The 136,241-nt window shown below is 41.5% G+C and overlaps 7 protein-coding genes across 14 annotated transcripts in view; 4 read left to right on the top strand and 3 right to left on the bottom strand.

The window, feature by feature from the left end:
• vsig8b (V-set and immunoglobulin domain containing 8b) overlaps positions 1–4,181 on the top strand; it is a 5,533-nt gene extending 1,352 nt beyond the window's left edge. Inside the window, exons 3-8 of the mRNA XM_034091738.1 lie at positions 836–1,005; positions 1,192–1,393; positions 2,202–2,354; positions 2,450–2,572; positions 3,333–3,471; positions 3,573–4,181. Coding sequence (XP_033947629.1) covers positions 836–1,005; positions 1,192–1,393; positions 2,202–2,354; positions 2,450–2,572; positions 3,333–3,471; positions 3,573–3,825 — 1,040 coding nt within the window. The 3' untranslated portion in view covers positions 3,826–4,181. The remainder of the gene's footprint in view (positions 1–835; positions 1,006–1,191; positions 1,394–2,201; positions 2,355–2,449; positions 2,573–3,332; positions 3,472–3,572) is intronic.
• Positions 4,182–10,075: 5,894 nt separating this feature from the next.
• Positions 10,076–11,580, top strand: tas2r202 (taste receptor, type 2, member 202). The gene is made up of 2 exons (XM_034091317.1): positions 10,076–10,131; positions 10,536–11,580. Exons 1-2 carry the CDS (start codon positions 10,076–10,078, stop codon positions 11,578–11,580), a joined length of 1,101 nt encoding a protein of 366 aa, XP_033947208.1.
• A 3,810-nt stretch (positions 11,581–15,390) lies between these two features.
• Positions 15,391–49,634, bottom strand: dock5 (dedicator of cytokinesis 5). 3 transcript variants are annotated; one of them, XM_034090554.1, is made up of 51 exons: positions 49,473–49,634; positions 42,698–42,781; positions 42,426–42,466; positions 42,289–42,344; positions 41,919–42,015; positions 41,631–41,779; positions 41,359–41,494; positions 41,090–41,247; positions 39,093–39,174; positions 38,386–38,515; positions 37,151–37,223; positions 34,438–34,580; positions 34,147–34,272; positions 33,893–34,017; positions 33,108–33,206; positions 32,815–32,887; positions 32,601–32,704; positions 32,188–32,368; positions 31,829–31,926; positions 31,648–31,737; positions 31,028–31,128; positions 30,757–30,891; positions 30,543–30,654; positions 30,126–30,196; positions 29,808–29,914; positions 29,514–29,650; positions 27,963–28,058; positions 27,659–27,757; positions 26,584–26,754; positions 26,366–26,466; positions 26,223–26,281; positions 25,818–25,972; positions 25,613–25,698; positions 25,194–25,350; positions 25,021–25,061; positions 24,848–24,938; positions 24,623–24,742; positions 24,206–24,295; positions 23,649–23,753; positions 23,290–23,431; positions 22,374–22,455; positions 22,180–22,264; positions 21,926–22,012; positions 21,658–21,834; positions 19,867–19,950; positions 19,642–19,779; positions 19,238–19,410; positions 18,254–18,401; positions 17,872–18,031; positions 17,370–17,488; positions 15,391–17,242 (listed from the first exon to the last, which is right to left on the bottom strand). In XM_034090554.1, the coding sequence occupies exons 1-51, from the start codon at positions 49,513–49,515 to the stop codon at positions 17,141–17,143; spliced, it is 5,619 nt and encodes a 1,872-aa protein (XP_033946445.1). In that variant the 5' UTR covers positions 49,516–49,634; the 3' UTR covers positions 15,391–17,140. The 3 variants fall into 3 exon arrangements, with proteins under 3 accessions (XP_033946445.1, XP_033946446.1, XP_071060497.1); XM_034090555.1 differs by having other exon boundaries at positions 18,254–18,398; XM_071204396.1 differs by having other exon boundaries at positions 18,254–18,377.
• A 6,924-nt stretch (positions 49,635–56,558) lies between these two features.
• Positions 56,559–59,130, bottom strand: neflb (neurofilament light chain b). Its single transcript, XM_034091569.2, has 4 exons — positions 58,028–59,130; positions 57,719–57,843; positions 57,228–57,631; positions 56,559–57,144 (listed from the first exon to the last, which is right to left on the bottom strand). Exons 1-4 carry the CDS (start codon positions 59,096–59,098, stop codon positions 56,939–56,941), a joined length of 1,806 nt encoding a protein of 601 aa, XP_033947460.1. The 5' UTR covers positions 59,099–59,130; the 3' UTR covers positions 56,559–56,938.
• A 1,219-nt stretch (positions 59,131–60,349) lies between these two features.
• On the top strand, positions 60,350–114,671 carry cabin1 (calcineurin binding protein 1). 5 transcript variants are annotated; one of them, XM_034090826.2, is made up of 39 exons: positions 60,350–60,496; positions 61,124–61,182; positions 61,295–61,387; positions 61,506–61,619; positions 62,079–62,213; positions 62,330–62,510; positions 62,619–62,748; positions 62,855–63,004; positions 63,424–63,731; positions 63,822–64,002; positions 64,086–64,219; positions 64,302–64,519; positions 64,805–64,877; positions 65,072–65,259; positions 65,365–65,502; positions 65,836–66,024; positions 66,115–66,357; positions 66,459–66,612; positions 66,697–66,812; positions 67,026–67,187; positions 68,078–68,284; positions 68,453–68,598; positions 69,461–69,722; positions 70,158–70,328; positions 74,057–74,146; positions 74,278–74,438; positions 74,530–74,627; positions 77,056–77,121; positions 77,843–78,022; positions 78,756–79,150; positions 80,568–80,681; positions 90,167–90,330; positions 90,426–90,522; positions 90,633–91,316; positions 99,181–99,255; positions 107,765–108,017; positions 112,603–112,782; positions 112,870–113,066; positions 113,609–114,671. In XM_034090826.2, the coding sequence occupies exons 2-39, from the start codon at positions 61,180–61,182 to the stop codon at positions 113,750–113,752; spliced, it is 6,594 nt and encodes a 2,197-aa protein (XP_033946717.1). In that variant the 5' UTR covers positions 60,350–60,496; positions 61,124–61,179; the 3' UTR covers positions 113,753–114,671. The 5 variants fall into 5 exon arrangements, with proteins under 5 accessions (XP_033946717.1, XP_033946715.1, XP_033946714.1 ...); XM_034090824.2 differs by having other exon boundaries at positions 74,530–74,741; positions 112,603–112,761; XM_034090823.2 differs by having other exon boundaries at positions 74,530–74,741.
• An 8,542-nt stretch (positions 114,672–123,213) lies between these two features.
• On the top strand, positions 123,214–127,483 carry tbx16 (T-box transcription factor 16). Its single transcript, XM_034091763.2, has 9 exons — positions 123,214–123,550; positions 123,697–123,850; positions 123,960–124,062; positions 124,439–124,603; positions 125,257–125,403; positions 125,500–125,570; positions 125,711–125,799; positions 125,890–126,103; positions 126,785–127,483. Exons 1-9 carry the CDS (start codon positions 123,535–123,537, stop codon positions 127,224–127,226), a joined length of 1,401 nt encoding a protein of 466 aa, XP_033947654.1. The 5' UTR covers positions 123,214–123,534; the 3' UTR covers positions 127,227–127,483.
• Positions 127,484–132,074: 4,591 nt separating this feature from the next.
• klhl22 (kelch-like family member 22) overlaps positions 132,075–136,241 on the bottom strand; it is a 13,138-nt gene continuing 8,971 nt past the window's right edge. For both annotated transcript variants that reach the window (XM_034091283.1, XM_034091284.1), the window contains exons 5-7: positions 134,379–134,571; positions 133,982–134,215; positions 132,075–133,370 (exon numbers count right to left, since the gene is read on the bottom strand). In XM_034091283.1, the coding sequence (XP_033947174.1) occupies positions 133,029–133,370; positions 133,982–134,215; positions 134,379–134,571 (769 nt within the window). In that variant the 3' untranslated portion in view covers positions 132,075–133,028. The remainder of the gene's footprint in view (positions 133,371–133,981; positions 134,216–134,378; positions 134,572–136,241) is intronic.

The following is a 136,241-nucleotide window of genomic DNA, read 5'->3' as shown; positions in this document are numbered from 1 at the left end:
CTTTACACATGATAAACACATATAGATAACAGCAAAGGAACTTTTGTAGAGAATCCATTAACTGACCAATTTTTAGCATTTCTTTTAACAGATGCTTTTACAAATGTAGTTTGTTTTGTTCCAGTTGCATTGAAGTGCTTTCAGACAGTAAGCTGACTTTAATGGTGTCAATGAAGAGGCTGATTTGATTTATCGACGCAGTCTATTAAGACATTTAGTGAAGGTTGATTGCTAAGATGGGGAAATGGTGAAAGGAAGGTTTCTCAAAATGTATGGAGTGGAGTGACAACATTAAAGATGAATTGTATGGATCTGTTGAAACACGGCGACACATATTACAATTAACACTGGTTTATTTCTATAAACGTCAAGCTATCAACAACAAATAAAAGCCATGGCCATATACAATGAGTCAGCAGGGCGTGTGTCAACAGAAGTAGCTTTTAACCGCCACCTGTCAAGTACAATTTTCAAGTCCGCTCCTTCTCAGTTTTCATCATTGTTTATCCATATTTCTGACAACTAGTGCACATCAAGGGTCTAAAATTAATCCGTAACTCATTTTTATTTACAAACTAACAATTTGACTTCTAATCCAGCTCCGAATACTCAGCAGTTTGACTTAAAAGGCCAATTAGTCTCAGATCAGCTCCCACTCACAGCCTGTTTATGCGCTGAAACTGGGCAAATATTAATGCATTTGAGATAGAACTGGGTTTTGTTTGTCTTTTTTTGTGTTTTTCTTCAGCCTTGGTATAGTTTTTTGGGAAATTGGAGCAAGGAAAAAGCATATATTTAAGATTACGTACATCTGACTATTTTTCTGCCCCATTAGATGTGACTGAGGCGATGCAGGTGACGAGCTCGGGACCGCAAACCATCCAAAAGGCTTTGGGGGAGACGGTCACCCTGGGATGCACCTACACCCTCGGCCCCGAAGACACGGGAGAACTGGACATCGAGTGGTCCAATGTTAGCCCGGACATGACACAGAAAGACCAACTGGTATGTGTGAGTCAGACGACAGAGAGGTGTTGAAGAAAAACCTGTCTGAGAAGTTGTTTAAATTAAAGGAGCGTTCATTCGACATGCAAGAGTGTGGCTTATTATGGGTTTCTACCTTTGGGCTCTGTTGGTGGGAAAACCTGCTTTGAAGACGTGTCATCACTCAACCCAATCTTTGTATCTCAGCTTTTATCATATACAGGGGGTCTGACGATGCGCTACGGAGACCCCAGCGTGAACAAAAGGCTAAAGTTCATAGTGGACCCCAAGCAGGGCGACGCTTCCGTCTCTCTCTCTAATGTGGTTCTCAAAGACACAGCAACCTACCAGTGTAAAGTCAAGAAGGCACCGAGTGTTGACATGAGAAAAGTCACACTGAATGTGATGGGTGAGTAGAACTTCTTTCTTACCGGTTTTACCTGTTCATGTCCCAACCCTCTCTTTCTTATTTTAAATGTTACTCTCACACAAGGAATGTGGAAGGAAACAGTTTCTATTCCTGTCTGCAGTGATCACACCCTTCCTCTGTTGTTATCCTCCTTCACACCTTTACCCCTACCACAATACACTAAAGCCCATTTGTCAAACTCAAGGACCGGGGGCCAAATCAGACCCTTGGTGGATTTAATTTCGGCCCGCAGGATAATTTCTAATTACTATTCGATCTGGCACTCCGGTATTTGCACTCAATCCTGAGGATCTCCTCAGCTCAGAGCCTGAGCCCAAACATTGATGAACTTGCACCCAAGATGAGATGCCAAGTGTCTGGCTTAAACTAGCATCACAGAGCAGCAAACTGAGTTTCAATGGATGTTTCCTTCTGCACTTTTTTTCTTGCGACAACAGGGCATGTTTGTTTTTTTCTTTGAGGGAAATAGTTTTGTTGAAGCTGTTGTTGGCCTGTGGACAAATGTAATCATAAGAAATGACTCCGGAAAAGCTGCAGATAGAGCCATAAGAAATTAATGCAACTAATTATTTAATGTTGTTTTTATAGGCAATAATGTAAGCTTTGTTAGTTCCAGGTTTAATATGTGCAATACGTTCATTTCAATAAGTTTTGCAATACATATTGAACCAGTCCGGCCCTCGACTAGTACCGATTTTTTTATTTTGGCCCACTGTGTATTTAAGTTTAACACCCTAAACACAAAACCCTAACACACTAAAGCATGCTTTTTATGTTTATTCACTAGTTCCCCCAACATCCCCAAAGTGTTGGGTTGAAGGTCCGGAGGAGAAAGGTGGTCCCGTCTCCCTCCACTGCAAATCTCATCAGGGATCCATTCCTCTCTCTTACACGTGGAGGAGAGAGAGTGGAGGTGCGATTCCAGCCGACGCCATCCAAAGTGAGCTTGTCAGACAAAAATGCTTTTCTATTATACTTCCATGATGTTTATCTTATATAATATGTCTGTACTAAATGCTGTTGCCTGTCATTTAGACCTAGAGACTGGAGAGCTTTTGATAAAGAATCATACGGACAGCAACATTGGAAGTTACGCGTGTGAGGTGAAAAATGCCGTGGGCAAAGGACAGTGTAAATATGCACTGCATGCATACAACCGTAAGTCATCATCTAGTTTTACTCTCAAGTACTTGGCATTCTTCAATTCAAGATGTTATGTTTTACACATGCTTTAGAGTATTTGCTGCAGTCTTTTGGCAAGTCTCTTGAGGAATCACAAAAAGGAGAGCTGCACTTGTTTGCTCTTCTGCCCTCCGGTAGACCCTACAGGTCAATTCAATCAAGGACAAACCGACTGAAAAACAGTTTTTACCCCAGAGCCATACGAGAACTGAACACCGTCAAACGCTGAACTGAACAGTTACAACTTCCAACTGCACTACTTTTTAATAGTTGTATTAACTTATGAACTGATCGACATCAGAGATGCAAAATATCATCCCTGTGTTGTTTTTTTATATTGTAAACTGTATTTAAATAATGTGCGGGCATGTATGGATGTGTGAGCATGTTTAATGTGTATATGTTTATATAGATAATATATTTATTCGTTGTATGTGGAAATGCACTGCGAGGATTGCTTTTTTAAATTTCGTTGTACCTGGTGCGATGACAATAAAGGAATTCTATTCTAATTCTATTCTATCTTATAGGAAACATGTGTCTAGGTCTGCAAACATGTGATTCAATAAGCCATTCAGGTTTTGCAGTTTTTCTTGCAAGCTTATCCAAACAGACTGGGCTTTTGGGGAGGGGGCCTTAAAGAGACAGTTGTTTGCGTTGTGTTTCAGACTGAGGGTGTATACAGGTATATTCAGACTGACAGAGGAAAAATCTTACACCATTTCTTTTCTTCTAGCTACCAATAAGGTGGGTATCATAGTCGGGGCGGTGATAGGTGCCCTCCTGCTGCTGCTCCTCCTCCTGCTCCTCATCTGGCTCCTGGTCTGCTGCTGCAATAAGCGTCGCTATGAGAAAGAGGTTGAAAATGAAATAAGGTATTGCACCAGAGCCGGAAACAATTTCAAACATGCATGAAATAGTCTCTAAATGTTTTAAAACATCATCTCACGGAGACCTGTGTGACTTGCTTCCTCAGGGAGGACGCCCCGGCCCCAGAGAGCAGACCCACCAGCAGAAACTCCAGCAGACACTCCAGTTTACGCTCAGTGATGGCGTACCGCACCCACCCAGGGGTGCAGTACAGCGATGTGAGGAAACAGCTGCCCAGTGTTAGTGAATCGGCCCACGGTGGCGTCTACACAGGGGAGAGTAACGGCAGATCACAGCCAAATGCTGCAGGGGGGCAGACCTCCCTCAATTATGACAATCGATTCGGATACGCTGTGTAACTACCATCCACATGCATGATAGACTTTTTTATTTTAATATGAAACGACGCCTGCTGAAGCAAAGACTTTCTATTTTAAGTATAACAATGTTTGTAAAGAAGTCTATATATGACAAACTGTGCAATACATATTGAGAATAATGGGAGTATTGGTATACTGTATGACTACAGGGGACTTTCTTACCTCAGCACTCGGACAAATATAAATGTACAGCTTCATGATTCGCTGTAGCAAATCACTGCTACTGAATAGGTTCTCATTGTCACACAGCTTTTCTAAAACTGTATGTAAAATGTATATATCAAAATACTTGTATTTTTATGGGTGCCTTTTTCTATGATGCACATGTAACCCAATCAATTAATCACTTTTTTTGTATAAATGTGTACAATTAAACATTTTTTTAAACTAAGATGTCAATTAAGAGAGTACCATCTTATTCCCATTTACAGACATTTAAACATATCTCCCTTTCCCAGGATAAGGAATGTAACAATCTCTCTGAAAAACATCAAACTGAGTTTGAATTACAGTAGTCGTATCATATGCTTTCATAATTCAATAAAAACATTTAGTTTTGAACATGCAAATATATAAAAATATATAATCCAAAGGGTCAGTCGTGCAAATACAACTTCATAATAGGAGTTCATGTTGGGGAATGTGTTCAAATGAAGCTTAGCGCAAGTTCAATAAGGAAGACCTAACACGAGTCACTTACACGTCACTCGATGGCTCCCTTCCCCCCTCATTAAATATGAGGGCGTCACCCCTCAGCAGCCAATAGCTGCACATGCTAAATTTCTTAAATGCCTGCTCTTCCTCCCTGTCAGTTGTCATTTGCAGATGACCGCAACCCGCCTCCACCCCTCTCGCCTCCAGTCTCCTCCAGGACAAAGCTAAACCTTCCCTCTTCAGACCGGTCTCACCTACTCAGCACCACCACCAGTGTCTAGACCCCGGGGATTTCATCGGAGCGGTGATTTCCCTCCTAAATGATTATCCTGCAAACCGGGGCCTAATCGCCAAACACCAATACATTCTCCTGTTGTATTATCATGGCAATCATTTCATTCATATGACGTGTAAACAATAAATATGTAATATCTTACATCACGTCTCTCAGGTTTGAAATGAAGATGGCACAAGACTAGGTGTTATAATATTTGACCTTGGTGCATGAACATGGTCAGACAAACAATCAATGTCTGTCTGTCAACATCTGTTTTCGTTGTCAGCAGAGTCGAAGATTTTTTCAGGGCTCGGTTACTTCAGGGTTACCAAATCCGCTCGATTGTAAACCAGAAAATCCATCCAAACATTTTATTTTATTCAAGACGCTCGCTGTCGTAGATTAATAATGAAAGATGTTTGCTTTATTGGTCATTTTAGATATACATTTGTGGGTTACTGACCATGATCTGTAATCATTACAATCACATTTTCATCATGAAGACAAATTTAAATAATAAAATGAAAATAAGTTAAAGTTTGTGAAGAGAAAGACTCACACCAAATATAGTTTTTCAGACAAAAAGGATAAACTCAACTTAAAGATTTTAACTTAAAAAGCAAACGTATGAAACTGACTGGATCCGGGTTATTATTAAAAAATGTCTTTCTAGTATATGGGGAAAACCTCACCAAACATAGACCAACATCACTGTTTCATCATCATGGAGGAGTATAAATAATTTGAAGCACAATGAAGAACAAATTGAAGCCAGTAACAATGCAGGAGCACACATATTAAGAGATGATAAACATTATGCACCAATCTTGTATAATTGCATGATCAGCATTCAGCCAATGATATGAATATTGATCATGGTCTTAAGCCTCCTGTTGTCTTCGGGTCAAATCTGACCGATTTACTACTTTCATCAATCATAACTTTTTTGTTTTACATTTGATTGCATTAAGGCTTTACGATATCCTTCACAGTAGACATTTGAATATATCAAATTGCTGATCACCACTTTCATTTAATTTTGGATGATTTAGTCAACTTTGTAACACCCATGGTGTTCCCGGTCAAAAATGACCGCCATAAAGAAAAGGAATTAGTAACCATCCGGATCATATAAAATACAAATACCCACCCACCCACTACACACACACACACACACACACACACACACACACACACACACACACACACACACACACACACACACACACACACACACACACACACACACACACACACACACACACACACACACACACACACAAACACACACAAGATGTGTTCCCCCCCTTATGTACCCAATCCTCCCATGTCAATCACACCTGGCAGACACACACATAGAACAATTTGACACATTTCCCGCTCTTATGTGCCCATCCCCCCACATGGATCACACCTGGCACACACAATACATGTTCAGTGTCTATTCTTTGTATATTGACTACAGTTGTTCATGTATACCAGTAGTCTGATACAATATGTACACAGTTTTAAAGGGTGTTAAATGAAATTTGGTGATGATTAATGGTTTTTGTGTTAATGTAATAGCAGTTAAAACAGGACCGGTCAAATTTGACCCTGAACACCAAACTAAGGGGGGGGAAACGAAGACAATAGAAGGGTTAACTGTCTACTCATTTTGTTTTCATTTCAGAATAAGAGCCTATGTTACCCAGGAGAACTTCCTTTATTAATTTAATTAAATCCTCAAAACTGCTTTCAAATAAATAAATCGACTGGATAAAAATATACAAGTTTAGCCTGATGTCGGATTTTTAACTCAGAGTTAGTTAAGCAGCATCTAAAGAACAAGGTCCAGAGCTGATAAATAGAAATACAAGCTTTTAGCTGCACATGAAACAGACGGTGAAGTAAATCTTTCCCTCTGATCCTCTTATGGATATTTGCCTCCTGGATTTTCTTTCATTTGCAGAACAAAGTACTGCAAAATTGTCTCGTTTGAGTTGTGTGCTTCTCCCATTTTTGCTCAGTAGCCGGTAAACTAGTTATTAGTCGAGTATTTGAGGCAGTAACCTGCAGCTGCCACTCTAAGAATCCAGAGTCAGCAGCGTGCCTGCAGACCCAGCGCTCATCTTCACTGATGTACGTTTAATTAATAAGAGCTGCAAGAAGTGGTGAAGGTTGGTGAGCCCTTGGTAATAATTCTGCCAAGGGCTCCTAAGAAGTCCCATCCCCCTCTGCAGCAATCTGTAAAGACTGGTAATTTGTTGCGAAGAAATGAAAAAGCATCAAATTATACTTTTAGACACGCTTTCCTCTCTTTCAGATAAGCTTTTCTTCAAAAGTCAACCAGCAGCACACACAGCCCAAAAATAAACACACATAAACAAACACACTGACAAAACAGGTTTGCTATGTCTCTGCATTGTTTGACTATTTTTACTTCTCATAAAGACAAATTGCCAGCTGTCTACGTTTGTTTCTGTCCATGTCAGTGTATTTCTGTTTGATCAATTCAAAACAAAGTCAGAAAGTGCTTATCCAAAGGAAGGACCACTTCTCTGTGTACGCTTTTCTGTCTGCCGGTCCTTTGATCCGTGCATGAATCACAGAAATAAATACAATAATTAATTACAAATACTTGTCTGGCAACCCCCACTTAGAAACCACATTATCTTTTATTTTATTAATAAGTTTCTTAGAGGGCAGAACTTCTCACTGTGTGGGCATAATCATTATTTTCCTTTAAAGCAAAGCTCCCACTTTCTTTCACATCTAAACTCAAAGAGTTTCTGCATGAGATTGAGCTTTTTTATGCTATTGTGCATAAAGGCGGAATTTGTCCTTGAAATATATCTTTGTATTGTTTGGTATGAAATCAACTACTCATTATGAAACCAATTTTTCCAAGTTAAGGTGCTATTCATGAAGAAAGACACGGAGACCTTGGTAAGCCATGTAACAGTTCTTTACTAACATCCTTTTGTGCAATTTGGAGTCACATTTTCCAAAGATTAGCACGCCTGTCTGTTGTGGTCCATACCATTAACAATCACGTAAAATTCCTGTTTTGTTTTTTTAAAGGAATAATCAGTGAGTCAACATGTTCTTTACAAACCAGCTTACCCAGTACCAAAATGACGGATCTTAAGGTCTTATATAAATGCTTGCAAGCGGGTATGCTGGTAATAATACTTATGTGCAGAACCTTGCACAGTATAAAACCTCGTCGTCTTGAACATCGGCTCAACAGTCATACTGAAAAGCTGATAAGAATTGTTTGGCTGATTTTGATGAAACATAGACTGCCAGGGGTGGATATGGGATGGCAAGCGCTTCTATCCAATAAACACACCGAGAGGCAACATACAGTCAGATGTAAAGCACATGTACTCTTTCTAACCCTATGGATTAGAACAGCAATGTGCATTTTTTATAGTTTTTTTTTTTCCTTTGGCGCCCTATTTCTGTGTCTGTGTATTTGATTTGTCTGCATTTGGAGCCAAACCCTATGCATGTTGGATGTTTTGTTGCTCACTGCTGGGAATGTCATGTTGCTAATACAGCTTTGACTGCAGCATATCTGTTACTCTTATTTTTTATTTTTTTGTCAATTGTAAATAAGTAAAGTAAAGATGATTAAATCACATTATACTGTAGGCAGAAATTCATACATCAATTTCAGAAACAGATTTATTGCCAAGTAGGTTTACACACGAGGAATTTGGTGTGTATATATGAAGAGTGGAAAGCTGTGCAGATATTAAGAGGTAACCAAATGTTGCTTTTATATTGTTTGTTGCATCCATGCAGAATGAAATGTGAAAATAAGTTTTGTAACACCATCAACTGATAATTATTTGAAGGGGTTATACTATGGTTGATTAAATTATCCTTTTATTGAAAGACAAAATGTGCTTTTGTTTTAAAAGATGTGTATGATACTTGGTTTGGTATGTGTAGAGTTAGTGTAATGTATGTAGATACATTTATTTTGTACAATTTGAAATGAATGGTTGGTTATTTAATAATCAAATTATGGTTTTGAGCTAAACATAAACCACACGGCTAATTTTGTGGTGTATGTGCGTTGCTGTGTTTTGAAGGGGGGGAAAAAAGTAATTAGAATCCTGTTTGCTTTATTTAATAGGTATGCATGTAAAACAAGCAAACCAGAAACATCTGAAGGAAATCTAAACTAAAACATAATTGAAGTCACTTCTTAGTTGTTCTTGTTCAAGTTAGTGTCCTCCACGGCACGCACTCCAGTGATAAGGTGATGCATTAGCAAGGCTCCTGAAGGTGATTCAAAGGTGATTTGCTTTTCTTATCAGGTAAATAGGGGTGTGTGTGTGTGTGTGTGTGTGTGTGTGTGTGTGTGTGTGTGTGTGTGTGTGTGTGTGTGTGTGTGTGTGTGTGTGTGTGTGTGTGTGTGTGTTGTGTGTGTGTGTGTGTGTGTGTGTGTGTGTGTGTGTGTGTGTGTGTGTGTGTGTGTGTGTGTGTGTGTGTGTGTGTGTGTGTGTGTGTGTGTGTGTGTGTGTGTGTGTGTGTGTGTGTGTGTGTGTTTGTGTGTGGTTTTGTGTTTGTAAATATGTGGCCAAGCTGCACGAATATCCATTTGCATGCACCTGGTGGTCTGCGGATTGGCTCTCTCATGCTGCACTGATGGACATACAGTAAAGTCATGGGATAATAATAATGAGCGCGTCCCCTGCTGCCCCGTGTCAATGCAAATACACCGCCACCACTACCTGTGGTCATAACTGATGCAAATACCCAATGCCTATATATAAATCCCAGTCAAGGAACGCAAACAAATTCAAGGATTTCACCTTGCTTCCTGCAGTCATCTTCAGGCCAGGATTAATGCTTGGATTAACCGCACAAAGGATCCTTCTGCAATGAGGTAATGAGTCAACATATTGTGACAACTAGCAGGCACAGAGCGTGTAAGCAGAAACAAGAGCTACGGTCGAATATACTTTTTTCTTACTTATGAAGAGACAGAGTGAAATGACCCAAAAGTATTCAGTGGAAGTCATGACAAGAGGGGTAAGACTCTATAAATGCAGGGAAATGCTGCTTCAATGGTTCCTTTTTTTCCTTCCTATTTGGCAAAAGCTGGACCATTTTTGCCAAGTAGAGAGGAAATAATTTCAACCCACAGTTCCTTGGTGCTGCAATTTTTACAACAACATTAGGCAATTAATAACATATACATTTATATATAAATAAATGGCACATATCCATCTTTGTCCACCATCACGTAAGTGCAGTCATGTTCTTTTAGCACTGCGGTTATCTTTTCCTAAGTCCAAAATGGTTAGAAGAAGACATGGGACGTCTTCCATTGACGATCTGACGACAGCCCTAAAGTAGGATTCAGAGTGATGAAAAGCCTCAGTCTTCCCATGGAGGATTTGTTTTGAGTTAAAAATGTATGTTTCTTACCCTAATTGTTCTAACCTTCTCATCTCAGCTGCACTTGACGTTGTTTTTGCACATTTGATTCACATATATTCTTCACCATAGTAGAATATTTTTCGTAATTGAGTCTATTTGGATCGTCTTTCATAAGCTAAATATGTGAATCTTTTCCCTAGGCTGCACCGACAAACCGTGACTGATTCCCTTCTGTGAAAACAGAAACGAAGAAGCCTCTGGTTTAGAGTATCATTTTTTGCCTTTTTGACATCTCTTCGAACAAACCAAAAAGAAAAAAAAGACACTTGAGAAGCCTACACTGACTAGTGAGACCCTATTAAGATTTCCTGTGCAGATATATTTGGGGTAACATTGTCATTATGTATATGAATAAAGTCGCCATCTGGGTAATGACGGGTCTTTTGGCTACCACGACCGTCTTCTTTAATGTCTACATCTTCCTGATGAGTATATGGAACTACAGGCAGAAAAAGAAGTGGAGTCCCTCTGAAACCATCATCCTAGCTCTGTCCGTGGCTGACGTGGCCCACCAGCTGATCTGCTACTTCTGGATGACCATGGATGAGTTGGACAGTAAGTGCCTCATCGACCAGAAGCCTTACACCGTCATGCTGCTGTTGATCTACAGCCTCAAGTTCACCATCATGTGGGACACCAGCTTCCTCACTTTTTACTACAGCACCAAGCTGGTGAGCACGCCCAACCACTGCTACACACAGATCCAGGACGCCATCCTCAAACATGTGACCTTGGCTGTTTGTCTCATCCCTCTGTTAGGTCTGGGCACCTGCATGCCGATGCTCATGGTGTTTAAATCTGACAACATCACGGCTGCTAACAAAGACTGCGGGATTTTGACGCCCACCAACAACATTGGCCACGTCTACGAAGCCATGTATCTGATTCTCTCTGATGTGCTGCCCGGGGTGCTGATGGTGAAATGCTGCTTCTCCATCTCCTTCCACCTGGCCGTCCATCTCCGCAAGATGAAAGCCAGCTCCAACGGAGCCCACATGCCAAAGCTGGGCTCTCAGATGAGGGTGATCCAGATGGCTTTATCTCTAGTGGCTGTCTTCATCCTCTTCCTTGTCATCGACCTGTATGTTAACTACCAAATATCGGTGAACCACGAGAACATCATCGGGCTCACGTTCTGTTTCACGTCCATCTACACGACTGTCACTGCGATGGTGCTGATCTACGGGAAGAAGACTTTCTGGAAAGCTCTGATACATGAATTCAACGTGTGCCTGGATGAATATCCGTGCTTGTATTGTCTGAAGGTGCCTGAACAAAAAGCTAAACCCAGCACTCCTGAAAAAGTTCAAACCTGCTTCTCACAGGAAGTGTTTGTGCTGAATAAATGTGTCATTGTGTGAACTCATTAAAAACTAATTAAAAAGTCACTTATTTTATCCTTTGTGTGTCTAGCAGTTTCAGTAATGACGTGCCCTGCTTTAACAATATTAATTACATTTAAAGGTAACTGTGTTAAGTCAGGTATTTGCTCAAATGACACACAGATCACAGAGGCAAGGTTACCAGCTTTCAATCCAAATCACATCAGTCTGCACCTATGAATATTAATATTTCAGGAGAACAAATTATAGTCCGTAAAATAGATCCCCAAGGATGGATGCCTGGACTTGATGTAACTCAGTGCCCATCTAAAAATGCTAAAAAATACATGTGGCAGTGCTACAGAGTATATTAATAAAACAGGAAAGTAGGCACAGTCTGAATTCTCTATTCTTTTTTTCATCACAGACCTTTTTAAGAGTTTTCACCTCAGCGAGGTTGCAGGTAGTTCAGACAAAAGGAGCATTTATGTAGAAAAGTACTTATTATTGCCACCGTCTTTTGTGAATCTGTTCATTGGTCAGAAATGTTCAGGCGTGTGCTCGACAGCTCCCAGGTGTGATTGTGTGTAACTGTGTGTGTGAAGCAGGGCGGTCCTTAAAAGTGCAATCATGCCCAGCACATCTACCCTGGGTAAATATGGGTTTAAAAAAACATCAGCAGACCTCTTTGCATTGCTCCATTAGCTCACACCCCCTGGCATCCCCCAGTGAGGTTCAAAGCAGATATACAATAGTGCAGCTAATCCCACTCCGTGCGATGAGGATCAGGAACCCTCCCGCAGCTAAATGGACAAAGTAAGAAAGGGCATATCTTCCTTTGATGCGAAGAGAGTTAAGTTGTACTAAGGACTCGGCTTCCTTCCCATGTCTCCCTCTCTCTGTTGGAGGGAGTTGGGTTTGGCATGATCAGGGCAAACACCGCTCAATATGATACAATACTGGCCAATATGGATGCAATACTCCTGAATGTCATAGAATTTATTCTCTATCTTCTTTTATTTATTGGGAAGTAACAGTAATACAAGTCCCATATCAATATTGAAAATAATGTCTATTACAAATGAAAGCATTAAAAATGTATTTAAAATGTAAAAGTAAAGGAAATCATTTTGTAGATTTCCCCCCAAATTGCCAACATATAAACGCACAATATATGACATGATTATTAGATTGTTGCATTCGAGTAGAAACGTCATTACTGTTGTAGCGGAGGGCCAGGTCATCACGTTAACTTTACAGGTAGGAGGTTTACTGCAGTGGTTCCTAACTTAGGGGTTGGCCCCCTTTAAAGGGTCTCAAGATAAATCTCAATTTGACCTCTCAGGGGCTCAAACCTTCTTTTTGTGACCAACTGTTTATTGGTTCAGCCCTCCCTTTTACATTCTTTATGGATGAGACACATAGATGAAAAATCAGCCAGCTGAAATATTGTGGTCATACTGTATCACACAATATTTACACACCTACTGACCAAGGCAATTCACATATGCATTAACAATGTACAACAATGTATAGTCACAAAGCAACATGGAATACAATTTGCTACCATTGTTATGTCATACATGTGAGCCATTTAGAGCAGAAATATGTCTGCAACTGCATGCTGCTTCAACATGGCTTTATTATTGATGATCAATGGCTTGATACTTTTCTATATTTTGTGTATTATATTTTTTATTTGTTTGTTCATTGAGGTTCTGGCACCTTCCAGTTCTGAATATACAGAAACAAATGTTTTCATATACTGTTTTAACTACCTTTATAGACAGAAAAACAGCAGGAATAGCCACTTCACAAACATGATACCAAAAAGCTTTTGCAAAGGGAGTATTCTCAGTAACCATTCACCAAGTGCAGGGTTGTCTTTAGAAATACAGGATTTGAGAGGTCTTTCTTGTAATATATACAATAAGTGTTTCAACCAATGTTGCCTTGGTTGTTCCTTGCACTGCCCACTTTAGCTGCCAAAATACACAGAATACATGACAGCTCAAAATCATATCCAATCCACATTTCAAACCGGAGAGACGTGATGTAAGGAATACTATTGTTACACGTCATATGAATGAAATGATTGCCATGATAATACAAAAGGAGAATGGAATGGTGTTTGGCGATTAGGCCCCGGTTTGCAGGATAATCATTCAGGAGGGAAAGAACCGCTCCGATGAAATCCCTGGGGTCTAGACACTGGTGGTGGTGATGAGTAGGTGGGACCGGTCTGAAGAGGGAAGTTAAGCTTTGTCCTGGAGGAGACGGGAGGCGAGAGGGGTGGAGGCGGGTTGCTTGTGGTCACCTGAAATGACAACTGACAGGGAGGAAGAGCAGGTATTTAAGGAATTTAGTCTGTGCAGCAATTGGCTGCTGAGGGGCGACGCCCTCGTATTTAATGAGGGGGGAAGGAAGCAATAGAGTGACGTGTAAGTGACTCGTGTTAGGTCTTCCTTATTGAACTTGCGCTAAAGCTTTCATAACCACTTCATCCTTCACATGCTTTTTTTTTAGCACATTTCCAAAAACGAGCAAGTGTGGCTATTTATGACTTGCATTAAGAGCTCTTAGACAAAGACTTCTTCTCAAAAACGATGGACTATTGAATGTATAGATGTGTACATCATGTTTTTTAATGTAACATTTTAATCTGAAAAGTCACTATAGCTGTATGCTGATTATTATAGTTTTTTTTTTAAATATTGAAGTATAAAGTAGCATAAACTTAAAATGCTCTAGAAATCTCAAAATTGTAAATGTGCTAGTTTATGTTTGACAGCTGTTTATGATATTAAAAGGTTTGCAACCATCTGTGTGCTTAATATCTGATAAAGTCGTTAATTAGATATGAAGTACACATACAGCTGCTGTTTTATATTATGTATCTTTAAGATTAAAAGCTAATATTTTAGCACTTTCATCCTGAACATTTGGCCCACCCATTACTCATTTATTGTTTTAATCTCATGTTATTCTAACCCATGGCAGAGGAATATTTTAAGTTTGTCACTTAAATCTGTCTGTAAAAGACACATTTTCATATCTGGACAAAACATATATTGTTTCTGTCTTTTTCTATTCTGCAGGAAAACTTTCCAAAATCAGTTTTATTGTGAAGGTGATGGAAACTGTGTGACTTCAGACTAAAAAACAACTCAAAGTTAGACACAGATGCATCATTGGTGTATTGTCAGTTGAGGAAGCTGTAAAATGTCTGCAATGTACATGAAAGGATCGAGAGGATTTAGATGGATGTCCCCCGATTCTATACAGCATGAAGCTGTAAACATGTTTAAAGTATGCAGATTGTTTCCATGGAGATGTTCCTGTGCATCCAGCCAAACCTGGTACCTGCAACGCTGCTCTCCTTGCATGGGTGAACATCACTTCAAATGCTTATAGCTCCCGAGACTTACGGGAAGAGTGATATCCCGTACTTCATATCTGACAGGAAGGAACAGGCCATTAGCATTCAAGATTACCAAGACCAGCACCCATCACACAACTCCCATAAACATCTCATAAACTCCTCCCTGCAGGCAGCCTCCCCAGTCCCGAGATGAAGCCTTTTTAGTTAAAGAAGCCTTATTTTCCTACACTGACTCCAATTGTATTGGAAGTAGCATAACTCACCAGTTCCATGCCCGTTTGTTAGATGTTTTGAGCTTGAATGGGTCATTTTTCACGCTATCAGCAGCGCCCAAATGACTGTCTCTGTGGGCGCCGAGTTTCCAGGGAGGACACGGAGAGTAATCTGTATTCACTGTGTTGACAGGGGATGAAGAAGATATCTTTCTAAAACAATCAATGTCACAAAAAAAAAATTGGATTATGCTGGTCATTCAATAAATCTTTATTTATATAACAGCTTGTTCATAAAAAAAGATGATAATATATCTCTCGAGGCATTGTTTGTATAAAATCGTTGATGCTTGTTGAAATGAGTACCGTACGAAAAAAACAAATCCATTGTAAAACAATCTAAAATAAAAATAACTAATGTTTGATCATTCTTTCAAAACGGCTTAGCCTACATGCATAGATGTATCAGTCTGAAGGCACATCAATTGTATTGCTTCTTTTAAAAGTGTTAAACTGAAAACGGTATTTAGTGATAGCCTATGTTGAAATAAAACTAAATGTATGATGCAAGAACATCTACCATCTATGTACACACTGGATGTGAAAATACAAAATATCAGCATATTCAAATTCAATGAATAACTTAAATGTCAATAATAAATGTATTTAAAATATGAAATCTGCCAAGACCTGAAATAAAAAACTAAAGTGAACTTCAAAGGCATTTATGCGTGTACCGTACAGCGTTCAGGGTATTTTACCAGATTGAAACGTTTGTGAAGCACGCTCATTTACTTTATTGGCAACAGTCAATAAGATAGTCAATACCAGTCTCACATTTGTAGTGGGTATGGGTTGGGGTATGTAGTATGGGCAGCTCGTCTGTTAGCTTAGCATAAAGACTGGAAACAAGGTAGCTTGGCTCAGTGTGAAACTTCCTGTAACCCTAGGCTATCATTTGTACACTAAGGGTTTTGTAAGCATTAAACAAATAAGTAAGCATGCTAATTAGTGAGCTTCAGTGGTGGAAGGCAGCTTTTGTTACCTTTACACAGAGCCTGGAAAGCTGTATTTTCATTTCTCCAGTCTTTATGCTAATCTAAGCTAAGCTAATTGAAGGCAGGATCCAGCTACATTTATACCTTATGCCATGCAGACGTGAGAGTTGTATCAATGTTTTCATCGCAAAAAAAGCGCATTTCTCATGTCAAACTATGCCTTTAAGGCAAAACTCGCTTCCAAAATTAACATGACACAGTTGAAAGCATCATTACAATATTCAGTAGCCTACATGATAAACATCAAAACAAATTCATATTCTGCCTCACATTCATTAATGCCATCCAGTGTCTCTAAAACATTGTGGTTTGGGGAAATGCGTTTGATCATTAAAATATTACTGAACACCATCATCAGAAACAAAAATTACTACATTTCAAACTAACAATTACATTCTGTACATTATTAATCCCTGCTCTCATCTAATGCAGCTTTTCCTGCTCAGATATGGAATGCTGGTAAACATCTACTGTCGGGGAAAACAATTCATCCAGTGTCACTCCAGCAAATAAAGGCTAAATATTTCATTTCAGCATTGGTCATTCCTTTCCCTGAAGTCTCTACAACATACTGACTTTTCTTTAAAAAAAAAAAAGCATCTAATAACGGTTTCATTAAAGCACTGTCTGTAGTGACCATATGTACCCAAAATCATATATTCATTTATGCGCAGTAGTACCCTCTTATGACATAGAAATACATATATTCTTCTTTGCAGCTTAAAAACAAGACATGAGCTAAATCGTGAGATAAAAACTGCTTGGAATTATTAGTGACTTGCATCAGAAACATTTCTTTCTGCTAAAAATCTTGCATATACCACATGTAGATGGTCCTGCATCTGTAACCTACTGTGGCATTCCTCCTCCCACATGTGAAACTGCGCTTTCATCCTAGCCAAATCAGAGAATTAGTGAAACTTTAAAGGCGGTGTGTAGGTGTAGGCTTAGTGGGGGGTGTGCTCGTATGAGGGACACATGGACTTCCGCGTTTTCGGAGGCGGCGGAGGAGGCTTGCTCTCAATTTTCATTGGAAGCGGAGGAGTGAACTGTGGGGAAAGAGATAAGAGAGTTCATATTAGGGCTTCAAAAATAAAAAAAACTGAATATTTTAATGTTTATACTTCATTAAATATGCATTAGTAAGAGGTGCTTTTTTTTCTTCAACAGGCGCACCTCTGAAGGAAATCCAAAGTTGTCAATCTCATGCGGGTGTTTCTTCGGAGGCATGGGTGGGGGTGTCCCTGGGGTGTCAATATTATTGACATCATTGTCACTGAGAAGCGATGAATAACCTACCACAGGAAATAAAAGCATTTCAGACAGAATGCATCTGTGAATATGAATGTGTGTGTGTGTGTGTGTGTGTGTGTGTGTGTGTGTGTGTGTGTGTGTGTGTGTGTGTGTGTGTGTGTGTGTGTGTGTGTGTGTGTGTGTGTGTGTGTGTGTGTGTGTGTGTGTGTGTGTGTGTGTGTGTGTGTGTGTGTGTGTGTGTGTGTGTGTGTGTGTGTGTGTGTGTGTGTGTCCTGATTAGGGCTATAGATCAGAATGTGCTTACACAAAGTAAGCAGACATGGTATTCTTCCCTTTTCTATGTGCAAGGCATATTTCTAAGAGAAAAAGTAAATGATGACATGCAGTGCTGTTTTTGAGAGAGCAGTAGTTTGTGGCTACATACTGGAGCTTCGTGGTGTGTGAGGCGTGTTTGGAGAGGAAGGTAGCGGGCTGAGAGGGTTAGACAGGCTGAGCTGGGATGAAGCACCGTGGAACAGGGAGAGGGTAAGTCGCCGGTCTCCTAATTGTAAACTCTTGGGTCTCTGCTGCTTCTCTGGAGGAGTCTGGAAAACACCATAAAACCAAAGATATAGCCAATACAGTCAAGCATGATGATGCTACTCCCAATTCACAACTGAGAAACCTTAACTGATATGATTTGGTATACCAAACAGCAGTGGTAACTAAGTACATCTGAACCCTTTCTCCACCACCAAGTGGGAGTGTGTGGTCACCCAAAGGAACATTGGAGAACATATAAATAGCATCTGAACATAAGGCCTTACCTCATCTGCATCCGATTTCCTTTCCAGAAGGACCTGGGATTTGCTCACACTCCATTCCTTCCTGTTCTTTCGAGCAATCCGGTTGTCCTCCTCTGAGCGGGACAGAACCGAGGTCCTGCGGTCGCTGGGACGGGACAACAAGGAACTGCTGGTGAATAATCGGGGGCAGAGAAAGAGATGCACAAAGGTGTACAATTGTAAAGACAAACAGTGATTTGGTTTGAGCAAAGACAAATATCAGTGTTTAAAGAAAGCAGGGATGTCATCACAATAGGCCTAACGCAGAAACAGTTTCCACAATTTCTCTTATATTTTATGTTTGAAAAATCTAAATGCACCTAGTAATCTTATCCATCAAAACCCAGGTGTGCACAAAAACGAATCCCCTCGATCATAAAATATGATGACTGTTTATTTATAGCATAGGTAACATCCCTTATATATATATAATGTTGTGCTGTGTGGAAGTACTCTGGCACATGCCCAATGGGAGAGATGCCACAAGAGAAGAAGAACTGTAGCAGAAGTTAAATGTAATAAACTTACATAAAAAAGTTTAGTTTGTTTTTCAGAGCCTCAGTAAGCTATGCAATATCATCCAAAGGTTGTTATTGTATTAATTTAATTTCATTCACTTCATCCCTCAAATGTAATAATCAAATCATTATAATTACTCCGAAACATCAAAAAATCGACATGTTATTGCATCAAATATATCCATTTTGCTATGTTTCTTAAATGTCTCTGCATTGGACTGGGTATTTTTGTCTTATGTTTGTGCGAGTGCTCTGGACTACTCCTAACTAAGAGAAAATCAAAAATAAGAAAACATTTGAGAATCACGGGGTTTCAACAAAATAAGACCAATTAGTAGTTTCAAAGAAAATTAAAGGGGTAATTAGTTCACCTCCCTGCAATCGGCCCATAGTCAGACAACAGGGGACAGTTAGACAGAGGAAGCAGGGAGAGGATATGGGGACTGACTCTTGGGAGGAAATGCAGGAGGGTCCGTCTGAGGATGCGGAGCCGCTGGAGAGGCCGGAGGAGGCGTTGGAGAGGGTTGAGACAGTAGACATGCGGCGCAGGGTGGAGGACAGGATGTAGGGCATCACTACGGAGCCCACACGACTCTTCTTCCTCTCAGTGAGAGAGCAGGGCTGGGACACACAAATGGGATTAAGCATCATCGGGGGATCTTGGCAGGGGAGGAGCACAATGACAAGCAGAACTCAGGTCGCACAGGACTTGCTAAAGGAAGATTTATGGTCCTGCGCTAATATACCGTACACTCTGCTTTGAATGAGAAGCGTGTGATAGGAAGGCAAGAGGGCCAATAGCTTAAGTTGGCACCCTCTTACATGAAATTGAGTTTTCGGCTGGCAACGCACCAAGGTTATGACACCATAATGCTTCTCCACTTTCTCCCGAAGGTCTTGGAAGCAAGTAACCAGACGGTTGTGTAAGGGCTTCAGCGGCTCTGTTGTCTTCTCCCCGTGGATACGAATCCCATCTGCCAAGAGAGGGATCTAGAGGGGAAGACGGACACTTAAGTATTCTAAGACGTGTTCTGCTTTGAGCCCAGTGTCAACGACAACGACGGTGGAAGGATTTACCTGCAGGGCGATGAGCTGTTTAAGGACCTCAATGCACTCGTGGTCTTCTGGGTGCTCTTGGATGTAGGTGTCTGTGAAGAAGGCCTATAAAAGGATGAAACAGGATGAAAATTGGGCTGCTCTTTTATACAACATCGTAGAATATAACTGCAAGCAACCGTGAGCAGGTTTCCACAGCATGACAAAGAGGCCGCAGCAGTTCCCTCATGAATAAACCTTTGGAGCTCAGAACAGGCTTGAGGACAGCTGGAAAACATTTATTTTTATATAATATATAAAATATAATATAATTTAACACAAATAAGAAGGTACACATATTAGCCAAGCTAGTTGTCTGTTTGCATGTATTTAAGTAGTATATTAGCTCTTTATTACTCAGCATAAAACATGTATTCATCCGTCTGCCAGACCATAATCCAGATTTAGACTGTAAATGAAATGTAAATTCAAGAGTTGCCCCTAAATTACTTTCTTGTTACTGCTTCTCATATTAAGTTAGGAAATTGTTGTACAGTAAATATATTATGATCTTAATATGATTTCTGTAGAATGGGCTTTATAAGGTGGGAGGCTGTGGCGCAGTGGTTAGTGCGTTGGTGTTGGGATCAGGGGAGCACAGGTTCAAACCCCACTGCATGTCGTTGTGTCCCTGGGCAAGACACTTCACCTCAAATTGCTCCTGTGGGGATTGCCCACAGTACTGAGTATGTAAGTCGCTTTGGATAAAAGCCTCTAACAAGTAACATGTAATGTAATAAGGTGGTTGAACAGGAACAGCATTTTTATATTAATAAAACTAATTTGTATTAATAAAAAACAAGGATTATCCTCTTGTGTCAAAATAAAGTCAAGTATTTTCCCCTAAAAATATGTTATTTATTCTTTAGGCAAGGTCTTGCTCATAATTAAGTACTTTAATATTGATATGTCTAGGCTTTACCAGTGTGACATTATATTGTTGTAAGGTTGTTTATGCACTCCAATTATGTGAGCCTCTTTCCATTTGTATGGCAGGATTATATACACGATTTGTTTTATTTTGGGTTTTTTTCCGCCTTCATAAGTATAACTGAAGAAGGGAGAAAGAGAGAGAGAGAGAGAGAGAGAGAGTACACACGCAGCAGAGGGACGCAGGTTGGATTTTAACCTTTTTATTCTGGTCAGTAACTCTAACTGTTTACTCTCCCAGACCGAACACATCCTGAGTTAGTTGACTTGATTTAGAGTTATTTTCATACCATTAACATTTTATTTTTTGTTACAGCATACTTTACTTATTAAATGAAAATAACTACTCAACTTTTTTAGTGAGCTGAGTATATTAAAATCACAACTCATGTACAACAGCAGCCTTTCTCACTATCAATTAGCAATAAGAAGGAATATTGAGGGAACACTCTTGATTAATGGCCTTGTAGTTGAAGAATACAATCATGCAGAATAAGGCATCAATAAGGACTTTAAAAGAACCAATATGCTACTAATAAGCATGCTACAAAGCAACTAATTAATATGTTTTCCTTCATATAATGTGTTACAAAATGTATTTTAATGATTGTAGTTGTAGGACTTATGTGTTGCAATGTTTCATAGTAGTGTTTTCTCTAAATGTATTACTTTAGAGCAAACTGTGCTCTAAAACCTGAACTGATGCAACAAACAGCTTGACAGATTGTGTTGGGATTCTCTACTCTTACAAATTGTCTGTTTTAATTTTCTGTTGCATCTGTTGCATCTGTCTATCTATGCTCTCTGCTGGAAAATGTGTCTTGTTAAACTAGACAGTCGAACCTTCTCGTAGTTGGAGAAACCGCCCATGACCGCGGGGTCGACGATGCCGCTGAGCATCATGGAGAGCGGGTTGATGGACAGCGAGCGATCGCAGTCTTGCTGCTGCACAAGGTTACTCAGCTTCTCATTGGCCATCTCCATGGTCTCTACGGCATTCGCCAAAGGACTGATCTCCTCCTGCACACCGGGAGAATTACATGATGGGAATTTATATGTGAAATAAACTGTGAACAAAGTAGAAGGTTTGAGCGTCACGTTGGTCTCTTACCACTGTGGCAGATTTCACTTCAAACCATTTCAGAATCCCTGGGAAGCGATAGAGTGTAATGTACGTTGTCTTCTCGATCCACATGGTCTGAAAAGCAGAATAAATATACAATAACATTTTAAAGGGTGACATTTTAACATCTTTATTAATCTACAGAGTGAGATATGTGAAAAATGTTTTTTTGAATAAGTTTTATTATTTATGATTGTGATTAGACATATGGGCTTGGTAAAGTAAATTAAAAAAATGCTTACTGCAAATTCATTGTCTGGGTCCTTTTCACCTTTCCTGAAGGGCCTGGAATAGCTGAACTGGTCCACTTCATTGGTTCTGTAATAGCTGCAGAAGATCAAGGAAGTACAGCAGTGAGTTAGTCTTTGACCAGAGAACTATAAACTCCAAGGTGTTCACGAGAAGATAAATCAGCCTTTAAGTGTTCCCTCCTCACTTTAATATCTGCTCTGGAACCCCCTTGTCTTTAAACTGGCATGGCACGGTGAGAACAGGCTTGACAGTAAAGCACTGGATGTCTGTGGAGTTCAGCTAAGGATAAAACACGGAATAATGTTGTGAAGCAGTAAAAAGCTGAGCAGCATTGGATTAGATTACCTTTTAAAATCTGTAATTGTGAAATAAGTCTACAGACATAGCAGCTCTGTCATGTAGCGGTGCTTCGGGCTAAATCTTGATGTCAGCATGCTAATATGATGATATTTAGCAGGTATAATGTTTACCATTTTCACCATTTTAGTGTAGCCTATCCGCAATTAACACAGATTCAACTGAGGCTGACGGCAATGTCTATCATTTTGCCAGATGAAGTCATACAACTAATTATCAAACATATTTTAAATATTGACCTGAAATCAGAGTTAGTTGAAAAGTTCCAGTTTGGTCCATTTTGAACAATTCATACTAACGAGGACATGAACGTGTATACAACATTTGTTTTGGAAGAATTTAAAATAAAAGTCCAGATGTCAACCTCCTCGCCTTCCCTTGAGCTCTGCTGCGAACGTGGCAAATTCGTTTTTTAAATCTCATTGCATACGTGTGGTTTGTAGAACACACATCTGCTAATAGTTCACATCAACATATTCATTCAGTATTACAAAATACAGTATTTAGTTATACTGTACAGTATTTCACATTCTGTTTATTATATTGTATATTACATGTAAACAGTTTACTTATTCTTGGATTTTACTAGCACCATCATGTCACTTGCACTATTTGTTATTGAATTGATCCATTTATTTTTATGTATTAAGTAAAGTATGTGTAACATTGTTGGAGGAGCCTGGGACGTACGTTGACATTTCTGTGTATATAACAATAAAACCTTTGAATCTATATTAGGATACATTGTCCAGAGGAGTTGCAGATGTTGTCTCCAGGGGGCGCTGTGCTGGTCATGCGTGTTGCATTGGGGAACTGAGAGAGCAGCTTGACACTGAAGTCTTCCAGCCACTCGTACTCCTTCCCCCGGTAGATGAACATCTTGTTCTGTAGCAGAACAAATTCAATGAGCAACACAACAAAAAAACTCAATAAAAAGCTAGAATTACAATTGAGCTTATTTACATAATATATGAGATTGTATTCCTTCTAACCTTGGGCTATCAACAACTCAATAACCTTTATGAAGATTATTGCATCATTACATGGTGCATGGTGTTTTCTCCAAGTCTTTAGTTATTGAAGCAGGTAATCATTTCCTTACCCTGAGGAAGGAAGGGAGTCCAAGGCCATAATATCCAACAGCAAAGTACTCTGGTTGTGGCCGCATTGCATGCATTATACTTTCATAGAAGCCGGCCTGTTTTTTCTGTAACAGAGGATAAAGAAAATGATAAAGTGCAGTACATCCACAGCATTTCATTTAGTCTCTTAATAAAAAAAGGAATGTGGGTACTCTTGTGTGCTTTATTTAATTACGAGAATAGATTATGGGAGCACAATCATGGTGAACTACTAGCGCGGAGATAATTTATGAGTTCATGTTTCATAATAAATGCAAACTCCACAGCAACAGTTGGGTAAACAGGTTAACACACATTTATCTTCTCCATCTCCTCAAATAATTGCACTCAGACTTGTACTGAAACAACAATTCCTGTCCATTATATCTGATCAGACTTATTTTAATAACCTTAAAGAGGCATACACAACTAAATCATTTAAGCTGTTTTCTTATCAGAATTTAAAGCTGCCTTTTTCAGAAGGTTTTAAGGGAATTGTATTTGTACGGCTGAATAAAAATGGAATGCGTCCTCTCACCAGCAGCTGGCTCAGCTCCATGAAGTCAAACATGTGGCTCTCATGCATCTTGGCCAGCTGCTTGCCCAGCTCAATGGCCTTCTCCCACATCTGAGAAGACATGTGCATCACTCAGCGAAAAGGGAACACAAAATAAAAACAAAACAACACAAGGGCACGAGCCAGAGTCTGCCATCTGGTACCCACGGCTGCACTCGCGGCTCCGAGGGTAAACAGTTGATATGTGGCTGCCAGTGAGAGATTTAAATACTGTAATAACACAATAAAAAGCTTAAGTAACCTCCCCACCAGTTTCACAATGCTTGCTCAGACGGAACAATTCAGACTTTTCTTTGGCTAATGTATGCATCATGCAATAACAATAAGGACATTGGAACTTTTCACATCAGCTCACATGCATGAGCAGCAAACACACACCTTGCCCTTGTCCAAATAGCAAATGATCTCCTGGATGAGCCTCTCTTTCAGCTCCTGTTGGGTCCAAACATGCTTCCCGTCTCCAGGTATCAGGTGAGGTGCGCAGGGTTTGTCCGACCACTTCGCCAGTAAGATCATCAATTAAGAATATGGTTAAAGGCATGGGAATAGGGCTACACTTCTAAAATAAGTAGAGAAACAAGAGCTTTTTGTTGTGTCAGATACCTCCAGTAGTTCAGCATGTAGTAGGAGCGTGTAGGAGGCCTCTGTGTAGTTCTCACAGTCCAGGTGCAAGTCTCGCAGCTTGTATAAGTACCTAGTTACAAAGAACACATTAGTTAGACACATTGCGCCCTTTGGTCCAAGATCCAGATGCTGCGTGTCTCTTTCCGACTCACCGGATGTAGATGTCCTCCCTTTTTTTTTCTTTGTAGAAATTCTTTAAGAGAAAATAAATGTAATTGCACACACTGAAAAACACTTCCTTCTGAGCACTTTGCAGCACAGATAATTGCTTTATGAACATGCATGAGCGGTGTTAACCCTTTCTGCAAACAGGCACAGGGCGTACCAGCACGTTGACGGTGCAGCTCATGCGGTGCTCCGGACTCTCGTCATGTGTGATGGTGCGGTACGCCAGGAGGTTCTCCAGCAGGCTGCTGAGCAGCAGAGCCAGCTCCTCTCCGGACTGAGACAGGTATCTGTGGCGTCTGCAGTGCTCCAGCAATCTGCACATAAAAACAAACGACTAGTTCTAGGTTCGGAGAAAGCCAAAGCGCATTAAAATCTTTTTGGGCATTTCTCAGAGATTTTTCATATTCTGTCGCAGAGGGGTTTCTATCTATTGATTAAGATGATGCCTAGAATTCTATCACACTGTGCTGTCCAACTGGCCACTTGAGAGATGTCTCAAAAACACAATCAAAAATGCCTTTGTATTTTAACAATGTGAATTCTCTATCACAAAGAGTACTCTGCTCCCCGTCTTACGTTTTCTCCAGCAGGACTTTGTACTGCTCATCCCCTCGCCCTCCTTCCACTTCCTGATCCAATTTTGTAATCAGTTCATTCTCAAACTGCCAAGATAAAAAGGGAAATAAAAAGGCAACATCGTCATACACATCACAAATGTTGTACTTCAGTACATTTTAAACAAAGAACAACAAAGGTCTGAACTTGTTATGTAGCTTCTTACTGTTTCAAATGTGCGTCCGGGGCTGAAGTTGTGCTCACACTGCATCATATCGAAGAAGATGGGGATGGTGGCTTTCCTTATTTCGGGCTCAGGCACCAGCGTGACCTCCAGAATGGGCCCGACCATCGCTGGGATGAACTTCATTTTGTGGGGGCCTGAGGAACAATGAAGCTTTATCATGCAGAAATATCATAGTGTATAGAGAAGGCAATAAGCTGCATCTTCATATCTCAACAAACATAGGACAAATCCAATAATGTGGCAAAAAAAAAAAACACACTTTGAAACTGGACAATATAAAAATATTGTCTTGTTATTCCTCTTGCATTACCGGAAGGCACTGAATAAACACTGCCACAAACTCTGTGATAACAGCAGCGTTATCACAAAGTGCAAAATACTCACCCAGATTGTACCACATATCTCCGATCTTGAACCCAATAGTCTTCCTCATGTCTCCATATCTGCGGCAAATTTAAATTATGGGACTGTTAAATTAAGTTTCCGCCATTGAAATCACATTTGTATTGAAATGTAAATGACCTCACCTGTTCAGTATCTTATTTCGTTTCTCTTGAGAGAAGGACTCCAGCTGCAGTGTCTTGTGAGTGAGGAACGCCACGGTCAAATGAAAGTAGTTATTCCACAGCTGCGAGGGGAGCAGGGTTTTCAAATATTAATACCATAATTACCTTCCCATAACATCTGATTTTCTGTTAAATAAAAAATGTAACCTCTACCCAGGAGGGGGAAGACAAAGACACACCTGGAGTTCAAAATGTGCCTGATCCAGGAAGTACATGTTGAGGACGTCCGAGTACTGATTTATGGCCCTCAGGAAGACCTGCATCTGCACCAGGTTCATGATCATCCAGTCAGCGGGGAACACGTCTCCCATCAGGTCCTTAAACATGATGAATGTCTCCATGAGGAAGTCCTGAGGAAAGCACAGGAGTAAAATCTTTACGGCAAACGTATGCACACCATGTCTGCTCCATTATGGTAAAATCATAATCACAATTACGTTGAGAACGCAAGGATTACATTATAATTAACCTTGAAAGTAACATTGCAAATTAAACAAAACGTGTAGTAGTTTCAGTAGTTACAATTATTTTACTTTAAATATGATTTAACTTTAAAAAACGAAATAAAATAGAAAAAATAGAAATGAATATATAAAAGATAATAATATATATATATATATATATATAAAAAAACAAGATCAACTATCCATTAACGTTATTGCACTTCCACAAGCACCTGCACACAACCTGATAAATATAGTATATAATAATAAATTAGACCAAAAATAAATTAGATATAATATACTGCAGAAGTGCACCTACAAGAACTACTAGAAAGGTATTTACATGCTGCATATTGAACATTGAAACAGGCAAAAGTGCACTAATGTAAGGGAAAAGTGGGATGTGCTAGATTAGAAAAAGGAAAATAAAAAACTAGGGCATCTTTGTAAAACGACTAATAGTCGTTTTATCTCAATGATCTTGGTTTCAGAATCCTTTTTTCACACTAAAATGTTAATTTCTTTCCAAGCACCGATACACACAATTGCTTTGAAGAAATACAAAAAGTAAAGTCCAAACTAAGCAAGTCCATAGCAGCACTGCCACATGTCACGAACACATGATGCAGCCACAGCATAATGGAGAGCCACTACTGACATCCTCATCATGTCAGCCCAATCCATTGCATGAAATGTCTATAATCAATATTCCCTGGAGAAGCAGTAAGTGGCCTGGGTGGTTTAATGCCTGTTATTGATGAGATGTTTCAGGACGAGATGTAGCCAGCAGGGGTAGAACCAGGGCACTTACAACGATATCCTGTCTTGTCTTGAAGGTGCTGATGTAGTGGGCGTAATGCATGTCATCCATTTGCTTCAGGATGGCCGTCATGCAGGCGAGATATTGTCCCTGCAGCGGAGGAGTAAACTCTTAATCACTTGTATCACAGTGAATAATTGTCTTACCTGTGTGTTTTCTTATACCGCTTAAAAGATGAGTTTATTTCTGTATTAGGGTATTTTATGTGGATGTCAGTGTGCTTATTATTCAAATGCATGCTGAGGATGTATTTGTCAAGGGCATATTTCAGCTGTAACGCCGCAGTGTGTCTTACAATGAGAGGGGAGGATCTCTCCATGCTGATGACGGTGCGATTAACCCTGCGAAGAAGCCGCTCCATTATCAGCTGAACGTGCCCTCTGGTTGGACCCTGCACAGACAGAACAGCCTCAGGTACAATTACTCGCTGAAACACGGCCACACAGACACGCTGCAAATGGTTTTCAGGATCAAAGGGTCGGTTCCATCAAATTACAAAAAAAAGGGAAAAAATAACAGCCTATATTCACACTTTTTCCAGCTTGTGAAATACTTATTTTTTGGTGCTCAGTGTTGAAAAAATACATTTCTTTCAAGTTAATGTGGATAATTTATTCTTTCAAATGTTTTCTTGGAGACAAATATTTAGTAGAAGGATATAAACAAACATGAGATAAATTATTTTGCAACTTTTTTGATAACTGATAAAGTATTTTAGTGATATTGCAAGCAAATCATGCCACAGATGTTAATGATTACAGCCTCTGAATTGTAAGGACTTCAGTTCACTAAATACCATTGTGTTTTTGCCTGCTGGTCGATTAAAAGAAGAATCTGGAGATGTCGCCTCAGGCTTTCAGAGATTGTGGTTTGTCACTATTTCTGATGTTGTAAAGAAAAGCCTCGCAGTGAGTTATCCTTTGTGGAAAGTATGAGCATCACAAACTAAATTAAATTCCCCTCCATCCTTTTGGGGCAGGAGCATTAAATCTCAGAGACAAATTAGGGATGCGGAGATCCATTACTCTAAATGTGTATCAGTCGGATGTGGGTCTCAATCACTATATTTGGATTTCAGGGGTAATAAGGCATAATCCAATACTCTCTTTTCTCCCAAACTCTATCAACATCTCTCATTGAGGTATATGCTTCATTGAGTGTTTGAAAATGTTGCACAAAGTTGGATTTATAATTTAATTTGGAATGTTTGAAACACTGCTGAGCAAATAAAACAAGCTGCTTAAAGTTCTGCGTGGTAAGCATTGTTGCATTACTGAGTCATGCTGTGGAAAATGTATTTCTTCCTTGAGGGATGTAGAGTATTTTCTTTCACAGTTTGAGTGTGATGTTTTCAAGATAGCTGGGTTAAGAAAAATGCATCCATACAAATGCATTATTAACAGCTTGGTTGTTTAAGAACGGCAAAAAGACGGCATCGATCATTATCAGCCAACCAACAAGGTTGCTATCTCTATGGAGTTTATCAGGGTAGCCAGTACCTCTTCTCCTTAGATCAGTTGTCCACTAGGGGGACATCTAGGTGCTACCAGGCTATATGGGATATAGAATTCCTCCAGCATGCTCAAGGTCTGCCCCGAGGCATTTTTTCTATGTAGACGTGACCAGAAAACCTTTTTAAGAGGAGCCCAGATCACCTCAAGTGACTTATTTCCGGTCACACAGCAGCAGTTTTTCTCTGACGTGGCAATGGAGGTCAGAGTTTTATCCATATTTGTCATGGTGGGCTAATTTTGGCTGCTTTAACCCACCTTCTCACAGAGTAGCTGTCGTTTGTGTGTGCCAACCATTTAAACTCATGATCTCCGAGTGTCTAAATTGTCCTCACCACGTCCTTGCGGTCCAGGTTGTCCAACACTGTGCTGAGGAGTTGTGCGCAGGCCTCATGGTCCGGTTTACACGAGTGGTCGTCCAGCTGCCCACTCAGCTGGTCAGTAACAAGTGGCAGAAACACATCTCGACAATCTGTGAGCACAGAACAGACTCATTGTATCACACAGCCATTTCGTATTAATGGAGCTGACATGACAAACTTGTATGTAGGTGTGATGCAGAGCAGTTTTCTTCCCTTAATCTTGTGTGAAATGTCATTATGCGCTTTTCAAGCCTCGAGGACTCCTACCTGGCTGCCTGAAAAGGTCACTCTCCACCATTTTACACAAGCAGCCCAGCTTTTGACGCACAAGCTGAGAGTCAGGAATGCTCTCAATGAACTTCGCTAGGAGAACACTGAGAAGAGAATGAAAGAGAAGAAGTGCGTGACAATTTCTATGCTTTCCACATTTCTCATCCAGTAATTATTGCCACAGAGGACTAGCAGTCCACAGGAAAGGATGATTTTAGGACAGCAAAAATGGAGAATAATTCCTCTTTTTGTTCGGGATTAAATATGATCATTTGAGTAAGGCAATTATCCTGCTGTGCAAATCCTCTGAGTTACCTGAGTTCCACGGGATCAAACGCAGACTGGATGTCATTAATGATGCTGGGAAGGTATTTCAATATTGCTCCCTGAAAAAGCACAGAATCAGAATCATAAGGCTGCAGCACAGGGATGTTTTTTTTGTAGTTAAACAAGCTTTTTACCAGAGTTTTTCTTCACCTAATTGAGGCTGCCAACAGGGATGCCACAGTCATTTTAAAAGTTCATTTGTAAAAAAAAAAAATCAAACTTGTCCATAACACATCTTCACAGCTGGATTACTGAGACTGAAAATGGCTGCATTTTGCTTGTATTTCCAAGCTACAAATGATACAAGTTCAACTGTTTCCACATGATTTGCAGGTCTGCATTACTAAAACACATTAAAAAAAGAAAAGCACTACAGGGCACATCAACTATTCTTCTTCAACTTACTTTTATCTTCACTCCCTCGTCCAGAGGTCTGTCCATGAGAGTGTTGAAAGACAGGAAAAGGGTGCGAATGGAGTTGAAGAAAGCGTCACCATCTTCACTGTTCCCGTAGAATCTGAGAGTCAAGGCCAGGCATTGCATTAAAATAATTCACTCGTATAGGAATACAAATGTTTAATATGAAGAGTGGATTCTTGGGTGAAAGTGTCTCTGATACCTGAGATAGAGGACCCGGGACTGGACGATAAACCTGAACAGGTATTTGAGAGCTTTGAGTGCTGCGTAGAGCCTCTCGCTCAGGACGGACTCCTCTGCATGGCCCACGTAGTAGTTCAGCACCCTGGTTAGCTTCCTGAGAAAGTGAATGAGTCAGGCATCAAGGTTTGCTGCTAATTTGCGTGTGGGTGGAGAGAAAAAGGCCCACTAAAAATAAACAGCTTGAAGGGGTGTACGCGATCAAAGGTGGGAAACACAGAGAAACGACTCACATGTAGGCCAGAGTGGCACTGAAGTGCTTGTTGATGTAGGTTTCCAGGACTGGATTGAAGTGCTGGAATTTGATGTCGCCAATAAGTGTGATTATAAATACCTGGTTACAGAAAAGAGGAACACACACAATTAGAGCCAAGACCAAGGTGAAAGAAGATGCAGTTAATCTCAACTTTTTTTTACTTGTGACCTTGTAAAGTTATCATCCCTTGGTTTAAATCCCAAATAGCACTCATTACCATATTTACCGTCAACAAATGTGCTATTTTTGCTATTTTATGTACTGAAAAGTCAGCCCTGCACTAAATGTTCAGGGTTTATTTTCATGTCGGTACGTGTCGGCAGCAACTATAAAACGATTGGCATTCAAATTGTTGACGTACCTAATCTAGCTTGCCTGGGGTAGCCTACTGTATGTTTGAATCTCAGATATCTTAGCTCGTTTCACTATATGTGGATAGACATTTCAGGGTACATAAGCAAGAGTAAAAACACATTTTTCTTTACGGTCTCATTAAATTAAACTCAATTTTGATGCATTTTAGTAGGTTTATGTCAGTAAATAACTTGTAGACTAAACGTTTGATTACCATAGCCTAAGGCCTGAAAAACTACTAACCAAGGCATCAAACACCAGCGTGTCATAAGTGTCCTTCTCTGAAGTCTCCATCATGATGTTGAACAGAGCATCGAGGGTGTCCTGGAGAAACTGTGCATAAAACAGAACACTGTTAAAAAGGAACATTACAACCTGTGTTAAATATAGCAACATATTACATATTTCAATCAGGGGAACGCACTTTTACAATCTCTCCTCCCTCGACCTCCATCAGCCTCTGCAGAATCTGGTCCAGGTCCTCAGGCTTAGACCTCCAGTTCAACAGGCCAAGCAAATCCACTGGAAAAACAGACACATCAGAAAACAATCAGTAAAAGCACCACGTCCTCTTTCAACGTCAGTTCAAATATAAACCTAATTTGATTTACATCCATTAACACCAACACATCGGCATTACATGACACGGGTCAGCGTAATTCATATCAATGCAATCTGGGGGACGGAGCTACTGCATCTCTATCTGATGAGGAACCGGATTCATTTCTTAAAAATGACTTGCGACAGGAGTTTTTTTTTAAATGAAACAGTGCCCTACGGTACCGTTCTGAGTGAGTTTAGTAGAGCAGGTGAGCGTGGCGATCTGGAAGCTGTCTTTAGTCACAGGAATCACTCCTGAATGGTGGAACGTCTTCCCTGTTTGTTTCTCCTTCTCCTCCACCTCAGCACAAGTCGCTGGCAAGGTGAGATAAACCTTTGCATCCTCTGCCTTTTTCACATCAACCTAAGAAATTCACAAGACGGGGAATGAATCATGAAGGATATTGATCGATGGAGATCTAATTTCATATTTATCGATTGAGGAGTGATTCATGCATAATCCATCGACCCACTGTCAGCTATTCAAGGCACTGATTTTTTTCTGGAAGTAATTACATCAAAACAATGTCTTGCTTATTTTAAAGTTAAGTGTGGTTTCCTAAACTTCATTCAAAACCACAATCGTGCAAAGGTACCTTATAGACGATAAGCCCATGCCTGCCATCTTTCAGCGTGGTCCCATCTCCTCTCATGAGCCGGACGAAGGCCATACCGAAGGGCTTCTCTGATTTATCCCTCGCTGAAGTACACACAGGGGCATACCATGGGAACAGACTCAGCAGGAGTAAATGTATATAACGTGGTTGCAGGATTACATGTGGGAGTTTCTTATACAAATAAGTCACTCACATTCCTGGGAGGATCGGTGTCGAAACATCACCCTCAGGTGACAGCGGCAGACGTCTTCAATGGGAATTGTCACCTTGCAGGAAGGAGATAAAAGTCAGGGAATTAATGTGAATACAGGATTATACATACAGTATAGCAGAAATGCAGTCTGCTGGGAGATTTGTATGAAGAGCACATCCTGTGTCAATATTCTCCAGGGGAAATTAGGTCTTTGAAGGAGTAATGAAAGAACTGGAGCTATCATGTTCGATCCCCCATAGGAGGCAGCACACGGGTCGTTGACAGAAGCTTACCTTCACGGTTTCATTCCAACAAGGCTGCTTCACCTGGTAGTAAATGACAGACTTGTACTCTGAGATGCCATCGTACCCGGCCCCAGGAAATATCACTTTCTATAGAGATGGAAGGAAGGAGATACGCTTATATGGTTATATATTACATATACAGTCTGCGATTTGAAGTCAAAACAAAATGAACATCTGAGACGGATGTTAAGTCAATAGTTTAGCAGGCAATAACCCACAAGTACCAGACACATTTCGACCTGAGTATAGCACTAGAGGAAAAATCAAGCAATCACAACATGTTGAACAAGTGAGGGACATGAAGGCTGTTGAGAAATTCACTTAAAACTACAATATTAAAAAAAAACAGCGGATCAGGAATTATGTGCTGTTTTTTATGTGCGCATGTATATTGTCTGTTTAGTTAGTGTGATAGAGAATAATGTACCGGCGTCGCATGTTCATGAATGTGTGTAACGTGTGCTAAATCTGGGATAAATCAGTTATTCTCTTTTGAAATGTATGGTTTTTTTGCCTGATCCTTGTTAAATAAAGACTAATAGTAATACATAATTGCAGGCGATTATAATCTGGGGACCACGAATGTTGGTAGAGTTAATAGGCAGACAACCGACAACCCAGCATTTTTATCTATAGAATCAAAAGTGCAACATTTACAGCAGCATTATAGTTGTTAGGTTGTGAGGAGATGGTTGCCCAGTTAGTCCCAAGAGGCTACATCACAGAAAGAGAGAGATCAAAGATGATATGTTGTGTCCACTCGTGTATTTTACCTCGATGGAATTGCCTTCATCATCGTGCACACTGAGTATGAGCTCTACGTTTTTCGGGGTCTTCTTTTTACCGCGGTCAAACTCTCCCTGTAGCAACGTTACGTAAATATCATTCCTCACGATTCCTGAAGAAAAGACGACAACAGGTGATCAAACGGATGTGCTGAGAGTTTAGAAACCCTTCTCACGCCTTTGTAAGCAATTAAAACGAACATGACCATGGTTTATGCAGAGCAACAAAGACTTCAATCCACCTGGGAGGATGATTTCTGGGAAGCCCATTTTCCTGACGATAGCTGTGCTGCGGTCGACAAAGTGGGGGTAGTCCTTCCTGACTTGAGCGAGATCCCCCGGGAGGAGCTTCAGGGTCACAAAGAGTCCTGCCAGAAAACATGTAAAGAAATTAAATGAGGCAGATGGCAAAAAGAACCCACCCTGTCGACTCCTCACACATCATTTATTTCACTCAAAAGAGAAAAGGTCAATTTAGAGCAGCCCTCTGAAATCACAGGAGGAACACGCTGTCTGTGAACGCTTCATTTTACCCTGGCCTTTGTGATTGACCTCCCGTGTTGCAATGACTTTGTTGAAGACAGCAGTGAGCGGCTCGTTCTCTCCGATGACTCGAGATGGGATGAGCGGAGACATGATGAGCTGCCGCTGACGGATGTAGGTTTCCATGGCTATCCTGAGAGAAAAGTGTCAGAACGGGGATGAGAAAAATCAGCTGCCAGCGTCTGACAAGTGACAAACAAATGGACAGAGGAGCTGCAGAGGCAGTGTGAGGCTTTCCTGATGCACCATTACCCCGGGCCCCCACTTTCCTCAAAAGGACTACCATAGACCCCAGACACACACAGAGTGCAAGTGCTAAACTGAGCTTTGTAGAGAACAACACTGTTTACTTATAGCTTCATTAGAAGTTAAGTTGATCAAATAGATGTTTTTAAACACAGTTCTTCTCTGTTGGCTCCGCACTGGCACAATTGTGAAATGATGACATTGTCAAATGAACAGTTCATGTTCTCCAACAGTATAGGCATATCTCATTGGTTCAATACAGAAATTAAATGCACCGTATAAGCATAGATATTGTGAAGTGGTGCATCAATAAGTATTAGTGACCAAATTGGATTAAATGGATTTTCTGTTTAATTTTCAGAAATGTTTCACACATGACAATTGCATTGAACTACAGTGAGAACTAGTCCAACCTAATGTTCTTGTGTAACCTAACATTTTTTTAAATGTAGCTTACCGAGAGCTCAAATTATTGTATAATACATGGTGTGAAACTGAGTTTCCTACACCACCGTTATTGAACAACACTGATCAAACGTATTAGAGCGACAACATGTATCTTGTTAAAATAGATTTCTCTGTATTCTGTTTGGTCAGAGGGAGAGGGAGGCCCGAGTCTACATGGTACCTTTATGTCACAGACATGTGGAGGGAGGATCTATGTATTGCCAGGACATTTGTTCCTGGTATGCATGAACCATCTATTTTGAAAATGTTCAATTAGCATTTATTTTTTGGTATTTTACATTTCTGTCACTTGAGGTTTCTATGAATAGGGGTTAACACAGTTCATTTGTAAGACTGACATTTTTAATAAATTACTCATTTCCGTTTAAAATATGAATTGTCACAGTTCCAGCCAACTGACAGCGTTGGTGGCAGGGGCGGACTGGGACTTCAAATCAGCCCGGGATTCTCGACCGGCCCACTTCGGTACTGCCGGCCCACCTCGGTACCGCAAGTAAATACCGCTAGTAAATTGCCGACGGGGGGGTGCTAGTGACTTATCCGACCGGCCCACATCGTCCGACCGGCCCACTTCAGTACCAGCCCATCGGGATTCGTCCCGAACGTCCCGATGGCCAGTCCGCCCTGGTTGGTGGAGCAGGTGGAAGTCATTTCAGCAAATGAACTCACCTATTTATATTTCCTTCTGAATCACAAGTTGAATGTTTTGACCTTTTGCAAATGACAAATGACTGGTTATTAGTTGAACTGCCCTGCATGGACTGATGTGATGATTGCACTTGCAACAATGTTTCAGAAAAATGTGCTTAAGCATCTGAAAAGAAAACTGTGTCCAATAATTCAATGGTTCTGGAAAAGGGTTATAGAAGAAAATGACAACATAAAGTAGATGTCCCTGTTGATCCATTGTTGTTTTTGTTAGGATCTGTAGCTTAAGAGATATATGGCACAGATCAGAGGTATATACTGCAGATACTTTTATTGATCAAAAAGAAAATGATAACTGTGAACTGGAAGGATGCAAAACTACCAACCATAACTCAGCGGGTGCAGAGACTAAATCAGAAATGCCATCATGTTGTTTTTCTGTAACTCACCCTGCTCTGCTGCGAATGCTTTTTGTAAATGTATCTTCCTTTCTTTCCTTTTTTTCTAGGTATTATTGTTAACTATCTTATGTCAGGGTATGTTCTATATGGCTGAATAATAAAAATGTAATTAAAAGTTTCATAAAAAATATCTGTGCTCTGTTGCTATTTTTGAAATATATAAATGTTCCCAGTGCTCGTGGGAAATGAATTTAGACCTTTTGGTTTAATATATAGCCCTCCCAATAGGAAATCCATGTGCTATTTAAATAAATCGTCCACAGGTGATAAACCCTGATATTCAATGCTACAAAAACATGTTTTTCACTGATACCTCATTCACACCAACGCAACTCCGGTTCAAGCTCCGTGCTAGAGCTTTTCAGGTTCAGCACCGGTTCTTCGGTTTAGCTCCGGCTCTTTTCACACTGCTCAGAGTCCGACAGCTGCTGCGTCATTGCGTCATCATTTGCGTCATGACGTAAGCGTTTGCGTGCCTGCTTCATAAAGCCAAACCGCGCGGAAACCCCTCACAGCTGACAGTGCTTCTTTGTGCTGACTCGGTTAACTGTGACAACTAGAGATAAAAAGTTAGGAAAATCTTGTTTGGATGTTTTTGGTGCTCTCCCATCTAGTGAACATATTACCGTCCTGATCCCACCATGGAGCAGCTTCTGTGACAGCATGGCCTTGAAGCCTGTCTTTTTTTAGAAGAGATAAGACTCAAGATTGCACATTTTTTTATATTTGTTGCTGAAATGCAACATAGAAAAAGTTGAACCGCATCCTTGAAAAAGATTTGATGTTGAACACAGTGAGCAAAAATAACTCGAGTCCTAGTCCCATTCTTTTCCATTAGAAAACAAGGATGATCATGATAAGAAGAGCGACATCAACTCACTGCTGGAAGGGGATGAAATGCTGCTTGTCCTCATCGTCTGTTTTGCCATGGGCGACGTCTGTAACGTCCATCACTGCAGTGACAAAGCGAGCTCAGTTAGTGCTGTCAGGTAACGGAGTACATCTCATCAAGTACTGTACTTTAAAACAATTCAGATGTACTTGTACTTTACTTGAGTACTCCCTTTGTATGTTACATTATGCTTCTACTCCACTAGAGTACTGTACATATCACATATTCATACTACTAACTTCATATATTTAAATGATTCATAAATATAAATATCAAGAACATTTAAACTATTTTTATAGAATAATCAATTTAAAGCTATCAAAAATATTTTTTAGCTGCAACATTAACATATTTAAATCTATCAAATTAAAGATTATGATGTAATAATATAATGGGCCATTGTGTATGATGGGTACTTTTTGTACTTTAAGTCAATTCAGATTCTATCTATTGTATCCATTTACTTGAGTAAAGTTTTTAATGTAGTGCTTCTATCAAAGTAGTTCTAATAACTGTAGCTATGCACGTATGACTACTAAAAGCCTTGAACCTTGAACTTCTCCTGCCATAAATCACAGTAGGGCAGCAGATAAGGATAAATGAATATACCAGGTGCAATGCCGTTTTTTTTGTTATTTCAAAACAGAACCTAGTTTTAGTTCTAAAAAGGTGCATTTATTCACTTGAACTCTTCTAAAAGCAGGATTGGAGCCAGGCGTTGGATCCGACTCACCTGTTGCCTGGCTCGGCACACAGCCAGCTTAAAGTAGTAAAACAGAATGAGAGCTCTGGATCTGCAGTTTGCAAATGCCTCTGAATGGTTCATTCCACCCGGCTCATTCCCTTAAGTGATTTTTGTTTTTCCTCGCTAAGAAAAATGGGACTCCTGAATGAAACGTTCTTTCTGACTCTGGTTTCAGTCCATTTGCTGGAACAGCAGAGCAAATCATTCCTCATCAAACCCACTAATCATCTGGCCAAAACAAAAAGACGGGTGCTAAACCAATTTGCACCCACGTGTATTGCCAAGGCGGAGTGGAGGCATTTTCTAGGTCAGGAAGCAGGTGTTCCCATTTCATTCAGCACAAGGATCCTTCATTTTTACAACTCAACGGAACCATTCATGCAAATATTGCACCAGAAAGGAGAGGAACTTTCTTTGTTGAGTTCTGGGACTTTGTTATTGCCAAAACAAATATTAGGAAGTTTGAAAAGCAGCTCACCAGCTACACCAAAGGGCCTTCTCAGTCCTCCTGTGTGTTTCTTGCCCTCTTTGAGCTCCATGCTGCCCACTCTTATGATCTGACACACGAGGAAGAGGCGCTGTCGCATCAAGTCACTGCTGCTCAGGTCCTGCACACAAAGGAAGACAAATAAAGAGGATTGTTTTATGGTGTATTAAGTGATGAGGTGCATTACATACAAAATGAAGTTGACTCTACGTAACTCTAGCCTGTTATTTTGTTCATGCAGACCAGATGGCAAATATTACAGAATAAAAGCATGCAGTAAAACCCTCAAACATATTCCCAAATTCTCTATGTGTTTGTTTTCCTGGAGGCGCTTCAAGACGAAGGTGTCTTGACATGTGTGCTTTGAGGAAGTCAATATTTGATACATTTTCAGCTCTTTGCCTTGATGAATGTGGTTTGATCACATTAAAAAACACAATTTCATGCAGGTTAGCTCAACGCGTTGTTAGCAGGAAACTGGGACTGTGTCATTAACATAAACAGCGGTGAAATAATGGAGGCAAATGTATTCAGATTTGCAGAGATGTGGCGTGAATGTGAGCCATTCAGTGCAACTTTCAGCCAATTAAGAGCGATCCAGGAGCAAATTGGCTTCTTTGTCACAGATTTCAGGCCGCGTCAGGATTGTTTAAATCCGATGCAGAGGGAATACAGGCGGTGGGCTGGGATTCACTCACCGTGAATAGTGCTGGCAGGTTGTTGAGTTTTTCAATTTCTTTAGGCATCCCCATACTATCCCAGCGCACCAGGAAGTTCTCACTGCAGGAATTTCAATAAGAATCACAGTTAGAGATCACATTATCTAAAAGGCATCAGGAGAAATAGAAAATAACTAATGTAAAAAAAAAAACTTTGCATCACTTTATCTGTCTCAGCAGATACAATCCAAGAGATGATTGCATATTTGGAATAGCAACAATGTGAGACTCTATTGAACCACATAGACATTTCTCATAGCAGGCATTCTGAGGCAAATGGTAAAGGCAGAAATGCATTGCTTGAGGGCATTACTACGGAGGGAACACATCCATTATTAATGTGTTTAGTTACACCTGCGATTTTCCTGCAATGAGTCAAAATGTCTGCTGTAATAAAGGTCTAATGTTGTCCCCTCGCTCTGTCCGGAGGAGCAGAGGTCAGAGTCGTCGGCAGAAACATCCCGAGCAGCCGAGGAGTGTTTCTAGCTTTTATTTTTATAATCTCCATTATTAATGCTGCCACTATTTTTGACAAGCTTAGAATAGTTATTTTTCTTCACCGGCATGTTGAAGAAGCAGCAGTTTCATGGCCCCTGAAACTAGTCGCTTCCAGCCTAGAGCTCTCATTTCTCATCAGAGCTTTGCAGAGTTATATGACAATAATACACAACCTCAAGCCATTGTTGTTATTTCACACAAGCTTAGCATAACTAATTATATGTATTTTCTTCACTTGGTTACTTTTACCACAATAAACATCAAAGCAGAAGCACTATTTTTCTTCAGTATTGATGATTTAATGATGTGTCCAACTTGTTAGATACATCACATCTCCTACTCACCTACAAAGCCCTCCACCCCCTGGCCCCTACCTCTCTCACAGATCTCCTTCAGGAGTACACCCCCTCTCGTTTCCACCGCTTAACCTCAGCTAGTCTATCTACCATCCCCTGATTCACACCTCACTACCGTGGTTGCTTGGTCTTTTAGCTGCACTGCGCCCAAGCTCTTGAAGTCTTCCCACTTCACATCCAACAGTCTGACACCCATACAAATCCCTCCTTAAAACTCACCTCTTCAAATTGGCCTTCTCACTTTAGTCATCCGGCTTGTTATCAATGCTACTCCCTTTCCACGATACATGCCTGATTTCAAATGTCTCTTTTTGTGTCTGCCCTGTCTGTATTTTATATTTTGCTGTATTTACTTGAGTATGTATTTTATGCATTGTAAGGTATCCTGAGGTGTATGGAAAGGTTCCTCCAAATAAAATGTATTATTAACATTAAATAAAATAGTGTCACGTTAAAGTGGACCTATCATGCTATATTTGAATAATATATTGTAGAGCCATAACTATATAAAACATGTCTGCAAAGTTTTTTTTCAAAATACCAAACAGATCATGCATTTTAGCCATGCCTCATTTCGCTCTATTTGCTCTTTTTTAGCCCTGTTTTTGCAAGAGCTGAATCTGTGAGAAGCCTTCTTCGCTGCTTTTGTGACAGACTACAGCGCCACCTAGAGGCCTGGCATATGTACTACAGCGTCTCCAGCGCTTTCGAACGGCAATGGCCGTGGCTGTCTCTTCCTGATAAGTGGAGAGTTGCCCATATAGGCGGAGCTCATCGTTTCTGACGTCAGAGATATTTCAAATCTGGATCAGATCCGTTGCAGCCCCGTTTTTAGAGATTTGTGTATGGAGGAAAAGAGAGAGGTTTTTGTTTTCTGACACTTGGTGAGTTCCCTGACACACCGGGGACACATATTCATGTATAAAAGACGTACAAAAGTGCATTTTGCATGATAGGTCCCCTTTAAGATACATTTTAGACTAAAATCATATTTATTTTTGTTTGCATCATTCTTGAAACATACTGTATTTCTTTACTATGTCAAATATCAATTCAATGAACTAAAATTGACAAATCAAGCTTAATACTGAAATTAGTTGTAAATTAAAGTGTGGAGCTAACCTGATGAATTCAGACTGGTCGGGGTCGTACAGAGACATTAGCAGCTCAGCATCCTCTCCAATGTTGCATACAAAGTTCTTCAGGTTCATGAGTAGACTGTAGGTGTGCACAGTACTGAAAAGGGTCTGACGCCTCATCTCCAGGTTTTGTAACCGCGTCTGCAGAAAAACAGACGCCCAGGCAGTGCATGGACACAGATATTATTTAAAAATTGACAGCTACTATGGGAAGAAAAAGTGTCTGAAAGTGTGAACAAATCAAAATCATGCCTTCTCTTCTTGTATCCTGTCATCCACACTGCGGGAGGCGGTTTCGTGTGCCCGGAACAGACTGACCGTGCTGGTCCAGTCCGGATCCAGAGTGTTTCCTGCTTCATCTCGCACCACCAGGTCCAACCCCAGAATCCTTAAAGCACAGAGGATCAAACACTTAAATTGAAATCGACAATCTTAGAGCCATGGCTCAGGCTAATAAAACATTACAATGGTGTTTATGCTGCAAGGCAATTTGTTGCAGTACAATAAGGCAGCAGGACTCATACCGGTTTCCGTAATCAATCTTAGCTGTGACTTTCTTTCTGAGCTCCACAAGGTCATCCTTAGGCAGCGTTCCTGACACTATCTGAGATCGATATTCGATGAGGCTGTACGCCATCTGCGTAACACTCCTGAATGGTTTTGTCTTGTTCGCCTGTCAAATAAAGATGTACACACACCAATAACAAAACATTCTCCAGAGGTGTGAAATAAAATGTCTCACAGTAGTGTGAATCCTAGTCGGAGACACTTGTGTGTGTGTAGTAGAAACAGAGACATTGATTTACACTCACCACGTAGAGCTTGTGCCATATCTGTGCCCATTCTCTCAGAGTAGCCCCGAGCTCCTGCACCAGGGGCAAATCGGCTGGAGTAATTATTTCCTGCTGGCTACCAGCCACAAGGAGAGAATAATAAGATATTGGAAAAGTGGCTCATCAGTCACAGATCATGTCACATCATTTGGACAGACTCAAGTGCATTTCTTTACATGATAAATAGTGGGATGGTTTCCCCACCACAGCCAAGAAAAGCATTAGTGAATCCTTACTTATTGTAATTACAAGTGCACTGCTATTATATGTTAATGACAAGGCAGGATGGCAAACCAAAGTCAAAGTGGATTATCATCACGCTGATATGTTTACTGATATGTGCTCTCACCCTGTTCCCTCAACCGTAGCCTCCTTTAAGTGGATGTAGGAAGCTGGGAAAATGCCCTGAGGAAGCAATGAGGTAAATCAGTAAATATACATCACAGCATTAGTTAGATGATAATAGAGTGCTAATGACTCATTTACCTTATGCGATTTCTTGCGTAGTGTGTAACCCCTATACCAGCCTGAGGAAATATGAATTAACAGAGAAACATGTTACAGAGAGGGATAGGCTGTGGACAAGTGATGACAGTCCACCCTGTCTGGAGGACGATGTAGTAGTCTAATTTGCATTATTATGCATAGCATATCGAGCGATGGTTTGACAACATTTCATCTAAGTTCCTGTGTCAGCTTGCTTCGGTGAAGGAAAAGAGGGATGTGTCAGGGCTTGTTGTGCGTTGAGGATCGCTCACCTTCCAATTTCTCAAGTATGTGCACCGTGTCCCCCACCTGCAGACACAGCTCCAGCTCACCACTCGCCTCATAGTTGTAGATTGCTGAAGGACAAAAAAGGGCCGTCTCATTATTGGAAACACACACAACATTCAATACATACTGTTAACAAAGAAAAGTTTTAAGCCGACAGTTTGATAAGTTTTGTTCCCGCTCCAGGTCCAGTGGATTAAGAAAAAGCCCAAATCCCCTTTCAATCACTCAGGGAAAGGCATGTTCTTAAATAAAGTTCTGGATCAGAGGATTGCAGTTTCTTCCAAGAAAATAGGCAATTCTTGTCGTAGAATTGCATGCAGAGAGGATCTTGATCTTTGATTTATTCCTCATCTTACTGCTCTTTGTAACAGCAGGCTGTATGCTTGTGCAGCTGGCCTGCATGACTCAAACCTTTAAAGTCTTTTGACGATTCTTAATTGAAACAGATGCCCTGAGGCAGTGTTTAACGTTCCAGTGGACTGTGCCGGAGCAGGTAGCTTCAGAGAGAGAAAGACAAGGAGGGCAGCTAAAAAGGGCGATGGCATTACATCCTCTTTATTTCGGATATCACGCTAGCCTTTGGTCAATAGTTACACTCTGCAGGTCATGCTTCTGCGAACTGGCTCACCTGCCAGCCCTGCCCTTCTCTTTACTCAGTTTATTAACATTTCCTGGTGGCGACTCCTTAAACTCTCGTACCAGGACACGGATGGGAGGGGAGGGATCACACCAGAATACGTCTCTGCGCACACAGACACACACTTAACCAACGAGAAGTTGCAAAAGAAAAACCTTGGCAAACAATACTGTAGCAAAGGTATTTTTCAAGACTTGAGGGAGCCGCAATAGTGAGCAGCCAATCTCATAGTGATAGAGGAACAATAAGCAGAGAGCTATGTCCTGACTTGCATGGTGATAATGTTTGTTGCTCCAGGCTAGATTTCCCAGCACGCTTCAACTGGCTTGCCTTATCACAACTTAGTCTGAATACCAAAACTTGACAAAATACTGAAGGCGGTTGTACCCTTCTCTCTCCATGACATCCTCCTTAAAGATTTATTTTTATAGCTTTCCAAAACGCACATTTGCCCAGACAGAATCTCCACATGGAATCAGGTTAAGACTGCGTCAGTATAGACAACCTATTTTAAACGTAAGGTTAAACCCATGTCTGCTGTACTGATGTAAGGATATCACCAGCACAGGTTCAATTGAATGATGCCATAGTCAGAGATCCCTCACAAATACTGAAACTTAGAACCGGTCAGAAACAATTACCTCTGACGCCTTTCTTACCTTCTTTTTCCCACAAACACGTACATTGCCTAACATCCCCGTTTATGTATGTGTTATATTGTGAACATCAAGTTCAAGTCTTTAGAGCAAACAACGTATCATACTATATCATTTATTTTGAATTAACATGAAAATAAATTATATTTTTCTATCACTTGCTGGTAGTTTCACTATTTGCATATTTCTAAAGTGATTAAGGTAGTTAAAATAAACTTGTTTTGCCATTTTGTGTAGTTTCTTTTACACAATCTGCATACAAGTTTTGGCCGTTAAAGCAAAGGAAAGATTTTTTACATTTGCCTTTTTTACCATCCTCACCCCTTTTTATTTCAATGCATTTGTTGGGCAGCCCCCACTGTTGGGTAAGAGCATTGAGAAACCGCTCTTGTACTGAATCAATAAGAGATGCTGCTATGACAAGTAAACATATATGCCCAAGATTGTACATGTCAGATGTTTCAAAACTGATGAGTACGAACATAGGCACATTTTTTGACCACAGCTCAAATCTGTCAAATGGTATAAAAAGTAAAAAATGTCTATAGTGCTTTTTTTTGCTTTATGAATCCAATAAATATAACTCAATTAACTCACTTGAGGCCTTTTTTTTCGCATGTGACTTTTATATTATATTTTGTTAATCATTCATGTATATTGTCAATGTTAACCGCTTCAAACTAAGATATTTGAACTACTTTGACTTTGCTTTGGTTAACCCAGCTAGTTCTCTCATTAGGGTAACATTGCTGTTTTTTTACTTTTTCCAATGTAAAATAATTTGTAGCTTGCAAACCTATATTTTCAACTACAATGGTTATTTGTATTTAAAAAGAAATAACTGGAACGCTGTGAATTCTCTTTGAAAAAAGGATTTGTTGTCACAGAGGAAATATTTGTGCAGCCAGAACAATATTGAATAAAACGAGCACTGAAGAAATGACATCTGCCTCTGGTGATGCCAGGAGTCACAATGGTCCATTCACCATCTTGACTATCCGGGCCTGGCAACAGTGGGTAAAATGCCATTGGCAGGCAAGCGGCTGAGCGTGTTGTGATGCCACACTGTCTGCACTAAAGGCAACAGTCTGAACACTGGCAGCAAAACTCATCTGCTCTCAGACCCACTATCATCCTCTTGAACTTAAAACACTGAGCCTGAAGCCATTGTAGTAAATTCCAATAAAGCCGTAATCTGAGTAGGTTCAAGTTTAGAAGCATACTAATGTTAAATCAAAGCGAGGCTGATTCAATCTTAATGATTTATTAAGGAAGTGGATTAGCCAACAATTAAAGAACACTACGGCTGAACAGTTTGAGCCGCAGCTGGCAGCCCATCACAGCCAACACGTTTCAATAAGAATCCATTGTTCTCTTCACTGACTGGGTGTGAAGGAAAACATAAACAAGTACTCCGAGTTATGGCCGTGATAACACACATGCAAACAATATGACGCAAGATAGATGAGCCTAGCAACCCATCCTTGAACATACAGACATTACTGCTCCACTGAGTTCACACAGATCCTCAGCATGAAAATCGCTCCATCAAATACATGAAAGAAATGAAACGATAAAGCCAGAAATGGGGCAGACATAAATGTTGCCATGCTAAACAAACAGACTCTGATTCCACAATAATAACAACCATCATATGTACTTTCACAGTAGAGTTGTAAGCAAACATTGTACCAAACTATTAAAATGGTATTATGTTATAGGGCTGCAACATACAACATTTTATTTTCATTATAGATCAATCAGATTCTCAATTTGTTGTGGTATAAAACAGAAAAAAGCAAGTGTCCATATTGGAAAATAAATATATATAAAATAAGGATGAATTTTATGAGAAAACATTTCTTCATGAAAGATTACTTATTACTTATATTTTGCGATTAGTTTTTTAAAAACCCAATCACTACGACTAATTGCTTAAAATAAATGAAAGTGGAATTAGAATAGAATGGTATTCTAATAAACTTGAAAAGGTATTTTAGGTAGCTACTATTATGTGATGTATCATATCTTTAAACCTGAATTCAAACATACATATTTCAAATGCTTTGGAAGAAGCGAGAGGTACAGTATGATTCCAAAAATTAATTAGGTAAAAGCAAGTCTATTAAAGTTTATCTTTGAGCCATTTCTCCTCAGGAGAAACCTTTCAAAAATAATGGCCTTGCCTTCGATCTACTGTAGAGTCTAACACTCGGAGACAATCTGTAGCTCCAGCTAATAAGTCCTTGTAGGTTATCCATAAATCAGAAAGTTAATTTTCAACTTCAAATCTAATAGTGCAAAAGAGGAATTAGATCACTTATGGGCTCATTTTTTTTTTTATTCTGGTAAAAAATCTGCTACAAAGAAAATTACAATTGCCTTTTCTGAAGGAGAAAGAAACGACATGGTCTTTCTACAGGTTCATTAGAAACTTCTCCAAACTTATGTCCGAGTTTGTAAAGTCATGACTGACCATCCAATAACTGGTTAGTCCATCAAAACTGAGAACAACACTTATCTTAACGGCTGGTATCAGACCTATGGCGCCGTCAACAGCTTTAGATTTGCTTTGCTAATAAGACACAGACAGACGCCCACAAAGCAGAAGACATACCGGCAGAGCAAACCATTTTTAAGTCCTCATCCAATTAAGGACACATATGTATTGTTGTTTATTGCATAAAACTACAAAGTGGAAGTTTTGGATGAGCACTTGAAAATCTTTTTCATACGCCCACAGTGAGGGCAAGAATAAGTCAGCCTTGATGAATGCTTATTGTTACCTAACTTTGTTTGTTTGAGTTTTATTGTGCAGAAACTACAAGGCAGTTTACATTCATCTATGCCTGCCTTATATCTGAGTTCACACAGTTAGTATACATTTATTAATACAGTTATTAAATACATATCTGTATTTTGGGGTTGTAGAAAATGTTAGCCTGCTTTCATGAGCTTTCTCCAGGTCTTCCCTGTCTCAGCGTCTCTTGCAAACGTTTAAAAACAGTTCCTGAATACAAGCTTTGTGTGTTACTCTGAGGATTCAGCACTTAGCTAATTTCACATTATTGATTAAAGCACCTAGACCTGTATGTATAAAATACATTAATATCAAAACATTTTACAATATGGGATCTTTAAAAACGAAAAGGATAACAATGTCAGAGATGTCACCTTTTTAATTCTACAGATGCTTCTTCCTTGTTGAAACCTGTTGCCTACATTACCCACCATTCAACCTAATGCAACTCATACAGCATACAGAATACCACATCAGTGTTAAGCAACACCTGTTAACATACTTTGTTGTGCAAAATTAGTTCCCCTTTAACTTCCTGAATAACTGTTATCTGGCAAGGCCATTAGTTGGTCAAAAATGTATAATGTTTTTAATACACACTGTCAATACAAATGGCCAACTTCATATGGGTTTGGTTCAAAATCAAGCAATAACATGACCACCCATTAAGGAGACCTTGCCTTGAAATCTTATAAAGCCTTTTGATTTCATTGTGGATAAATATTGTGAAAATAGACATGCAGTATATTTAACTAAAATGTTCCCTACCTTCTGATTTCAATGATTTATTTGAGTCTCTAGTGCAGCGCTTCTCTTCAGGATATATAAAAAGGGAAAGCTCTCCTCTTGTGATGGTGACACAAATTAGCTTGTGATATCTTAAGCCCCACATTATCCACATTTCCCTTTTAGCTAGTATGATATAATTGCTATTATCAGAAACCTGGCAACACATTTTTCTACTGAAAATGTAGTTGACTGGATCTGGGCAAAGCCTGGGTTGCAATCGGATTAAAAAACTAGGACCTTGTGCAGGGTCCGATAACATTTTAAGGATTAAGTACAGTTCTGGTGACACCTGCCCCGTTTCTGGGGCGGTTGGCAGGAGAATGGCACCATCTACACAATCAAGCAGAGCAACACTTTTTAAGACATTACTGAAAGGATTTACACACAAAATCACCTGCTAAAAAAGTATGTTATAATCATTTTAGTCACAACAGCAACAGAGGACACAACACATCCTTTAAAGATAAAGTCGGTAACAGAATCCAGGCTAAAGCAAGATATTCCCAATAGGCTCTGGTTCACACATATCCCATTAGGACTAGGTATTCACACACGGTTGCTCCTCTTGCGTAACACATCTGCTTCCCAATAGGAAACACTGTCTGTAGCACAGATTTAGCGGTGAGTCAGTACGGTAACCAATGACCGGCCAACCTGTACTGACAATAAAGTCATTACAGTAAACCTGGAAGGAATTTCACATGAAGGTTACAAGTTGTGCTCATTTGCCCTGAGGGCGTGGAGGTCTACCTGATAGCATGAACGTGCATGCACAGTTAGCCCACAAACACACATTTATAAATGTGACAGTGCCACACCTTATTGCAAGCCACTAAAAAAACATTTTAAAAGTTGAAAGGAACACAAAAAGTGTTTTAATAGCATCAAAAGAAAAATCACAGTTGTGCCCTATAAGCTTGGGTAGAAAACTACTTAGATTTTTGAGTTAATCTGAATTCACAAAGGTACTAAAGTAGAATAACAGAAGTATTATCCGCTAAGTGTAGCCTACTTGAAGCGTACAAAGTAAGCAGAAAGGCTATTTTCACCACATTATCTTATAATTATATATTATATTAAGAGGATTGTGGAATCACCAACAAATACACATAGGAGCATTTTAATGTTGTAGTTTGTCAATATGTAGATACTTTTAGATACTGGGTTGATAAGTAGTAGGCCTACAGTATCATAAGCATAACATGCGTTTATGGGTGTAAACTATGAGAGATATATTTCGCCTCGGAAATGTCATGGGGTACAAGTTTAAAGAAGCATAACATGGAAATACTCAAGTAAAGAACAATAATGTCAAAATAGGCTCATGGTACTTAGATACGTTCCAACACTTCCCAAAGTGTTAAGGTACACTGGCAACCCTAATGTCTATACAAATTCTCTCCTGTTATCTGACATGCATACAGTCACAGCAGTGGCTCCCATGTGGGACCCTCCAGGAGTCCTTCAGGGGGCTTCTAGGGACTTAACAGCTAAATGAGAATTTATTCAAGTTCACAGCAACTTCCACAAGTCAGCTCAGCGAAGTTAGGTACAAGAATGACTGGTATGCTCATTGAACTCTTGGCTCTTTTCCATTTTTCCTCACCACCTATTATGGACACTTGGTAATTTCTTACTACAACCAAATACCTTGACTCGCCAGGACAACAAGTAGGGCAACTCACAAACTATGTAATAAAAAGTACCCAAAACCCCTCCGGGCTACGATGTCGCTCCGCACCATGTACCACCAATAACAACAAAACCCTATGTGTGTTTCCCAACTTCAGACTCCCCTTTCCCGTGAAGTTTAGTTGGGAGTTCACTCGGTGGGCTTGTAACTCACAAAACACGCGACGCTGCTTTTGTAAACTTACCGACTCCGTACTTCTCTTTTTTAGTAGGAATCCAACGGGTCATGTCGGGGGAGGATGTGAAGTTGTCTGAATAAATAAATAACTATATACATTTGCCAAACGCGGACGGGCGGTGCACTCCTGCTCGTCCTGAGCTCTACAGTTCCGCCATCATGACTTGTAAACGGGGAGGGGAGAGTCCGAGAGGAGGGGAGGCGTGAACCATGGAGCTCTCAAAACTACCCCCACAACAACAATACACCGCGGTGGAATGTAAGTACATGTATTCTGTGGTACACAGATCCTTTACTTAAATATACTTACTAATACCACAGTTTTAGAAATAAAAGTTATGCATTGAAAATGTTACTCAAGAAAAAGTCAATTGTAGAGGCTGTAAAAAGACCCAATTCTAAATAATAAATAAAAAACACCCAGAAAATAAAAGAGACAATTACTTCAATGTTTATCAAGCCAATTGATTCTCTATCAATCTTTCAAAAGCTGTTAAAAGCTGGCTAGTTTCATTTGTAACAAAACATCTTATTGAGTAGGCCTACTATTTGATAAACTCTTTTTAAATGTGTAATTTGTTAAGTCACTAGTAACTAAAGGCATAAGATAATTGTAGATAAAACTACAACATTTTTAGTGGAGTAAAGAAAATGATCAAGTTAAGTAAAAACCCCTGAAATTGCACATACTTCAGTAACCTACAAATAAGTAAATAAGTAGCCTACTTATTTACAGTCTACCACTGCATTTTCTTTATAAGTACTGTACTTAAAATGTTGAAGTGCTTATTTTAGGCCTACTAATGCCATTATATCGAGTTTATATTGTGAGATTAGACAGCATGGTCCTACATGTTATACATAGTAATGTCCCAATGGTGTCTTTTCTTTTCAATGGTGTATTTTAAACTGCATAATAGTTATTGAATATCATTTTCTGAACTCACTGCACTGTTCATTTTGTTGTATTATTTGCTTGCATGTCAGCATTATTCAACACAAATGTCATATGTGTTAACTTTTAGTGAAAGCACCAATAGTCACCCCTAGAAAAATATTAGCAATACTGATTTTGAGGTATTTGATGAAAGCAATTGTGAATTGTAAATGTCTCCATATCACTAAGCTCTAATTGTTTGAGTACTTCTTTTTATTGGTACCTTATCCTTTTTCTTTACTTTAGTTTTGAGTCAAAAATTGTGTTTTTATTTAATATTTGACACCTTGACATTTAATATTTGCTAACTTAAGTTTCTTTCGCATCTGTCGCTACTTTTGCATTCAAAAATGTCTTAGTACTTCATCCGCCACTGCACATCAATCAGTGGATATTCTGCAGCCATTCCGCATAAATCTTCAAATAAACAAAAATTGAATTGAGGGAAATTATAATGAGACTGACCCGTCTGTCCCTCGTTTTGCTTCAAGGACTCCTGATGATGTCGGCTCTCCACTTTTAGAGCTACTGGCTGGCACACAATTTGACAATTTACAGAGGAGAATAATTAATTAAAACCAGAGTTATAAATCACTGATGTGTCATAAATAAGTTATCGCCAGGTTATTGTTTTAATTTAAAATGAGATTGAATCGCAAACTCCATACCGCTGCTCACATTACTCGCTTATAGAGACAGGTTTGTGTTCTGATTGAGCATAAATGAACAAGACCTGGAACATAATAATGATCATATAATAATTGAGCATAAATGAACAAGACTTGGAACATAATAATGATCATATAATCACAAAAAGCTATAGTTGAAGTTGCTGTGCATACTATAATTGTTTAGAAACCAAATGAAATTAAGACCAAACCAATTGTAAACTTGTCTATCAGTCAGACTATACTGAATTCAATTACATTTCAGTTCAAACCAGCCAGTATCACAAATAACGCCCACCTTCCTCCACAGTGAAGTAATTTACAGCTGTTGGCTGAGATCTGGTAGCCTTTTGTTTGCCCCATCATGTGTGTGTGTGTGTGTGTGTGTGTGTGTGTGTGTGTGTGTGTGTGTGTGTGTGTGTGTGTGTGTGTGTGTGTGTGTGTGTGTGTGTGTGTGTGTGTGTGTGTGTGTGTGTGTGTGTGTGTGTGTGTGTGTGTGTGTGTGTGTGTGTGTGTGTGTGTGTGTGTGTGTGTGTGTGTGTGTGTGTGTGTGTGTGTGTGTGTGTGTGTGTGTTCCCTGCGGCAGGGTGATGTCCATGTTTGTTTTTATCCCTCAGCTATAGTGAGCTTTAAATCCCATCTTGTGGTGATAAATTAGTAATACCACAATACAACACAGCTGAAACCTGTTATTGAATCTCATTATTTATAAATCATAGCTATTTAAAAAAAGAACAACATACAGCAATGTGAGGGACGTTTATCTGGCGGAACTGTAATCAATGCAGACATTTTAAAAACACGTTGCCTTAAGTTAATTACATTTTTGAATTGTTGCCTTCTTTCACCACATATAATTATAGTGTAACACATAATGGATTACGTGATGTTTTTAACACCTTAAACAGCTTAAGGATTCAAACATATTCACCGAGCTCATCCTGAAAATGTGCTACTAAAAATGCATCTTGCAGCCATTTGTAGAATTCCCAAGGTTATGGCTTGAGCTTTTACACATGAATAGTGTGACCTATTTCAGTTTGAGCTGTAGGTGCCTGCTGTTTGGGCTTTTACATTTATTGAAAGGGGGGCTTCAAATAAGCTCATGCCCTTTTCAACAATCATTCTCTTTATTCGTTTGGCAAACTCTCTCACACTTATTATCAAATGTGAGGAGTTGCTTTTGGGATTTTAAAAGTTTAAAACAATCAAATCTGCAAAAAGGAATACAATATTGCCATCACCTGACTGCTGTGTGCTATTGCATACAAAAAACCTTCCCTTGTAAAACCCCAAGAATGTGTTGCACTTTGTTGTGGCATGTAATTTAAAACATCTTTTGTTACCTTTGCTTAACTTTTCCCCATTAGAATCGTTAAGAATAAATCATTAAATTCAGATGTGTGTTAGTACGTGCATGCCTCGCATTAATGTGTGTGACAGTTTGACAAGCAGAGTTGAACTCGAGTTCACCCTGAGTTGAAGGCTCCATTAGCAATGGGACCAGACAGGCTGAATCTTCACAGGAGATTCCCACTTCCCCTTCTCTTCTAATTCAGATCAGATTGTATCTCAGACATCCTTCCATTAAAACTTGCTGAATAGGTGCATCTTTGATCTAGTCATTTGATCTTGTGCAAATGTGCAAGGTAAACATGAACACTTTCACATGTGTATACAGAGGCTGAACATAAAGACTGATAGCTTTCTGCATGAAAGTAAAGAAGTGTTGTGTTAAGAGTGGGCTGTAGTTATTGTAGATAAAAATAGAGATGAAGCTACTGTCTGTTTACTTCGCCTAAGGGCTTTTCTTGTGTGTCACCCAACAGACACATAATGAATGAACATTTAGCATGACAAACAGCTGAAATGATAATAAATATGCTTTCTATTCACCATCCACCTTCCTACACTCTGGAGCATTTTTGTTTGTGTGAGTTACATGCTCCAGTGCACATGCCTGTGTTCTTTTTACTGTAATGGGATGTAAAAAAAATTAGCTCGCCAAGCATGCATATGTATTAAATGTATCATTTGAATAGATCTTGACCTGACTTGACTCCAGAGTTATTCAGTCGGGGACAACACCAAACTCTGTGAACTAAGATTCCTACAATGTAAGGAACTACATTGCTCCTGAGACAAGTGAGTGGTCGGGATCTGAACACCTCTCATAGCACCCCCCACTAAGGTGGTTCAATTATTGAGACAAAAGCAGACAAAGGGCGTAATGGATTTATGGGTCTTCTGCCAGAACCGCATGACGCCAGAAGAAAATTGGGCCTCGGCATCCACCTGGCTGTCTGGCAGAAGAATCAGGTGACAGCCTGGTCCTGCAAAACTGAGCGGATAGGTCAATGCACTAGTCTCAACATCCTGGAGCAGAATTTGATTTGCAGTTGACTAATGGCTCAGGAATATCCACATGTTTTTCCTTTAACAGTTTGTTATATAAAATAAACGTTTCTTTAGCTTTTGCTGCATGGCATCAGATCCTGTATGTGCATCAACGTTGTAACTGTAATGGTGGAAGCTGTCAATATTTCTATGTGCTAATATTGACACCTACATGAATTAATTATAATATTGTAATATATTTTGATGCGAGACGTTTTTGTGCACAGAAATGCAAAAACCAAAAAAAACATGACAGCAAGAAACATAGTGTTAAAGCGTGATCACAAAATCAGGCTACTGCAGGTAACTTAGATAAGCACATTTATATGTATTATGTGTATAATTAACATCTCATTTCGAGATTGTGTTGCATGAGAAAGGACTTGCCTTGAGGCTCCCTCATTCATCTCCATCTGACTCAGTGATGCATCCTTTGTAGGCCTGTAGTGCACACATAAGGCCACCTGAAGCTATGTCTAAACCAAGAGAAGAGGGGATCTATTTTTAGAGCACGAGAGCCATATTTTTAAATGAAATAGTCTCAGTCTGCTGTCTTCCGGACCAAAGGGAAGGCTTGTTCAACAGAGCCTTTTAATTAGGCGATACTCCGAGATCAGCAGAGGGAGCCACAACTCTTATCTTAGGCTTTCTTTCCTTTGTGAAGACAAAGCCGTCTGACAACTAAAAAGGCAGACTGCAGCATGACCACCCTCTCTGTCTGGACCTTGGCCTGAGCAGCAGAGGAGTGTGCACACCCACCCAAAATGTTAAAAACATACTCAGGCTGACTCTCAAGGTGAAAGTATGATCCTTCCAAAGATGTGTATGGCATTGCTTCTGTGTTTTGTTCCCCCTTTACTCATTAAAATATGTAAATATATGTGTTTCTACTGCAGGTGCCTCCATCAATCTGGGGTCACTACAGTGCAGCATTTCAGCTCAGCATCAAATCTGCTGTTTCTTTAAATAGTTCAAAAGCAAAAGAAAAATGTTGCTGCTTTAGTTTGCAGATTACATTTCTGACATTACAAAACAGTAAATTATTGTATTCTTCTTGTATTTCCTCATGAAATAAAATATGCTTGTGTTGTAACTGAAAGCTGATATCACTTTCGTTATGAAGACAATGTTTCATGACTCTAGGACCAAGCCAGCCTTTCTTGTTTAGCTGTTAAATTCTAGGAGCAGGTGAGTGGTACAAAGTCAGTTTTTCAATACCTGACAATGAACAATTGTAAGTGTCATATTTAGGGTTTAGACATGATTACATTTTGTGAAGTATAAACAGACTATCAAGAATATGTCCTCTGATATGTTAAAATCCTCCTGAATGTTGAAGTTAAACTTTTGTGTTTTTACGAAAACAATGTATTTTGGGGTAATACTGATATTTCTTAAAAGGAGCTGCTGATGCCTGCTCCACCTTCAGCTCTTTGTTTTTCATCAAAGCATTGTACGTGTGGGAGGTCTCAGTGGGCCTCAGTGATGGGCCTCCCTCTGACAAAGTGTGTGCCCACTGGAGTGAGAGGGAGTTAAAAGATTTATATACCGGTCCATTCACATCCCAAATGTGACAGATGAAACGGAGCAAAACTCAATTTCTGAAAGATGAAATGTGATAAAAAAAAAACGATACAGCTTTGCTTTGATATGTTATGTTTACTGTGGATCGGTGTCCCAGCATGACCTAACATGCACCAACAAACCACAAACACACACTTGCAAGCCTCTAATAGCTGCATTATACGACACAAGTGATACTGTATGAGCACCTGAGAGAGTATCGATATATCCTGGTGGTTTACTGTATCTTTAGCATTCTGTCTGCAGGGTGGTTTGTGTATTAAAATCTGGCCTGCAGCGCATCACTAGTGTATTTTTAATCAATAGGAAAACATTTACAATATTGCTATCTGTTTGAGTGGTGGATGGTGTGAGTGTGCAGAGCCAAATGTGCTGCAAAGTAGAATTTCTACTTTAAATTGAGTGCTCCCTGGTCTTACTGTAGCAACCGAAGAGGAGGGTAATGTAGTTTACCTGGGGTAAACTGAGGACAACGAGGATGGAGCTACAGAGGAGATCAAACCGTTTGGGGCATTGCTTTGACACGTTCAGAAACAAAGAAACTCACATATTGAAAAAGAAGTTAAGAGGTATGATTGTAAGCTGATGCAATAATTCAATGTGTGCCTGATCAAAAGATGCTCACACCAGTTTGCGTGAGAAGAGATGAGTGTGTGTTTGGGGTTACCTTGTGTGATAGGATTGTGTCTCTGCCTATGCCTAAAGAAACCTCACCTCCTTTTTGTTCGGTAAAAAAAACAATCTGTCCTCTGTCAAGGTTTATGGCAGCGGGATGTGCTTCTCTTCTTTCTCTCGCTCCCCTCGATTCCTCTCTCTCCCAATAATGAAATTGCCCCCCCCCCCCTCCTTCCTCTCTCCCTCGCTCTCTTAACTGTCTTGCGTGAGTTGACACTTGGCCAGACTCTTTGGTGCAGCAGACTAGCTGACTCATAAAGGTTTCAGTGTGCCCTGATTTATGGACAGTGATGGGGATGAGTTTGAGGCAGCAGGAAAAACACCGCTGTCAGCTCACCCATCAGAGACTGTGGGCACATCAGCGCAGAGACGACCTGCTGACTTAAGATAAAGACGAAAATGCCATTGTTACTCTTTTCTGATAAACTACTTGTGTTTAGCCAAGTCCAGAGAAATATAATGAGGCTGTGTTGGCAGATAGTGCTGAAAAAGTGAAGCCTTATACTGTGTTTTGTTTTGAGTATGTTTCAAGCATTTTAACGTCAAGGTGTGGCTTGGTGTCTTCTGCTGAGTTTGCTGCAGCCCTCCCTTCCTGTATGTATGGATATAACCAAAGGCTCCTTGGCTGCTATCTATTTTCTTTTTCCATTAACCCCCATTAACATTCTGGTGAGAAAGCAACATTCTGTATAAAATTAGCAGTGAGTCACAGAGCTTCGACATTGAATATCATTTTCAGCTAATGTGTTTATTTATTATTTCTTCTTACAGTTCATGGCAACTGTTCCTGTTTATTGGTACAAATAAAAACTCAAGGGCCAGCTCTGGGTTGACAAGGCTTCAAGGCTTTATTGAAGGCAGAACATCATGGATTTAAAGCACTAAGTGAGGACTTGAAGTAAGGCTTTTCAAACCGGGTGTTGCACATAGAGTACAGGCATATATTGGTGAAGTAAAGCACACAGGTGTTTGCAAACAAATCTTTTCAAAGCCACATTTTTTCTCCCGACCAGAAACATCCTGTATTATTGATTAGCTTTGATTTTGTTTCGATTCTTTGCGTTTGCACACATGCTGTTGGTCAAGTTGTTAATACTGAGAATTTCACCAACGTGATGTCTTCTAATTTCAGGATTAGAGAGGTGTCTCACAGCACCGGAGAAGACATCCTACAGCTACAATGCTAGCAGGGGCTTTGTAAAGCATTTCAATTTAAACTTTTTTCTCAGTTGCTTTTCCATTTTTCTCTTCGGCCTCCACCTCGTCTTGTTTTTCAGCTTTTTCCTCCTCTTTCTTATCCTCGTCATCACCCTGTTCTTCTTTCTGCTCAGCATCCTCCTCTTCTTGAGGCTGGGTGTCTTCTCCTCCTTCCCCCTCATGTTCGTTTTCTCCATCCTCTGCATCACCCTCTTCATTTCCTAAAGAATGTGAGGTGAGAATAAAAGTTAGAATTACTTTACTACTACATACATGCACTATGGAAAAGATTAAAAACGGTTACCTTCTCCATCTGCTTCTTCCTCTCCCTGCTCTTCCTCCTCCTTTTCTTCAGACTTGTCTTCCACCAACTCTTCTCCCTCTGAATCCTCCTGGACCTTCTCTTCACCCTGATCTTCCTCTACTTCCTCCCTCTCTTCCTCTTCCAGTTGCTCTTCATCCTCCTCCTGAGGCAGGCTGGCCTCCGCCTGCTGTGCTTGGCTTGCGGATATTGTCTCTTCTGTGGGCAGGGATCTAGAGTAGAAGCGGGAGCTCAGCATGTACGGAGCTGCAGAGGTTAGCTGGGACTGCATGGAGAACTGAGTTCTTCGAAAGGATGGAGGAGTGGCGTACATGGATTGGGAGTAAGCGTTGAAGGACCCTGGGCCCGAAACATTGAAACGGTTCTCTTCTCCTTCAAGGAGGTTCCTAAAAGAATAAGAGTCACATAACATCAAGTAAATAAGTCAAATCCCACAATTACAGCACAATATATAAGCAACTTGCATCCCTTACCTGTAGGCTGCAATCTCAATATCCAAGGCCATCTTCACGTTCAACAGATCCTGGTAGTCTTTCAAGTATCGAGCCATGTCATTCTTGTTGGCCCTCAATTCTTCTTCTATTTGACTTATTGAATCCTGCCGAAAAAAGATAAAGTCACATGTAATAGCACATTTAGGGCAGGATGTGTATCAGTTCTTCTTTCAGGTATCACTGCACGCTCTGTGAGACTTACCTCAATTGCTAAAATCAATATACATTTTCTATAGAAAGGATAATTCAAGCACTGTTCCTTTATTTTACTTTATTTCGGTCACTAACCTGCAGTGCAGAGATCTCAGCACTCTGTTTCTCCTCCACGTCCTGAAGTTGGTTTTCCAGAGCTTGATTCATCTCACGGCAGGCATCAATGTCCAGCTCCCTGGCTTTGATGAGGCGACGATATTCTGCAGCCTCATCTTTGGCATTACGTGCACTCTCTGTGTTGCGAGAAGTGCCTACTGTCATCACATTCACCTTGTCACAGAACCATTCTTCGGCTGTTTGAAGGTTGCGGTTTGCCAGCTTCTCATATTGGACTCGGATGTCCCGGAGAGAAGCGGAAAGGTCAGGCTTGATGACCTTCATCTCCACTGAAACCTCGGCGCTCAGCTGTATTTGGGCCTGCAGCTCTGCAATCTCACTCTCGCAGAGGCGCTTCAGAAAGGTAAGCTCATCCAGCAGGGTCCCAACTCTTTTCTCCAGCTCTGCCCGGGTCAGTGCACCTTCATCTGCTCCCTTCCTGGCATCCATGAGCCTGCCCTCTGTTTCCTCTCTACCAAGCACTTCCTCCTCATAGCGTTTTTGGAGGTTAGTAAACACGTCCTCCATCTCATCCCTGTGGTCCTGGGCAGCTTGCTTCTCATGGCGGGCCTCTTCCACAGCAGCACGGAGCTGGCGAATCTCATGCTCATACAGGGTGCGAAGGTTGGATGGCTCAGTCTGCCTCTGCCTGAGAATCAGGAGTTCAGTCTCCAGCAACTTGTTCTGCTGCTCTAGTTCATGGACCCTCTCAATAAAGCTCACAAAGCGGTCATTCAGGTCCTGCAGTTCAGCCTTCTCCTGGGTCCTTAAGACTTTGAACTCAGAGCTGACCTGGGCTGCTTGTTCAAGGCGGAGCTCGGTGGCAGCTGCAGACACTGGAGCTGAAAGCATAGAGGAGTATCTGGAAGTAGCTCGGGAATGGGTCGAATAACTTCTGCGTGAAGAGACATAGGAAGCCATTGGGGCGGAGTGGCTGGAGTAGGCAGACCTAGATCCTATTCCTCCTCCAGCTCCATATCCTGCATTGCGCACAACTACCCTCCTCTTGTGAGAAGAAGGGAAGTAAGGGTCAAAGCCGATGGAAGTCATGACTTCAGAAAACGGGACGCTCTAGGAATGAAGCTGGGTTGACTGCGAAGTGAATCTGAAATACACTGGCTTTTATAGAGCCAGTAATGACTGTGATGTAAGCTATTTTGCAGTCATGCTGACAGAAGGAATTGATAGTGGTGCCAGCTATCCAGCCTCAGCCAAGGGAAAGATGGGGTGGGGTTAGGATGGAGCCACACAGGACTGCAACAGACAGGGTCACTGAGGACAAAACAGTACGCTGTTGCGCATAAAAACTGCAGAAGTTGTTATAATTTGCCATCATATATCCTGACAAAGACATAATGTATCTCTTTTGAATGCAGCCAGATGGAAGACAGGAGAACAATTACCTTTCTTAAAAGATGATGCTGCCTTGCACTGTTTTGCATCATGCTTTGTTAAAAATAATATTAATAAAATCATTATTATGATGCAAGGGTTAGGTTTAGGGTTACATCACAATTAAATGTCACAGACAACAAAGCAATTCAGCTAAAGATCAAACCCTTAACCCAATGCTTTGATCAGGAAAATACCACTTTAATCTTAGAGAAAACATTTTACTGTGTTATATTAACATGTTGCCCTCTAGTGGTTGCCTTTTGCCACAATTTACAATGCTGGCTAAAAATGTATAACACTGAGTATGCTATATTGATGTATAAGACGTTATTTTCTGGTATCCTTCCTGAAATTCCCTGGCTGCTATCATACTATTTCACATGCTACAATTATTTGTATTTATGTTTAAATACTGTTACTGTATCCTACTTAGTGTTGTCCATCTGGATGGGTACTTTTTGTGAACTGTAATTTGTGTAATTTCTATCTCTAAAATGTTATGCATGACTCTTAATTAATATTTGTCCTCTTTACTTTTGCTGTAACAATGTAAACGTATCCTCTGAGGTATTCTGATTCTGATGCTGAAATAAGTGTAATGGCTATAGATGTTTTTAAAGCAACACTTTTGACAGATTTGTAAAGTTGTTATGCACAAGTGAAACATGTTAAGTTAATTAGCTTGTTGTGCCTAATGTAAAATATATTGTCTTCCTTGTTCATTTTCCCATTCCAGTTACTCATTTATAAGGATTAACCATAGATTTTGAGATTAATGACAATTTCTGTGGCGTGGCTTCAACCAATATCCCAACATATGATTGGTCACAAGAATGCACCTACAGTGTATTGACCAATCAGGGACGTCTTTACTAATTGGCGGTAACCAAATGTCATGCTCTGACGCCAACGCCCGTAACGTTAACAACAACAAAGGATGGAGAATAAATGAAGTTTCAAACTTCCATTTATGACCGCGGTGTTTTTTTAACCGTACGCTGCCTTGTTGGAATAAAAGTAACGTTACAAATGATTTTACATCGGGAATGAACGGTAAGACGCCCAGCTTTGCAAGTGATGGTCACCCGGTGAAACACCAGCTAACGTTAGCTCATATGATCGGCTAATACCAGCTAACTGAGACAATAATGTGAGCCAGGTGAATCTGCTAGCATGTCAGCGATCTATATTAAGCATGCTTTCCAGGGTTTTGTTCGTAATAATAACAACAACAACAACAACAACCGGTGAAGCTTAATACCTGCTCCACAGACTGGAGCAATGCACCACCGCAGAGCTAAGCTAACTATGCTAAGTTTTAAGTTGCATTTTGGTGAGGTTAGCTAGCCGGTCCCAAGATTTATGATTGTGTTACGTGATACCAGTTGACAGCAGCAGGGTTGCCTTTCGCTTCTCTTCTCGAACAAAGCTCTAGCATACACTCAAAACGGCACAAACTTAATGAATAATGCAGTGCCTTTAGACTGGTAAGCGATAGATAGATAGATACCTAATTCATGCCAAATTGGGAAATGATTTTGTCGCAGCAGTGTTGTGAAATGTAATCGAACGTTTTTCTCTATACGGTTTTCCACGTTATGTCTAATCTTTCTTGCTGAATTGATGTCCTGCCTGCTTTCATTCTTCCTATCTTTGTTTGCTTTCCATGCATCTGTGTAGATTCCAGCAAAAGCTACAAACCGTGAAGGTGGAAGGTCTCATCACAACATATTAAAATGGTAAGGCTTTTAATAATTTAATGCATCGTCGTTCCCAATCCTGATGTATATTAACAGGAGTTATGGATCTGCTTGCTAAAGGGGTTTGTTACTTTTTCTGTGCTCTTTACAGATTCGCATAGCAGCGCTGAATGCTGCTTCGACAGCTGCAGATGAGTCCCAAGACCCCTTGAGAAGTAACAAGAGTCAGACAAAAGAGGCTCAGGTACAGATTGTGTGCGGATGAATCAGCAAGATTAGGCCTGCACAGCTGATGCAGACCTTTTTTTTGCCTCTGTACATCTAAATGGGTTTTCTGATTGGTCTTCTATTTCTGTCAACAGGAAGCTGAGGCATTTGCTTTATATCACAAAGCTTTAGATCTGCAAAAACATGACAAGTTTGAGGAGTCAGCCAGGGCCTATCATGAGCTTCTCAAGACTCCACTGCTCAAAGAGGTAATATATCACTCATTATATAGTGCTGTCAAGACTCTCAAAATATCACAGCAATAACACTTTAATACAATACAAGTCCTATCCACAACAATGAAATACTGATTAGTGTATATATAGGTAAGATATTTCACACATTGCCACAGGCCTCTGGGCTTTTAGGGACTGGTGCTGAAACAGTTATGACGTCACTTATTCTTTACTTGGTGAGACTGTTATAAGTATACATTTTGAATCCGTTTTAAACATGTCTTCCAAATATTACATTTTATTTTTGCTGCAATGATACGCCAAATATATGATTCACAATATGCACTTCAACTTTGGCTTTGTGGTGGGACAAACCCTGCTCATGTACAAAAGCTGTGTGTGTGTAATCATTCATATTGATTGACTGCAAGAGAATTCTGCATTGCTCTGTGTTTGGTGCCAAATTAGATTTTTATTCTCTAATCATTTTAGGCTATGCCCTCGGATGATCACAAAGTGGGACTCAAGCATCCTGGACTGATGTTGAAATATTCTACTTTCAAAAACTTGGCTACTATGTCTGCATTGCGGGATGACCTGGAGACAGCTATGGAGTTCTATTTGGAGGTAAATCAAAGGAAATGGTGCCAGTTTGGCAGGTCAGATTTGTGCAACTACATGCGTCATTTAGATACACATGAATAAAAGTACTAACCTTATGTTCTGCTTTGCTCTTTTTTTAGGCAGTTATTTTGGATTCCACTGACGTAAACATGTGGTACAAAATCGGTCAGGTGGCTGTGCGACTTGTGCGCATTCCACTTGCTCGACATGCCTTTGAGGAGGGATTGCACTGTAACCCAGACCACTGGCCCTGCCTGGACAACCTCATAACTATTCTCTATACACTCAGTGACTACACCTGTATGTAATGCTTCATTATAATCCCCTTTGCTCTGTATCCTCTCATTAACAATGTAAGAACTCAAGTATAGAAATCAACGTAACTGTTATCTGCACACATTCTCCCAGGTTGCTTGTACTTCATCGCCAAAGCCCTAGAGAGGGACCATTGTTACACTAAAGGCCTGGTGTTGAAGGAGAAAATCTTTGAGGAGCAGCCCTGCCTGAAGAGGGACACAATGCAGATGTTCATGAAATGGTGAAGCCGCTCACTTTTTATTCCTCCATCTCTTTTGAATGTTCCCTACATGAAGCTCTACAAGTTTGCATCACTGACAAACCTCTGTGATGTGCTTAATTTTCAGTGATATGTCTATTCACTATGTGGAAGTGGAGACGGAGGAATGCAAATCCATTGTGGAAGAGGCACTCGACTTACGAAAGCGCCGACAGGCTCTCTCTCACTGTGAACCAAAACCAGACCTTGTCCTGATTCAGCCCATCCGCTGCCTCTCGTAAGTGCTGCGAACGTTTTGTTCTTTCTGTCTGGGTGGTTTAGCCTAAATTTGTTCAACAGAATAATTTTGGTAATAATATTCAACAAGCTGTGTTTTAGTAGCAGAACTTATTATAGTTTTAATATATTTTGGTTGCAAGTAGTATATTTATTACAATATCTAACAACTTTATTGCAATTTAAACATAGAATGCATTCTTTATATGCCCTTTTTCTTTGTGACAATGGACTAATTAATACTTAGAAAAGTGTTGCTAGAAAATGCAGAAACAGTATATATTTTCCTTAAAATCTTAATTTACCTCGACTGATATTGAAGTAAAGGGTTTCAGCACTAAATGTACGGTTGCCCAAAGCTCTTTCTTACAGTGAATAAGTGACATCCCTTTATATAAACACACTGTTGTTGTATCTCAGATGGAAGCATGTGGGTGAAAGCCTCCTTGCGATGTACCGACATCAGACCACATGTGAGTCACCACGCCCGAGTCTTGGCCGCAGAATTGACTTATCGGAGTACCGGGACCCAGACTTCCTCCAGAACCTCCCCCAGCCCAGCAGCCCTGTCAGCGTGGTCCCGCCCACTGTGCTGAGCAGCAGCCCCAGCTCCCCCCCGCCCCCCATGCCCCTCCCTGAGCCTGCAGTGCTGCCCCAACCCAGCGCCCAGCCTCAGATTACACCTGCCCACACCACCGTGGAGGTCACCACTTCTGCTCCCATTGTCGGTCAGTCGCTTATAAAGAGAAATGTTGATGTGACCTGCCTATGTATAATAATATATAATCATTATTTATTTTCCTACTGTATGTTTACAGCTACTGCCATGGACGTTTCAATGTCAGATAAAGTAAAGAAAGCTCCAAAGAGGAAACGCGTGGCAGTAGAAGATAGTGGGGACACGGCCAAGCGACGCTCAGCACGTGTTCGAAACACAAAATGCAAGAAGGAAGAGAAGATTGATTTTCAGGAACTGCTTTTTAAATACCTACCTTCAAGGTATCTCACACTCAACTATTGTACAATACATAAATATATGTCTTGTTATAATTGTGTTGAAAGACTTTACTGGTTTGTCTTAGGTTAAAGAAGTTTGATCCTGATAATGATGATGAGAGTCTGAGTAATCTTGAGACACAGTGTGATGGGAAGGAGGACATGAAGCCTTTACATGGGAGTTGCCTGCCTGCTGAATCAGTTGAATACATGGAAAATGGTTAGTAGTGGATTTGCATTTAAAATGTGGAGCCATGTTGCTGATTCTGTCGTTTTAACAAACGGCACATTTCCTTCTGCAGAACAACAGGATGTCCACAACTTCCTGCTCGATAACATGACCAATGGTGGTATACTGGACGTGATGATGCGCTATCTGAAGGCAGTGGGTCAGAAGTTTACGATGGAGTGGCCCCGGGGCCTCACTGCTGTGGTACTGGAGGTCTATAAGACCTGGAGGAAGCACAGCGGGGGGCTTCCTAACCCTCTGCTTCGCGACTGCACCAACAAACACATCCGGGTAACAGACAAGAAAAATGCTTACTTGAACTTTGATTGTTATTTCATTAAGGACGTTTAAGTGCGTGTTCAATTTAAAACATTGGCACTGTCCCAGGTAGTACTGATATGTTCAGACTCGATATGTATCACATTTTTTAAAGAGTCTGCTTTTTCCAGCCTCTAATATAGCTTTAAATCTTCTTGAATTGGAACCAGGGAACTATAGCCTTTTATCCGAATTGGCCTCATATGATGCCCCCACAGCTAACTCTAATATGTGACTGTATATCTGCTACCTTTACAGGAAATGTTGGAGATGAGCTTAGCATCTATGGAGTTGCAGTTGGAGCAATGGGGACACGCCAAAGGGAAGGCTGGTAAGTAGCAGTGAGCTAAGCCCCCATTTTGAGGCCCCCTGTTGATTTTAATAAATTGGACTAGATTGGCCTGAAGGGGGCACTGCAATTACAGTTCTAAACACAGTGACATGAATGAATAGCTATATCCTGGAAAGTCATTTGTGTGTTACAACATGTTTATATTTGTTTTATATATTATTTTCCTTGTCTAGTGTCTACAAGAAGAAGCAACATTTGTCCCGGCAGTGATGCGGCTGACTCAGAGTTCCCCGGGCAGCACTTCCAAAATGATTTGTTACTCCTAGCCTTAGGTTCATCCCAGAGAGACTTGTTCGAGGAAGACTGGCTGGGTGTCATGGTGCGCGTCTATTGGCTCAAGGCACGATTCTTGGCCCTGCAGGTAAAGTCTATATTTTTTGTTTTTGCTTCACTTTTTATTAACTTGGTCCTTTCCCTCCAACTCTGCCAGATGAGACTGTAAGTCTGTCTCTCTTGTGTTTGTCAGGGAGACATGGAGTTAGCCCTGGAGAGCTATGATGTGTGTGTAGGTCTGTTGCAGAGCAAACCGAAGACTCCTGAAGGGAAACATTACACCATCAGCCTGCCTAACCTACGTGTCGACGCAGCGATCTCTGTGGAGGAGGTCAGTGCGATGGCTGACAAACCACCTATCTTCCATCAATATGACCTCTCATTTCCAACAAAGTATAATATAATAATATAAAAAGTGTTTTAAAGTCTAACTTTAATAGAGAAAAAAAATATTAGCAGTACTTTTGCAATTATTATTAAAAAAAAAAGTGTATTATGCTAAATCATGCAAATAATTAAATAAAAAACCCAGCTTTTGTTTTTTTCCCTGTTTGATTTTTAAGCACGAGTGTAAATTATTAAATAGATATAAGTCCCTTGATTATCTTGTCGCTGTGTTTTGACAGTTTTTTCTCTTTTTGGTTTTGTCTATCCCCATGGACAGATTGACAAGAGGCTGAAGTCTCTGGAGCGTTGTCAGTCCTTGGAGGAGATCCAGCGTCTCTTTGAGTCTGCAGACTTTGATTCTGTGGTGCGCCTGCTGCAGCCCACCCTTAATTACGGCGGCAGGAGTAAACCTCTGGAGTTTGTGAGCTCAGCACCAGAGCGGCCTGCTCAGCTGATGCTGCTGCAGGTTAGATCCTCTCCATCAGTATCCATTGAACCTGGTAGATCTTTTGAAATGTGTGATGGTTGACACTTCTTCCCTGAATTTGAACTCTAGGACTCGCTGTTGAGGCTTGAGGACTACCAGCAGTGTTTGGAGTACAGCGAGCTGGCTTTGAATGAAGCCCTGCAGCAGCTCAACTCTGCTCCTAACAACTCGTCCCCCAGTAAGGAGGAGTGGGTCAGTACCATCGGGAAGCTGCTGGACGGCACCGAGGTCTGCTTCATCACAGACTCAGAGATTCTCAGCAATATCCCTCACCTCTCCAGTATGGCTCGACTGGCAAACAATCTCATTCAGGTAAGAAGGGAGCCAAAGCCAAAAAACCTTTTTATTTGACACTATGAGTAGAAACTGATCAGCCTCTTTGGAATTGTAATCTGTTGTTTGTGTGTTTTCAGCTGATTGACATGAGCATGAACATTTCCGACGATCCCAAGGACCCTTATTTCTTCTCGGTCCTGCCTTGGATTATCCTGTATCGCATTATCAAACATGAGGAGGCTGCTTTCGACTGCATGCTTCGACAGCATATCCCTGTGGGGGGTGATGAAGGTTTGTTGTCCTCTTGTTTTTAATGCCTTCCCGTTTCCCTTGGTAGTTGTTACACCGAGTGACCCTTTCAAGTCTCATTTTCAGAGAACTCAGACACTCCCATGCTGCCCTCCTCCCTGATGCTGCTGAACACGGCCCATGAGTATCTCGGCCGTCGCTCCATGTGCTGCAACTCAGACGGCGCACTGCTCAAGTTCTATGTAAGTGTATTTATAGACTTCTCTCTACACATACTATACTACCACCAAGGTGATATGTGAATGCACAGCTTGAGAACATGGCTGCGGTACATTCCTGCTAGTACATTTTTAAATAATGTAAATGAAGCCCTGAAAAATGTCTTTGTGATAGTGTGACTAGAATAACTTGTATGTACTACTTTGACCGGGCGTTTTTTCTTATGTTTTGTAAAGGTTCAAGTTTTGAAGAAAGAGGTTGCAGCCTCTTCCAGCACTGCGTCTCACCCCTACAAAGAAGAGTTGGAGATGGCTTTGGAGCAGTCCCTTTTCTGCCTATATGCTTACCCCAGTAAGAAGAGCAAGGCCCGCTACCTTGAGGATCATTCGTCTCCACAGGTCACTCACTCACATGCTCCTAAACTTCTCTCTGGTCATACATTTTATTTTATATATATATATATATATATATATATATATATATATCATCATCATTTTTTCATGCTGCTTGGAGATTCTTTTGAATTACAAAATGCAAAAATCAAATACAGCTCAGCTTGTTGTTCTTAAACCAAAGTATTATATAATCTAAAATGGCTGCTATAAAGATAAAAGACAAATGGTGTTGAAGAGGCGGTGAAATAGTGAGGAGGTGGTGAAAATGGCGCATGGCTTTGACTAATTGGTATGATTGCTCACATGTATTGGCAAAAAGAGATTTGAGAGACTGCCAATGACGCAATCATTTGCCCTCGTTGACCCTCACTCACCGAGGACGTCTGCATTTTCCATTAATGTGTTGTTTGCTTGTATGGTTAGTACGCCTGGGGTCAATTGAGGGGGTCAAAGGGCATTAATGACGAAAAAGCATTAGTGAGGAATGTAAAAAAAACGTTGGATCAACCTGCAGCACTCCACCCACCAGCAAAATGTAGATCTATCGTTGTTCACCTTTTGAGGTCATATCGACCCTAAAGATTATTTTTGAATAGCTACATTATAACTCTTAAATAACAATTCCACTCCTTTATTATCTCATGCATTCTGAAGCTTTGTGGATACAGCCCCTGGTCTCTTGTATTTTTGTAATGCACGTGTCCAGCCACAAGGGGGGTGTCATTGCCACCGTTTTTGTAATAGTGCTACTGACTGTAGTTATGCAACATCACAGGGCAACAGGAGCGTCCCCAGAAAAGCTCCATACCACTTAATTTCTCTTGTCTGTTGCTCTCTAACACAATGCATGTTGACACTAATGCTTTTCTGTGGACTCAATCGGTGGTTTGCAGGTTGAGCTGCTGTGGTGTGATGCCCTCTTCATGTTCCAGTATTTCAAACCTAAGTCACTGCCTGAGTTTGACAGCTATAAGACAAGCACAGTGTCTGCTGAATTGGCCAATCTGCTGAGGAGGTTTGCTGGTATCGCCCCCACAAGCGACACCCCTGTCCTCACCATGGATGAAGTGGCAGCCTACATTGAGGGCATGGCAGAAAAGGTCAGTTTGTGAGGCCACACTGACTGTGGAGACACCAGTGACTCACACAGGCTAAAGAGGGCTGAGTTCTGCTCTGTCTCTGTGCCCGTCATTCCTTCAGCTTCATTTGCAGGCTTGTCCCTAAGAATCATGGTTATTAAAGTAATGTTTAATTTATATATTTTTCAGGCCCCTTGTCTTCCTGAGGGTAGTGCTCCTGCTCCTCCAATCATCGATGAGATGTTCTACCTGCTGGCTGATTACCATTTCAAGAACAAGGAGCAGTCCAAAGCCATCAAGTTCTACATGCATGACATATGCGTGTGTCCCAACAGGTAGGTCTTTTCTTTGCTTTAGTGTCACAAAGCATCTATGTGTTATGAATACAGGAGAAACCAATTATAGTGATCACAGTTACAGTTATCAACCACTGCTGTGGATCCATAAGCTTGAAACAGAATACATCCTGTTTTTATTCATTTCCGAAAAGTCATTAAGCTGTCGTATAACAGTGTTGCGGTACGTCCACACGGCAGCGTCGCGTTGAAGCTTGCCGGTGGGTGTGTCTGGCGTGCGACCAACAACCAATCACATTAATCTCCCGCCCCGGACACACAAGCACGCGGTTTGATTGGCTGGCGCTTCCAACGACGCCTGAAAAGTTGAACTTTTCTCAACTTTCGAAGCGAGCAACGGAGGCAAAGCGACGCGACGGAACCACAATGCAGTTCGCCAAAGCGTGACGTTACCCCATTCTAAGTGTATAGGAAGCGTTGAAGCACGCGACGTTGCCGTGTGGACGGACGTACCGTTAGTTCCTTTTAAGGACAAAATATACATAATTTTTTTTTAACTACTGTAATAAATAAATGAAAGATAACGCTCTTAATTTAAGAAGGCCCCGAGCGAAAGAGCAGGCAGAAGAACTGGCAGCGAGCCAGTAAATACCAAAGCAGTCTGTTCCATTACCTTCTTATCATGTAATAAATTAACAAAAATATGATAATCTGCATGATATTTTATTAAAACCAAAACAATATTTGTTAAATAATCATACGGGTAAAGTGATCAATTTGATCCAGACTTGAACACTGTAAGCGGTTTCCACTGTATTAGCAAATGTGTGTCTTGTATTTTACAAAAACAGTACAGATGCATACTACAGATCTTTTACTAAAAGCAAACATTTCTCCTCAGGTTTGACTCCTGGGCCGGAATGGCTTTAGCTCGGGCCAGCCGTATTCAGGAAAAGCTCAACTCCAATGAGCTGAAAAGTGATGTTCCTATATGGAAACACTCTCAGGCAGTGCTTCACTGCTTTAAGAGGGCCCTGGAAATAGACAGCTCCAACCTGTCTCTGTGGATCGAGTACGGCACCATTTCATATTCGCTGCATACATTTGCTTCTCGTCAGCTCAAGCAGTGGCGCAACGAGCTCCCCCCAGAGGTGGTTAAACAGGTGAGACATGTTAACAGAGGTGTCCTGTTCCTCATCTGTAGTCACTTGTCAGTTTTTGTTGAGTTTTAATGTCAAATGTTCCTTGTGTGAGCCTAACAGATGCCACATGCTGTCACTTTTGCCTGTTCCACATGTGGATTTGCTGTAACATAAATGGATCTGTCGCCTTCATCTAAATAACTCATCAAGGTTCAAACGTGTGTGTGTGTGTGTGTGTGTGTGTGTGTGTGTGTGTGTGTGTGTGTGTGTGTGTGTGTGTGTGTGTGTGTGTGTGTGTGTGTGTGTGTGTGTGTGTGTGTGTGTGTGTGTGTGTGTGTGTGTGTGTGTGTGTGTGTGTGTGTGTGTGTGTGTGTGTGTGTGTGTGTGTGTGTGTGTGTGTGTGTGTGTGTGTGTGTGTGTGTGTGTGTGTGTGTGTGTGTGTGTGTGTGTGTTCAGATGGAAGAAAGGAGAGACTCCATGTTGGAAACAGCCTCCCAGTGTTTCCAGGGAGCTTCCCGTTGTGAGGGTGACAGTGACGAAGAAGAGTGGCTCATTCACTACATGCTCGGGAAGATAGCAGAGAAACGCAAACAGTCTCCAGTGGAATATCTGCAGCTTTACAAAAAGGTAAACAACTTCAGGTTATAACCTTAAGTTCTGTTTCATTCCCTCCTGACTGCCAGTGGCATTAAACAATGAGGACAAGACGCTTTGTTCTCTGCACAGGTCAAGGTCTGATATAAAGAAGTCATGTGGATGACATGTAGGCTCTGGCATGGCCTGTCTGATCTTATCGCTGTTAGCCTGGCAGCTACCGCTGGTTAATCTCTCATAAGATCTATGCTATGCTTGCAGCTGTAGGCAGGCACGTTCTGTGTTGTTTAGGGTTTGTCATTCTGCCCGAGATTGTATGGGTGCAGTGCAACTGGGTCACTATATTATGTTTTATGATACATTCTTTTGAATGTTCATTTCTTCTGGGGTCCAATAAAACGTGTCAGCTGGAACCTGTGTTCAAATGTAACTCAAGATCTTAAAAAATAGAATAGAATAGAATTCCTTTATTGTCATCGCACCAGGTACAACGAAATTTAAAAAAGCAATCCTCACAGTGCATTTCCACATAAAACGAATAAATATATATCTATATAAACATATACACATTAAACATGCTCACACATCCATACCAACATGCATACATGCCCGCACATTATTTAAATACAGTTTACAATATAAAAAAACACGGGGATGATATTTTGCATCTCTGATGTCGATCAGTTAATAAGTTAATACAACTATTAAAAAGTAGTGCAGTTGGAAGTTATAACTGTTAAGTTCAGCGTTTGACGGTGTTCAGTTCTCGTATGGCTCTGGGGTAAAAACTGTTTTTCAGTCGGTTTGTTCTTGATTGAATTGACCTGTAGCGTCTACCGGAGGGCAGAAGAGCAAACGGGAAGTGTCCAGGCAATTATTTTGCCTGCTCTGTTGAGGCAACGTTGGCTGAAGAGTTCCTCCAGAGAAGGCCGTGAGCAGCCGATGACCTTCTGGGCTGTGTTGATGACCTTCTGAAGGGCTTTCCTGTCCTTTTCTGAGCAGCTGGCACACCACGTGGTTAGGCAATATGCCAGCACACTCTCTATGGAGCAGCGGTAGAAAGACACCAGAAGCTTCTCCTCCAGGTTGTTTGTCCTGAGGATCCTCAGGAAGTGGAGTCGCTGCTGGGCCTTTTTCACAGATGTTGTGGTGTTGATAGACCAGGATAGATCTTCAGCAATGTGTGTGCCGAGGAACCTGAAGGCAGGAACCCTTTCCACACAGTTGCCGTTGATGTACAGTGGATCTGGTGTTGTGCTGTTTTTCCTGAAGTCTATAATGAGTTCTTTTGTTTTTATGGAGTTCAGAACAAGGTTATTATCTGAACACCACACTGCCAGTCTCTGGATGGTGTTGGTGGGGTGAGTGGGCGCACAGTCATAGGTGTACAGGGAGTAGAGCATGGGGCTCAGCACACAGCCTTGTGGTGAACCGGTGCTGAGTGTGAGTGTGAGTGTGGAGGAGAGATGAGGGCCTATTCTCACTGTCTGGGGGCGGTTAGTTAGGAAGTCCTTAATCCATTGGCAGATGTTTGGGGAAAATCCTAGGTCAGATAGCTTGGAAACCAATCTTCCCGGGATGACTGTATTAAAGGCAGAACTGTAATCAACAAAGAGCATCCTCACATAGCTCCCCTGGTGTTCAAGGTGGGACAGTGCACTGTGAAGGACAGTGCACTGTGAAGAACAGTGGCGATGGCATCCTCTGTAGACCTATTTGCTCTATACGCAAACTGATTTGGGTCGAAGGTGGGTGGGAGAATGGTTTTGATGTGCTGCAGGACCAGCCTCTCGAAACACTTCATGATGAGCGGTGTGAGTGCTACCGGACGGTGGTCGTTGAGGCTGGAGATGATGTTTTTTTTCGGCAGAGGGATGATTGTGGCAGACTTCAGGCACGAAGGGATGATGGATTTGGAGAGTGACAGGTTGAAGATCTTTGTGAAGACCTCCGTAAGTTGGTCTGCACACTCCTTCAACACCCTTCCCGTCACGCCAGCAGGGCCTGCAGCTTTCCTCGGGTTCACCGCTCTGAGCACACGCCTCACATCATGCTCCTGCACAGTGAGGGTGTGACTGTTGGATGCTGGTGAGGTTGTTGTGTCCGTCTCGACTGCATTGACCTCAAAACGAGCAAAGAAACAATTAAGTTCCTCTGCCAGTGAGGCGTCCCCGTCAACCGTTGTGCTGTTATTGTTCTTGTAGTTGGTGATGTGCTGTATACCTTGCCACACCCGTCGTGGATCGTTGTTGGTGAAGTGGTCCTCAATCTTCCTCTTGTAGGCTACTTTGGCATCCCTGATGCCTCTCTTCAGGTTGGCTCTAGCTGCACTGTATTGAGCACTATCACCAGACCTGAAGGCGATGTTTCGGCCCTTGAGGAGAGCTCTGACCTCCTTCGTCATCCAGGGCTTCTGGTTGGGGTATATCTGAATACGTTTTTCAACAGTCACATTATTCACACAGTTCTGTATATAGCAGAGTACAGTTGATGCGTACTCCTCCAAGTCCTGAACCTCAAAAATATCCCAGTTAGTCCTTTCGAAGCAATCCTGTAGCTGCGAGGAAGCTCCTTCAGGCCATGTTTTAACAGTCTTTGTGGTGGGTTGAGTTTTCCTCCTGACAGGGGTGTATGCTGGGGTTAAAAGGATGGACAGGTGATCTGACTGCCCTAGATGTGGTAGTGGTACAGACTTAAATCCCTTCTTAATGTTTGAATAGGCCTTATCCAGTGTGTTTTACCCCTGGTAGCACATTTTATGTGTTGTACAAACTTTGGGAGAACTGTCTTTAAGTCTGCATGGTTGAAATCACCAGCTATGATATGGGCGGCTTCGGGATATGTGCTTTGTTGTGAATTGATAGCACTGTGCAGGTAGCCTAGCGCTATTTTAGCATTAGCATCTGGTGGTATGTAGACAGCTGTTACTATGGCAACGGTAAACTCACGAGGGAGGTAAAAAGGCCTGCATTTCACCGTCAAGTACTCCAGGTCTGAAGAGCAATGACTGTCCATGATTATGGCATCCTTGCACCAGTTGTTATTTACGTAAATGCATAACCCCCCTCCCCTGCTTTTACCAGAGTCGATGTTTCTGTCCCAGCGGTATGCTCTTCGCCCCGCTAGCTCACTGGCTCCGTCTGGGATAAGTGGGTGGAGCCATGTCTCCGTTATGATCAGGATGCAACAGTCTTGTACGTATTTATTTTATAGCTGGAAGAATACGGCTATCACACAGCTAAAATACAAAAGCATAAGGTTCAGGGAGATTTTCTTAGGTGAGTATAATTGATAGAATTCAGTCTGATAGGAAGAAACAATTACATTTAATAGATACCTTTCTTGGTGGTTAACATCAGAGAAATGATAACCGTAGAAAAAGTCATTTCAAAAATCTTTTGGTATGAAGTTGACTGCAGCCATTTATTAAGCTCTCTCCGGAGTCGTTTCATAACCCGCCTACAGAAACAAAGGCCGCTGCCCTTCCACCCTCGCAAAATGAGTTTTTTTCCTAGAGAGAACAATGCATGGAGTTAGTCATCGCTTTGTTGTTGTGATTAGATCAGAGGAGGCACATGAACCTGTATGAAACACGCTGTCATGGAGGTCAGCAGAGGATGAGGGGGGCAGTGTGAACACAGGGAACCATGATGCCAGGCAGCACACATGGCCGTTTTCTACTCCTTACTGCACGCCTTGCCTCCATTTTACCTTAACAGATGATTGTGTCGGGTTGGTGACTGTCCCTTTTATATCTCTAGGCAGCACACTATCTGCATGAGGAAGCTGCGAGGTACCCCCGGAAAATCCACTACCATAATCCTCCTGACCTGGCCATGGAAGCCCTGGAGGTAAACTACCTGTCGCCGGTGGATCAAACACTTTCTAGTGGTGTCACATTGATTGTGTTATGTAAGATAGCTGTTTAAAGCATTCACATTTACGCCTTTTTCACGTCTTATTTCTCATTTCTGTCTTCCAGTTGCATTTCCGTCTCAGTGCTACCACCCTTAAACTATTAGAGGGTGAAGTGTCTGATCTGGACCACGAGCTGTTTTTCAATTTGTTGGTAGAGGCCGCTACCGGGGCATTTGCCAGGGCGGAAGAGAAGAGTATGCCGAGCATGCCTAGGTCCCTTGAAAAGTAAGATAGAAATATAACCAAGCAGCAATCACACAAACACTGCAAAACCATCATTCACATTGTTGTTGATTGGAACTTGATTTTTTTGCAGGGAGAAACCCCCCTCCATGACGGATGAAGACTTTAATTGCTCGTCAGTTTGCACAGGGAACGTCCTGAGTCCCTCCCGTCCATCCGCTGCCACCCCAGGTCTGACATCCCCTCCTTACGTGGCCACGCCGTTTGACCATGATTACGCCAAACGCAAAACACTCCGACGGCAGCAGTGGCAGCAGCAGCGGCATGAGGAGCAGCAGGCCGATGGTACAGTCCCAGTCCTAGGCACTGTCTCTGGGGTGGGGCTCTCTGCCCTTTCTGCACTGGGACAGGAAGCCCATTGGGGAGTGCACAGATTGCTAATCACCATGCTTAATGGTTTTGGTTTTAGTTACTATGATCCCTATGCACTGGGTGATTGGGATGTGGTGAAATGGGCAATATGGCTACTGATTATTTCACTCTTTTCTTTGCCTGACAAAACAGCAGTATTGAAACGAATGGTTGAGTGTGTCTTTGTGCGTGTGAGTGTGTGTGCGCTGAAGAAACCATTTCTTGTTGCTGCTTTATTTCTGGTCCTATTTTCTCTTCTTACCAATCATCTTGCCTCTTCTAATATTCTACAGTTTTGCTTTGTTACAACTTCCTTAAGCCTATAGCTTCACCGAGACATGCCTGCTAATTCTTTATGATCCTGATTGGTTGCGTCCCTGTGTGTTGGTTCAACAGAGTGGTTTGCATTGTCAGAGATCTAATCAGGTGCTCATTATAACCAGGTCTTTTTTTTTTTACACTGATTACATAATTATTAGCAAGCACACGCATTATTATTCTAATCACTTTTCAATCAGATCATTTATTGAGATGAAGATCTGCTTTGCAAATTAACCTTAAGTACAACAGACAAATCAACAACAGATGAAACAAACAACAAAGTAGCGAGCCAGCCATGCCCAAGCAAACATTTGGAACAACTACAGACAAAAAAAATCCAAATGTAAAAGTTTAAATTCATGCAACGAGATGTTTGTTCAAAAAAAGTGAGGCACTTTACAAGCCAGTTGTGATAAACAGGAAAGTGTTCAGTTCCCAATATAAAGGCAGGAAGTGAAAATATAAAATGTGTGTTTTTGAAAAACACATAAAGACGGAGATTATCATGCAGTAATGACTTGTACATTAGTGCTTTCAGTAATTCGGTAATGTACATCTAGTTCAGAGTTTGAACAGTGATAAATATAACTGACCTTTTTGTTCAAGCACATTGATTATCTTGTATGTTGACTCTTGTAATTGCAGTCATGCAATGATAATTGTCTTGTCAAATTTCAGAGAAGACACGTCATAGAATGTTTTTAAAATAGCAAACAGCCATGTACATGCACAGTTAGTTAAAGCAGCCTGGACTTACATTTCAGGAATTAAAAGTCAAGGTTTTTTTTTTTTTTTGTTCCTACCCTGGCAATTAAGTGTGAACCAGAAACCAAAATAATGTTTGGAAGGAACAGTTCTGACTATTCTTTACATATGACAAAAACAGACATCCCCTCCCCATGTGTCATCTTTAGCTTGAATGTGGAAATAACGCAGCCATATTGCCCATGTTGCCAGTTTTGTCACCCTTTCCAGATTCCTTCCTACCTACCTACCTGCCTGCTACCTCTTTGCCTGCTTGCTTTTACCACCTGCTTTGCCATTTATATGCATGTAGTTCTAACAGGGTGAATGTCTTCACGACCGGATAACGTCAGTCTTTTATCACACTTCACTTAATTGTCTGGTGTGTCATGTGGTCTCATGTGATTTGAGTTTGGTGTGGGCTTAACTTGACCGAACAAGTCTTTTAGATATTTCAAAAATCTCTCCTTAATCATGTGTTTGCTATTTTCCACTAATTTGCTATAATTTCCAATTATGACCAATTAGTGTGAAAATGTCAATTCAAGAAGAATGTGGCTGGCCTATAATTGGCAAACAACTTTGAAACTGCAGTCAGAAAATCCTCCACCATGCACATGTTTACTTGAAAGTGGCAACTTTTTCTGGCTTAAGTGCTGCTTAAAGGTGACAACGAGAGTGCAGGATCTGATTCAGACATACGTTTATCTTCTCATTATCTGGTGAAATGCATTCAAGATCTCACTGTTGATGTTTTCTTTCTTTTGTGCTGTACATAAAACATCTGATTCTCTGTTTTACAAATGGGATGTTTCAAGTGTATTTGAAAAGCAAGAGATCAGTTATTGAGTAAAATCGCATTTTCAAGACTCGTAGGTCTTCACTGCTTTGCCAAAGATGCAGCAGGTCTATCCACGGATCATTTCACAGGCCTTACTTTTTCATTTTGGGATGAAATATTGATCTTTAGACACACTTAATACATTCCTAACACTTGCACTCATACTGTGAATGTTTGTGTCTGAATCAGGTTCTACATTTTCAAGGAGATTACATCTATTCAGTTTTCATAACGACAAATTATGGATTTTTAAGGAAAATTGCAGACATTTAAAAATATAAATTCTAAGATAACGGCTTTTCTTGATTATATTTTAAAACCAGCTCCCCATATCTTCAACAGCCTCACCAGAGTTTGACCATGATTACTGCCTGCCCAGGTCTTCAATGTGGCTGGCTTCCCTGAATGGTACTGCTCTTCAAACCAACAAAACTCTTTAAGAGGAGATGTTTTAACCCTAAATGAAGTGCATTCTAGCGGGAAGTGTTCAGTTTTCACAAACCTTACAGTACCATAGTAACTTCTCCTGTTAGCTGATGACTGTGAATCCTTTGAAAAGCCCCTTGTGTGCAATAGTCACTGAAATAGCAAAAGCTTATTGCCCTTCTGATTGTGTTAGTAACAGTTCCCTGCCAAGGATCTTTTTTTTCTTGCTGAGGTTGCACAACATGGCAATTAAGAGGAATGCTGGCATTTTGGTTTTGGACCTCTAACAAAAACAAATCATCTCTCTTTTATAACAATGTGTCATTAGGGATGCACTAATAAGGATTTGTGGCTAATGACCTATTCGTGTTTCAAAATGATATTTATTTCTCCCACACACACATTATAACAGGACATTTTTGGCTTTTAAAAACAGCTTGAAAAATACCTATACAGCATGCTGTTAAAATATTCCATTACACATTTTGGATAATTGGTTAAAACTCATACAATACAGTAATCTTAACTGGATCAATAAAAGATTGTCCCCCCTGGAAAAAAAGAAAAACCCCCACTTTTTAGAAAGAAAAAACACAATTATAATTATATTTTGTAATGCTATCCTGAAAGGATGTACTAATATGTCTCGATCTGGGTCCATGCGACTGGTGGCATGACCCATGATGTGTTTTTGTTCTGGCAGAGCGCAGTCGGGACAGTGAAGTGGTGATTCTCTCTGACTCCAACTCCACCCAGGATGCCTTCACTGACCCCGCCAGCTCCCAGGACAGCAGCCACAAACCTGCTTCTGGGAAAGTCAGCTCCTCGTCATCAGAGAGTACGACCCCAGTGAAGGACGGGCAGTTTGCATCTGAGGACACAGGTACGCTTGGACTGGAAATGACTTATTTATTTATGGCTGCATTTACCTTTACATATTTTAGCTGAATGTAATGAATGTATACAACAATGTCATAGTAAGATGTGGTGGTCTGATGTTTACATTCTCGACATTACAGGTTCAGTTAATAATGTTTTATATGATCTATTTTGTATCATCACTGTCACAATATCCTCATAGTATATGAGACGGATCATCTGTGGACAGCTTCCTCTCTCCTGTTATTGCTCCTCATGGCATTTGCAAGATTCCATTGCGCTCAAATTTAAAAATAACCAATCGGATCAAAGGGGAGTCCATGCCACTCAATCAATGCGTTAAAAGGCCCTGTTTGGCTTTTTTGCGGTTTCCCTTAGGTTTTTGTGCATGTAAATGTTCTGCAAAGGCTAAAATCCCAAAGTTCCCTCCGGGAGAAGTTTCTCTCCCACATTCAGAAACGACCCCCCACTGACAAGAGCTTACTTTCTCTTTTTAAAGTTAGTTATTTAAACACTCATCTGCTCTCATTGGCCCTTTTCCTCCAGGCACGGGGACATCTTGCAAATGCCATAGCAAGCAATAAGTGGAGGCTCCGGATATAATGACAGTTTGGGGAAATATGATGACGGGTTATTTTATAAAGGTTAACAAATGACCCTTTTAAAGCAAGCAGAAAACTGATCCAACATGCACAACGCTGGATTAAAGTCCTAAAGTCTTTGCTTTAAATCTTTAGCATCACATAGAGATCACTCTGGCATCCAGACGGATGAGAAAGTTATCCAGGAAGTGGTAGAAGCCGTGGTGGTGACACTCCCCGAGTCTTCAGCCTCTAAGGTCTCAGCAGACCCTGGTCCCCATCCTCTGCCCGTCCCAGTGACCCCTCCAAAGCCATCCCACTCTCAACAAGCTGCTCCTCAGACCCCAGCCAGTGAGGGGAAGAGGAAGCCAGAGCCCCCCCTCGAGGTGATCGAGGTGCCCAAGGCCCTGCCCACAGATCGTGGCGACCAGAGACGAATGCTGGTGGAAATGTGCGTCGGATCTCTCTTCCTCTGCCTCGGCCGCTTCCCTCAGCACTACAAGAGTCTGTACCGCCTGGCATTCTTCTACCACAACAGCAAGGCCCATCAGGTCAGTGTATCCCTGTTAACGGATTACACAAGTCCGCTTTCATTGCATGTAAAGGCCAAGTCATCCATTAAATCTCAGTCATACACCCTATAATCACTATCCCCTCTCATTAATGCTGACATTTACAGAAGATTGGGTTTGCTAAGAATTGCTTCAATTTCCTCAATTGACATGGACCTTTTGGATTCATTATTTCAGTGTCAAGTATATCAGAGTTTTCTTCCCCCCCTTGGATTCTCTTGTGGGTCTGTTCACTCTGCAGTAACGCAGGAGTTGCTGAAACAGCCTGTGTTGGCTGTGAGGCTCGGTGGGCAGAGGTGTGCGTGGGTGGCAGCGCAGTGCTCTCTCAGCCAGTTTGGCACAGAGACGTGGCGTAGAGCTTTCCTCTGGTGGCATCCTTCTGTCAGCACTCCATTAGTCCAACCTTTTTAATACAGCCTTTGTCCTCACTCAATAAGGGTGGATTGGGAATGGAAAATGTTTTTTTTATGTTATGTAATATGCTCATCTGACCGCAGAGTACTGTGTGTGTCACAGCATGGTTTATTATTTGCTACAAGGCTAAAAAAACGTTACATTTGTAGATGGATAGATGTAGATGGATATATACTTTATTGATCCCAATTTAGAAAATCATTTGGTTACATAACCAAGCATCAGTGTGTTCAGACATTACAATAAAAATACTTTAAAAAGTGGAATAGAGAATTAACAACAAAAAATAAAATGTAAAATATCTAATATAAACAATATAAATGTGTTTATTATATTATGAACAGATCGAAGGTAAAGATTACTCCCTTGAGAATGAATGAGATGCAGATAACCTTTTGATAGAGGCTTACACAGGTGGTAAGGTTTCCCTCTGTTGTTGCCACCAGTGGAGTTATCAGCTGCCTGGATCAAAGAAGAAGCTGTGACTCGATGACACAGTCAGTTGATTTGATGCTGATGACACACGTTGTGTAGCTGCCCTCACAACCCACCACATCCAGTGTTAAAAGCCTCTGTGCCCCTTTTGTTCTCAGGAAAACCCGCTCCCGCTCACATTGACTGGCCAGCTCTATCCTCCCTCCCTCCATGGAGTGAGAGGGAGCCTGTAATGTTATGCTATAGCCTACTGGGTCTGTGAAAGATAACATGAAGTGGCATTAGCTTGCTATCTTTTCCAACAGGGCACTGGCGTAGACACGGATGTGTGAGTCATCACGCTGTGAAAAGGGGGTCTGACTTTCCCTGATTGCAAATGAGCCTAATTTTTTCTTTTTGGAGAGATGTTAATTCAACATGCAAATATAGTCCATCAATCTATTCATGTAAAAAAGGGTATCCCCTTGGTTCTGTCATTAGGAATGATGTTGTGCGTGTAAATAAATGTGATTTTCACATTTATTTATTTATTTATTTCTCTCCTCAGAACCTACAGTGGGCCCGAGATGTGTTGCTAGGAAGCAGTGTCCCATGGCAACAGCTGAAGCACATGCCAGCACAAGGACTTTTCTGTGAAAGAAACAAGACAAACCTGTTCAATGTAAGTCAGTTCACTGCGATCACCAAGCATGTGTCCTTCTCCCTCCTCTCTGTCAAACTGTCAACACATTGCTCCAAACATTTGAGAGAAACCTGTCATTACTGGAGTTATTGGCATTCCTCTATGCCAGGGGTGGGGAACCTTTTTCCTCTCAAGGGCCATTTCAATTTTTTCAACATCCTCCGAGGGCCGTACAAATTATCGACCTCTGCTTAAAAATACTAAAATCACTACCCATTCATTTGGCCTTTCTTTCATGCTGTGCAAAGAAAAAGCAACCTCTCAATCCAGATATCTTACCATGATGATTCTGATGCATGCACGTGCACCAAAACAGAAAGATATGGACACAAGATGTGTGCAAATGTATTTAGTTTCATATCCATGTGAACATGATTTAAGTGGGGGGGGGGGACCTAATCTCCTCTAGGATTTTTTTTTTTTTTTATGTTGAAGTTAAAAGCATCAATCTGGTGCACTTTGAGAGCAACATTAGGAGATCTATGGATACATCTCTCAACATCCATATGAAACAGAACTGTAAGCAGATTTTATTTTTCTTTATGGATATTTTACAAATCACTCCCCTTTTAAACTGTATTCTTAAACTTTTTTTTACTGTTATAGTATTTTATACCCATTTACTTTATTCTCTTATTTTTTTATAACTATAATGATCATATAAAGATGTGCCTTTACCTTGTAGAAAAAGTTTCTTATATTCGTTAGCATAGCTAGCTAATTTATTTTTTTATTTAACCAGATAAAAGCATTGAGATAAAATCTCATTTTCAATGCTGACCTGGCCAAGAAGGCAGCAACGTTACACATAACACACACATATAAAAATACAGAGAACATAACTAAGCAAACAAAAAAGCAGTCACTACATTGTGCACATTAGGACAGTAAGTAAGGTACACTACTTATTACTGCAAGAGCAGCTGGTGGTAAGGACTTCAGACAACTTCAATTTAAAACATGCTATTGAGACAAGTGCCCTCAGTTTTAGGTTTGATTGAAGGTCATTCCAAGACCAAGGACCATAATAAAAAAGACTCCTTTTTCCAGCCTCAGTCCGCACAGCAGGAACCTGGAACCGTATCCAGGTACTGGATCTGTGGTTGTAAGATGCTAATAACAACAAAGTTATTGACTGTATGATCAGTATGACAGATGAGCAAATCGCCACTGGGCTTTCAACTAAAGACACAGCCACGCAAAAACTGCGGCATGTGTACGGCTCCTTATCGGTACTGCAATTTGTGAAGTGCCGGAGCGGCGTTCTGGTGCTCTCTGGCAGCACTACACCCCTGTCAGACAAGACATATACCACGTGATGACACATTAGGCTCGTGTTGTGTTCAAGGACCCTGACCTTGGCCAGGAAAAACAGGCACTCGCTTGTTTAATTATTTTGCGGTCTAGATTTCTTTAATTTTCTTCTTTTTTGCGTGTGTTTATAAATTACATCGAGGGCCGTACCAAATGGTCTCGCGGTCCGTATACGGCCCGGAGGCCGGAGGTTCCCCACCCCTGCTCTATGCAATCAACAAAAAATGATTATGATCCCATTCAAATAAAATGACAAAAAAAACAAAGTCGCTTGATGATTTTCAGCAACTGACTTTCAAAGTGAAAGTCCTACTTGGATTTTCTTTAATGAATACTATATTATTTAAAGCTCAAAAATTAAATATTGACACGATGCCCTTTTTGAAGTGTATCGGCCAATTAAGTCTTGCTCCAGAAGCAATTATAATCAGCATTATTATCACCTGAGCTAAGCAATCGTGGCTGGGTAAATGTGTTGACACCACTGGATTAGGGCTGCACGATTTTGTGAAAAAAGCGATTTTTCTGACAAATATTGCGATTCAATTTGCGATATTTATTTTTAAGCGACCCAACAGAAGTTTATTGTAAAATGCTGCCATATCTCCGGCTAGGAAGGTCGCATCAACATGCTCCCGTCTCTAGCACCCCCGCAGCCCGAGCTACGAGTGAAAGAACTAAACTTACATGAAACTTCCGCTTTAAAGTCAAGCTTCAGTTTAAGATTCACCCTGTAATAGATGTAAAACATGTGATGGAACATTACTAACCTGACTCGGATGCTTTGTTTCACCAAACCATCTAAAGCTCCATTGGAAGCCATTTGGAGAGGGCAGGCACTTTCAAAAATACTTGGCAGGTGATTGGATCAATCTGTCTATCACCTTCTATCATGGGCCACTTCTAATTGATTAACAATGGCTGGTACATGTGGAGCACAGCACTTCTGATTGGTGTGGATGACTGACACACAAGAAGAAGAAAAAAATCGGAGGCTTTGGGATTTGATAATCGCATCATTTAAAATCGCGATTTCGATTTAAAATCGATTAATCGTTCAGCCCTACACTGGATTTTTGTAATCGTTTATCTGTGATTTTATTACAGTGCAGTAATAAATCAGTGGGAACACAGCCTTTGGGTTGGCCGTCTAATGACTAAAGGTCGACATACTTTTTGAACTTGTTATGCCATGTTTAGTATAAACAGAGTTCAAGGTATCCTGCGATGTAAACAAAGCATTCTTGTTGTTACTTGAGTCAAACAGCATCTCCAGCTGAGTACCGCCTACCCCACAACCCTACTGGTTCTATTTGAGAAATGTCTGTCCATAATTGATCATTGTCACTAGGTGAAAATAATAATATATCTCTCGGTTGGCTAAAGTAATTTACTTCATGGTGTCCCAGTTATGTTTAAGTGGTTTATGTCACTTCTGATTTGGATTTAAACAAAACATCCTGTTGGAAAAATACAAAATACCTTTCTCACAAACACAGAGATTAGTTCATACAATAACGTGCCTGTAAAATACTTGTATGTGTCGTGTTTTTACTCTCAAGTTAGCCTCATCATAGTAGACAACTGCACAGTAGCAGCTAATGCAGCCTCCCAGAGGGAAACCTGTGAAGCACTGAAGTGTGTCTTCACGTTTGTGACTAATGAGCTGTCTGCATGTTGGCTGGGAGCGAATGATTGCCGTTCTGCAGTTGTGGTTTACCCTATTCACACAGTCCTAAATATGAATCACTAGATACATGGTGCTCTGAGGAGAGTGCTACATTATCTGCTGCTCAGAATTACAAGGCTCTGCTGTTATCCAGTGGAGGAGATTACTGAATCTGTCATCTGTCACGCATTTCAGATGATTTTACTCTTTTGACTTGAAGCAGATATTATGTCTTGTCAATGAGTGTCGGGGCCTAAATGCTCAGACTCTCCTTACCAAGCAGATGATACAAACAGTTTGTCACATCATCTTAACGTCACATATAAGTCACTTGTCAGGGTATATTTTGGTTGGGAACATTATTTTGGACATAGTGGATCGAATAGGTTATCGAGTAAAATGTGGCCTTTGGGAACAGACTGCAGAAGCGATGTGGGCCAAGTCTGAGCTGGAGGTTAGCTCCGCATCGCTCTGGCTCCCACTGGGCTCTCACAGAGCTCCTTCTGGAGGTAAACCTGCCACCCTGGCGTACCAACTGTTGGAGCTTTATTGTTCCCTTGAAACGAAGCCCTCTCTCTCGAGCACAGGCAAACACAAACAATTCTAAATGGCTGTTTTTAACGAGTCTATGAGTTCTAAGCAGCTATAACATTAACGAAAATGTTCGGAATGAACATTATATAGCTTGGATTTCCACCATTTATTTTGTTAGCTTCATTAAAGCAACAGCAGTGGAGGTAATTTCACTCGTAAATGGATAGAAAGGCATTGTTCAGCACACGGTTGTTCCCAGGTAGAGATGGATTTTGAACAAAGCCTTTCAAAGCTGTGTACTTTTGACAAGTCAATTTCAGCCGACAGCTGCGTTCTAACCAGACTAATCACTCTGCGCTAGTGTTTTATAGACTTATTGTTTGTGCTTGAGTCATCTCTCCAGTGACAGAATAACCAGCAAGAGGGGATTGCCCCAAATTGAAATATTGTTGATCAAATATTAAACATATGGCACCTTGATGCAAAGGAGACTCTCATCCGTGCTTCAATGAGCCTGTTGGTGAATGCTGGGTTCTGCTAATGTGGGTCATCATGGCCTACATTTCCTGTTCATTTGGCTGGGCTACATTAATTGGAGTCTGCGTAAAGTAACCTATATATCGCTGTTCAGGAATGATCCAGATAAGCTTGTGTTGCATAATTCCTCGCTGTGGTTGTCAGCATGAGGCCAAATAGACTCTGCTTTTTTAACGCAGATTTTCATACCGGCTCCTACTTATTTATTTATCTCATTGTTTGTATTTTAATGTAATTTTAGGGCGTCTTTTATTGGTGTGTGTTTTTACAGAGTTCGTGAGCCTCTAACCGAAGACCATTTTTCTGAATCTCAGATCACTTTGATAATAGTTATGTAGTTGTATATATAATTAGTAACTGAGTCACATTCTATAACTATATGTTATTCATGCACTGACATTTGTATTGTCTAGCGCATTTGGACTTGCTGCTTGCTTTGGCCCTTACTGGCTGTTTGACATTTAAAATGATGGTGTCTATTTATATGTTCAGGTTAAGAGGTCTCAGACTCATACTACTTTACTCAATGCTTCAGCTGCCTGTACTGGAGCGCTCGATAATGCACGGAATAAATCCAGAATTTTTTTTTCATGAAATAATTAGAATTGCTATTTTAGGAAGGGTTGTCCTGAGTAACCTTTTCCGGTTTCGGGGTCTTTGGTAGCGAATTTTCAAATCTTACACTGCATCGCACTGATAATCTTTATTTGTACTGCTCTTCAATAGGTTCAAACTTTATCGTATCAATAGCATAGTGTCGTAGCAGAGCAACCTCATTGGTGATTTTTACGATTCACAAGAAACCCCAAATCAAATCAATGTGTATCCATGATCTTGTAAAAACATCCAGTCATTTATTCCAGTATCAGTAAATGCTTCCAAACCCTTCATAACCATCTACTCCTTCACTTGGTTAGCACACAGTGTACCTGGCACACACTACAGAGTCTGAGGAGCAGGTACTAACACACTGTGCTCCATGTATTTTGGCTGTAGGCAGACATTTCTACGATTTATTAAATTCTTGTCTGTTATGGCCGACGTAGTGCAGCAAAATAAGGATCATGTTATTTTATAGTCATGTTATTTTTATTAAGTGTTATTCAATTAAAAAAATCCAGAAAGGAAAAACAAAACACGAATGTCGGAATCTTAAAATAAAAAAAACAACTATGTACCGAAGAAACTAATATTTCAATAGTCCATCCCTAATTTAAGTGTACTGGCTACATATTTTAATTATATTGTGATGTGACATACCCTTTACCCATACATACCCACACTATTGAACAATTATTTTGTATTCTAACAGTCATCATTTTCGGTAAATTATTGTAATTGTAATACAGTTATTGTAACAAAGTATCAGGGCTGAATATGATGCTTTTGGTTATAATGCTGCTGTAACAATAGAGGCTGCTCAGGACTCCTTCAGAGCGATCGTGAGGAGTCCCTGTGTAGCCTCCTCCTCCCCCCCCCAACCAGACACACCACACACTCATACTCCTGCTTACATATTCTTCCACTCACTCACGCATTCCCTCTCTGCGAAGCTCCAGAGAAAATGGATGTCCTTGTTGCTAAAGAAAAACATAAATCCTGCCTGTCCTTTTAACTTCTCGGAGAACGTGTTTTTAGCTGATACTGTGTTTCCATGACAAGCGTACATGTTTGACTTGACTGCTTGAATTTAACGGAGCATGCACTTAGGCCTCGGTGTCTTGTATTATTAGATTAGGAAAGTCTTCTGGAAACAGTGACACTTGTATTGCTCGCCTCGATTTGATGTATGTCTCAAACATTTGTGCGTTCAGCTGTAGGTGGAGCTCCACTCAGGAGAACCTTGTTATTCTTTCTTAGGGGAGGAGTATTGGCCCAATGAATACGTCTTGCACATAGTCTGTGTTTTGATTTGCACGTTGGAGGCTTAGGTATGGCTGCCAGTGTGTTTTCCATTGCCTTCTTTTTCTCTGTGTTCACTTGAGCTTGAGATTTTTTAGCAGTTTTTACCCGCACTCACACAACAGGAAGCAGGAAAAACAAGGTGTGTTTGCTTAGTATGTTTATGGTGGACAGCTGGAGGGAGTCGACCAGAGTTAAAGCAGAGGAAAGGAAGAAGGTGAGGGCTGTCAGTAATCTGCTGTGAGGAAATACTGTGTGTGTGTGTGTGTGTGTACACACCACAATCATATCTATTCAACAGCATTGTTCCTCAGCCTGTGTTTCTGTGGTTACCGTGGGCTGTCCTTTTGTCTCTCAAGTTTTTGTTTAATTTCACTACTGGTTTGCCGTCTTCTTGATTCCTCCCAGCACATTGATGTGGTCGCACGGAGTTCATTTGTGAGCCAGTTTCTGTTCTCTTTTCCTGTTGCTCCGTCTTCAGGGTGATCACGCACTCCCCCTCCCCCTGGCTCTTACTCGCTCTACTCATCTACTCTCTCCGCTGCACTGGCTCTGCTTCCTCATTACTCTCTCTCTCTCACTCCTCTGTTTGTATGTGTAGTGTGTGGGTGTGCACTAAGGGCGGGAGTTTCTCTGCTTGCTTCCAATTGGCTGGCAAAGGCCTACAAGGATTGGCTGTACACTGTGTATAGTGCGGGAGAAAGGAAGGGAGGAGGGGGGAGATAACTCCGACAGGCTGGGGTCCGGCAGAGCGGAGATAGAGTGCGTGGGTGTTTTTGTTTTGAGATGGCAGGGTTTGAAAGCAGGAGAGGAACGAGTCGGCTCCTCTGTCAGGGGCACACTGAGCTTACAGGCCCCTCACTCCATCGCTGATTCTCCTCCTGCCGCTCTCCTCTTCTTCTCTTCCTCTTCTGCCGTGTGCAGCTGGGCTTCCCTTTTCTCTTCCCCTTCAGCTCTCACTGCCCTAGCACCCAAATGCAGCCTTGCTCTCCGAGTGTGAGCCTCTTTCAGGGTGGAGGCGCTGCCAGGGCTGCAGGTGCTGCTACCGCCAGCAAGAAGTCCCTAAGAGCACTAGCGCAGGCGCAGGGGAGTAGCTTTCTTAGGTGATGGTGAGTCTCCTTCTCCCTTTCCCTGCAACTTTTGAACAAATTGCGCAGAAGTTTGTAGGTAATTATTGTGTGATCAGAGTTCCTGTGTCTAGGAGTGTGTTCTACTTGTTTTTGACTAAATGTGTGATACTCTTATTTAATGGCATAGAGCATCCTGTTAAGTATGTACTGTTGAGGGTCTCAACTGTCTAGATGTCTGCATGTAAACTACAATAGACTTAAGTAAGATGCACATTTACACCACCCACATGCAAAGTGCTGAAAGCATTGCAGGTTACCAGCCATCTTGGGTTTGTTGTGTGACTCTGAAGTTGTTGTTGGCTGATGAAATGCTGATATTGTTGTTACCAGTAAGCTGCAGTAGTGTTTGCGGAGTGTTTAAAGACACATTAACACTCGGTTAGTGCAACTTCCCAGCAGTTAATAAGTTCAACCATGGCTCATATTTTAGACCTGTGCCTTTCTTGTCATTACTGCTGGCATGATAAGATGTTGATGGTAGATGAGGTTAAAAAAGACACCTGGTTGAGGGTTTATTTGGCAAATGTTGTTCAGCATAGAGACATTGTTTTATGTTGGCTCAGTTTCTCACACAAGAAGTAGAGGGACCGACAGAAGTTGGTCTCTTTTGTTTTTTGTCACGTTGCAACAGAACTCCGTTATGTTGATGTTTATAATACCAGAAAAAGTGACTTAGTGAATTAGGATAACTTTACCAGTTACTCTTTTGAACCTAACAATTGTCTGAATATTCTTTCTGTACCAAAGGACTCTCTTGTCATGTATTTATCTCTCACGCACCCCCGCCATGCATCTTAATCTCTTATCAGTCAGATGTTTTTGCGTAATGTATTGGCAACATCTGCCAGTTCTGTCGCTCTAGTTTCAAGCATTGGTTATTTTTTCTCTCACAAAAAAAGGGGGTGCTTAAAATCATTGCAGTAAAAAGTCTTATAAATCTGCTTTAGCTGTTGTGTTCAGCGTAATCTGTGTAAAGCCATGGCTCTGCTTTCCCTAAACAGATTTGCTGTGGTTGGATGCTTTTCTGATGAAGAACAACTCTCCTCCATTAGAGATGTTTTTAAGTGTGCGGAGCCCACCCCCTCATCATCATACGTGTCCCGTTCCTGTTGGAAGCATTTGCTAATCTGTGTATTGAAAGGTTAAAACCTTCCCAAGCCCGGCCTGATTGCATCATATGATTTATAAATCTTCTCTTTTCACGTGGGCATTGGAGCCGTTCACTTGTTCTTTGGAGGGTTTTGTTGACCACTGGAAATGTGGCTGGAGAAGAATACAATTATTTCTAAATTAATCTTAACAGATGACAACATTAAGTGAACTAAAAGTGTGAAAGCGTCTTTTAATCCGTTTTTTCGAAGGAAGCCTTAATATAAACACAGAGGCTTGTGTTGCCTGGGATGAGTTTATATGACGTGCTCAGGAATGTAATTTGTTTTGATGTGTTTATGTTGCTTTCCTGCTTTGTTCGTCTCCGGTGGCTTTGAAAATGTCATCTGACGATCAGGAGCTGTCTGAGGAGGAGCTCCCCGGTGCCTTCAGCAGCCGATAGAGCCGTCTCGTTTGTTTTGCTCCATCCTAATATGGTCCTCTTTGTTTTAGTCTCAAACACATTTCCTAAGGCCAGAAACTGAACCCTGCGCCATGTGCTATAGTGTACGCCTCCTAGGCCACCATCTGCACTCGTATCAGTAGCTTCAGAGTGAGAAGCGCGCCTTGCTTCACCTGCCGAGAGGACATGTGCTCACAGGGAAGGTGGACTCCTCCATCTTTCTGCACAGCAGGGCTGTGTTTGTTGGCAGCCAGTCTGCTGGACTCTGCTTGGACAGAGCTGAGCACTAATGAGGCTGCCTATCATGTGTGCCCAGAGAGAAAGCCCCCAGATCCCCCTCCCCCCTTCCACATGGCCATCCAGTCCACTCGATCTCTCCTGCAGCCTTCCCATCCCCTCATTAGGGCTTTCTTGTTTCAATGCCATGTTTTCAACTCCTTTTAATTCCTCTACTTTCTTTTTCTTGTCAGTGTTTTCCATCTCTCCCTGTTGATTGTCTGTGTGTGTTATACATTCCCTAGGCCTCTGAAAACCTGGCAACAAAGAGCGCTTGTAAAAACAAAACTTTCAGAATTTCATAAATTAGCCTTTTGGCTTGTTGTCCAGTCAAATGTAAAACAAGTTTAATGGAAGCAGCTCCTCCTATTTGGCCTCCTTGGCCAATTTGAAATAATACTTGGTGAACTTTAAGGCAAAGGCTCCACCAACAAGTGTGTTTGTGCCCAGGATCACCAGCATTTAGTGGAAAACATGATATTCTAGGTTGTATGAAGTCGAACTAACCTCCAGATTCTGCTTCCCCTTTTTCTGTTCTTGTCTCCTTTAGGGCATCTGGCGTATTCCAGTAGATGAGATTGATCGACCCGGGAGTTTTGCATCTCATATGAACCGATCCATTGTCCTCTTGCTGAAGGTGCTGTTTCAGCTTAAGGATCACGATACTCTGGTGAAAGTGTCTTTCATGCTGCAGAGAACCCCTGACCAGGGAAAGTAAGGACCCACTTCATATGATACTTCTACTTCTGTCATGTATTATGTATTTGTTCCATAACATTTCTCCTCTTGCTTCTTTCTCTTCCATGAAGGAAGTATTTACGGGATGTTGATCGCCAGGTTTTGGCCAAGAGAGCATTTTTCCTAACTGTAAAAGTCCTGGAGGACAATCTGAACAGTCTCACAGGGGTAAGGAAGCACAAATCACAGCGCACACACAAAGAGCAGAGAGCCGCTCAGCAGTTTAGATGTCTGGCATGCACCCTCTTCATGTTTTGACAGGTTCTGTTCTGTTTCAGGTGTCTGAGCAGCTTCACAAAGCGCCTGCGCCCTCCATGGGGGAGATGACCACAACGGAAGCATCCAACAGGCCCAGTTCAGAGGACAGCAAGCATGCACTGCCTAAGAAGCCTGGGCTCACAGAGGGAGCCTGTGCCACTGAGACAGGGCCCAGGGAAGCCTCCCAGGCACAACTCACCCCTCCACCGCCATCATTAGATAAAGGGAGCAAAGTTCAGGAGATCTACCCTGGGAAGGTGGAGACTGCTGGGAGTGAGGGACACAAAGCAGGGCCAGAGGAACCCATGGACCTGGACAGTGGCCAGTGGAGGAAACCCTCTGCTCCCACAGACTCTCAGGGCAACCCAACGGAGGCAGAGACCTGTCTGAGTGCCGTGGAGCCCTCGCACAAAGTGACTGACAGCAGCCGGACACCAGAGCTGTCTCTAGAGGAACTAAGTATCAGTTCCAGGCAGCAGCAGCTCCAAGCGTTGCTACCCAAGGTCACCGTGGCAGCCGGTGGGACGGATCAGGGGCTACTACGAAGGCCAAACAGGAAAAGGAAGCTACTTGACGATGTGGAGTCCGGAAAAACGTTACTGCTTGATGCCTACAGAGTTTGGCAGCAAGGCCAGAAAGTCATGACTTACGACCTGCAACGCATCGAGAAGATCATGTCAGAGACTTATATGCTCATAAAACAGGTAAATCTGCTACCACACATTACATTATTGCCAGAATATGTGCTCCGGTGTTTTCTCTGTTCTATTTTCAAAGTCATGCATGTTTGATGTAAGCCCTCTTAAAGTAAAGGGGACATGGGAAACCCTTCATCTGACTGAAATAGTAACACAGCACCCGCTGCAGAAGAGGGACTTTCCCTCTTTCCGTTTTCAAACACGCCGACAAATCCAGCTCATACTGCGCGGTTTTGTTTTTACTCTCAGTAACCCAAATATAACCTCTGAGTCTGTTTGTTCTTACTACTGAAACGGGTTGTTGAATCTAAAAGTAGCCCCACTGGGTATTTTTCAGGTGAATTGGGACTTTTGTTTTGTAATGATGTCACAAGAAGGTGGGGAGTTGCTCAGTCATTATGTGTGTAATGAAACTGGTGCCAACATGTAAAGTTGTGGCATAATGCCAATACAGAGACAAAGGTCTGTCTGTACTATCAGCCACTTCTGCTTATTAGGTTGTATGTATCGTTACACTAAAAGTAACTTCTTACTGCCTGTATCTGACAGTAAAAGCAGGGAAGGAGCTGTTATCTGTATAACTATTATTCATTATCTGAAATTCATATATCATTATGTCAAGATGTTGTTGCGTAGGAAGTGTCAGAGAAGTGTCTTCATATCTCTAGAGCCAATGTTCCTCAGTTGTTGAAAGTTAGTCCAACTTCAGGGCCTTCTATGGCATTGATGAAATAGTAGCAGAACAGCCCACTTCAGCTTATACGGCCATATTGAGTTGCAGATCAATACTGGCCCTACAGAAGGTGTCATGTCATTATCTGTGTAATGCCATAGAGCTGGAATAGGAGGGTTATAAGCGAGGGAAAACTATAGGTTACTTACGTAACCCCAGGTCTCACAGTAACATGAAGTGAGATGTCTCACTATGGGATGCGCCTCATCGCGGAGCAAACAGAAGCATCAATCTCATTACGCCAATCCTGATTGGCTGGTGATCTTGATGTCAACGTCAGGGGAAATCACCCCCTATAAGTAGCCTGCGCCACGACGCATGCGTCATTCAAAATAAGCACCTCTTCTCGCTTCACCATAGCAAGGAGGGCCGTCTGGTGAGACATCTCACTTCATGTTACTCTGAGTACTGGGGTTACGTAAGTAACCTATAGTTCTCATTCATAACACTCCGTTCGATGTCTCACTATGGGATATTGTAGCTCCCGTATTGCCAGACGAGCTTATCTCGAAGATCACCGATCAACCAGAATTTAACAGGTGGAGTCCCGACTCAACAAGGTGCCCAGCACTGCTCGGGCCACGCTTGGAGCGGAGACGTCTAGCCTGTAAAAGCGGACAAAAGTGAGCGGCGAAGACCAGCTCGCTGCTGCACAGATGTCTTGGATGGAAACACCCTTGAACAAAGCCCAGGATGTAGCCAGGCCCCGAGTCGAGTGAGCCCGCAGACCCGAAGGTGCTTGCAGATTCTGACTCGTATAGGCCAAAGCAATTGCCTCCACGATCCAGTGGGATAGTCGTTGCTTAGTAACAGGTTTGCCCTTGTGAGGTTTAGCCCAGGACACGAAGAGTTGGTCATTAAGACGAAGCTCTTTTGATCTGTCCATATATGTGTGCAAAACCCGGACTGGACACAACAGATCCTGCTGCTGTTCCCCGGAGGAAACCAGCTGCGGAGGAAATGTCTCAATGTCAATCGGGGTACACGAACCAACCACCTTTGGTGTAAAGGCAGGGTTGGGTTTCAACAACACTCTCGTTTGCCCTGGGGCGAACTGAGTGCATGAGGGATGTACAGACAGTGCATGGATATCACTGACCCGTTTAGGGGATGCCAGGGCCAGTAACAGCACTGTCTTGAGTGACAGATATTTCATGTCAGCTCCCTCCAGGGGTTCAAATGGGGTCATTTTGAGCCCATTTAAAACCACTGCCAGGTCCCATAAGGGCACCAGCGACCTGGAGACAGGGAGGAGCCTGCGCGCTCCCTTCATAAAACGGCAGACCAAAGGATGTTGGCTAGCCGTCTTACCCTCAAAGCCCACATGGCATGCAGCAATAGCAGCCAGGTACACCTTGATCGTGGAGAAAGCTCTGTGTTTATCGATCATGTCCTGTAGAAATGATAAAATCACCCCAACAGGACATTGAAAAGAGATGTGTCCTTCTTGAAGGCACCACTCCTCAAACACCCTCCACTTACAGTCGTAGAGACCTGGTGGAGGAAGCTCTCGCACTCTGAATAGTGTTTATCACCTTCTGAGGGAGTCCCACTGTATTCAGATTGTACCACTCACGGGTCAGGCCCATAGTGCCCTGCGCTCCGGGCGTGAGTAAAGGATCGCCCCCCCCCCCCCGCCTGAGACAATCTGTCCCTGCGTGGTGGGGGCTGCCATGACTGCCCGTACAACAGCTGATATATCCCCGCCAGCCCGTATATTGCGGGCTAGGGTGGAAACATCAGAGTAAGTGTGTGGCGTTGCTCCTTCACTCTGGCCGGAGTTAAGGGGAACAGAACCAGGGGTGGGAACGTGTACAGAGGACCCGGAGGTCAATCGTGTACGAGTGCGTCCCCGCCTAACGGTGCGTTTAAATCGTGCATTAAAGAGAACAGCTGTCATTGAGCATTTTCTCCTCTTGCGAACAGATTTAACGCGGCTCCGCCGTAACGCACCCACAGCGGACTCCCGATCCTTGGATGAGGAGTCCAGTCTGCATCGAGTGGTGCACCTTTTGACAGTAATTCTGTCCCTAGGTGCATAACACCCGGTACTTGTGTCGTTCTCAGAGAGAGGAGACGTCTGCCGCTCCAAGGGATCAGTTTGGGTGCCAGTGTGTGTGACTGGAGACAACGCAACCTCCCCTGGCGGTTCATACACGATATCGTGTTGTCTGTCCTCACGAGGACATGATGTCCTCTGAGAGAGGGCAGGAAGCGTTTTTGGGTGGGGAACACCGCTAAAAGCTCCGGGTAGTTTACGTATGCCCGCTGGAAGTCTCTGTTCTAGGGACCTCTCACCGGGCAACCTTCGTAAATCCCCTATCAGCCCGTCTGACCTGCGTCCGTGGTGACCACCTTCTGTGAAAGGACTGCACCCGTAGGCGCGTCCCGCACTGGAAAAGTCGGGCGTAGTGCCACTACGCATTTCATAATAACCAAAACTCTCCGTACGCCGTGGCGTTTATTATGAGGCCCATGTTGAGCGGGTGCTTTACGAGGACATTTTCCTCCGTAATCTGACTCCGCTCGTTGGGCTTTATAGATAAAACCCTTCTTTCTAGGAGAGAGAGAACCTCTCTCTCCAGAATGTGGGTTGACTCTCTCTGGGTTTGTGAAAACAGATAAAGTATAACTGTTTTGAGAAGCCCAGGCAGACGTCGTGAGTATCTCCTGCTGTATGCTCCTTAGAGCCAGCTGGGATGTCACTCTTACGGCTCCGGCCGGCACTGCGCATGTGCGTGACGGAGGTGCCTTTACAGCTCCAGCCGGTACTGCGCATGTGTGTGCCGGTGGTGCCCTCACGGCTCCAGTCGGCACTGCGCCTGTGCGTGCCGGTGGTGCCCTTAAAGCCCCAGCCGGCACTGCGCATGCGTGTGGCGGTGGCTTCACGGACCCGTCAATAATCCGTCCTTTGAGAGATGCCGTAGCTGCTCTTAAAAGGGGGAGAATTGGCGGGCTGTCCATTACAGCTCTAGCCGGCACTGCGCATGTGCGTGGCGGTAGTGCCCGGTGGTGCCTTCACAGACCCGTTTATTATCCGCCTTTTGAGAGAGGCCGTAGCTGCTCTCAGAAGGGGATTTATAGTTAACGGACTGTTTATTGTCTTTCTTTTCATTTTTTTGAGCTGCGCCCTTGGCCGGAGCCTGGATGCGTCAGCGGAAAATGGTTTATTCAGACAAGAAAGAAGTGACATGTGTTTTATGCGGACTTTAGGATGACGTTGAGGCATCTCTCGAGGCGGCGGGGACACATTTAGAGCCGGGGAAAGAACTTCCAGCTCTGTCACAGAGGGGAGAAGGAGGGGCTGTCAGGCCGCTCGCTTCTTCTTCTTCCTCCACTGTTGGCCGAAATTCTGGGTTGGCTGCGCCTGGGCTGCAGCCGGAACCGGAGATTTTCTAGGCCAACTCGCCCTCATCTCCTGCCTGGGCTGGGGACTCGGGGCGGGCTGCGACCTCTGCTGTCCTGGTACTTTGAACCTAGCAGAGCTTGGTGCAGCTTGGGCGAAGGGCCGCCGTTGCAAAGGCAGCGGCTGGACCCTTTGAGGGAGACAGAGGTGGAGGGCCTCGTCTTCCTTCTTTTTCGACTCGCACTTCCTCTGCATGGAAGCGAGAGCGGAGCCGAAAATCCCCTCGGGAACGATGGGCATGTCAAGCACATCTTCCTTTTCCCGGTCTGGGAGGTTCGTGAGGTTGAGCCATCTAGCTCTTTCCTGCACCACCATGATCCCCATTATCTTGCCCGTGGCCTGGACGGTGCAGCGTTGGACACGGAGACAAATGTCTGTGACCGCGGCTATCTCGTCCAGAGTGGCCGGTCCAGGATTGCTCGACATATCCTCACAGAGCTCCGCTTGGTAAGCGGTTAGCATCGAGGAAATGTTCAGAGCTCTGGCGGACAATGCTGCAGCCTTGTAGGCCCGTTCCGTCATGGTCGACTGGAATCGGTCCGTTTTTGCTGGCAGCGTTGGGTTCCTGCTTGGTGGCTGGCCCATCCTCGGTAGGAGGTGGGCTGCCACCACTGGTTCCATAGGTGGTATGTGGAGCAGGCCGAGCCTCTCCATACCGTCACAGTCAAGGGAGTAGGCACCCTGGATTGGGGCCTTGTTGCTAAAGGGCCGGTCTCTCCACGAGACCGACACCTCATCCAACATCTCCGGGAAGACCGGAAGGAGTTGCCTCTTTGTCCTCGTTGTTTGGGAAAAAGGTTTCCCCTCGTAACGGGACCTGGAGGTCTCCTTGGCCATTTCGGGCCACGGGATGTCTAGCCTGGACGCGGCGCGCTGACACACGGCCTGCAGGTCCATGCTTAGACAGGGCGAAGCTGGTGTGCTATCGCCCGGGAGAGCAGCCATCGCTCCCGGCTTTGCAGCCTGAGCCGATGACATGAAGATGTCGTCTTCCTGCTCATCCGAGTCAGACAGGAGGAACTCAGAGGTATACTCTTCGTCCTCCATGTAGTCTAACTCCAGGACATCTTCCGCGGGTGAAACCATGGTGAGGTCCAGCCGGGAGCCCCAGCTTGGTATAGCGTGGGGCCCCGTTCCCGCGTTTCTTGCCGCCACCGGATCTCGGCCTGATATTGCGCGGGATTCCGGTTCTGCGGGTGCCGCTGTCGATGAGCCCCAGAGTGAGGGGCTCCATCTCTGCGGCGGACGCCCCCGTGTCTTGATTGCCGGTCGGCAGATCAGTGGACATGAGGGGGCCCCGTCCCGACAGGCTAGCTTGTTGTGCTAACCTTCGGTGGAGGCTCTTCACGGTGAGGCGGGCACAATGTCCGCACGAGCCGGGGTTGTCAATGACCCCTGGGCGTGTTCCAGCCCGAGGCAGGACGAACAGATCTGGTGTGAGTCTGTGCCTGACACTTTCAACCCGCAACCGCAGCGCCGAGCCTCCGAATTCCTGACTCCTCTGGTGTGAGGGGGAGAGGCATCCATCTCGTTCACCGTGAGGCGTGGAGAGGGCCCGCTCGTAACAGGTATGTCGAGAAAAAAGTGTTTACCGATCTGTCTTTAATCCGGGGAAAAAAGGACAGCGTGGGTCTTTTTCTCTCAAGGGATATTACCTGGTATGGTAATATTCCTGTAATCCTTTTCTCCTCCGTGGAAGAGAAGAAAAAAGCGTCCTCGCTACCGTGGTGTCGGTAGTGAGGGGAAAAAAACACAAGCTAGCAACTGGTGTGTTGCTAACTTGAAGTCAAAATCTTACCTTAACTCCAGAGGAAGAACGGCGAGGTTGACTATAATACTAACTGGTGTGTTAGTACTATACTCTTCTGCGAGGCAGAATAGGGTAGCCGGCTAACGCCCGTCGACCGAAAATTAGCTTTGGTTCAGTCTGTGGACTGTTAAGCTAGCCCGGCTACTATTATAGATGTGCTCTGAAGCGAGAAGAGGTGTTTGAATGACGCATGCGTCGTGGCGCAGGCTACTTATAGGGGGTGATTTCTCCTGACGTTGACGTCAAGATCACCAGCCAATCAGGATTGGCGTAATGAGATTGATGCTTCTGTTTGCTCCGCGATGAGGCACATCCCATAGTGAGACATCGAACGGAGTGTTATGAATGAGAACTGAAGAGGAGAGAGAAGAAATCAGAGGGAACTGGCCGACTTCAGCAACATTTGAAGCTCGGAGGGATTTGTTCATACTGATGTCTTTAAGAGACTGCAAAGAGAACATTTACTCAGACACACCATTAAGAGAACGAGCGATGACATGTTTCCTGTCTTCAAATGAGTTGTGCAATTAATATGCCTGGACATTTTCCAGAAGCATCTTCTGTTTGTGCACCTACACACTGCAGAGGCTCGGTGCTTTCGTGGTGTGCTGCGTTGCACAGCAGCATGTGGGTATAGTTTTGATCGGCTTCTTGCATCCTTTTCCTCCTTGTTCATGTTTTCAGAATATTTTCTTCCTTTTTAAGCTCACTCCTAAGACACTGCAGGCAGTGTTATGTTATCACTAATGAGAGCTTCTCCATAATTCAGAACAAGTTATCATTATTCAAACATAACTATTCAGAAAACTTGTTATTTAGAATGAATGTCTTAATATAAATAATCAACTGGGGTTTCTATTTCATCTGCCATCTACTTATTAAACAGTATAGTGTTGCAAAATGTATTGAATCTTCAGACTCATATCTTTGTGTTTTCAATTAAAACATTTATTAATTCTCACTCTGTAAAAACCAAAAGGATTTTTGGCTCGGAGGGATTTGTTCATACATAATTCATAGCCTGATTTATATAACAGTTTTTCCTCAATACAACAATATTTCCTTGCTGAATAAGTCTATAAAATGAGACCAGAATGTGAGCCTGGCTCTATCCAATGCTCAGATCTCTGTTTAATGTCAAATAATACCATTAGCATATTCAAACAAAACCTTTTGCAAAACTTGTAATTACAGATAATTATTATCGAAACGTTAATCATCATCTAGGATTCCCTAAGAGCCACAACATTGGGTGTTTGAGCATTTCCTGTCATGAGAATGCAGTATGTTCTGGACATTATGTAGATAGTTGTAATGATGTGTTCTAGATGTATGGTTGAAAGGCGCCTGTTTCAAATAGTAATCATTATGTGTTATTGATCAGTCATTGCTGGCAGCTGTATGTGGTTTGACGAGGGAAGTTACCATAGAGCTAGACATGAATAGAAAGCGGTGGGCTGTGATACACTGAAGCTTGACTCATTCCATTTAACAATTGGCACCATTTGAAAATGAGAATGCGGCTGCTGTAAAATCCCTCCCTTTGGGGGTCCCTGAACCGCTGCACACAACAGGCTGCTGCAGGGAACACAACAGCTGTGTGAACAAGATGACTGCTAAGTGTACGATGTCGGACTGTGGCTAAGCTCGCTAACTCCCACACATCACTCAGAGTACTGGGCTCTCATGTTACTGCTGCTATGGTCAGAGGCAGAAGAATTTCTAATTGTTGATTAGTGATGCAAGTAAATAACATGGTGGGAACACAGGGCAGGTCACCTCAGAAATATGATATCATTGCATTGACACCCACTGCTCTGGTGTTGCGTGAGGACATTTAATGAATATAAATGGATGTGTACAAAGTTTGTAAAGATGTGTTGCTCTTCCCTAATGTCCTTGTTCTGCTCTCCTGTCTCAGGTCGATGAGGATGTTGCTCTGGACCAAGCTGTGAAGTTCTGCCAGATACAGCTGGCCACTTCTGCCCAACGACAGGTAAAACACTTAAACTCAGCATGCCCATCTGCCATCTGTCCGCTACATCACCTCAACAATGTGTCTTCCTTGTGCATCGTAGCATTTATTTTGGTTTGCATACTCGCAGCTATGTTGCACAAACCAATTTGACACAGTAGACTTGATAACCTACGCTAATTTCAGGGTGTCCGCGGGGTCTTAAAAAGTATTGAAAGTTGATAAATCAATTTAGCGAAAATGAAGGCTATTAAAAAGTATTAAACGACATTTTCCAAGGTATTACATTTTGTAGCTTGTTTTCAATAAGTATATAAATTGTCCAAAGAGGTTGTATTCTACAGTCTGCCTGAATGTAATCATTGCAGTGTGATTCTGTAGTTTATTTAAGGCATCCCGTTGGATTTGACGTCATCTGAACAGGACATCGCAGGCTCACTGCGTGATAGCGCGCGCAGGCCCGTTTGCACCGGCTGTGGGGAAATGCAAGTTTGCGTCCAAATGGTTGGAAGATAAGGAGGAAGGACAATCACTACTGTATATAGTAAAGTGTGTCGCCAATGTAACCGGTTAAAACTTGACCGGGCGATGAGCTCTTAAAATGCATGGAAAGAGTCTTAAAAAAGGTCTTAAAAGGTATTACATTTTACTTCAGGATTCCTGCATATACCCTGAATTTGCATACCTGACTAGATAGGCCTTAAACAAATAGTTCAGAATGATGACAACAACATGAACTAACAAGAAGCACCAGAATATTCATCACCATGTGTATGATCCCTTGGTACAACCACACAGTAACTGTGCATCTTGGTAACCTGGATATGAAGTAATATATTAATTAAAGATAAGTGATGTGATACACTTATAAATAAACGGTATTTACTTTCTTAAAAGCATGACTATGATCTGATCAGCTTCCTATCATAATAAAAGGCCTGTCAATAGTAGATTCACTAAACTATTTTCAGAATGAAATGGTGGTCACTCTGTAATACGTCTAAATCGATGTTAGTTTGCTCATCGTACCTTGCTCACCATCTCACAAATCCTGCCCGGCAACAGACTGCCTGGCACCTTTTCTAAGAAACACACACCCCGCTTCCTGAGATCTGATCTTTTTTTCTTCATCTTATCCAAGCATGATTTGTTCGTAGTGTTAATCCTGTCATGTCACCCAAGTCCTGTCTCGTCTTGTTTCACTGAAGGAAAGGGGAACACATGTTTGAACTCATTTGCTCCTATTGAGGCAAAGACTAAATGACACCTGAACATCGAGTGTAAGACATGATGAGTTATACAGCTGTTTCTATAGCGAGTCAAGAGAGTCTGCCAATCCATCAGCCTTGTTTTTCCAAAGTTGATGCCAAACACTCGAGTAATCTTGCATCGTAAAGACTTTACTCAAAACAAGTGTATTGTGCAGAAGCAGTATGTTAGTGACTTGTTGAGCAACTTTTTAAAATATATTGAAATGATCATAACCGCCTACCATAATTTTCTTTTTACCATAATTAAGGTAAAACTTAAGCAGATAATATTAAAAGGATATGTTTAGCATAAAGAACATCTGATTTAATGTGAGGTAGGGAAATAATCATTTGAGTATAAGTATGTGTATATAAATATGTAATTTACAACAGCTGTAAGATGCTTGAAAATGCACCTTGAAAATGCTTGAAAAGTGCTTGAATTTGACTTTGGAAAAGGTGTAAGAACCCTGAAGGTTGTAACCATCATAGCACTGTACTGACATTTATTAAAGTCTGGTTTCCAGCATGGCAAACTTTATCCACCAGCCTTAAATTAAATATCGGAGTTGTTTCACCCCCATCTTCCAATCCAAGTCAGTTGAATCTCACTTGTCTTCTCATTAGCTAACAATAGTCTTCTCATTAGCTTACAATAGTCTTCTCATTAGCTTACAATAGTCTTCTCATTAGCTTACAGTAGTCTTCTCATTAGCTTACAATAGTATTCTCATTAGCTTACAGTAGTCTTCTCATTAGCTTACAGTAGTCTTCTCATTAGCTTACAATAGTCTTCTCATTAGCTTACAGTAGTCTTCTCATTAGCTTACAATAGTATTCTCATTAGCTTACAGTAGTCTTCTCATTAGCTTACAGTAGTCTTCTCATTAGCTTACAATAGTCTTCTCATTAGCTTACAGTAGTCTTCTCATTAGCTTACAATAGTATTCTCATTAGCTTACAGTAGTCTTCTCATTAGCTTACAGTAGTCTTCTCATTAGCTTACAATAGTATTCTCATTAGCTTACAATAGTCTGCTCATTAGCTTACAATAGTCTTCTCATTAGCTTACAATAGTCTGCTCATTAGCTTACAATAGTCTGCTCATTAGCTTACAATAGTCTGCTCATTAGCTTACAATAGTCTTCTCATTAGCTTACAATAGTCTTCTCATTAGCTTACAGTAGTCTTCTCATTAGCTTACAATAGTCTGCTCATTAGCTTACAATTTATGTTAAGAATAAGTTCAGTGTAACCACATTAGTTTCCAAATCGATCAGTAAGCAATTTGAATTTTTAGCCATAAATATAGAAGTGGCAAAGGGTCAACAGGTCATGGTGGTGAGTTGTTACAGACCCCCCTCAGCTGTCAAAGACTCCTTGTCTTCACTAGCAAATCTTTTATCACAACTAGACTACAAGGAAATAGTGCTACTTGGAGATTTTAACTTGGACTGGTTAACTGCAGTGTCAGAGGATTTTAAAAACCTTTGTATCTCATTGAATGTTACTCAGATTGTGGACAGTCCTACTCGCCCAAATATTAAGTCTCCTAATAAATCCTCCCTAATTGATCTAATTTTAACTAATGTTCCCCATAAATATTCATCTGTGGGAGTATTTGCAAATGATCTGAGCGATCACTGTGTTGTAGCCACAATTAGGGACACTAAGGTCCAAAAGGTTAAACCTCGCATTATCATCAAGAGAGACATAAAACATTTTGTGGAGCAGGGTTTTGTGCATGATCTGTTTGATTTTGATTGGGGTAAAATCGATCTGTGTGCTGATGTGGAAACCGCATGGTCTTATTTTTATCTTGGTTTTATGGAGATCATTGATAGACATGTACCCCTGCGTAAATTTAGAGTAAAGGGACGTGACAATCCTTGGTTTTCTGCTGAGCTGTCTAGTCTCCTTCATGAGAAACCAGGCCTGGGCAAAGGCTAGGCAATCAGGCTCAGAGATAGAGTGGCTGCGTTTTAGGCAGCTAAGGAATAGTTTCACTTCAAATGTCAAAAGTGCAAAGTCGAAGTACTATTTGTCAGTTACCACAGAAAACCTAAATAATCCTAGGAAATTTTGGAAAGCAATAAAATCGATATCAACCGGTGAGATCCGTAATGAGCTACCTCCGTGCCTTACCACAGCATCTGGCACTATATCGGACAGGGCTACTATGCTAAATTGCTTTAATGAGCATTTTGTGTCCTGCGGTTCTATGTTTGATTCTGTGACTAACTCTGCTTCTGTGAACACCCCAATCCGTGACTCTGAACAATGTGGTCTGGAAAACCCTTTCAGTTTTACTCCTTTTACTGTCAATGTTGTTCATGAAGCCTTATCTAAGCTAGATCCTAGGAAACCGGCTGGCCCGGACAACTTAGAACCTTTCTTTTTAAAGATAGCTGCAGATTTTATTGCTCCACTTCTTACTTCTCTTTTTAACCTCTCCCTCAGCACAAATACAATTCTAAAAGTATGGAAGTCTGCTTATGTCTTGCCTTTACTGAAAGGAGGGGAGGCAACTATTTTAAATAACTATAGGCCAATCTCTAAATTGTCAGTTCTGGCTAAGGTGCTCGAACGACTTGTGAGTGAACAAGTAAAGGAGTTTTTATGTACAAATGACATCCTGTCTAAACATCAGTCAGGATTCAGAAAGAAACACAGCACCATCACTGCGACAATGAAAGTGGTAAATGACATTACTAGTATTTTAGATAATAAGCAGAGTTGTGCAGCTCTGTTTATTGACCTTTCCAAAGCGTTTGACACCGTCGATCATCGCATTTAAGCAGAGGCTACTCAGTATTGGCCTATCCAGCCTTGCAGTGGGGTGGTTTGTGAACTACCTCTCTGAAAGGTCCCAATGTGTTCATTTTGATGGACTGTCTTCTGAGTGGTTAAACATTTCTAATGGTGTACCACAAGGTTCTGTTTTAGGACCACTTTTATTCTCCATATATATTAACAGTTTAGGTGATAATGTGGATGAAGCTACTTTACATTTTTATGCGGATGATACTTTGATGTATTGTGCAGGTCCCTCCATTAAAGAGGCTGTTGTTAAATTACAGGCTGTTTTTAACACTATTCAGACTCAGCTCTCTGAATTAAAGCTTCTTTTAAATGTGGATAAAACCAAGGTAATGCTCTTTTCAAAAGCAAAAAAGACACCAGAGCCTGTTTTTGATATTGTAACTACGCAAGGAACAAAACTTGAAGTTGTTGCCTGTTACAAATACCTTGGTATCTGGCTTGATGATTGTCTTACTTTTAAACTTCAGGTCACTAATCTGCTTAAAAAGCTGAGGGTTAGGCTAGGTTTCTTCTACAGGAACAAGTCCTGTTCTCATTTGAAGCCAGGAAAAGGCTAGTCACTGTGACCTTTTTACCTGTGCTGGACTATGGTGATTTGATATATATGAATGCACCTGCCCATTGCCTGGAAAAGTTAGATGCTGCGTATCACAGTGCTCTGAGATTTGTTACTAACTGTAAAGCACTTACTCATCACTGTACCCTGTATACCAAGGCAGGTCTGCCTTCACTAACTGTACGGAGGCTCAGTCATTGGTACATGTTCATTTATAAAGCCATGTTGGGTAAACTACCTTTTTATATCTGCTCTCTGATCTCTCGACGAATTGAAAGTACGTATTGCCTGAGATCTCATGATGTTGTTTTATTAAATGTGCCAAGTACTAGGACTGTCTTAGGGAAGAAAGCTTTTAGTTGTGCAGCTCCACTAAATTGGAACAGTCTGCAAACCTGTTTAAAACTGAGCACTTTGGTTCCCCTGCATCATTTTAAAACTCGGCTGGGTGACATGCTGTTTGATACTCATGGTACCTGTCACTGTAAATAGAGTTTTGTAAACTGTACCCTGTACATTATGTTGTATGTCATCCTTATTGTTGTTCTGTTGTTTTTATGTTACATGTGTAACTAATGTCCTGCAGGTCACCCTTGAAAAAGAGATCTTTTGATCTCAAGGGGCTTCACCTGGTTAAATAAAGGCTACAAACAAACAATAGTCTTCTCATTAGCTTACAATAGTCTGCTCATTAGCTTACAATAGTCTGCTCATTAGCTTACAATAGCGGCTTTAATGATATGTGTTTTGTTGCTGTATATGTGGGGAAGTAAAATGCAGCAACAGTAGTAAAATGTGCCCAACTGATGGAAAAGTAACTTCAGGTATTTTCTGCTGCAGCTTCCGGAGCTAAATATATCCCAATGCGTGGTGTGAAGCCTCCCCGTGTTCCCTTCAGCCTCACAACTTAGTTGCTAAACTTGTCATTGGTCTAACCGAGCACGGTACGCATGTTTCTTATTTGCATTGATTATTAGCATAAGCAATGTGTATTCCAGACAAAATGATCTAAAACCATTAAATATGTATGTCTCGTTGTATTACACGAATGGGTTCAGCTTGTTCTAAACCAGCTATTAGTTCAGCTTCGACTTCATATCCTTCGTCGAATCCTTACTGGCTCTGCCTCGCCGGTGACTCCCCCTCCCTCACATCCCCCCCCTCCTGCCCACACAGTCAGTCTCTGCCCACATCCTGTTGTCACGGTGATATCCACCAAACTGCAGGCTGTGTGAGCAGTAGCTGTGGGCAAAATAAATGTCTGTTTTCCTAGTTCACTGATCCTATCATCTTGTTTTCTGCATGAATCTTTTTGTTGTCTTTGTTGGTTTTGTGTGTACATTTGTTCGTCTAATTTCAACGCATCAACACACAACAGAGATTATGGTGCAGAGGAGGCACAGAGCGACAAGCCGCATGTCTTTAATGTGTGGAAAGAAACCTGTTGGATTACTGAACCAGCTGTGTGGTTTGAGCACTTTAAAAACAGTTTACATTTATTTACATGTTTAAATCTTCATACTATCTATATGCACCTTATTTTAAGTCTACATTTTTTTAGAGTTCATTGAAGTGCAATTTTGCTTTTCCTTGGATGTAATATATTGTATAAACTATTGCTTAATGAGTCCACTGCAAATTAAAAACAAAGTAGTAATGAATAAGAAAACGAGTCTCACACTTGAAATGTTATTATAGCAACAGCTTTTAAATTAATCAAAATCAATGTTTTTTTTATTTGAATACTTGTCTTTTATTACATTATCACCAATTATTTGATTGGTGACATTAGTTAAAGTCTCATGTGGTGAACTCTTAACCTGTCAGGTAATTGTGATGCTGTTGTTATCTTCAGATATACGTAGTGATGGTTATATATTGTGATAATTACTGTGCATGTGGTGCTTTTTTCCCCTTCTCCCCTGATGCTGATGGGGCGCTTCTGCGTACTATCTTTTTCTCTGCAGTGTGATCCAACTGCTTTCTGTGTAATGATTGTGCCACCAGCTCCTGTCTTGTTTTTTGTATTTGCTTTCACTTGGATGTAGTGGGAAATGTGAGTAGGCACCTTGGAGTTCTCGGCTCGTGGGCATGAAATATTCTTGCCTACCTCTTACAGATTCACACATCCCTTTAAGCCCCCACAAGTGACTAGCGAGCTCTTCTCCCTTACTGCTGATCCGGAGAATTGCTCCAGTCTTGTGTCTCATTTCTTTCCTTCGATATCAGGAGAAAAGAGTGGCAAAGAGCACAGGTTGTGTAACACGCTACATGGCTGTCACTCAATGCATATATATCCTTTATTTAACCAGGTAAAAGCCTCATTGAGATTAAAATCTCTTTTCCAAGAGTGACCTGGCCAAGAAGGGCAGCATGTACGATGGAGCAGATAAAACACAGACGTGACAGGCAGACAAACACAGCTAAAGCTACAATTTATCTGATGTATCTCCATAATCAGTTTTTTTACTAGCCTCTTTGTGGAGATTGTGGCTCTCTTTGAGAGACTCGATGTAGTTTTTAAAACACTCCAGTCTCACCTCCTTTACGTTTCAGCAGGATGGAAGAATGCTGAGGTCTTAATAATCAAAGATTGAACATACGCTTCTCAACGGAGCTCCAGTGTCAGTCACATTTGAGCTGGCAATTTAATTAAAATGTTCGGTTGGCCGGTCTTTCAATTGTGTTGGAAATATGGCCAAACCTGTGCACGACATCCACAGCTGCTCTCGTCTGATTTAAAGCTCGATAATTGCACAGAAGCACCTCTCCTTTCACGCTGTGGGACCTCTGTGTGTCTGCCAGCAGCCCACTCTCACCCCGCAGAGACCCACGACTAGACTATGTGCTGCAATTTTCTCAAGTACAGTGTTTTTTTCTAAAAGCACACGGTCCAGCTGACTTGTTGGTGTCTTTGGTTGCCAATGTTTAATTCATGAGGTATGAATCATCAGAGCTGGCAGTGGAGCCGCTGCATGATTGAAGCTGCAGTTCTGGAGCTGAAGGATCTGTCTGTGAGGATTTGGAAGTCTACTCCCGTTTGTTTGATTTGCCTGTGCTCTGCTGTGTAAATCCCGTGGGGAGCTTCATCACACACAGCTGTGATTCAGAGCACAATTTGACTTTAACTCCCAGCAGAGACCCTGAGAAAAATGGTACGAGAGTTGTGTTATTGCCAAATTATCTTGCGCTAACATACCGTATCTGTCAAAGCCTGCTTGTTATGACAGTCGTGACTCTGATTGCTGCCTCTAGGCTTTGGGGGACCTTGGCAAAACTGTAATACATTTACCAATCAAATTAATCTCAGACATAGAAGCGTATTTATGTGTTACATGCCTGTGTAACTAATGCAGTACAATTCTGTGTAACCCTCCACTGGCTATACAAAGATTTCTTCTAATTGTGCACACAAAAGGTTATCTAGGCTAGTTTCATCTAACTTTTCATCCATTTTAAATGGAAAAGTAGAGGGATTGTATTCGTGCCTCCTCTGTGTTGCCATGACGGTGGCTGTGTGAGCAGGGCTGCTGTTATCACAGGTTGTTTGTGCAGCCCTTGTGTTTGTAAGTGGTCCTCCAAAAGGACACACAGGAAAGTGGCTCAGAGGGATGTAGTGTGGAGCTGAGCTGAGTCCAGCACACAAGTAAGCCTCTCGCCGCCCGGGGGACCACACCGCCACTCTGCCGAGGATTTCATTATTACTAATGTGGAAGAGCCGGAGACTCTTATGGCTGTGTTTTTAAAAGTGCAGTTGTATCGACTGTGGCTCCCTCTCTGAGTCTCTGACCAGATTCTGTCTCCAGGGAAGGGTAGTACACTTCTCAGAGGAGAGTTGATGCTCCTGATGGATCCCCCAAGGTTAGTCTCACCTCCTCACAACCTCTTCTTCCTCCAACAGTCTGCAGGCGATGCCCCCACCACACCGAAGCACACCAAGGAGCACCGAGACCTCTTCTTCCCCCTGCAGTCCCCCGTCCTGCTCAGCCACACCGCCTGCCACCCGCTGTCCACCCCGGAGGCCAAAGTGTTGTACGAGCCGCTCAGCAAGCTGTCCAGACCTCAAGCCCCCCCGGGCTTCACCGACCAGCCTCCGCTCCGGAGAGTCGTGAGCCACCCGGCGGCAGCAGCCATGGCCTTCCTGCCACACACAGGTACCACGGCCCCCGTTAACTCACCATTAAGTGTTTTTACCACAACAGGGATGTATTGAAATGTTAGATACTTCCAAGCCTTGTTCATAACGTTGTCATTTTCAATCAGCATTCGATTGCTACTCAACAATGAGTTTAGATTTTTATTTTGAAGCCAGTTTTCTTCACCGATAAAGATTGTGCCACGCTCAGAATCAGAATACCTTTATTCGTTCCACAGAGGGGAAATGAACATTTGTTACATCAGAAAAGAGCCAAAGACAGCTTGATTTTAACACTGATATTATTAGTGTTATACAACTGAACTGTGGCAACTGCATAGGATTGTGTAACTCCAAACATTTCCTAATCTCCAGTGTTGTTGTGTTCCAGAATTCGCACACACCTGTACTAATGAGACGTGATAATGTCTTTGAATATAACGACAGACATTACACTTAATTAAAAAAGCTCACTTGAAGCTTTAAATATTAAAACAGCCGCACTCTCTGATGCCTTTGAGGTTATTTTATTGTTATTACTTTTGGTTATCATACTACTGTAGTCTATTACAACTGTCTAGTCGTAGCTTTGCAGATGTCTGTTCAGTTTAAGACCCCACAGTGCTGCGGCCCATGTGACCAGCAGGGGGCGCCTGTGGTCTTCCTCAAATCAGTTACATAACAGCAGACTGCTCATGTTTTGCCTTTTTGGTTTTTGTCAGTTTGCCAAAAGGAGTTTTAGGAATCCCGCGTCCTCCAGATTGTGACTCTCTTTCTGAGCTCCTTGGCATAATAATCTCTGATCCAAATAATGAGTTCTGGCTCGCTCACATATCTCATATCCAAAGACACATGTCATGCACCCAATGTCTTCATTCTAAATCCCCCGAGACAAAGCACAAACTCAACCTGTGATCTTGAATCTGTAGTGTTTACAAATGTATTGTCTGTTCTAGTTATTAGATGTAATTGTTATCATTTTGAACAGTCATTTGTTTTTGTACAAGCCCGTAGAGCCTCTAGAGGGCAGTATTCTGATCATTTGGAGACCCTGAAGGCAGACGTGTTGTTGTTGAGCTTTCATTTTCTTTCCCGTCAGATAAGTGCTCAGTAATTGGAGCGTTGGTATTTGACTCCGTTCCAGATGGTGCTCCTGTTTTTGGCCCATTTTCCTTTAATCGTCGCAGGTGTTTTAATGCAACTTTTGAAACCTCACCAAATAACCTCAATTGACCTCCATTTCTGTAGAAGACAAACAAATTGAAATCGTTTTAGAAAAAAATGACCCTCAGGAATGTTCGTTACATGGACTTGATTCCAAATGTCCTTTAAATCAAGCAGAAACATCCTTCTGAATGACAAGCAGCTATGTTTACACACAGACTCGGGTTATTATAAAATCATGTAAGTAAAATATGTATTGTATCTCATCAGTAATGTTTGGCTTTATATTAATGACTGTATAAGTCAAAACATATAGTATCATAGTTTAATACAAAATCGGATTTGTTGCAGTCTACTTTAAAAAAAAAAATCTCATTAAGATAATTTATGATAAGCAGTTACTGTAAGGCTGTTATACCAGGGTTGCCAACTCTCACGCATCTGGCGTGTGACACACACTTTCACTCTCAATCTCACGCTCTCACGCTGCCCAAACTATTCTCACGCCAAAAACAAGAATACCGAAGACTAGAAACGGTTTTGAAAACTTTTGTCACGTAGTGATCGTCTTCTCAATAGAATATCTTTGATAATGTCTTCTGGCCAATCAGAATCAAGATAACGGCGTGGTGTTGTTGCAGGAAGTCCCGACGGAGAATACTTTTGCTGTAGTACATCTCTATATACATCGATACAACATTACGTGTTGATAGAAATCAACACGTAATGAAATAAGACCCCACGGTTTGATGATTGATAGGTGTGTGGGCTGTCTTTCATTTTGACACACAGAACAATGGGGGCTATCCACCCTTATCCACAATGTAAAGTAATTCACAGCCTCCTCTCTTCTCTCTTCAGCGAGGAGCAGCAGGTTCAGCTTTCAGAACAAAGTAACACAAAATTAAAATGGCATTAATTTTTTTAAATATGTCGTGTAGTGATAGATTTATTTATTTTTCTTAAGAGAGTACCAGAATGTGTATTTTATGTTAGTATTTCAAAAAATCTCCTGGGAGAAAATCCCCCCAGACCCCCCTGCAGGCTGAAAACAGATTTTCAGCATGTCAACTCTTTCACCTGTGGGGAAGTTGCAGGATTGGCTCCAGGTCGCCCTTTTTATTTACTACAAGACAAATGTGCCTTTTTATTTCATACAGTTCAATTTGGATTGAGACAGGGAAATAATCTAAACCTCACGCGTGGCGTTTCACTGTCAAGGGGAGCGTGTATGTAATTACATTGCAAATACTGACATGAGCCCCACCACTGTATGGGTTATCCCTACCATAGATTACTCAACAATCCAGATCCAGTAGAAATTATAAAAAAGTAAAAGCCTGCTGCTTATTGTTCTACTAGGCGAAAATAGAGTCAAAGAGTATATGAGAGTGAGAGTGTGTTAATTAATATATTTGGCAGTTTGGAGTAAGTCTGTAGATTTGTTTGTGTGTGTGTGTTTCATGTATAGGCCTCTCACGATAATTAATTTTGTGGGATACATTTTCCCGGAAATTATTTTCGGCACCGTTAGATCATTTTAGAGCACTGACATAATGATAATATATAATAATAATTCAAGTACATCCTTTCAAACTGCTAGTCACATCCTCATGTAAATGGAAAGTTATCGAGTTCATTTTTATTTATCGTACGATAAGTCAATGAATTGCTTATTGCGACAGGCACACAATAAAACAGTGGAAACAAACATGTGTTTGACTTTCAATAGTGAATGAAACTGTGTGCCCTTTATAGTTTGTGTCCAATATTGTGTATTTGTATATATTGTATATATCCTGTATATATGCTAAGGTCCCGCTGCTGACACGATAGCAGTAATTTTGTGCACATATGTGTAATGTAAAATATAAAAACCCATGATATCAAAATCTCACTCCAGCCAGGTACCCAAAGTTGGCAACCCTGGTTATACGCAAGTGTTTTTTTAATGTTACAATATATTTGATATCTCTATAGTGTCACATGTAGGGTTCTTGTTCAATTTCATAGTGAGATAGCTTTCTTTGGGAGTAAAACGTTGCCTCCAGAACAAAGATCCCAGCTCCATGAGTGAGCTGTCAGTCAGAGCTCTCTTCTGGTTGTCCTTCATTAGAAACCCACAATGCAGCTTCACAGCAAACTTTATGGAGCTCTATTTCAGATCTACTCGAGTCCTTCTCATCAGCTATTACAAATACACAGTGGGGATTTCAGCTGGACTCTTATGAAGGTCATGTGACGAGCTTATCTTACATCATAAATCCAGTTGACTGAAAGTAACCAGTAGCTGCATATCAGCAATCTGTGTGGATCCATTAGGCTTTCCTTAAGATTCACACACACACACACACACACACACACACACACACACACACACACACACACACACACACACACACACACACACACACACACACACACACACACACACACACACACACACACACACACACACGTTAGCATTAAGTAACATTGCAGCTCTGTGTTATATAATGGTTTCCTAGGCAACATTAGTGGAGAAGCCTGAAAGAGTATGATATCATGTTCTGAGCTGCAGGGGGAACATCTAGTCATCTAATTGTCTGCCATTAAATGCAAAAATGTAGTGAATAATTTATTTGATTTCTACATCAAATACGGTAATCTCCACTGACTTTGTGCTAGGAACTGTGAGCCAGGGAATTAAATCAGCTTCCAAATGCAGGGGAAATGCTGCCTGTGGCAGGTAAAACTCTCGGATAATGTGCCACCATGGTAGATAGAATAGGTTTTCCTTATTACTTCTGAAAAATCTGATTCCTTAATGACAAAAGGCAGGGATGAGGGTTACATGTTATAATTATTTACAATTTCTAAAGTCTTATAAATAGATTTCAGGATTGGCAAACCAAACAATGGAGTTGCCAGTAAAAATACTCACTGAGCTTTGAGTGGTGAGGATACAATTATTTATTTCAGACCCGGCTGTCAATCTTCTACCCGTGTGTAGTCCTTATATTACAGTCTACTTGCATATACATACTTGTCAATAAAGTATAAAGTCTGATGCGATTATTTTAGTTGGAATGAAATTGGATCATTAATGAAACGTTTTTTTCGATTTAGATATTGTAAAAAGCCCAAATGCATATGGAGTAGCTTTAATATGTGTGTGTGTGTGTGTGTGTGTGTGTGTGTGTGTGTGTGTGTGTGTGTGTGTGTGTGTGTGTGTGTGTGTGTGTGTGTGTGTGTGTGTGTGTGTGTGTGTGTGTGTGTGTGTGTGTGTGTGTGTGTGTGTGTGTGTGTGTGTGTGTGTGTGTGTGTGTGTGTGTGTGTGTGTGTGTGTGTGTGTGTGTGTGTGTGTGTGTGTGTGTGTGTGTGTGTGTGTGTGTGTGTGTGTGTGTGTGTGTGTGTGTGTGTGTGTGTGTGTGTGTGTGTGTGTGTGTGTGTGTGTGCAGAGGAGCGGGAGGAGCCCTCAGAGTGTCTCTCGTACCGGCAGCAGGAGTCTCACCTCTGTCAGCAGATGAAACTCGCCACTGTTTCCCAGGAGCAAGAGGCCGCAGCAGGCTGGTTCCAGGGGGAAACCGCCACATGTAGCAGCGCACAACCCTGCCCAGGTCAGACCCTTCACATCAGAGGTGTGACAGAAAGAAGGAATGGAAGTGGCTTCACATGTCTTAAAAGTATGCTTATATTTAAAGTGTCCTCTTGTGTCTCGCTCTCAGACCAGCAGCAGTTTGCCGGAGATGAGCAGACCAAACTTCCAGACCGAATCCGCTCCCGTGTTCCAGCCAACATGCCAAAGCTTTTCATCCCTTCCACGGTCACCAAGTTCCCCCCAGAGATCACAGTCACACCCCCCACTCCCACCCTGCTCTCCCCCAAAGGTAGCATCTCAGAGGAAACCAAACAAAGACTTAAGGTTTGCACTTTGCCTTCACATGTGTGTTTCTGTGTGAGTGTCCATACACGCAGCAGTTCCTCTCGATGTGTTATTAGATACTCTTAATGAACTGGGATTCTCTTGATCTTTATTATCACTTTCTTAGCACAGAAGTACAAATTATACGATACGATAATACTTTAATGGTCTGATCAAGTCCATTAAAGTATTATCGTATAATTTGTATTTCTGTGCTAAGAAAGTGATAATAAATATCAATTGATTCCCAGTCAATGATATCGTTATGATGATTATGTTGTTGCCTTTATGTTGTTGTGCATTGTGTAGTGCTAGATTGAAAATGAAAAATAAACATAGCCACAAGTTGTGTATTTTTTATTGAATTATTTGCTTATAATGCAAGTTTTTGTGTCAGTGTTGGAGCATTTCGGCAAGCGGCTTTCATTTAAGGCCTGTGTTAATTAACTGTTTAACTTCTGACTTTAAGCATATGAGAAAAACTATAATCTGTACTGTAGTCTGACAGTGAACAGTGACCCCTGCTGTCTGCTCCTCTACAGAACGTCATCCTGTCATCTCAGTCGGCAGCCACGGTGAAGAAGGACACGCTGAGCCAGCCGGCGCTGGAGGTGCAGGAGACATCGAGCCAGGAGTCCTCTCTGGAGAGCGAGTCGGACGATGAGGACGATTACATGGACATCTGAGCCTCTGAGGGCCTCGTGTGAAGCTCAAACTGACCTTTTGTCGCTAACCTGGCGTCACTCTGCCAAACCCTAGGCCCCCTGTCTTTAAAAAAAATGGTACATGTCACTGCAGCTGTTGCTCCGTCACGTGCATTACAAAACAACCACTCCCAAACTGAAAAATGCAGTATTTTCTTCGCCTGTCATGTCATATACATCTCTGTCAGACATCTCAACAGCCCACGACGATGGCTTTAGCATGTCTGTAACGTTCCATTTATGCATATCACACATCCGCTTACCGAGCTCCCCTGCACCCCACCGTACTCTGGGTATGGCGAGAAAGACTTTTAGCCTTTTTAAAGCCAACCAGCCCAGTGTTACACATCTTTCTTTTTTTATGCTGGGTGCTAACCGTATCTCCAAGCAGCAGCTAAATCCTCGTCTGAGAAACCGCCAATCTGAGCTCAGTCTGGACGCTTTGATCACTTACTTTGGCATGAGAATTTCATCCTTAAGATACTTTGCATTGGTACATAATATATTTCAAGGAACACAAAGGGTGAAATAAGGACCATCGGCTGCATTCGAGGGCCTCACAACCTGTAGCAGATTGGAAATGTTTACACTTAACGTTTGGGATGTTTTTCAGTTAGCACTTAACTTTGTGGTATTTTTTTGTATAATTGTAATATTTTGTCCTATATATTTTTTTCTTGAGTGTGCATTTGTAGCTAAAGGGAGGACGTCTTGTCACCAGCACTGATCTGAATGGTATGGAAAGGGGTTTCAGTTATTATGAATTAGCCTTTGTACATATCTCAATCCAAATATCCTTTTCCAATTGGCTTGGCTTTAATGAGTGGAGTATTAAGCTGTGTGTGTGTGTGTGTGTGTGTGTGTGTGTGTGTGTGTGTGTGTGTGTGTGTGTGTGTGTGTGTGTGTGTGTGTGTGTGTGTGTGTGTGTGTGTGTGTGTGTGTGTGTGTGTGTGTGTGTGTGTGTGTGTGTGTGTGTGTGTGTGTGTGTGTGTGTGTGTGTGTGTGTGTGTGTGTGTGTGTGTGTGTGTGTGTGTGTGTGTGTGTGTGTGTGTGTGTGTGTGTGTGTGTGTGTGTGTGTGTGTGTGTGTGTGTGTGTGTGTGTGTGTGTGTGTGTGTGTGTGTGTGAAGGCGGGGGTCGTTTCAGTGACTCTGACCTGATTTCAGTGGAATTGAAACGCCTGCCGAGGAAGACTTCCTGATACAGATGCCTTTCCATTAAAACCATTTTGGTAAATTTGTCACAATTCTAGCTTAACTCAGAGGAAGACAACAGAATGTTTTTTACAGATTGTTTTCTATAAAAAAAGAAAGATGTTTACTGACTATGTTTCTTGAAAGCTGTCTTAAGATCATTTTTTTTTTTTAAAGGACACAAATGAATTATTGTAAACTATCACCCATGAAAAAAGAAGAGAAAAGTATTTTGTATTTCATTGTTGGTTTTTGTTGTAAAATAGTTTTCTATTGTTCTTCTGGGAATGTACCACGCCTGAAGAGGTGAGCGGAGACTCAGGCTGCTGGAGGGGAACTGTTCTGTGTCTGACTGAATGCGTGATAGATGTCAAACCAAAAATATATTTAAGAAACGCAAAAAGTGTCCTGTGTGCTACTTCAAATACTTTCCACATGGGTCCTTGCATCAGGTAAGATGCATGAACAGAAAGATAAAGAAAATATTTCACAAAACCTGTAAAATAATGAGTACAAACATTTGAAAAATAGAGGGGAACAATTAAAATAAATATTAAAGTGGAAGATAAATTACAAAATGAAAAAAAAATGATAATGTTTTTTGTCATTCTTTTCTATATTTTTTTATTTATGTTTTTTTTTTCATGTTTTTTTGTATATGGAATATATTTGTTATCCGTTTTATTTTTTATAGAATTTGTCAGTCTAAGCTGTCAATCATCTGGCCTTCTTCCTGCCCAGACTAGGTTGTTACTACCTGCTAAAAAAATATTTTGTCTTTTTGTTTTTGTTTATCTATTCCTTTTTATATTTCCAAATGTATATATTTTTTATGGCACTCTTATGATACCATACATATCACTTAGTGGAGTAGTAGTGCAGCGTCATCCATTATTTTCTTTTATACGGTTGCCATATATAATATTTTGTTTCATGTTTAGTGCATAAGGTGCCCCAAAAACATATTTATAGCCTATTAAAATGAATATCTGACAAATATAACCAGCTGCAAATCAAACATTCTTAGGGTGCAAGGATATATATATAGATGTATGTGTGCATATATATATATATATATATATATATATAAAATGAGTAGGATAAAATCACATTAATGTGTTAATTATGTCCAGTTAAGTCGTATGAACTATTTTCTTTTCCAAGAAATTAGATAACAAGGCTAAAACTTGCATAAAGATGTTTAGTTTTAATGTTGATTTTGTTTCCTTATTTAAAATATTTTATCAGGAGTCATCAGGTGAATGTTGGAGGATCTGGGACGTCGGCCTGCCTCTAGGACTGTCAGCAGATGAAGATTTCATCGAGGTGTCCGTAGAGAGGAAGGTGATGGACGCTCACTTAAACTCCAGGCAGGCCACACGGTAAACAGGATGTTATCAGAGACGGCTCATTCCTTGGCAGTCAAGTTTATTCACAAGGTGTGTGTGTGTGTGTGTCCTGAAAACACCTTATTTCATTTTGCAATATTTATTAGTAACACACACGGAGCTTCATCCAGATTCTCTATAATGAAACGCATAACAATGATCTTGTATCTGTCATGTCTACACAACCTTTTAATGCCAGATTATAAATTCCCAAAGGCTAATACAAAAAGATTATAAAACCGATTTGACAAACATTCATCAAAATCAGAATTGTGCCTCAAAAGAGCATCAATATAAATCGCTCATACAACACCCTCTGTCCCTAGACACCTCAGATCAGGTAAAGCTCTCATAAAATGATTTTGTTTTAATCCAATTTGCTTTATAATAGGATTAAGCAATATTTCTACATATTATATTGGGGCATGAGTAGACACCGCTTTAGATTTACATTTTGTGATACTGATAATGATTTATCATAGATCTCATTGTGTAAATATTTAGTGTAAGCATCTATTGTCATCCCTATAATATCAGCAAAACATCCATATTTAGTATTATGTCAAATATATTTAGATATTTGACTTTTGGCATCACCCAGCCTATCATTTTAATCACGTTTATAATAAATAAACTTCTTGAAAGAGCCCCCTCTGCCGGTGGAGCTGTGTGCTTTCTGCTGCGGACCACCCCGCTGAACCCCTCTGACCACACTGCCTCTGTGCTCAAAGGGCTTGTACACTCTGGTGTGAAGTCCCCGACACGAGGGAAGTCATTAGTCTTCATTAGCAACTTCCAGGAGTTTCTTATGAAGTGCTGTGAAGTTGTCATTTGCCCCCTTTGCCAGGCAAGCTAGATTTAGAGTTTGTTTTCTTATGTGTTGGACCAAATGTGAGCTCACCCGGCCCCTTCTTGAGACCCCCAGCCCCTCTGGAGTCAGGCCAGGGAAGCCAGAGCGGAGTAGAGAGTTTGTTTTGTATAATATCTGCAAACCACAAAGGAAACTGAGGAATTGGCCTTTCGTAATGAAATGAGGGTTTCTTCTTGAGGACAACACAGCATATACTTGAATGGTCTCTCAGCAGATTCAAGTTCTCTGCTGATATAATGTTATGAAGTATCTCTAATAACACAGAATCTCAAATGTAGCTTTTGCAATACCAGATTTTCACTACACGAGCACTTGGGCAGAAATAATTTACTATAATTATTATTATAATAAGGATGACATCTATAGAACATTTAAGATTTAAAAAAAAATATCAAATGCATAGTTAACTTCCTTTGATTGTGTGTTTTGTCTCTTGGTGGCAAATAGATTACACTTTAAATATGATTTAAAGTGAGGTGGAGTGAAAGTGTATAACCACATTTCCAAAAGTGCAAAAAAAGAACACTTAATGCATAGTGAAAAGAAAACTAGCTAAACAGATGAACAGCAAAATGTGCAAGTCCTAACATTCGCAAACACGATATTATCATTTATCTTAACGTAATATGGATATTTCCTTTCTAAGTTTCCAGTTATTGTCATTAACGTTAAATCGTTCCCAGGTGAAGCACTTCCCCTGTAAGGCAAGGCAAGTTTATTTATATAGCACTTTACCATCTGCAGGTCCGCTGCAACTCTGACTACTTTTAAATCCAGGCTGAAGACTTTTCTTTTTGTCGCTGCTTTTAATTGAACTATTCATATCTTAGACTGCACTTTAACTTTTATCCATGTATTTTTTCTTTTTATGTTTAAACATAGTGTCAGTGAGGACTCAAGCAGCAGCGTTCTGAATTAGCTGCAGCTTTCTAATAGATCTTTTAGTGAGACCTGTAAAGACACCATTACAGTAGTCCAGTCTACTGAAGATAAAAGCATGGACAAGTTTTTCCAAATCCTGCTGTGACATTAGTCTTTTAATCCTAGATATATTCTTTAGGTGATAGTAGGCTGATGTAGTAACTGTTTTAATGTGACTGTTGAAACTCAGGTCAGAGTCCATGACTACACCTAGATCTCTGGCTTTATCTGTTGTTTTGAACATTGCAGACTGAAGCTCAGCGCTAACTTTTAAACGTTCTGCCTTGGCTGTAAAAACCATTACCTCAGTTTTATCTTTGTTTAATTGGAGAAAGTTCTGACACATCCAGTCATTGATTTGTTCAATGCACTTACTCAGTGTTTGAATTGGAGCATAGTCTCCTGGTGAAATTATTACGTAAATTTGTGTGTCATCTGCATAGCTATGGTAACTTATTTTGTTGTTTTTCATTATCTGAGCCAGTGGTAGCATGTAGATGTTAAAAAGAAGAGGCCCCAAGATGGAACCTTGAGGTACCCCACATGTTATATTTGTCAACTCAGATGTGTATTTACCTATAGAAACAAAGTTGTTTCTGTCCTTTAAGTAGGATTCAAACCAATTTAGAACTGTTTCCGAAAGTCCCACCCAGTTTTCCAGTCGGTCTAGTAATATGTTGTGGTCAACAGTGTCAAACGCAGCACTGAGATCTAATAATACTAACACTGAAGTTCTGCCACTGTCTGTGTTTAAGTGGATGTCATTGAAGACCTTTACAAGAGCAGTCTCAGTGCTGTGGTTTGGACGAAAGCCTGTAGGGATACAGTTGTGTTTTCTGTGACATCATGTTGTCTCCGGCCATGGGGGCTGCTATCTCTACAAACCCTCTCAAAGTGGCCAATTAAGCATCAAAAGGGCATGCTGCATGGCTAATGTGAGCGAAAGGTGTGAGATTTCTCGTCAGTCCACCCCAGGGGCTCTTTATTGGGCCGCTGCAGAGCCGTCTGATCCCCGGCCCTGGCTGTATATTGGCAGCTGTTAACTGTCGAGCACAAGGGATCTGTGCAGTTAAAGCAAATGGCCAAAAGACTGACACCTGGGAGGAGAAGAGCTCTGCAAAGGTGATCGAGGAGCAGGGAGACGCAGGAAGGAGAGCCAGTGGAGTCAGATGTTAGTTCAGTTAAAAGGAGGAAACAGCTGATTATCATAACTGAAGATGCTTATGGAGAATCGCCAATGATTCCTCCCTCCTCATCATTTTCCCTCAAATGATTTTCAGTGGTTACACTCGTGCTGTCAATGGAAACAATTTTGTATTAACCTTCATTAAGAACCGAATTATCAAAACCACGGTGGATCTTGTTAAAGGCCCCACATATACTGGATAACTCTATATACAAATGTTATTCATTAATAGTAAACAGATAGTTAATCAAACTTGTTTTACTGTAGACAAAATTAAATTATAATTCACAATTCTAACTAATTATAGTACTGCTATATTTTATGTTGCAGCATTAGTTGTGTCATTACTGATCAGAGACAACATTTTTACAATAGTAATTTTTTTTTATTGTTGAACATATTTAAGACTATATTAGGTATTTATTAATAATTCCACAATTATTTGTAAAAAACAAATACATAATAATAATAACAAACTAATAGATGGGTCCAAAAACTATTTTTATTCAATGAAAAGTATTATTATATTCCTATTATCTGTCTGAATAATGTTTATAGATTCTTAACAAGTAGTCCTCAAAGTAGTCCTCAAGTGTTGTTGCAATGTTTTAATAGCCATCAAAATCCAGTTAACAACCCAATTGTCTTACCAGTACCTGGTCAGTCTATCTATGTGATGTTAACAAATGATAAGCAATCCATTTTTTAGAGGTTTAAAATTAAGTTAAACTTGGTGAAGTTAAACTTCTGCAGTCTGCTTTTGACACTTTTCAGTCACATCTGTTCCACCTTAGGTTGGTGTTAAATTCAGATAAGACAAAAGTCATGTTGTTTTCCAATAAGAAAAAGTGACCAACTGTTCTTCCCTGCATCATGTCTGCACAGCATAACCCCATTGAAGCTGTTAACACCTACAGATACTTAGGCATCACTATAGATGAAAATCTCTGCTTCAAACCACATAATGACAATCTCTTAAGGAAATTGAAATTAAAACTGGGATTCTTTTTTAGAAATAAGGCCTGCTTCTCCACTAGTGCGAGGAAACGGCTTGTAGCTGCCACATTTTTGGCGCTCTTGGACTACGGGGATGTTGTGTACATGAACGCCTCAGCTCACTCCCTTCATCTGCTGGACGCTGTTTACCATGGGGCTCTGAGGTTCATAACCAACTGTAAACCCCTCACACACCATTGCACGCTGTACGCTTTAGTCAACTGGACATCATTATCAATGCGCAGATCACTGCACTGGTACAAACTCATCTATACCGCTATGCTTGGATTGCTGCCCCTCTACATATCCGCTTACATATCACACAAACAGTACAGCTATAGACTACGATCTCAAAATGACATCACTCTGTCCGTCCCCTCAGTACGCTCGGTGCTTGGGAAAAAAGCCATATCATACTCTGCCTCCTCGACCTGGAACACACTTCAGCAGGAACTTAAGCTGACCAGTTTGATACCCATCACGGATTTTAAACTCATTTTAAAAAAGCTGGAGAAATCATCTGTGGGTGTTTGCACCTGCTATATCTGACTGTATATGGATTTCAAAGACTACTTTTTTTACGATGTTGTATTTTAGTGTTGCCTCTGTGTTTAGTGTCCTGTCTGTCTGTAACTTTGTGTGGTAGTGTTACCACTGACAGGTCTCTCTTGAAAATGAGACCTTGTGTCTCAATGAGATTTTGCACCTGTATAAATAAAGGCTAAATAAAAAAACACAATATGAAATGTTTGCAACAATAAACTTAATTATAGCTTCTCTAATAACAAGTAAATTATTTAAATTATCATCTCCTTGTTTTTTAGCAGGCAATAACGATACTTTTTTAACAGTATGAAGTTCTACCCATTTTGAAAATCCACCTTATTTTTGGAGCTCAGTCCTTGTAAATCTTTTCCAGGTGACCTCCCTGAAGAGTCCTGCAGTGCTTATTGCCCCGGGCTGCAGGAGGCTCGCTCTCTGTCAGCCCGACTCTATTCCTCAGCCTGCAGACCCCACCAGTCACCCCCAGACCCGCAGCGGAATGATATCGACACCGCCGCTGCTCAAACGTACACCTCCGCTCAGACACAGAGAATTTATCATCAAAAATCTATTTATTTCCTGCGGCATCTTCTCTGCAGAGGCGTGTGACCTCTCTTCCCCCGTGAAAAAAGGGGGTCTTCACGGGGCCCCCCGAGGAGCCTGCTAATGCTAAGTGAGGAGAGCCACACTGAACCTGTGATTAATAACTCCTCGACAACAGTTGGCTTCACATGAGGAAGATAAAAACACATCGCACTTCCTCAAGGCCAATGTTGTCCCACCAAGCTCAACAGAGAGGGGGGGAAGGGGTGAGGGATCCCACATCAGGACTTTTAGCATGAGTAAATGATCCTACAGACCCATCTTTAAGTGCATCATTACAACCGAAAGTTATTATCCTTTTTATTTCGCATCGACCCCGCAAATGAGCCTTTAGGAAGCGAGTCAATATTTTCACGCCAAGACTTTCTAGCCTCTCTTCATTCTCACTAAACTGCTGATTGTACAAAGTGCTGTGAAGCCTTTAAAACTGTGGGACCGATACTTTTAAAACTCTAGATCATGTGTTGCATTAGTTATCCATACAATTCCACAGAATCCTCTGTGATTGAGTGCCAGAGAGCTTACAGGTGGCATTGTATGCAACACGCAGACATGAGAATGTGAGTGGAAGTGGTGTGTCCATGCTAGAATAGAAGTTGAATGAGATGTGAAAGTCACCTCAATTCAAATTTTGATGTCAGTGGAAACAAGAGGGGCACTGTGGTCTAATTTTGTTCCTCTATGCTCTAACACCTGCAGTGTTTAGCATTTGTTTTGCCTGTGGTAACATGGCACGAAGCAGGAGACAGGCCTATGAATGAATGACACCCGTGGATTTTGCCTGGCTGTGGATGGTGTGTGAGGACGGCCAGGTTGTTGTGGCAGGTCTTTATTCTCAGACCCCTCCTCTCCCATTCAGGGCTGACTTGGGCTTGTGGTGCTAACTGGCTGTTAATTGCCTGCCTATACACAAGGCGTTCTCCACATGCAGAAACTAGCTCCTTCAAGGGAAACTTCCCTAATGAGATTATCTATCAGAGCACAGGTCTGTCTAGACACCCCAATATACAACACCCCCACCTCCACACACCCACTGCTGCTGGCAGAAGCCTCTGAAGATGCCCTCAGGTAGAAGTTACCTGCAGAAAGGGTGCATGTTATCATTACACCATTATGGGTTTACACCCACTGCGTAATTTATATTATGGAGAAGGCTGAGAATGTGGAAAAGTGTTAAGGTCATCGAATATTTAATTGTATAGTCTTTTATCCTATTTAATTTCAGAACAATATATTGGATACATGCCATCAATAGTGTTAGAATAATTGTTATACTTTGAGAATTCTGCTATTTTAACTCAGGATTATCTCCTATAAACGTTAAGCCAATTCTATTTTCAATCTTTTTTCTTACAATTATTATATTGGGTATTTACCAAATTGCACAAACACACTAAATGCCGTGTGTGTGTGTGTGTGTGTGTGTGTGTGTGTGTGTGTGTGTGTGTGTGTGTGTGTGTGTGTGTGTGTGTGTGTGTGTGTGTGTGTGTGTGTGTGTGTGTGTGTGTGTGTGTGTGTGTGTGTGTGTGTGTGTGTGTGTGTGTGTGTGTGTGTGTGTGTGTGTGTGTGTGTGTGTGTGTGTGTGTGTGAGAATGATATTTACACAGATTCTGGTGCCGATCTACAGCAGGGAAGTGCGTCCATATTTGTTTTAAAGTCTCTTAGCAGTTAATAAAGATGCATTTCCTACGTTCCCTCTTCCTGTGGGGACGGTATCAAGGCTCTGTTAAGTCTCTTTGATTTCCAGCACCCTCCAATCACAGCGGGGCTCTGACTCATCATTGTGCCACTTCAAAGCCTGGGAATGGCTCTCTTGACCCCACCCACTCCGGGACTCCCCTTAAAAGTCATGGTCATCCTCTTCCAGCAGGACTGATCTCTAATGTATCTGCTGGAACAAGACGGACCAACCTTCTGCCTCCCTGAGCTGCTGGATTTCTCTTTTTAACACATGAGGCAGGACGTTACATCTGAACACACCGTTGGATATCACAAATACTTGGATTGATTTTTGGCCCTCAGTGCAGGAACCTTTTTCAAGCTTCTCCTGTGTTTAACCTGAACAATGCAGTCCATCAGAGGTGAGTGTTTCTCTGCTTTTATTGGATTTACTTTGCTTTTCATGTAATTCCCCATCCTGTGTGTGGTTGTGTCTTTAGCTGAGCATACCTACGGTGATCTTCTATCACTTCTACTGAAGCATGTTGCTCTGTTGATTCTTATTTAGACTTGAAGCCCAACTTCGGTCCTCCTCCCCAGTCCATGGCGGCTGGCCCCGATACCTATATGCAGGGCAACATCAGATTGACTCTGGAGGACCCTGACCTCTGGAAGTCCTTCCATGATTTAGGGACAGAGATGATTATCACCAAACCGGGCAGGTAAGAAGACAGAAAAATGCAACTTTATGCAAAAAATATTTGAAAAAAGTGTTTCCTGTTGCTGCATTTGCTTCTTTTTTTCTCATGTGTCTTCTTCTGTGTCTTCCAGGAGGATGTTTCCACACTGTAAAATTAATCTAGCTGGCCTAATTCCATGTGCCAAGTACATCTTACTGGTTGATATGGTTCCTGTGGATGGTTTCAGATATAAGGTAAGATAAGGTTTTTCTTTCTCTTGTGAATGTTGATATCAGTGATTTTAGTTGGCTTTTATAAGAAGAGGAAGTAGCCCTGACTCACAACAGACTTTGGTATTGGGTGAGGATTTCCCTCAGTGGTTACCAGTATCCCCAGACAAGGCATCCCCTGTGTATCACCCCCCACTGTGCTGACATTGTACATCAAAGGGTGCTATCTCTTCCTGTTTTTCTATCCCCTGCTGGGAGCCCAATGTACTACCCCCTATCTCTGTGGGTGGTACTGGCCAGCAGTCACTCTCCCCTCTGTGGTGCTCTCACCCTGTGGGAAGGGAAGAAGACTTTCCCCTGTGACAGACAGACTAACTCACTATCTGTCTCCTTCCTTCAGTGGAATAAAGAGAAATGGGAGGTGGCAGGGAAAGCGGAGCCCCAGCCTCCCTGCAGGACGTACCTCCACCCCGACTCCCCCGCGCCGGGGAGCCACTGGATGAAGCAGTCCGTCTCCTTCCTCAAACTCAAGCTCACCAACAACACACTCGACCAGCACGGCCATGTAAGTACACGAAGTGTGGTGCTTATCAACAGTGTATTTTCAAATCTATCTACACTGACTTAAAGGTTACCTATTGTGCAAAATCCACTTTTTCATGTCTTTTATGCATAAACATGTGGTGTCCTCTCTGTGGAAAGAGATTCTGAACGTTTCAGGAAAAAAGATTCGCTCACTTTTTGTCCTGATTCATTTATATAAAAGCCTGTCTGAAAATGAGCTGATCAGATTTTGGCCACTTTATGATGTCATAACAATTGTTTGCCTTGTGTAACCATTAGCCAATCACCAACCAAGGTAACCCCCCCCCCCCCCCCCCTTATCACCTGAATCTCCTCCTAGAGCACCATTGTGTTCTTTTTAACCAAATATCTCTCAGAGGGGCGTGGGGAGTGGCTCCTTATTTTCATCTAAAGTAACACACAGAGAATCAGCACTTTTGAAACAGGGCTGAAACAGAGGGGATTATGGGATGCTGCAATGATCTGTTTTGTATATATATCTGAGACCTATAATATATTGATGAAAAACAGCATAATAGGGGACCTTTAAAGATATTTGATAATAAAGGACTTGCAACACTTACAAAATGAAGCTTAACGTTCTTAAAAACATGAAAAAGTCCTCTGAATTAATCACGATCTTCCTCTCTGCAGATCATTTTGCACTCCATGCATCGCTACCACCCGCGCTTCCACATCGTCCAGGCAGACGACCTGTTCAGTGTGCGCTGGAGCGTCTTCCAGACCTTCACCTTCCCTGAGACTTCCTTCACCGCGGTCACAGCGTACCAGAACACCTCGGTCAGTTTCTCCCCCTGCAAACACAAAATGCAAACTGCTGGCAGGACGCCCCACACATTACCCAGTTCTGAACTGTTTTGATTTCCCCTCATACAGATCACAAAGCTGAAGATCGATCACAACCCATTTGCAAAAGGTTTCCGGGATGAAGGCACCAATAAAAAAAGGTGGGTGTCGCATTAGTCGCAGGCTGATGACCATTTTACAGATTTCCATAGCAGGAAACACTCTTTTCTTAGTGTTTTTATGGCTGTCATTTCTGTTAGAAGTAATGCATTGTTTACATTTTACTGATGATCCTCTGCAGGCGTTCAAGCAAGAGTCCAGCCTGCCAGGACAAACGAGCCAAGATGTCCGACATGTTGAACAGAGACTCTAAGGAGGACAGTCCACCAGGTACAGATTCAAGACAACTTTGTGTTAATATTTGTACTCTTATGTCCTGTACTCTGCAGTAAACTAATCTGATGATTTGAACCCTCTCAGACTTCTGCCGGTCAGCGTACGAGGCTTACGACGGAGAAGAAGGAGACATGCCCAAACGGAAAGAGGCTGAAGGCATCAAACAGGAGCGTTACTCTCCCTGGGCCGCAGATCGGGAGCACGGTGTGAGGACCGAGTCCCCCCCCGGGGCCGACCACAGAGACGTGTACAACACGGAGCAGCTGGTCCCTGCCCCGGCCTCCTACCAGCCCCAGAGGTACTGCCAGCTCTATCTGTCAAGCACTACGCCTTTCACAGTTTATCAAGTACAGTCAAGGATGCTGAATAAAAACTGCAGAAAAGACAAAAGTAAATTTAGCAATTTCAACAATTCCTGAACAATGACAATAAAATCATAAAAGATATAATAAACAGTAGTAGTGGTCAAATATAATTAAACACAAACTAAATATTTAGATAAACAATACAATTAATTAAAAAGTTGTACAACTTAAATACAATTACTTTTAGTTTAAAAATGTGATAAAGTTATACAAACTAAAAGGAGTCATCATTAGTTTTAAGTTTATGTTTTTAAGATTTCAACCCTTTTATAAGTGTTCACATTCCCAGACTGTTCCAACTAATCAGCAAATAAAACTAAGAGCGGACTCACCAAAGATTGTGAATGTCTAACCTTCATTTTTGCATTTACTGTATTTTAACATTGTGGTATTGCTTATTTGACCCAAGTAAAGGATCTGAATACTGGCTGATGCACAACCATAAGGTTCTTTAAAAAAAAAAAAATTAGTGTTTTATTAAAATAAATTGTATTAAAATCCTAAAGTAACCCTATGTCAGGTCTCAAACACGTTGAAATAGAAGCTGTGCAACACATAAGAGCATTGCGTTGTCCTGAAGAGCCGATACTGATCTCCTTTATTTTCCTCTTCAGGGTCCATGACTTTGGGAAGCCCCCCTCGCCCTCCCCCAGCGTGGGCAGCAGCCACAGCGGGTCAGGACGCAGCAGCTTCGAGTCCCGAGCCCCCGACGTCGCCACGGTGCCAGACCACGACGCCTCAAAGCTCCGCACACACGAGGTGGGCCCCCCCCCCTGTGGCCCACAGCCCCTCCCGGCACCCCAGGACTACCCCGGGGTCCTCAACATGTCCATGGCCCACCAGGCAGGGAAACCGGGGATGATCGGACATCACCTCTACAGTCCGTACGGCCCCGAGCAGCCCCTGGGTCAGTGGAGCACCCCGGGCCCCACACAGTACCCCCCCCCTCACCACCTGACCGCCGACTACACAACGCCCACTGTGCACCATGGATATCACCATGGCAACGTGGCTGAGTGGAGCCAGTACCCTCTGTTCTCTTACTCGTGCTGGTGAAGGATCCAAGGTGATAAGTGACTGATACCGGTGCTGATCCGGGGGGTGCATGCCGACAAGAGGCCCAACAAAAACTGATTTGAGGAAAAATATGTTTGATGAGAGCGGCCGGACGTCTCCAGACCGACAGGATGCTGACTGAAACCAAAGTGTGCTACGCCATGCTGTTTGATTGTTATTATTGTTAAATTGTCTATTTATTTTCTATTTCATCTCATCTCCAAGTTTAAATATTATTTTTGTAAAAGAAAGATTAAAACGTGTGTGCAATTTATGTCTGTCTTCAAATTGTGATGTGATCTGAAAATAAAAACCTTAAAGTAACAGGATCAAATGACTTTTCTGTGTTCTTTTTGAACCATTTGTATCTGTGATAAACTAAACAAAGGTAGAATATTATTTTTAGAAGGCTCACACTGCAGCTTAATTAAGTATAACTTGTTTTCTTATCTACTGAAACTACAACATTTTAAACATAGTTGAATGGTTTAATACTTTCCATTTCACGTAAGTACATTGAAATAAATGTATAGCATTATGTAATGCTCAGTTATCATCTCTAACACTTTAAATTCAACTGAAGTTTAAATCTTCCACTTAACCATGAAGTAGCACATATCCTGTCTGTAGTTTAGTTTTTAGACTGTGTAATGTGGATCCAGCTAGTTTATTGAATTAGTGTATTGTGGCAGTGTCTTGTTTGCGGCTGCACATCTGCATGCTTTGTACCCGTCACCTCTGATAAGCAGCACGTCCTTTCGGTGGAGTTTGTTTGTATTTCCTCTTTGTTGATCTAACGAGGGCCCCTCTGTAGTTTGGACGATCCCAGCAGGCTTTAAAGGGACTGTATTACTGTGACTGCGGCTCACCTGCTGAGGTTTACCCACCGGTATCATAAAGCCCTGCATGACTCTCGTTCTACATCTCAATGAGCCCTTCAAAAGCTTGAAAATGGGGGGCTGTTGACACCTTTTCGCAAGCTCAAAAACACAGGCTGGGCCTATCGACTCCACCCTGGGTGGATATGAGCTGCTAATGACTGTTGTAAAGTCCAGGGGGGGAGGAGGAGGTCATCCTTCAGGAACGAGGCTGACATGGTGTAGATTTTACTCAGAGATTCATTAAATTGGAGGTTGCTTGGACCAGTAATACTTTTCCAACCTCAGTGACCCCAGCTGTTTGCACACAACTCATTCACTTATTTTAATGAGGATGGGAAGAGCTATATATACTGTATGACCTATACTTATATGTCTGTAGACGACGGCTGCTGTGTTAGGACGTCACTTGATGATGTTCAATTTCAGACTTATTATTCGATCATACCTGAGGCCAGCTTTTCAGCAAAACAAAGATAATCATTATGTTAGGAATTGGGAAAATTAAACCATCAGAGACTGAACATCATAGAATTTTGCCCCATGTTATTGTTAGGGATCATACACGGTGACTGATATTTGTTGCCATATCATTGCAATTATCATTTGTGTTTACAGATCATTTATCATCTAAAATATTTGTCATTAAAAAAACACTGCCCTGCATTTTAACTTGCTTAAAGCCAGACATTATGGTTTTATGTGGATTTGTTAGAGCCTGGTTCCACACCTGTAACTCAATTCATCATTCCTCAAATTGAACTTTAATGAGTCACTTAAACATGAATGAATAAAAAAGACACACATTCACATTTTGTTAAATTACAAGGCAATATTGCTTAGGTACACTATTCTTGTTTGGATAATCTCTCCCTGTCCCCTCCATATCTGTGAACAAACCTGTGATGAACATTTACAATAAATGAATATTTTATAAACTGTCAGTGGCTGCTGCATCAAAGGGAATATTAGTTGTTTTAAGGACAAAGGGCAGTCGTTTGAAAGAGGGGTTTTTTAGGGGAACACTTTCTAAAAGAGGTAGGATATATGCTCCTTTTTGGTTAAATGCCATGGCCCATCTCCAGATCATGTTATGCTGATGCTATTTGACAGTGGTTCTCAAACTTTTTTCAATAATGTACCCCCTTTGAAAAATAAATGCAGCCAAGTACCTCCTGATCAGTGCAACAAAAATTGTTAAGGAAAAAATGCCTATAAAGAGGTACAGTACAGCGCTGCACCATCAGTGTCTGATTTATTATAACAACAACCCTGAGAAACACTTAAATGCTACATTTCAAATGTTTACAATCCATCACTAAATTCATGGCAAACCAATTTTAACATCATGCAATAACACTAAGACGACATTAGTTGCATTGAACTGATCTTTTTAATAGGTTGTACTTACAATTTAGTGAGAAACATGGGCTTGTGCTTCACTGAGGATCTTTGTCATTCTGACAGGGAGGCAAACTGCAGTTATTACACTTCGCGTTTTGAAATATGTGTAACTCTGTTAATATAAAACCCACACTGCTCAAACTTCCTTACTTTTCCGAAAATTAGTATATTTATTTATTTTGGGTTGTGGGGAATGAAGATAAAAAGATATATGAGCATTTTATGAGCATGGGATTTTGACCCCTCCTAAGCATAATGCTGCGCTATACTTTGCGGCCACACGCCGTTGCCAAGCAACGTTTATTGTTTAGGTCCTTTGATAAGCAGGCAGTCATATCATTAACTAGAACTAGCTAGATCTGATAGATTTGGATATAAACGCGAGTGAAGTCTAACCGGACGCGAGAGAGAGATCAGAGAACAGATCAGCTGCTGCTGACGGAGAACACGCAGCTCTGCATGATCACAGCTCGTCCGCTTACACTAAGAGTTAGACCTAACACACTTAGCTAGTTTATCTACTCTGGAACAAGCTAAACTAGTTATACATATATTTATTATTTACTGTCGGGTCACTTATTACAGGTTCAGCGAGCTGCACGAGCCTGACGAGCTGTCAGGAGAGGGAGAGGAAAAGAGAGCACCCCCTTTATTGTTCCCATTTTATTATCCAGAATTACTGTAAACTTTTGAAGAAAGTAGTTAATCTACTATCAGTAGTTTGTTTAAATGCATTAATTACGTTTTTTTCATTAACATAAAATAAATCTCACGTATCACCTGCAGTACTCCAACATACCCCTAGGGGTCCGCGTACCCCCATTTGAGGACCACGTTATGTGTTACATTGGTGCACAACAGGTTGTACTTACTGTCAGTACATACATGAAATGTGATGTAAGGTAAAGACAACGCCACTGTCGTCACAGGGTCAGGAGTGCAGCTTCCTGCCTGCTCTAATAAATGTCCAAGAGGAATATTGTGTGTATTGTCAGCTGGAGAAAAACAGCCTTTCAGTCCACAGGTGACTTCCTGTGTCCTCTGTTGACTTATTGCACCTCCTGCTCTCCCACACAGCAGGAGAAACAAGAATGAAAGTGAGCACTTAGTAAAATTCCCTCGACACACACATCCTCAACTCCACTGGGTTTAATCTGCATAGCTCCACATCAATGGTTATTGTGGACCTTTTATTTGCTCTGTTAATGGTCCAGCAAAGAGCAGCTCATCGACCTGCACTCAGAGGCCATGGGTTAAGTGCATGACATATGTCCTGAGAATCCTCCGGGTGGTACTGCAGCGTCAGAATGAAAAGACGCATAAAGGCAGCAGATTGTTGATCCTGGATGTCCACTGCTGCTGTCAGCACATCCCACCAGACAACTTAGAGGGGGCTGGCACTGCAGTGTGAACAAGAGAGAGGGGGGTAGGGGGGGACACTCACTTAGGGCTGGCAGGGGGTAACAGATGTAGATGAAACAGCCTCCGAGAGGAAAGCAGCAGTCAGCCTTCATAAAGCTGATGGAGCAGAGGGCCAAATGGAGAGGAACTGGGAGAGACTGGGAGGAATAAAAGACACGATCAACGACAGGAAGACAGCCATCAGGAGACTTCTATTAAAACAACACTAACGTTGATTAAAGAGAACACACAAGTTCTAAACCCCGGCTAGGGACTCATCAAGGCTTCTAGCAACACCAAGACCCCCACCCCAAGGTGCTAGAGAAATGTTTGAGTTTTACATTTTTATTTCAGCCAAGGACCCCTAACAAAATAGAATATACTCAGCCTCTCTTGCCCTGTGGAATAATTAGATGTAGCCTATGATGAAAAACAAAAGATGAATGTAAGGGAGATGTTAGGCATCTGCAGATTACAAGGGTTATTTAATTGTCGGGTAAGAATAATAACATTACAGGGTTTTACAAAGTATTTGTTAAACTTTTAAGCATTTTTTTAAATATATAATATTTGAATATATATATTATACATATTTTTTCTTGGTATTGTAATTTTTTTAATGAATATGTATGTATATATCAGAGTGGCCTGACCACACTTTAAGAACCTAGTCCAAGATAATTTTATTTACCTGGTAGGCGGTTCATTTAAATGTCCTGAGTTTTATTTAAGTTATGTCAGGGAGATTTCAGTAGAAATTCTTAAAAACTATACACAACTAACTGTATGCCTGTTTTTTTCTGTAAATCTCTGTACAAAGAACATATTCCAAGAAACAGTTTTGTAAACAATTAGCCAATAAAGTGACACATTGCCATTGTATTTGTTTAACGTGATGCCTAAAAGGTGTTCCAAAGTTCTCTATAGCGCTGCCAGAAATACAATTGTGTTGGAAAAATAATTAGCTCTTTCATTTTCATTGTTGAAATAAAATAGTCAAATAGCTTGAAATTAATAAACACCATGTGACTTTAACGCTATGACCCAAAAGCATGGCAAAATAAATACATATCTATCTTTACTACATCTCAAAACCTATGTCATGAATGTTGTATTAAGATTGCATATCTTGTGTGTGTAAAAAGCATTTCTCTTTCAGAAGGAACAGACTCGCACCTGGAGTTTTTTAATGACAGAAGTTAAGGATTCACAGAAGCTTCTTAATGTTTGTAATAAACAGCGTACCGAAGAACTGAGGCATGGAGCAAAGCTGGACTGAGTGGATGGAAATATTCTCAAACCTCTCCTCATTGTGCTCCTTGGACTCAGTACCAGAATCATTTATACAGCATGGAAGATCATCAAAAGGACTTTGTTTCACACACAAATCAAGACTTCCTGAATCATTCACAGACATGGCAGCATATTGTGAGCTGCACTCTACAACCTGGAAGCGTTCACTAGTCATGTTCAAGCATTATTTAAACTAATAATGATGCTCGAGGCACAACAACTAAGACTCAACTCCATCCACACATTATACTGAAACATAAAAATACACAACACAAGTTGAGGATCCACAGAAACAAGGCACAACCTACGGATTACTCAGTAGTTTGGATGAGAAGATCATTTCAGTTTCTGCCGATAACCAGAAGCTGCAAGAAGAATTACAGTTTGCATATTTGAGAAGTCTTTTTGAACTCTCTGTGGTTAACAATTTAGCTTAAAAGTGCTGTAAATATCTGAAGTCTAAAGCCAATTCAGCCCATATATATATTAGCATATTATTGCACAGCCAGTGGTCTTGACTGCCTTCTGTATATTTAAGATATTGAGGTTTTCTCTATGACAAATAAAGAGAGCTACAAGGAAAATCTAAAAATGAGTTTTTAGTGACAGTGCAATTTTGAGCTTGGATTCATGGGCGGAGCATGATTATCTTAAAAGATATTTGCAAAATAACAAACAGTTTGAGTGACTCTTTGGTTCAGAGGCACTCAGTGATCGACGTCCAGGAAGGACCCGATGCTGCGCAAAGAAAACCCCCCCAGGTACTTTAACATGCTGTGTAATAAAAAGTGCATGATAGCGTCCAGTGCTCAGACAAACAGCTGCTTCAGTCCTCACTCGAGTCCTCCGAGTTGTCCATTTCCACGTCTTCCCATGATGCCTTGGTGCGCTGCTCCCAGCTCCGGGCCTGAGCGATGACAGCAGGGGGCATGAGCACCACGCAGGCTGCCAGGCCGGAGACCCGCTCCTTAAAGTCCGCCTCGCCCTCCCACTCGTCTGCGTCGCTGTTGAACACGTGGATGTATTTCATCCTGTTGCCTTTGTCGTGAGAGCGGCCCCCCAGGACGTAGATGCGACTGTCCAGCACGGCGATGCCCGGTTCTCCGTGTCCCGCAGGGAGGGGGGACATTAAAGACCAAGAGTTGGCCTCAGGGTCAAAGCATCCCACCTGAAAAAAACAAAAGACAGGAAACTAATTAATTTCCATTTCATAACATTTACGTCCAAACACTTTAACCTCGGTCAAAAAGAACAGCTCGGATTGTATTCTTATTTATTATAATATTTCACTGAGCCAACACCAGGGAAGTCAACTATACTAATATTATTTGTATTTGTTTGTAAGATTAAAGAAAAATGTGTCTCTCAAAAAACAGAACAGGTTGCTGTCTGCTAATACAGTGAATACTACTACTGCACTAAGACTTCATTCCTTTTTCATCCAGATATATTTTTCAATAACCTTGTTCTTTTTCTTACCTCTAAACATATATTTACTTGATACTTAAAACTAAAAATTAAACAAGTACCAACATTGTGTCTGATTTTCTTATTTAATTGATCTTGTCCGATGAAAAAACATAAACATAAAAACCCAGCATCGGCTATAGTAAAACCCATGATGGCTGAACTAGCTTTGGGGCATTGGAGACATAAACAACATTTTAATATAAAATCAAATGGAAAAGGACACAAGAACTTAACTTAAACTTTAAACTGAGCAGAGCAACACTGCCCTCATTGTGCAGCATCAAACACCCCTGACGACCTGAGTCTCACCTTCAGGACATCACGCCGGTACCCACGCTCATCGTTGCTCCCCCCAATCACATAAATGCGTCCGTTGACAGCCGTCATGCCGTGCCACGCGCGCTCCACCGGCCCCTCAGCACACGCTGACCAATGATTGGCCCCAGGGTCAAAACAGTAGGTCTCTTTGAGGTACGCATTCCCTCTGCGCCCACATGAGATATACATTTTCCCATCAAGCACTGCTCCAGCATGGGCGTAAACCTGGAGGAAAGGTCAGACTGGTATTAAATTGAGTTAAAAGAGGAGGGAAACACCTGGTTTATAACAGAAAACTCCATTAGGACTACACAGGTGGGGAGGTACCACCATCATGTGGATGGTAGCAGCATTACATGCATGTTTTCTATCGGCTCTTTTTCCTTACCTCTCTCTTCAGGGGTGATACAAACTCCCACATGTCAGTGTGTGGGTCGTAGCGCTCCACTGACTCCAATTCGTTGCTATAGTCCCGTCCTCCAATGGCATAAATATGGCCGCCCATCACACAGACACAGTGGTCAGCATGCTGCTGCTGCAGAGGGTGAATCGCGCACCATCTGTTGTGACGAGGGTCGTACCTGGGAACACGCATCAACACAACTTTTGAAATTCAATCTGCAGCGAGAAGTTTGTCCAATCAAGCATTGAGAATACAAAATAGATTTGTTGGAATGTTTTATGCCATGTTCAACACCACCAAAAACAACCCATTCCGTTTTGTGGATCTGAAGAAAAATGTCAGCTTAGTTGTTTATTGATTCATTTTTATAGTGAATTTAAATGCCTCACAAACACAGGTTCCAGCTTCTAAAATGTGAGGATTTTCTGCTTTCTGTTTACTTTGACCAGTGTAAACTGAAACAGCTGCTCAGACAAAGCATGCAATATGAGAACATGTCGACATTTCAAACTATTGTCTGACATTCTACAGACTGAAGAACATCAACAAATCAGGTGGGCTTACATAAGAGCCAATATTAGCTTATTGCAAATACACCCGTATCTGCAAATGTGTCAGACTGTCGGACGATATGTAAAGAGTGATTGTAGTTTAGAAATACCAAAGATATGTTTGCTGTGGCTAAGCTCCAGTCAGGGACACCATATACGGTTTGTCCACTAGAAAGGACTGGCTTAAGTTTTAGCTGTAAAAGGTTCTGCTCAATACTATTATATATTTATTATACACTACAACTAATCGATTACTTGATCTTATTGAATAGTTTCAACTGTAAAACAATAAACAATAGTGGTCGGTGGAGAATATCCATTTATATAACAATCAATATTCTAGGTAATTGTCTGCAAAAGTACCAAGATATTTCTTCTGACGAACAGATATCCTAAAAAAGGAAAATTTAGAAGTTTGAATTGCCAAGATTCTTGGAAATAAAGAAGGCAGCTATCCTTAGCCTAAACGTTTTGTTTATTTAACAGGCAGCATCTTTATTTTTTGTAAGATTTGAACTCTGAACTCTTAAGATGACTGAGGACTTTCTTGTAGTGATGCTAACTTTGCACAAAGTAAATAAATAAATAAATGTTACCTTTTGTCTTAGGTTTGACTTTGTGTGTTTACAGTTTTGCAAATGTAAAAACGTATAGACTTTTTACTCTGCTTTCACTCCATCATTTGCCACAATGCCTCTACTAGCACACAGCAGACTGGAGTAGCTCCTGAAATTAGCAACCTTATGAACTGTAATGAGAATTGATTTTGAACCGCGACCCCAAAGACGTGAAAAGAAATGAATTCTTACCAAAAATTACCATCCTTAAACAATAAAAACTTAAAAAAAGTTAAATTGATGAAGTGAATGAGTGTACGTTAGGGCTGCACGATATTGGAAAAAACTGACCTTGCGATATTTCCCCCCCTGAAAAAATACAGCAATTGAAGAAAAGACTGGTTTTTTTTGTCCGCAAACCATCCTTTCTTGAACTTTAATGCTATACAATTGGTATTTTTCTAACTATATTTAACCGGATGAAGGATTTTAGTCACGGACGTCTGGATCTTAAGTTATCAGAGCAACAAGCTGAGCTAGCTCGGTTAGCAGCGCCCAACTGCCCTGGAGAAACACATGAAACTACTTTATTCAGTGTTTTTACCTTTAATCACCGGGTCCGTTTGCTTTGGAGATTTGATTTTGATTGGTGGTTTGCTGTTCATGCAGAGCCTGCATGTCACTCACTCAAGTACCCCTGATATGAGAGCCGCGCAAGTTTTCCTTTTGTAGCAAGCAGC

The sequence above is a fragment of the Pseudochaenichthys georgianus genome, chromosome 9 (assembly GCF_902827115.2).
Source record: "Pseudochaenichthys georgianus chromosome 9, fPseGeo1.2, whole genome shotgun sequence".
Lineage (NCBI taxonomy): Eukaryota > Metazoa > Chordata > Actinopteri > Perciformes > Channichthyidae > Pseudochaenichthys > Pseudochaenichthys georgianus.
Note: the sequence above shows the minus strand (reverse complement) of the source record. Positions and strands in the feature narration are given on the sequence as shown.

What these genes read in the sequence shown, in the direction of transcription:
- tas2r202 (XM_034091317.1), top strand. Translation starts at nt 10,076, where the DNA reads ATGGTTAGAAGAAGACATGGGACGTCTTCCATTGACGATCTGACGACA. An exon ending in GATCTGACGACAGCCCTAAA is followed by an intron (nt 10,132 to 10,535) that starts GTAGGATTCAGA and finishes TTTCCTGTGCAG; the next exon opens with ATATATTTGGGGTAACATTG.
- neflb (XM_034091569.2), bottom strand. Translation starts at nt 59,098, where the DNA reads ATGACTTCCATCGGCTTTGACCCTTACTTCCCTTCTTCTCACAAGAGG. An exon ending in ATTGAGATTGCAGCCTACAG is followed by an intron (nt 57,632 to 57,718) that starts GTAAGGGATGCA and finishes TTATTCTTTTAG; the next exon opens with GAACCTCCTTGAAGGAGAAG. An exon ending in GGAAGAAGCAGATGGAGAAG is followed by an intron (nt 57,145 to 57,227) that starts GTAACCGTTTTT and finishes CACATTCTTTAG; the next exon opens with GAAATGAAGAGGGTGATGCA.
- tbx16 (XM_034091763.2), top strand. An exon ending in ATTATCACCAAACCGGGCAG is followed by an intron (nt 123,851 to 123,959) that starts GTAAGAAGACAG and finishes TGTGTCTTCCAG; the next exon opens with GAGGATGTTTCCACACTGTA. An exon ending in GCCTCCTACCAGCCCCAGAG is followed by an intron (nt 126,104 to 126,784) that starts GTACTGCCAGCT and finishes TTTCCTCTTCAG; the next exon opens with GGTCCATGACTTTGGGAAGC.
- dock5 (XM_034090554.1), bottom strand. Translation starts at nt 49,515, where the DNA reads ATGACCCGTTGGATTCCTACTAAAAAAGAGAAGTACGGAGTCG. An exon ending in AGGCACATTTTGAACTCCAG is followed by an intron (nt 26,467 to 26,583) that starts GTGTGTCTTTGT and finishes CTCCCCTCGCAG; the next exon opens with CTGTGGAATAACTACTTTCA. An exon ending in TCCTGCATTTCCTCCCAAGA is followed by an intron (nt 18,402 to 19,237) that starts GTCAGTCCCCAT and finishes ATTATTCACCAG; the next exon opens with CAGTTCCTTGTTGTCCCGTC.
- cabin1 (XM_034090823.2), top strand. An exon ending in ATGCCTAGGTCCCTTGAAAA is followed by an intron (nt 74,439 to 74,529) that starts GTAAGATAGAAA and finishes ATTTTTTTGCAG; the next exon opens with GGAGAAACCCCCCTCCATGA. An exon ending in GGCCTTCCTGCCACACACAG is followed by an intron (nt 108,018 to 112,602) that starts GTACCACGGCCC and finishes GTGTGTGTGCAG; the next exon opens with AGGAGCGGGAGGAGCCCTCA.